The following is a 144179-nucleotide window of genomic DNA, read 5'->3' as shown; positions in this document are numbered from 1 at the left end:
CGGCGTTTATCAGACTTTCAGATAAGTCAAATTTATGTGAGCGTTCTGATTTCAGTCCCAGAGCGATTCGCCCAATGAGTCCTTGATATTTTGTCGTTTTCGGCCAATATTTTGGATTTTTGCAAATTTCACTTTCTTGTGACAATATCCACTAAATGAGGGAATAATATTTGTGAGGGTACCCCAGGAGAGTTCCAAATGTGTGTGGGTAGAAAATATATCCCACGGGGGTAAAATTGCAAAAAGTTGAACAATTTTTTGTTTTGGACTTAGTCATTTTTCCAGCGTTTATCAGACTTTAAGATAGGGCAAATGTCAGTGAGCGTTCCGATTTCAGTTCCAGAGCAATTCACCCAATGAGTCCTTGATATTTCGTCGTTTTCAGCCAATATTTTGGATTTTTGAAAATTTCACTTTCTTGTGACAATATCCACTAAATGAGGAAATAATATGTGTGAGGGTACCCCAGGAGAGTTCCAAATGTGTGTGGGTAGAATATATATCCTACGGGGATAAAACTGAAAAAAGTTGAAAACAAATTTTTTTGGACTTAGTCATTTCTCAGGCGTTTATCAGACTTACAGATAGGGGAAATGTCAGTGAGCATTCCGATTTCAGTTCCAGAGCGATTCGCCCAATGAGTCCTTGATATTTAGTCGTTTTCAGCCAATTTTCTGGATTTTTGAAAATTTCACTTTTTTGTGAAAATATCCACTAAATGAGGGAATAATACGTGTGAGGGTACCCCAGGAGAGTTCCAAATATGTGTGGGTAGAATATATATCCCACGGGGGTAAAATTGAAAAAAGTTGAAAAAAAATTTTTTTTCAACTTAGTCATTTTTCCGGCATTCATCAGACTTTCAGATAGGGGAAATGTCAGTGAGCGTTCCGATTTCAATTCCTGAGCGAATCGCTCAATGTGTCCTTGATATTTAGTCGTTTTCAGTCAATTTTCTGGAGTTTTTAAAATTTCACTTTTTTGTGAAAATATCCACTAAATGAGGGAATAATATGTGTGAGGGTACCCCAGGAGAGTTCCAAATGTGTGTGGGTAGAATATATATCCCACGGGGGTAAAATTGAAAAAAGTTGAAAAAATTTTTTTTGGACTTAGTCATTTTTCCGGCGTTTATCAGACTTTCAGATAGGGGAAATGTCAGTGACCGTTCCGATTTCAGTTCCAGAGCGATTCGCCCAATGAGTCCTTGATATTTAGTCGTTTTCAGCCAATATTTTGGATTTTTGAAAATTTCACTTTTTTTGTGAAAATATCCACTAAATGAGGGATTAATATGTGTGAGGGTACCCCAGGAGAGTTCCAAATGTGTGTGGGTAGAATATATATCCTACGAAGGGTAAAATTGAAAAAAGTTGAAAAAAATTTTGTTTTGTACTTAGTCATTTTTCCGCCATTTATCAGACTTTCAGATAGGGGAAATGTCAGAGAGCATTCCGATTTCAGTTCCAGAGCGAATCGCCCAATGAGTCCTTGATATTTAGTCGTTTTCAGCCAATTTTCTGTAGTTTTGAAAATTTCACTTTTTTGTGAAAATATCCACTAAATGAGGGAATAATATGTGTGAGGGTACCCCAGGAGAGTTCCAAATGTGTGTGGGTAGAATATATATCCTACGGGGGTAAAATTGAAAAAAGTTGAAAAAAATTTTTTTTTGGACTTAGTCATTTTTCCGGCGTTTATCAGACTTTCAGATAGGGGAAATGTCAGTGAGCGTTCGATTTCAGTTCCAGTGCGATTCACTCAATGAGTCCTTGATATTTAGTCGTTTTCAGCCAATTTTCTGGATATTTGAAAATTTCACTTTTTTGTGAAAATATCCACTAAATGAGGGAATAATATGTGTGAGGGTACCCCAGGAGAGTTCCAAATGTTTGTGGGTAGAATACAAATCCTACGGGGGTAAAATTGAAAAAAGTTGAAAAATTTTTTTTTTTGGACTTAGTCATTTCTCCGGCGTTTATCAGACTTTCAGATAGGGGAAATGTCAGTGAGCGTTCCGATTTCAGTTCCAGAGCGATTCGCCCAATGAGACCTTGATATTTAGTCGTTTTCAGCCAATTTTCTGGATTTTTGAAAATTTCACTTTTTTGTGAAAATATCCACTAAATGAGGGAATAATATGTGTGAGGGTACCCCAGGAGAGTTCCAAATGTGTGTGGGTAGAAAATATATCCCACGGGGGTAAAATTGAAAAAAGTACAAAAATTTTTTTTTTTGTACTGGGTCATTTTTCCGGCATTTTACAGACTTTCAGATAGGGGAAATGTCAGTGAGCATTCCGATTTCAGTTCCAGAGCGATTCGCCCAATGAGTCCTTGATATTTAGTCGTTTTAAGCAAAAAATTTTGGATTTTTGAAAATTTCACTTTTTTTGTGAAAATATCCACTAAATGAGGGAATAATATGTGTGAGGGTACCCCAGGAGAGTAGCCCAGGAGAATATATATCCTACGGGGGTAAAACTGAAAAAGGTTGAAAAAAAATTTCTTTGGATTTAGTCATTTTTCCGGCGTTGATCAGACTTTCAGACAGGGGAAATGTCAGTTAGCATTCCGATTTCAGTTCCAGAGCGATTCGTCCAATGAGTCCTTGATATTTAGTCGTTTTCAGACAATTTTCTGAATATTTGAAAATTTCACTTTTTTGTGAAAATATACACTAAATGAGGGAATAATATGTGTGAGGGTACCCCAGGAGAGTTCCAAATGTGTGTGGGTAGAATATATATCCCACGGGGTAAAATTGAAAAAAGTTTAAAAAAATTTTTTTTTGGACTTATTCATTTTTCCGGCGTTTATCAGACTTTCAGATAGGGGAAATGTCAGGTAGCGTTCCGATTTCAGTTCCAGAGCGATTCGCCCAATGAGTCCTTGATATTTAGTCGTTTTCAGCCGATATTTTGGATTTTTGAAAATTTCACTTTCTTGTGACAATATCCACTAAATGAGGGAATAATATGTGTGAGGGTACCCCAGGAGAGTTCCAAATGTGTGTGGGTAGAATATATATCCCACGGGGGTAAAATTGAAAAAAGTTGAAAAAAAATTTTTTTTGGACTTAGTAATTTTTCCGGCGTTTATCAGACTTTCAGATAGAGGAAATGTCAGTGAGGATTCCAATTTCAATTCCAGAGCAATTCGCCCAATGAGTCCTTGATATTTAGTTGTTTTCAGCCAATTTTCTGGATTTTTGAAAATTTCACTTTTTTGTGAAAATATGCACTAAATGAGGGAATAATATGTGTGAGGGTACCCCAGGAGAGTTCCAAATGTGTGTGGGTAGAATATATATCCCACGGGGGTAAAATTGAAAAAAGTTGAAAAAAAATTTTTTTTGGACTGTCATTTTTCCGGCTTTTATCAGACTTTCAAATAGGGCAAATGTCAGTCAGTGCTCCGATTTCAGTTCCAGAGCAATTCGCGCTATGAGTCCTTGATATTTAGTCGTTTTCAGCCAATTTTCTGGATTTTTGAAAATTTCACTTTTTTGTGAAAATATCCACTAAATGATTGAATAATATGTGTGAGGGTACCCCAGGAGAGTTCCAAATGTGTGTGGGTAGAATATATATCCCACGGGGGTAAAATTGAAAAAAGTTGAAAATTTTTCTTTTGGACTTAATCATTTTTCCGGCGTTTATCAGACTTTCAGATTGGGCAAATGTCAGTGAGCGTTCCGATTTCAGTTACAGAGCGATTCGCCCAATGAGTCCTTGATATTTAGTCGTTTTCAGCCAATATTTTGGATTTTTGAAAATTTCTCTTTCTTGTGACATTATCCACTAAATGAGGGAATAATATGTGTGAGGGTACCCCAGGAGAGTTCCAAATGTGTGTGGGTAGAATATGTATCCCATGGGGGTAAACTTGAAATAAGTTGAAAAAAATTTTTTTTTGGACTTAGTCATTTTTCAGGCGTTTATCAGACTTTCAGATAGGGCAAATGTCAGTGAGCGTTCCGATTTCAGTTCCAGAGCGATTCGCTCAATGAGTCCTTGATATTTAGTCATTTTCAGACAATTTTCTGGATTTTTGAAAATTTCACTTTTTTGTGAAAATATCCACTAAATGAGGGAATAATATGTGTGAGGGCACCCCAGGAGAGTTCCAAATGTGTGTGGGTAGAATATATATCCCACGGGGGTAAAATTGAAAAAAGTTGAAAAATTTTTTTTTTGGACTTAATCATTTTTCCGGCGTTTATCAGACTTTCAGATAGGGCAAATGTCAGTGAGCGTTCCGATTTCAGTTCCAGAGCGATTCGCCCAATGATTCCTTGATATTTAGTCGTTTTCAGCCAATTTTCTGAATTTTTGAAAATTTCACTTTTTTGTGAAAATATCCACTAAATGAGGGAATAATATGTGTGAGGGCACTCCAGGAGAGTTCCAAATGTGTGTGGGTAGAATATATATCCCACGGGGGTAAAATTGAAAAAAGTTGAAACATTTTTTTTTGGACTTAATCATTTTTCCGGCGTTTATCAGACTTTCAGATAGGGCAAATGTCAGTGAGCGTTCCGATTTCAGTTCCAGAGTGATTCGCCCAATGATTCCTTGATATTTAGTCGTTTTCAGCCAATTTTCTGAATTTTTGAAAATTTCACTTTTTTGTGAAAATATCCACTAAATGAGGGAATAATATGTGTGAGGGCACCCCAGGAGAGTTCCAAATGTGTGTGGGTAGAATATATATCCCACGGGGGTAAAATTGAAAAAAGTTTAAAAATTTTTTTTTGGACTTAGTCATTTTTCCGGCGTTTATCAGACTTTCAGATAGGGCAAATGTCAGTGAGCATTCTGATTTCAGTTCCAGAGCGATTCGCCCAATGAGTCCTTGATATTTAGTCGTTTTCAGCCAATTTTCTGGATTTTTGAAAATTTCACTTTTTTGTGAAGATATCCACTAAATGAGGGAATAATATGTGTGAGGGTACATCAGGAGAGTTCCAAATGTGTGTGGGTAGAATATATACCCCACGGGGGTAAAATTAAAAAAAGTTGAAAAATTTTTATTTTTGGACTTTGTCATTTTTCCGGCGTTTATCAGACTTTCAGATATAGGAAATGTCAGTGAGCGTTCCGATTTCAATTCTAGAGCGATTTGCCCAATGAGTCCTTGATATTTAGTCATTTTCAGACAATTTTCTGGATTTTTGAAAATTTCTCTTTTTTGTGAAAATATCCACTAAATGAGAGAATAATATGTATGAGGGTACCCCAGGAGAGTTCCAAATGTGTGTGGGTAGAGTATATATCCCATGGGGGTAAAATTGAAAAAAGTTGAAAAAAATTTTTTTTTGGACTTAGTTATTTTTCCGGCTTTTATCAAACTTTCAGATAGGGCAAATGTCAGTGAGCGTTCCGATTTCAATTCCAGAGCTATTCGCCCAATGAGTCCTTGATATTTAGTCGTTTTCAGCCAATATTTTGGATTTTTGAAAATTTCACTTTTTTGTGAAAATATCCACTAAATGAGGGAATAATATGTGTGAGGGCACCCCAGGAGAGTTCCAAATGTGTGTGGGTAGAATATATATCCCACGGGGGTAAAATTGAAAAAAGTTGAAAAAATTTTTTTGGGACTTAATCATTTTTCCGGCGTTTATCAGACTTTCAGATAGGGCAAATGTCAGTGAGCGTTCCGATTTCAGTTCCAGAGCAATTCGCCCAATGAGTCCTTGAAATTTAGTAGTTTTCAGCCAATTTTCTGAATTTTTGAAAATTTCACTTTTTTTGTGAAAACATCCACTAAATGAGGGAATAATATGTGTGAGGGTACCCCAGGAGAGTTCCAAATGTGTGTGGGTAGAATATATATCCCACGGGGGTAAAATTGAAAAAAGTTGAAAAAATTTTTTTTGGACTTAATCATTTTTCCGGCGTTTATCAGACTTTCAGATAGGGGAAATGTCAGTGAGCGTTCCGATTTCAGTTCCAGAGCGATTCGCCCAATGAGTCCTTGATATTTAGTCGTTTTCAGCCAATATTTTGGATTTTTGAAAATTTCACTTTTTTGTGAAAATATCCAATAAATAAGGGAATAATATGTGTGAGGGTACCCCAGGAGAGTTCCAAATGTGTGTGGGTAGAATATATATCCCAAGGGGGTAAAATTGAAAAAGTTGAACAATTTTTTTTCGGACTTAATCATTTTTCCGGCGTTTAGCAGACTTTCAGATAGGGCAAATGTCAGTGAGCGTTCCGATTTCAGTTCCAGAGCGATTTGCCCAATGAGTCCTTGATATTTAGTCGTTTTCAGCCAATTTTCTGGATTTTTGAAAATTTCACTTTTTTGAGAAAATATCCACTAAATGAGGGAATAATATGTGTGAGGGTACCCGAGGAGAGTTCCAAATGTGTGTGGGTAGAATATATATCCCACGGGGGTAAAATTGAAAAAAGTTGAAACTTTTTTTTTGGACTTAGTCATTTTTCCGGCGTTTATCAGACTTTCAGATAGAGCAAATGTCAGTCAGCGGTCCGATTTCAGTTCCAGAGCGATTCGCCCAATGAGTCCTTGAAATTTAATCGTTTTCAGCCAATTTTCTGAATTTTCGAAAATTTCACTTTTTTGTGAAAATATCCACTAAATGAGGGAATAATATGCATGAGGGTACCCCAGGAGAGTTCCAAATCTGTGTGGGTAGAATATATATCCCACGGGGGTAAAGTTGAAAAAAGTTGACAAAAATTTTTTTTTGGACTTAGTCATTTTTCCGGCGTTTATCAGACTTTCAGATAGGGCATAAGTCAGTGCGCATTCCGATTTCAGTTCCAGAGCGATTCGCCAGATGAGTCCTTGATATTTCGTCGTTTTCAGACAATTTTCTGGATTTTTGAAAATTTCACTTTTTTGTGAAAATATCCACTAAATGAGGGAATAATATGTGTGAGGGTACCCCAGGAGAGTTCCAAATGTGTGTGGTAGAATATATATCCCACGGGGGTAAAATTTAAAAAAGTTGAAAAATTTTTTTTTGGACTTAATCATTTTTACGGCGTTTAGCAGACTTTCAGATAGAGCAAATGTCAGTGAACGTTCCGATATCAGTTCCAGAGCGATTTGCCCAATGAGTCCTTGATATTTAGTCGTTTTCAGCCAATTTTCTGGATTTTTGAAAATTTCACTTTTTTGTGAAAATATCCACTAAATGAGGGAATAATATGTGTGAGTGTACCCCAGGAGAGTTCCAAATGTGTGTGGGTAGAATATATATCCCACGGGGGTAAAATTGAAAAAAGTTGACAAAAATTTTTTTTTGGACTTAGTCATTTTTCCGGCGTTTATCAGACTTTCAAATAGGGCAAATGTCAGTGAGCGTTCCGATTTCAGTTCCAAAGCGATTCGCCAGATGAGTCCTTGATATTTCGTCGTTTTCAGACAATTTTCTGGATTTTTGAAAATATCACTTTTTTGTGAAAATATCCACTAAATGAGGGAATAATATGTGTGAGGGTACCCCAGGAGAGTTCCAAATGTGTGTGGGTAGAATATATATCCCACGGGGGTAAAATTGAAAAGAGTTGAAAACATTTTTTTTTTGGACTTAGTCATTTTCCCGGCGTTTATCAGACTTTCAGATAGGGCAAATGTCAGAGAGTGCTCCGATTTCAATTTCAGAGCGATTCGCCCAATGAGTACTTGATATCTATTCATTTTCAGCCAATTTTCTGGATTTTTGAAAATTTCACTTTTTTGTGAAAATATCCACTAAATGAGGGAATAATATTTGTGAGTGTACCCCAGTAGAGTTCCAAATGTGTGTGGGTAGAATATATATCCTACGGGTGTAAAATTGAAAAAAGTTGAAAAAATTTGTTTTTGGACTTAGCAATTTTACGGCGTTTATCAGACTTTCAGATACGGCAAATGTCAGTGAGCGTTCCGATTTCAGTTCCAGAGCGATTTGCCCAATGAGTCCTTGATATTTCTTCGTTTTCAGACAATTTTCTGAATTTTTGAAAATTTCACTTTTTTGTGAAAATATCCACTAAATGAGGGAATAATATGTGTGAGGGTACCCCAGGAGAGTTCCAAATGTGTGTGGGTAGAATATATATCCCACGGGGGTAAAATTGAAAAAAGTTGAAAAAAATTTTTTTTTGGACTTAGTCAATTTTACGGCGTTTATCAGACTTTCAGATATGGGAAATGTCAGTGAGCGTTCCGATTTCAGTTCCAGAGCGATTCGCCCAATGAGTTCTTGATATTTAGTCGTTTTCAGCCAATATCTTGGATTTTGAAAATTTCACTTTTTTTTTTGAAAATATCCACTAAAAGAGGGAATAATATGTGTGAAAGTAACAAAGGAGTGTTCCAAATGTGTGTGGGTAGAATATATATCCCACGGGGGTAAAATTGAAAAAAGTTTAAAAATATTTTTTTGGGGACTTAGTCATTATTCCGGCGTTTATCAGACTTTAAGATTAGTGTTGAGCCACCCCCGTAGTGTTCGAGTTCGGTTCGGTTCGTCGAACACCAGTGTGTTCGCCGAACTGTTCGTCGAACTGTTCGTCGAACACCTTCGAACACCGTTAAAACCAATGGCAGGCAAACAAAAACACATAGAAACACATAGAAAACACCTTCAAAGGTGTCCAAAAGCTGACAAACTGCTCAGAAGACATAACTAACACATCGAAAAGTGACAAGTACATATAGTCATGCGAAAATAAAAGAGGTGGAGGAGTAAAAGGAGGGGGAGACACAGATATAGGCATGTCATGCCCTTCTGAAATCCAAAAAGTGAGAAGCCGACACGGCCAGTCCGCTCCTGCCCGTGCCACCTCCGTGTCGCCGGGTTTGTGCCAGAGCCACGGTGAACCCTGACGGCCAGCCCCCCTCTCCCAATACTGGTGCCTGTCCGCTGGTGGGTCGAGCGAGCCCCCCTGTGGTGGAGGCAGCTCTAAGCTTTTTGATTTAAATTGTCTCTCTAATTTGAATGAATACACTTTAAATCCATTTACAAGGATCTATTGGAGGGCAAGTCTCATGCCAGCAGCCGCGGTAATTCCAGCTCCAGTAGCGTCCACTAAAGCTGCTGCAGTTAAAAAGCTTTTATAAGGATCGAGCTCGGCTGTCCACCGCAAGGCATCCTACTGCCAGTCCCAGCCCCTATGCCTTGGGGTGCCTCCTGATGCTCTTCACTAAGTATCCCATGGTCTCGAAGCATTTCCTTTGAAAAAATTAAGTGTCTAAACTACAGGTGGTGTAGCTTGCTTAACAGCCGGGATAATCCGCTGACTAGCAGACACTGCTACTAGGCACAAAGTATTTCCTGGGCTAGATGCAGTTAAAAATTTGTAATTAGATACTCTCGTTGGATGCTGAGAAAGCATTCCATAGAGTCTCCAGGCACGCCATATATGATTCTCTTAAAAAGCTTGGGGTAGGGGTCTAGGGGACCCTTTTATAGCCAAAATCACAGCCCTGTATCGCAATACGTCACCTAGGCTGAAGATAAATGGAACTGTAGCACCCTGAGGGCTCGGTTGCTACATACGTATTGCACCTCACCCAGAGGTGTGATATCTCACTCTCAGGTAAGGATGGAGTGTGGATCAGGACCCGACACCTGCATGCATTACACCACATTGCCGTGGGGCAGGGCGACCAATATGCCCCTGAGATGGGCACGACAGTCCCTGTCCCTGGCTGGAGTGGGGGGAGGGAACACTGAGGAAGGGGAACCCTGTAGTGCAGGAGCAGGGAGGAAGCAGTTCCTGGGTGCATTGAGAAGGGAGTATAAAAGGTGGGCACCATCTTAGTTCAGTGCAGAGAAGTCTGAGCAGAAGTGGCAGGGAGCAGGGGCTCTGCATGAGCTCTGCTCCGGAGGCGGGCCTAGTAACAGAGGCCCAGGCCTGGAAGAGGGAGAAGGAAGGAAGAGGAGCGGAGAAGGCTCCAGGAACGAGGAATGAAGGGATCCCAGGGGTGCGGACGGGCGAGTCGCCACCGCACGCCCGAATCCACCTGCGTGGAGGGGTCAGGCCAAAGGGGGAGACCGGTCCCCGAACTAGTGGAGGCAGGAAACGACCCTCAGCTAGAAACCGGAGGCTCTGACATTTTATGTGGCGCAGCCCCTCGCTACACCCGCTAGGAAGGCACCACATAGGGTCAGGGAAACTGGCGCCAAGTTTACCAAGAGGAGGCCCGAGGCAGCCGGACAGAAGTGTTGGTAAGAAAGGCCAGACAAAGGACACACAAAGGGGGTCCTGTGAAGTGCTCCAAAGTTATCTGGGAGTTGTCTGAGCCCCTCACCTGGTGAGCACAGTACGACGTGGGCAGCCGTTACCTGCAGACGTGGTCTGGATAATAAGAACTGTGAGTAAAGGCCCTGGACTGCATCACTGACTCCGTGTCGTTACTGCTGCTGCCCTGCACCATCACCCCCATCCTCCGCATACACTGCCCTGAGGCTATACTCCTCCCGTGGGGAGTTATGCTACGCTCTGCTGCACCCACAACACCAGCCTCAGCGGTCTGCCCTGTAGCGGCGGTTCACACTGACCGCAATCCACGGGTGGCGTAGTCGGACATTTAAACGTCAAAACCACATAAATAGTTCCGCCACTGGTTTGACCGCCCTGAGCCACGGAACCGGGTCGCTGCCACGAAGACTACAACCACCAGCATCCACCAAAAAGGGTCCGGCTCCGGGTGTCCCAAGGCCCAGGGAGTGCGTCAGAACATTTTCATCACCTTTCACAATCACCAATGGGACAAGGCAGGGATGTCCTCTGTCCCCTCTCTTATACATCCTAGTGACGGAGCACCTGCTCTCATCAATTCGCCATAACCCCAATATTAGGTGGATTGAGGTGGGAGGCACCGAGTACAAGTGCTCTCTATTTGCTGATGATGTCCTAGTATATATCACTCAATCACATATATCCATCCCTGCTGTTATGGCTGAAATAGATCACTTTGTTACATGGTAAAATTTTAAAATCAATGCAGCGAAGTCTGAGGCCCTCGATGTCTCCCTCCCCAAATCCATATAGGATTCCATCCAGTCCAACTTTCCCTTTGCCTGGCCCTCACAGGGTATCAAATACTTAGGAATTCCTATTCATAGAGACCTCTCCCATCTATGTTATCTTAATTTTGGGCCCTTTATTGAACAATTCCATACAGACCACGGTTGGCAAGTTAGAACTGTAAGATTCACTACGTGAACCACTGGTGTTTTGTGGAAAAGCACATGTACACTGCGTTCCAAATTATTATGCAAAAAGTGTTTAGGAGTGATAAGGGAAGAATTTGTTTGTTTGTCAGTTAAACTCATTGATGGTGATGTGTGTCAGGGCTCTTTATATCACTGTAAGCAATTGCAGACACCTGTGCTAATTAGTTTGGCAGGTGTGTCAAATGAAAGGCAAGACTACTTAAGAAGGCTCTCTCACATTATTAAGCAGCCTACATTTTCTGCCAAAATGGGAAAGAAAAAGGATGTGTCGGCTGCTGAGAAGCAACAAATTGTGGAGTGTTTAGGTCAAGGCATGACTACAATCAACATTGTGCGATGATCAGGATGAAGTGTCTTGGCAATCAAGAAGTATGTAGCTGATTCACAGTACACACGTGTGCGTGCTGATAAGGGCAAATTGAGGACTCTTTCCTAGAGGCAATTACGTCAGGTTGAAAGAGCAGCGGCATTTTCTCAAACAGCACTTCCTGCCATGGTTCAAGAAGAAGAACCGTGTATTTCACAGCAAGATCATTTTTCTGCATGATAATGCACCATCTCATGCTGCACATAAAACATCTGCATCTCTGGCTGATATGGGCATAAAAGGGGACAAACTTATGGTGTGACCCCCATGCTCCCCTGACCTGTACCCCATTCAGAACCTTTGGAGCATCATTAAAAGGAGTGTCTATGATGGCGGGAGGCAATTCACATCTAAGCAACAGCTCTGGGAGGGTATTCTGTCCTCATGCAAAACAATTGAAGCAGAAACCATCCAAAACCTGACAAATTCAATGGACGAGAGAGTTCAGAAGCTCCTTTCGAACAAGGGGTCCTATGTGAAAATGTAACATCACCTAGAATAAAGTTTTGAGTTGAAAACTGTTTGATTTCAGTTTCTAACAACCTGCTAATGCTTATAATTTCAAAAATGACCATTTTTTTGGTCTTTATTAAAATGAAAAGGTTGATCGAAAAGTTTGGGGGATCTAAGAGTGTGGCAACCCAGTAGTCATGATTACTTCGAATTCTGACAATATGAGGGTCATGCTGCAGGTAGTGCAGCAAGAAGGCACTTATATGTCTTGCGCATCTCGGAGCCCCAAAATTATTTTCCGGGCTAGATGCAGCTAAAAATTATTTTTAATTTTAAATCTGGTGGAGCTTATTATAGATGGCCTAATAGGATCAGTGCTGCACACTGCTGCAAAGCCCAAATTATTTTCCAGTCAAGATACAGATAAACATGATTAGTAATTTGAAAGCTTAAAACGGTTGGTAGGGTGATTTTAACCAATCATCAAGCTTTTACTCTCCCCAGGATGACACAGGGGTAGAAAAGTCGTTTCGGATCCATGATTTGTTCATCTTTATGAACGTGAGTCTGTCTACATTATCAGTGGAGAGCCGCGTGCGCTTATCTGTCAGCACACCACCAGCAGCGCTGAACACACGTTCAGACAGAACGCTGGCTGCGGGGCATGACAAGATCTCCAAGGCGTAAGTGGCTAGCTCCGGCCATTTATCCAGATTGGAAGCCCAAAAAGAGCAAGGGTCCAGTGACACAGTCGTGGCTTCAATGTTTACTTGGAGATACTCCTGTACCATCGTCTCTAGGCGTTGACTATGTGTCAGACTTCTTGTCTCCTGAGGCCTTGCAAAGGATGGGCTAAAAAAGTGGTGAAATGATTCCGCAAAATTGATGTTACCAGCAGATACTGTGGTTCTGTTACGGTTTGAGTGCTGAACACTTGACAGTCCCACGGTTGGCAAGTTGGAACTGTGAGATTCACTACGTGCACCACTGGTATTTTGTGGAAAAGCACATGTAAGATTCTGCAACAGTCTCTGCTGATACTCCTGCATGCGTGCATCCCTTTCTATGGCAGGAATAATTTCTGCAAATTTACTTTTGTACCGGGGATCTAACAGTGTGGCAACCCAGTAGTCAGGATTATTTCTAATTCTCACAATTCGAGGGTCATGTTGCAGGTAGTGCAGCAAGAAGGCACTCATGTGTGTTGCGCATCCAGGAGCACCAAGTCCCTGTTGTGTTGGTGGCGAGGTAACAATCATGCTTCCTTCCTCTGTCCTCTCCCCCCAACCTCGCACAACAGAAATGTGATCAAGGTCTCCCTCATCTGATGAGTCTTCCATCAGTTCGTCCTCCACTTCTTCCTGGGCTCCTGCACCTTCCTCACTAGTTTGGCTGCTACCATGCGCCCTGGTAAAACCATCTCCCCCACCCTCACATGCCTGCCGCCTTGGTGCTGCCGACCTTCTGGACCTTGCAGATGTTAGCCCTTCCGCATACAACTCCTGCTCCTCTACTTCCTCCACCTCCTCTTGTGCCACCACCTGACTCCGAATTCTGTTTAACATGTGCTCCAGCATGTAAATCACCGGAATAGTCATGCTGATAATGGCATCGTCAGCACTAAACATCTTCGTCGCCATTTCAAAACTGTGCAGAAGGGTGCATAGGTCCCTGATCTGAGACCACTCCTCCAGCGTGATTTGCCCCACCTCTGAATCTCGTTGGCCCAGGCTATACGTCAGAACGTATTGCACCAGGGCTTGTCGGTGCTGCCACAGTCGCTGCAACATGTGCAGAGTTGAATTCCACCGGGTAGGCACATCGCATTTTAGCCGGTGAAGTGGCGGGCCCAACGACTTCTGTAGAGATGTAAGTCGCTGAGCTGCGGGATGCGAACGGCGGAAGTGAGCACACAGCGACCGTGCCCTCTGCAGAAGGCCATCTAGTCTGGGATAGTGGGCTAAAAATTGGTGGACAACCAGGTTCAACACGTGAGCCATACAAGGCACGTGTGTGACATTGCCCCGGCGAAGGGCCGCACCCAGGTTTGCAGCATTGTCGCACACGGCCTTCCCTGGTTTCAGGTCCAGTGGAGACAACCATTCATGAAATTGGTTCTCCAGAGCTGACCACAACTCCTCAGCTGTGTGACTCACATTTCCCAGACATTTCAATGTAAAAACCGCCTGATGACGTTGAGCCCTACTGCCAGCATAGTAAGGAGGTGTGCAGGATCCCTTCTGCACAGTTAGAAAGCTTGTGGCATGACCAGACAGGCTTTGGGTGCAGGTGGAAGACCGAGAGGAGGTTGAGGAGGCAGAAGCAGTGGAGGAACTTTGACATAAAGAGGATTGACGCACAACTCGTGGGGACGTCAAGACTTGGACAGCAGCCCCTTGTCCTGCTGTCACCATAGTTACCCAGTGCCCAGTCAGCGACATGTAACGCCCCTGTCCATGCCTACTCGTCCAAGTGTCTGTGGTGAAATGCACCCTGTCACACACAGAGTTTCTCAAAGAAGCGGTGATGTTGTGTGCGACATGCTGGTGGAGCGCAGGCACACCTTTCTTTGAGAAGTAGTGCCGACTGGGCATCTGGTACTGGGGCACTGCGACGGACATAAGGTCTCGAAAATCCTCTGTGTCCACCAGGCGGAAAGGCAGCATTTCTGTAGCCAAGAGCTTGCAGATGGTGAAATTCAACCTCTTAGCTTTCTCATGGCTAGGAGGAAATGGTCTTTTACTTGTCCACATCTGAGGGACCGAGGGCTGGCTATTGTGCTTAGACGGGGTTGATAAGGGTGTCCCCGGCAAACTGCCGGTCTGTGAGGAAGATGCAGGCGGACATGTTAGGTTGCCTTGATCCAAAGGTGGTGCTATCGATGTCGGACAGCGCTCAACACCAGCTGGTGTTACCACCTCCAAAGAAAATGATGACCTGCCAATCACGCTGGCTGTTGCGGGTAAAGAGGTGGCAGGTCTGCGCCCCAAAACAGGTGTGACTGCTGTCCCCCCAGTCACAGAGGATGAAGAGGCCGCGGATGCACAAGATATGGCAGACGGTGGTTGGCCCGGCCGGCTAGGCCGCATTGTAGCACACTGAGCTTCCCACTGCAACTTATGCTTCATGTCCATGTGCCGGTTCATGCATGAAGTACTCAAACTATGTATTTTTTGGCCTCTACTTAGCTTTTGCTGACAAATGTTACAGATAACACGAGTTGGGTCATCTTTATCGATCTGAAAAAATGCCCAGGCTATGCAAGGCTTAGCACCCATGCGACCTGAAGAGCCACCACGACTTGTGGTGAGAGGCAGAGTTGTGTTTGAGGATGCAGTTGTTGACGTGCTTCCAGTACTACGTCTCTGTCCAGGAAGGCGCAACCTGACCTCGTCGTCACTAGCATCTTCCTCCACCTCCTCTGCTGACCTCATCTCTTGGCTGACTGTGGGTTGACAGTAAGTGGGATCTCCAACCTCATCATCATCACCCTGTGTGTTATCACACCCGTCTTCCTCAGAGCCAACCTGTTCCTGCACTGACAAAAAACTAAAGTTGTCGCTCCAATCAGGTATTTGAGTCTTATCATCGTCTTCCTCATTGTCTCCACCAACAGGAGTTACAGTTTGGGAATGAAGGTCTACATTATGGTCAGAACCTTCTGCGTCTGGTCCTGGATCCGACTCATAAAGATTCTCGGCATCAGTGCAGATCATTTCCTCGTCTGGATTCACAGAAGCGCTGGAGTCGACCTCTGATTCCCAGGCTATAGTATGAGTAAACAGCTCTGCAGACTCAACCATCTGCTCTACCTCATACTCAGACGAGCAGCTGGAGATTTGGGAGCTGTGAGGAAGCAAGTGCGATTTGGGTGACACCTTTGAGGACTGGAGTATTTGTGATGTTGAAGTTGATGTGGAGGAGAGCCCACTTAAAGGAGCACTTGATATCCGTTGAAGCACCTGCTGTTTTTGTGCCTCATCTGGAATTTGTAGCGATTGGTGTGGCCGTCAGAAAGGGATCTTATCACATTGTCCGCTAAAAGAAGTAGACATTTTAGTTTGGCTGGAAGATGGTCTTTCTTCTGCAGATGTTACTGTTGCTTTAACACCTACCCCACGGACACAAACTTTTTTCCCCTTCCCAACACGCCTATTCCCCTTTCCACCAGCAGCAGGCCTTTTTCCACTCATTTTGGTGGTTAACTAATTCACAACTCTGGAGTTGTTTGCACAAAAAAACAATGGATGGTAATAGAGCAGAGCTGAGTGGCCAAACTGTGGTATTAGGCCAAAACTATTGGCTGGGTTAGATGCAGAAAAAAATTATATTCAATTTGCAACCTGATGGAGGTCAGTATAGATGGACTAATACAACAAGTCCCACACACAGTTAGAAGCCCAATATTTTTTCAGAGGTAGATGCAGAAAAAAATATATTCAGTTTGCAACCTGATGGAGGTCAGTATAGATGGACTAATACAACAAGTCCCACACACAGCTAGAAGCCCAAATATTTTTTCAGAGGTACTGTAGATGCAGATAAAAATTAGTTTTAATTTGCAACCTGATGGAGGTCAGTATAGATGGACTAATAGAGAAAGTCCGACACACTGCTAGAAGGCCAAATATTTTTTCAGAGCTAGATGCAGAAAAAAATTTGATTCAGTTTGCAACCTGATGGAGGTCAGTATAGATGGACTAACAGAGAAAGTCCCACACACTGCTAGAAGGCCAAATATTTTTTCAGAGCTAGATGCATACAAAAAATTATTTTGAATTTGCAACCTGATGGAGGTCAGTATAGGTGGACTAATAGAACAAGTCCCACACACTGCTAGAAGGCCAAATATTTTTTCAGAGGTAGATGCAGAAAAAAATATATTCAGTTTGCAACCTGATGGAGGTCAGTATAGATGGACTAATACAACAAGTCCCACACACAGCTAGAAGCCCAATATTTTTTCAGAGGTAGATGCAGAAAAAAATATATTCAGTTTGCAACCTGATGGAGGTCAGTATAGATGGACTAATACAACAAGTCCCACACACAGCTAGAAGCCCAAATATTTTTTCAGAGGTACTGTAGATGCAGATAAAAATTATTTTTAATTTGCAACCTGATGGAGGTCAGTATAGATGGACTAATAGAGAAAGTCCGACACACTACTAGAAGGCCAAATATTTTTTCAGAGCTAGATGCAGAAAAAAATTATATTCAGTTTGCAACCTGATGGAGGTCAGTATAGATGGATTAATAGAACAAGGCCCACACACAGCTAGAAGCCCAATATTTTTTCAGAGGTAGATGCAGAAAAAAATATATTCAGTTTGCAACCTGATGGAGGTCAGTATAGATGGACTAATACAACAAGTCCCACACACAGCTAGAAGCCCAATATTTTTTCAGAGGTAGATGCAGAAAAAAATATATTCAGTTTGCAACCTGATGGAGGTCAGTATAGATGGACTAATACAACAAGTCCCACACACAGCTAGAAGCCCAAATATTTTTTCAGAGGTACTGTAGATGCAGATAAAAATTATTTTTAATTTGCAACCGGATGGAGGTCAGTATAGATGGACTAATAGAGAAAGTCCGACACACTACTAGAAGGCCAAATATTTTTTCAGAGCTAGATGCAGAAAAAAATTATATTCAGTTTGCAACCTGATGGAGGTCAGTATAGATGGATTAATAGAACAAGACCCACACACAGCTAGAAGCCCAATATTTTTTCAGAGGTAGATGCAGAAAAAAATATATTCAGTTTGCAACCTGATGGAGGTCAGTATAGGTGGACTAATACAACAAGTCCCACACACAGCTAGAAGCCCAATATTTTTTCAGAGGTAGATGCAGAAAAAAATATATTCAGTTTGCAACCTGATGGAGGTCAGTATAGATGGACTAATACAACAAGTCCCACACACAGCTAGAAGCCCAAATATTTTTTCAGAGGTACTGTAGATGCAGATAAAAATTATTTTGAATTTGCAACCTGATGGAGGTCAGTATAGATGGACTAATAGAGAAAGTCCGACACACTACTAGAAGGCCAAATATTTTTTCAGAGCTAGATGCAGAAAAAAATTATATTCAGTTTGCAACCTGATGGAGGTCTGTATAGATGGATTAATAGAACAAGACCCACACACAGCTAGAAACCCAATATTTTTTCAGAGGTAGATGCAGAAAAAAATATATTCAGTTTGCAACCTGATGGAGGTCAGTATAGATGGACTAATACAACAAGTCCCACACACAGCTAGAAGCCCAAATATTTTTTCAGAGGTACTGTAGATGCAGATAAAAATTATTTTGAATTTGCAACCTGATGGAGGTCAGTATAGATGGACTAATAGAGAAAGTCCGACACACTGCTAGAAGGCCAAATATTTTTTCAGAGCTAGATGCAGAAAAAAATTATATTCAGTTTGCAACCTGATGGAGGTCAGTATAGATGGATTAATAGAACAAGACCCACACACAGCTAGAAGCCCAATATTTTTTCAGAGGTAGATGCAGAAAAAAATATATTCAGTTTGCAACCTGATGGAGGTCAGTATAGATGGACTAACAGAGAAAGTCCCACACACTACTAGAAGGCCAAATATTTTTTCAGAGCTAGATGCAGAAAAAAATTATATTCAGTTTGCAACCTGATGGAGGTCTGTATAGATGGATTAATAGAACAAGACCCACACACAGCTAGAAGCCCAATATTTTTTCAGAGGTAGATGCAGAAAAAAATATATTCAGTTTGCAACCTGATGGAGGTCAGTATAGATGGACTAATACAACAAGTCCCACACACAGCTAGAAGCCCAAATATTTTTTCAGAGGTACTGTAGATGCAGATAAAAATTATTTTGAATTTGCAACCTGATGGAGGTCAGTATAGATGGACTAATAGAGAAAGTCCGACACACTACTAGAAGGCCAAATATTTTTTCAGAGCTAGATGCAGAAAAAAATTATATTCAGTTTGCAACCTGATGGAGGTCAGTATAGATGGATTAATAGAACAAGACCCACACACAGCTAGAAGCCCAATATTTTTTCAGAGGTAGATGCAGAAAAAAATATATTCAGTTTGCAACCTGATGGAGGTCAGTATAGATGGACTAACAGAGAAAGTCCCACACACTACTAGAAGGCCAAATATTTTTTCAGAGCTAGATGCAGAAAAAAATTATATTCAGTTTGCAACCTGATGGAGGTCTGTATAGATGGATTAATAGAACAAGACCCACACACAGCTAGAAGCCCAATATTTTTTCAGAGGTAGATGCAGAAAAAAATATATTCAGTTTGCAACCTGATGGAGGTCAGTATAGATGGACTAATACAACAAGTCCCACACACAGCTAGAAGCCCAAATATTTTTTCAGAGGTACTGTAGATGCAGATAAAAATTATTTTGAATTTGCAACCTGATGGAGGTCAGTATAGATGGACTAATAGAGAAAGTCCGACACACTGCTAGAAGGCCAAATATTTTTTCAGAGCTAGATTCAGAAAAAAATTATATTCAGTTTGCAACCTGATGGAGGTCAGTATAGATGGACTAATAGAATGATGCTATGCCCAAAAGATTTTACTTCACTAGGTGCAGTAAAAAAATTGGTATTCTATACACAGGTGGTATATCTTGCAACACAGATAGGCTACTCCACTGACTAACACACTCTGCAATAGGCCAAAAAGGATTAGCTTTGCTAGATTCAGCCAAATGCTGTGAAAAAAACTTGCACAGCACTGGCACAGACCTGCCTGGCAAAAACTGATAGGAACTGATGTAACCTAGTCCTGAAAAGGACTTCAATTACAATTAGTCTTTACTCCCACAACCTATCTATTTAAGAGCACAGACCTGCCTGATAAAAGTCGTAGGAAATGCTGTAACCTAGTCCTTAAAAGGACTGCAATCACAACTATTCCCTACTCCCAAGCTATCTGAATATTTGTGCGAAAATTGGCTTGAAATTAACAAGGTATAGCGCACACAGCAACAGCGGTGCCGTCTAACACGCAGCTGCAGCAGTAAGAAAATGGTGGCGACGGGGAAAATGGCTTGGTCTTATAGGGCAAGGACATGTGACATACACTGCCAATGACACATGCCCTTGCTTGTGTGAAAAAAAGCACTTCGCTCCGTGTGTGCGTTGCTGATAGGCTGACAGATTGCACCTACCCACTGTAAATGCGGGAAAAAGAAAAAAAAATGGAGATCTTCATTGTTCCTGCAGAGATCCATCCCCTGCCCCTCCCCCCACCCCGCTGTACACTCAAACTGCGTATTAACATTAATTTTCATCATTACTGAGAAAAAATCCAGTTATGATTTTGGTGCACGAACAGTTATCGAACATAACCTCGAACAGCCGAATTTTTCTCAAATTGTTCGTGTTCGCCGAACGGCTCGAACACCGCCCAAAACAGCTCGAATTTGAGATTGGCGAACAGTTCGAGTAGAACAACGCTCATCTCTATTTAAGATAGGGCAAATGTCAGTGAGGGCTCCGATTTCAATTCCAGAGCGATTCGCCCAATGAGTACTTGATATCTAGTCATTTTCAGCCAATTTTCTGGATTTTTGAAAATTTCACTTTTTTGTGACAATATCCACTAAATGAGGGAATAATATGTGTGAGGGTACCCCAGGAGTGTTCCAAATGTGTGTGGGTAGAATATATATCCCATGGGGGTAAAATTGAAAAAAGTTGCAAAAATTTTTTTTTTGGACTTAGTCATTTTTCCTGCGTTTATCAGACTTTCAGATAGGGGAAATGTCAGTGAGTTTTACCGATTTCAGTTCCAGAGCGATTCGCCCAATGAGTCCTTGATATTTAGTCGTTTTCAGCCAATATCTTGGATTTTGAAAATTTCACTTTTTTTTTGAAAATATCCACTAAATGGGGGAATAATATGTGTGAGGGTACCCCAGGAGAGTTTCAAATGTGTGTGGGTAGAATATATATCCCACGGGGGTAAAATTGAAAAAAGTTGAAAAAATATTTTTTTTGGACTTAGTAATTTTTCCGGCGTTTATCAGACTTTCAGATAGGGGAAATGTCAGTGAGCGTTCCGATTTCAGTTCCAGAGCGATTCGCCCAATGAGTCCTTGATATTTTGTAGTTTTCAGCCAATTTTCTTGATTTTTGAACATTTCTCTTTTTTGTGAAAATATCCACTAAAAGAGAGAATAATATGTGTGAGGGTGCCAAAGGAGAGTTCCAAATGTGTGTGGGTAGAATATATATCCCACGGGGTAAAATTGAAAAGAGTTGAAAACTTTTTTTTTTTTGGACTTAGTCATTCTTCCGGCTTTTATCAGTTTTTCAGATAGGGGAAATGTCAGTGAGCTTACTGATTTCAGTTCCAGAGCGATTCGCCCAATGAGTCCTTGATATTTCGTCGTTTTCAGCCAATTTTCTGGATTTTTGAAAATTTCACTTTTTTTTTGAAAATATCCACTAAAAGAGGGAATAATATGTGTGAGGGTACCCCAGGAGAGTTCCAAATGTGTGTGGGTAGAATATATATCCCACGGGGGTAAAATTGAAAAGAGTTGAAAACATTTTTTTTTTGGACTTAGTCATTTTTCCGGCGTTTATCAGACTTTTAGATAAGGCAAATGTCAGTGAGCGTTCCGATTTCAGTTCCAGAGCGATTCGCCCAATGAGTCCTTGATATTTTGTTATTTTCAGCACATTTTTTGAATTTATGAAATTTTTGCTTTTTTGTGAAAATATCCACTAAATGAGGGAATAATATGTGTGATGGTACCCCAGGAGAGTTCCAAATGTGTGTGGGTAGAATATATATCCCACGGGGATAAAATTGAAAAAAGTTGAAAAAAATTTTTTTTTGGAATTAGTCATTTTTCTGGCATTTATCATACTTTCAGATAGACGAAATGTCAGTGAGCGTTCCGATTTCAGTTCCAGAGCGATTCGCCCAATGAGTCCTTGATATTTAGTCTTTTTCAGCCAATATCTTGGATTTTGAAAATTTCACTTTTTTTTTTGAAAATATCAACTAAAAGAGGGAATAATATGTGTGAGGGTACCAAAGGGGAGTTCCAAATGTGTGTGGGTAAAATATATATCCCACGGGGTTAAAATTGAAAAGAGTTGAAAATATTTTTTTTGGACTTATTCATTTTTCCGGCGTTTATCAGACTTTCAGATAGGGGAAATGTCAGTGAGCATCTGATTTCAGTTCCAGAGCGATTCGCCCAATGAGTCCTTGATATTTAGTCATTTTCAGCCAATATTTTGGATTTTTGAAAATTTCACTTTTTTGTGAAAATATCCACTAAATGAGGGAACAATATGAGTGAGGGTACCCCAGGAGAATTCCAAATGTGTGTGGGTAGAATATATATCCCACGGGGGTAAAATTGAAAAAAGTTGAAAAAAATTTTTTTTTGGACTTAGTAATTTTTCCGGCGTTTATCAGACTTTCAGATAGGGGAAATGTCAGTGAGCGTTCCGATTTCAGTTCCAGAGCGATTCACCGAATGAGTCCTTGATATTTAGTCGTTTTCAGCCAATTTTCTGGATTTTTGAAAATTTCACTTTTTTGTGAAAATATCCACTAAATGAGGGAATAATATGTGTGAGGGTACCACAGGAGAGTTCCAAATGTGTGTGGGTAGAATATATATCCCACGTGGGTAAAATTGAAAAAAGTTGAAAAAAGTTGAAAAAAGTTTTTTTTTTGGACTTAGTCATCTTTCTGGCATTTATCAGACTTTCAGATAGGGGAAATGTCAATGAGCGTTCCGATTTCAGTTCCAGAGCAATGCGCCCAATGAGTACTTAATATTTAGTCGTTTTCAGCCAATTTTATGGATTTTAGAAAATTTCACTTTTTTTGTGAAAATATCCACTAAATGAGGGAATAATATGTGTGAGGGTACCCCAGGAGAGTTGCAAATGTGTGTGGGCAGAATATATATCCCACGGGGTAAAATTGCAAAAAGTTGAAAAAAGGGTTTTTTTTGGACTTAGTCATCTTTCCGGCGTTTATCAGACTTTCAGTTAGGGCAAATGTCAGTGAGCGTTCCGATTTCAGTTCCAGAGCGATTCGCCCAATGAGTCCTTGATATTTAGTCGTTTTCAGCCAATATTTTGGATTTTTGAAAATTTCACTTTTTTGTGAAAATATCCACTAAATGAGGGAATAATATGTGTGAGGGTACCCCAGGAGAGTTGCAAATGTGTGTGGGTAGAAAATATATCCCACGGGGGTAAAATTGAACAAAAGTTGAAAATTTTTTTTTTTCTGTACTTAGTCATCTTTGTGGCGTTTATCAGACTTTCAGATAGGGGAAATGTCAGTGAGCGTTCCGATTTCAGTTCCAGAGTGATGCGCCCAATGAGTCCTTGATATTTAGTCGTTTTCAGCCAATATTTTGGATTTTTGAAAATTTTACTTTTTTGTGAAAATATCCACTAAATGAGGGAATAATATGTGGGAGGGTACCCCAGGAGAGTTCCAAATGTGTGTGGGTAGAAAATATATCCCACTGGGGTAAAAGTGAAAAAAGTTGAAAAAAATTTTTTTTTGGACTTAATAATTTTTCCCGCGTTTATCTGACTTTCAGATAGGTGAAATGTCAGTGAGCGTTCCGATTTCAGTTCCAGAGCGATTCGCCCAATGAGTCCTTGATATTTAGTCGTTTTCAGCCAATTTTCTGGATTTTTGAAAAATTCACTTTTTTGTGAAAATATCCACTAAATGAGGGAATAATATGTGTGAGGGTACCACAGGAGAGTTCCAAATGTGTATGGGTAGAATATATATCCCACGGGGGTAAAATTTAAAAAAGTTGAAAAAAGGGGTTTTTTTGAACTTAGTCATCTTTCCGGCGTTTATCAGACTTTCAGTTAGGGCAAATGTCAGAGAGCGTTCCGATTTCAGTTCCAGAGTGATGCGCCCAATGAGTCCTTGATATTTAGTCGTTTTCAGCCAATATTTTGGATTTTTGAAAATTTCACTTTTTTGTGAAAATATCCACTAAATGAGGGAATAATATGTGTGAGGGTACCACAGGAGAGTTCCAAATGTGTGTGGGTAGAATGTATATCCCACGGGGGTAAAATTGAAAAAAGTTTAAAAAAATTTTTTTTGGACTTAGTCATTTTTCTGCCGTTTATCAGACTTTCAGATAGGGGAAATGTCAGTGAGCATCTGATTTCAGTTCCAGAGCGATTCGCCCAATGAGTCCTTGATATTTAGTCATTTTCAGCCAATATTTTGGATTTTTGAAAATTTCACTTTTTTGTGAAAATATCCACTAAATGAGGGAATAATATGAGTGAGGGTACCCCAGGAGAGTTCCAAATGTGTGTGGGTAGAATATATATCCCACGGGGGTAAAATTGAAAAAAGTTGAAAAAAATTTTTTTTTGGAATTAGTCATTTTTCTGGCATTTATCATACTTTCAGATAGGGGAAATGTCAGTGAGCGTTCCGATTTCAGTTCCAGAGCGATTCGCCCAATGAGTCCTTGATATTTAGTCGTTTTAAGCCAATTTTCTGGATTTTTCAAAAATTTCACTTTTTTGTGAAAATATCCACTAAATGAGGGAATAATATGTGTGAGGGTACCACAGGAGAGTTCCAAATGTGTGTGGGTAGAATATATATCCCACGGGGATAAAATTGAAAAAAGTTGAAAAAAATTTTTTTTTGGAATTAGTCATTTTTCTGGCATTTATCATACTTTCAGATAGGGGAAATGTCAGTGAGCGTTCCGATTTCAGTTCCAGAGCGATTCGCCCAATGAGTCCTTGATATTTAGTCTTTTTCAGCCAATATCTTGGATTTTGAAAATTTCACTTTTTTTTTTGAAAATATCAACTAAAAGAGGGAATAATATGTGTGAGGGTACCAAAGGGGAGTTCCAAATGTGTGTGGGTAAAATATATATCCCACGGGGTTAAAATTGAAAAGAGTTGAAAATATTTTTTTTGGACTTATTCATTTTTCCGGCGTTTATCAGACTTTCAGATAGGGGAAATGTCAGTGAGCGTTTCGATTTCAGTTCCAGAGTGATTCGCCCAATGAGTCCTTGATATTTAGTCGTTTTCAGCCAATTTTCTGGATTTTTGAAAATTTCACTTTTTTTGTGAAAGTATCCACTAAATGAGGGAATAATATGTGTGATGGTACCCCAGGAGAGTTCCAAATGTGTGTGGGTAGAATATATATCCCACGGGGGTAAAATTGAAAAAAGTTGAAAAAAATTTTTTTTTGGACTTAGTAATTTTTCCGGCGTTTATCAGACTTTCAGATAGGGGAAATGTCAGTGAGCATTCCGATTTCAGTTCCAGAGCGATTCGCCCAATGAGTCCTTGATATTTAGTCGTTTTAAGCCAATTTTCTGGATTTTTCAAAAATTTCACTTTTTTGTGAAAATATCCACTAAATGAGGGAATAATATGTGTGAGGGTACCACAGGAGAGTTCCAAATGTGTGTGGGTAGAATATATATCCCACGGGGTAAAATTGAAAAAAGTTGAAAAAAGTTTTTTTTTTGGACTTAGTCATCTTTCCGGCGTTTATCAGACTTTCAGATAGGGGAAATGTCAGTGAGCGTTCCGATTTCAGTTCCAGAGCGATTCACCGAATGAGTCCTTGATATTTAGTCGTTTTCAGCCAATTTTCTGGATTTTTGAAAATTTCACTTTTTTGTGAAAATATCCACTAAATGAGGGAATAATATGTGTGAGGGTACCACAGGAGAGTTCCAAATGTGTGTGGGTAAAATATATATCCCACGTGGGTAAAATTGAAAAAAGTTGAAAAAAGTTTTTTTTTTGGACTTAGTCATCTTTCTGGCGTTTATCAGACTTTCAGATAGGGGAAATGTCAATGAGCGTTCCGATTTCAGTTCCAGAGCAATGCGCCCAATGAGTACTTGATATTTAGTCGTTTTCAGCCAATTTTATGGATTTTAGAAAATTTCACTTTTTTGTGAAAATATCCACTAAATGAGGGAATAATATGTGTGAGGGTACCCCAGGAGAGTTGCAAATGTGTGTGGGTAGAATATATATCCCACGGGGTAAAATTGCAAAAAGTTGAAAAAAGGGGTTTTTTTGGACTTAGTCATCTTTCCGGCGTTTATCAGACTTTCAGTTAGGGCAAATGTCAGTGAGCGTTCCGATTTCAGTTCCAGAGCGATTCGCCCAATGAGTCCTTGATATTTAGTCGTTTTCAGCCAATATTTTGGATTTTTGAAAATTTCACTTTTTTGTGAAAATATCCACTAAATGAGGGAATAATATGTGTGAGGGTACCCCAGGAGAGTTGCAAATGTGTGTGGGTAGAAAATATATCCCACGGGGGTAAAATTGAACAAAAGTTGAAAATTTTTTTTTTTCTGTACTTAGTCATCTTTGCGGCGTTTATCAGACTTTCAGATAGGGGAAATGTCAGTGAGCGTTCCGATTTCAGTTCCAGAGTGATGCGCCCAATGAGTCCTTGATATTTAGTCGTTTTCAGCCAATATTTTGGATTTTTGAAAATTTTACTTTTTTGTGAAAATATCCACTAAATGAGGGAATAATATGTGGGAGGGTACCCCAGGAGAGTTCCAAATGTGTGTGGGTAGAAAATATATCCCACGGGGGTAAAATTGAACAAAAGTTGAAAATTTTTTTTTTTCTGTACTTAGTCATCTTTGCGGCGTTTATCAGACTTTCAGATAGGGGAAATGTCAGTGAGCGTTCCGATTTCAGTTCCAGAGTGATGCGCCCAATGAGTCCTTGATATTTAGTCGTTTTCAGCCAATATTTTGGATTTTTGAAAATTTTACTTTTTTGTGAAAATATCCACTAAATGAGGGAATAATATGTGGGAGGGTACCCCAGGAGAGTTCCAAATGTGTGTGGGTAGAAAATACATCCCACGGGGGTAAAAGTGAAAAAAGTTGAAAAAAATTTTTTTTTGGACTTAATAATTTTTCCCGCGTTTATCAGACTTTCAGATAGGGGAAATGTCAGTGAGCGTTCTGATTTCAGTTCCAGAGCGATTCGCCCAATGAGTCCTTGATATTTAGTCGTTTTCAGCCAATTTTCTCGATTTTTGAAAAATTCACTTTTTTGTGAAAATATCCACTAAATGAGGGAATAATATGTGTGAGGGTACCACAGGAGAGTTCCAAATGTGTATGGGTAGAATATATATCCCACGGGGGTAAAATTGAAAAAAGTTGAAAAAAGGTTTTTTTTTGGACTTAGTCATCTTTCCGGCGTTTATCAGACTTTCAGTTAGGGAAAATGTCAGATAGCGTTCCGATTTCAGTTCCAGAGTGATGCGCCCAATGAGTCCTTGATATTTAGTCGTTTTCAGCCAATATTTTGGATTTTTGAAAATTTCACTTTTTTGTGAAAATATCCACTAAAGGAGGGAATAATTTGTGTGAGGGTTCAACTGGAGAGTTCCAAATGTGTGTGGGTAGAATATATATCCCACGGGCGTAAAATTGAAAAAAGTTGAAAAAAATTTTTTTTTGGACTTAGTAATTTTTCCGGCGTTTATCAGACTTTCAGTTAGAGCAAATGTCAGTGAGCGTTCCGATTTCAGTTCCAGAGCGATTCGCCCAATGAGTCCTTGATATTTAGTCATTTTCAGCCAATATTTTGGATTTTTGAAAATTTCACTTTTTTTGTGAAAATATCCACTAAATGAGGGAATAATTTGTGTGAGGGTACCCCAGGAGAGTTCCAAATGTGTGTGGGTAGTATATATATCCCACGGGGGTAAAATTGAAAAAAGTTGAAAAAAATTTTTTTTTGGACTTAGTCATCTTTCCGGCGTTTATCAGACTTTCAGATAGGGGAAATGTCAGTGAGCGTTCCGATTTCAGTTCCAGAGCGATTCGCCCAATGAGTCCTTGATATTTAGTCGTTTTCAGCCAATATTTTGGATTTTTGAAAATTTCACTTTTTTGTGAAAATATCCACTAAATGAGGGAATAATATGTGTGAGGGTACCACAGGAGAGTTCCAAATGTGTATGGGTAGAATATATATCCCACGGGGGTAAAATTGAAAAAAGTTGAAAAAAGATTTTTTTTTGGACTTAGTCATCTTTCCGGCGTTTATCAGACTTTCAGATAGGGGTAATGTCAGTGAGCATCTGATTTCAGTTCCAAAGCGAGTCGCCCAATGAGTCCTTGATAATTAGTCGTTTTCAGCCAATATTTTGGATTTTTGAAAATTTCACTTTTTTGTGAAAATATCCACTAAATGAGGGAATAATATGTGTGAGGGGACCCCTGGAGAGTTCCAAATGTGTGTGGGTAGAATATATATCCTACGGGGGTAAAATTGAAAAAAAAAATTTTTTGGACTTCGTCATTTTTCCACCGTTTATCAGACTTTCAGATAGGGGAAATGTCAGTGAGCGTTCCGATTTCAGTTCCAGAGCGATGCGCCCAATGAGTCCTTGATATTTAGTCGTTTTCAGCCAATTTTATGGATTTTAGAAAATTTCACTTTTTTGTGAAAATATCCACTAAATGAGGGAATAATATGTGTGGGGGTACCACAGGAGAGTTCTAAATGTGTGTGGGTAGAATATATATCCCAAGGGGGTAAAATTGAAAAAAGTTTAAAAAAATTTTTTTCTGGACTTAGTCATCTTTACGGCGTTTATCAGACTTTCAGATAGGGGAAATGTCAGTGAGCATTCCGATTTCAGTTGCAGAGCGATTCGCCCAATGAGTCCTTGATATTTAGTCGTTTTCAGCCAATATTTTGGATTTTTGAATATTTCACTTTTTTGTGAAAATATCCACTAAATGAGGGAATAATATGTGTGAGGGTACCACAGGAGAGTTCCAAATGTGTGTGGGTAGAATATTTATCCCACGGGGGTAAAATTGAAAAAAGTTGAAAAATTTTTTTTTCTGGACTTAGTCATCTTTACGGCGTTTATCAGCCTTTCAGATAGGGGAAATGTCAGTGAGCGTTCTGATTTCAGTTCCAGAGTGATTCGCCCAATGAGCCCTAGATATTTAGTCGTTTTCAGCCAATTTTCTGGATTTTTGAAAATTTCACTTTTTTGTGAAAATATCCACTAAATGAGGGAATAATATGTGTGAGGGTACCCCAGGAGAGTTCCAAATGTGTGTGGGTAGAATATATATCCCACGGGGGTAAAATTGAAAAAAGTTGAAAATCTTTTTTTTCTGGACTTAGTCATCTTTACGGCGTTTATCAGACTTTCAGATAGGGGAAATGTCAGTGAGAGTTCCGATTTCAGTTCCAGAGTGATGCGCCCAATGAGTCCTTGATATTTAGTCGTTTTCAGCCAATATTTTGGATTTTTGAAAATTTCACTTTTTTGTGAAAATATCCACTAAATGAGTGAATAATTTGTGTGAGGGTACCCCAGGAGAGTTCCAAATGTGTGTGAGTAGAATATATATCCCACGGGGGTAAAATTGAAAAAAGTTGAGAAAATTTTTTTTTTGGACTTAGTAATTTTTCCTGCGTTTATCAGACTTTCAGATAGGGGAAATGTGAGTGAGCGTTCCAATTTCAGTTCTAGAGCGTTTCGCCCAATGAGTCCTTGATATTTAGTCATTTTCAGCCAATATTTTGGATTTTTGAAAATTTCACTTTTTTTGTGAAAATATCCACTAAATGAGGGAATAATTTGTGTGAGGGTACCCCAGGAGAGTTCCAAATGTGTATGGGTAGAATATATATCCCACGGGGGTAAAATTGAAAAAAGTTGAAAAAAGTTTTTTTTTTACACTTAGTCATCTTTCCGGCGTTTATCAGACTTTCAGATAGGGGAAATGTCAGTGAGCGTTCCGATTTCAGTTCCAGAGTGATGCGCCCAATGAGTCCTTGATATTTAGTCGTTTTCAGCCAATTTTATGGATTTTAGAAAATTTCACTTTTTTGTGAAAATATCCACTAAATGAGGGAATAATATGTGTGAGGGTACCCCAGGAGAGTTCCAAATGTGTGTGGGTAGAATATATATCCCACGGGGGTAAAATTGAAAAAAGTTTAAAAAAATTTTTTTTTGGACTTAGTAATTTTTCCGGCGTTTATCAGACTTTCAGATAGGGGTAATGTCAGTGAGCATCTGATTTCAGTTCCAAAGCGAGTCGCCCAATGAGTCCTTGATAATTAGTCGTTTTCAGCCAATATTTTGGATTTTTGAAAATTTCACTTTTTTGTGAAAATATCCACTAAATGAGGGAATAATATGTGTGAGGGTACCCCAGGAGAGTTGCAAATGTGTGTGGGTAGAATATATATCCCACGGGGTAAAATTGCAAAAAGTTGAAAAAAGGGGTTTTTTTGGACTTAGTCATCTTTCCGGCATTTATCAGACTTTCAGTTAGGGCAAATGTCAGTGAGCGTTCCGATTTCAGTTCTAGAGCGATTCGCCCAATGAGTCCTTGATATTTAGTCGTTTTCAGCCAATATTTTGGATTTTTGAAAATTTCACTTTTTTGTGAAAATATCCACTAAATGAGGGAATAATATGTGTGAGGGTACCCCAGGAGAGTTGCAAATGTGTGTGGGTAGAAAATATATCCCACGGGGGTAAAATTGAACAAAAGTTGAAAATTTTTTTTTTTCTGTACTTAGTCATCTTTGCGGCGTTTTTCAGACTTTCAGATAGGGGAAATGTCAGTGAGCGTTCCGATTTCAGTTCCAGAGTGATGCGCCCAATGAGTCCTTGATATTTAGTCGTTTTCAGCCAATATTTTGGATTTTTGAAAATTTTACTTTTTTGTGAAAATATCCACTAAATGAGGGAATAATATGTGGGAGGGTACCCCAGGAGAGTTCCAAATGTGTGTGGGTAGAAAATATATCCCACGGGGGTAAAATTGAACAAAAGTTGAAAATTTTTTTTTTTCTGTACTTAGTCATCTTTGCGGCGTTTATCAGACTTTCAGATAGGGGAAATGTCAGTGAGCGTTCCGATTTCAGTTCCAGAGTGATGCGCCCAATGAGTCCTTGATATTTAGTCGTTTTCAGCCAATATTTTGGATTTTTGAAAATTTTACTTTTTTGTGAAAATATCCACTAAATGAGGGAATAATATGTGGGAGGGTACCCCAGGAGAGTTCCAAATGTGTGTGGGTAGAAAATACATCCCACGGGGGTAAAAGTGAAAAAAGTTGAAAAAAATTTTTTTTTGGACTTAATAATTTTTCCCGCGTTTATCAGACTTTCAGATAGGGGAAATGTCAGTGAGCGTTCTGATTTCAGTTCCAGAGCGATTCGCCCAATGAGTCCTTGATATTTAGTCGTTTTCAGCCAATTTTCTCGATTTTTGAAAAATTCACTTTTTTGTGAAAATATCCACTAAATGAGGGAATAATATGTGTGAGGGTACCACAGGAGAGTTCCAAATGTGTATGGGTAGAATATATATCCCACGGGGGTAAAATTGAAAAAAGTTGAAAAAAGGTTTTTTTTTGGACTTAGTCATCTTTCCGGCGTTTATCAGACTTTCAGTTAGGGAAAATGTCAGATAGCGTTCCGATTTCAGTTCCAGAGTGATGCGCCCAATGAGTCCTTGATATTTAGTCGTTTTCAGCCAATATTTTGGATTTTTGAAAATTTCACTTTTTTGTGAAAATATCCACTAAAGGAGGGAATAATTTGTGTGAGGGTTCAACTGGAGAGTTCCAAATGTGTGTGGGTAGAATATATATCCCACGGGCGTAAAATTGAAAAAAGTTGAAAAAAATTTTTTTTTGGACTTAGTAATTTTTCCGGCGTTTATCAGACTTTCAGATAGGGGAAATGTCAGTGAGCGTTCCGATTTCAGTTCCAGAGCGATTCGCCCAATGAGTCCTTGATATTTAGTCGTTTTCAGCCAATTTTCTGAATTTTTGAAAATTTTACTTTTTTGTGAAAATATCCACTAAATGAGGGAATAATATGTGTGAGGGTACCACAGGAGAGTACCAAATGTGTGTCGGTAGAATATATATCCCACGGGGGTAAAATTGCAAAAAGTTGAAAAAAGGGTTTTTTTTGGACTTAGTCATCTTTCCGGCGTTTATCAGACTTTCAGTTAGAGCAAATGTCAGTGAGCGTTCCGATTTCAGTTCCAGAGCGATTCGCCCAATGAGTCCTTGATATTTAGTCATTTTCAGCCAATATTTTGGATTTTTGAAAATTTCACTTTTTTTGTGAAAATATCCACTAAATGAGGGAATAATTTGTGTGAGGGTACCCCAGGAGAGTTCCAAATGTGTGTGGGTAGAATATATATCCCACGGGGGTAAAATTGAAAAAAGTTGAAAAAAATTTTTTTTTGGACTTAGTCATCTTTCCGGCGTTTATCAGACTTTCAGATAGGGGAAATGTCAGAGAGCGTTCCGATTTCAGTTCCAGAGCGATTCGCCCAATGAGTCCTTGATATTTAGTCGTTTTCAGCCAATATTTTGGATTTTTGAAAATTTCACTTTTTTGTGAAAATATCCACTAAATGAGGGAATAATATGTGTGAGGGTACCACAGGAGAGTTCCAAATGTGTATGGGTAGAATATATATCCCACGGGGGTAAAATTGAAAAAAGTTGAAAAAAGATTTTTTTTTGGACTTAGTCATCTTTCCGGCGTTTATCAGACTTTCAGATAGGGGAAATGTCAGTGAGCGTTCCGATTTCAGTTCCAGAGTGATGCGCCCAATGAGTCCTTGATATTTAGTCGTTTTCAGCCAATTTTATGGATTTTTGAATATTTCACTTTTTTGTGAAAATATCCACTAAATGAGGGAATAATATGTGTGAGGGTACCACAGGAGAGTTCCAAATGTGTGTGGGTAGAATATTTATCCCACGGGGGTAAAATTGAAAAAAGTTGAAAAATTTTTTTTTCTGGACTTAGTCATCTTTACGGCGTTTATCAGCCTTTCAGATAGGGGAAATGTCAGTGAGCGTTCCGATTTCAGTTCCAGAGTGATTCGCCCAATAAGCCCTTGATATTTAGTCGTTTTCAGCCAATTTTCTGGATTTTTGAAAATTTCACTTTTTTGTGAAAATATCCACTAAATGAGGGAATAATATGTGTGAGGGTACCTCAGGAGAGTTCCAAATGTGTGTGGGTAGAATATATATCCCTCTGGGGTAAAATTGAAAAAAGTTGAGAACATTTATTTTTGGACTTAGTCATTTTTCCGGCGTTTATCAGACTTTCAGATAGGGGAAATGTCAGTGAGCGTTCCGATTTCAGTTCCAGAGCGATGCGCCAAATGAGTCCTTGATATTTAGTCGTTTTCAGCCAATATTTTGGATTTTTGAATATTTCACTTTTTTGTGAAAATATCCACTAAATGAGGAAATAATATGTGTGAGGGTACCACAGGAGAGTTCCAAATGTGTGTGGGTAGAATATATATCCCACTGGGATAAAATTGAAAAAAGTTGAGAACATTTATTTTTGGACTTAGTCATCTTTACGGCGTTTATCAGACTTTCAGATAGGGGAAATGTCAGTGAGCGTTCCGATTTCAGTTCCAGAGTGATTCGCCCAATGAGCCCTTGATATTTAGTCGTTTTCAGCCAATTTTCTGGATTTTTGAAAATTTCACTTTTTTGTGAAAATATCCACTAAATGAGGGAATAATATGTGTGAGGGTACCCCAGGAGAGTTCCAAATGTGTGTGGGTAGAATATAAATCCCACGGGGGTAAAATTGAAAAAAGTTGAAAATTTTTTTTTTCTGGACTTAGTCATCTTTACGGCGTTTATCAGACTTTCAGATAGGGGAAATGTGAGTGAGCGTTCCGATTTCAGTTCCAGAGTGATTCGCCCAATGAGTCCTTGATATTTAGTCGTTTTCAGCCAATATTTTGGATTTTTGAAAATTTCACTTTTTTGTGAAAATATCCACTAAATGAGGGAATAATATGTGTGAGGGTACCCCAGGAGAGTTCCAAATGTGTGTGGGTAGAATATATATCCCACGGGGGTAAAATTGAAAAAAGTTGAAAAAATTTTTTTTTTGGACTTAGTAATTTTTCCAGCGTTTATCAGACTTTCAGATAGGGGAAATGTCAGTGAGCGTTCCGATTTCAGTTCCAGATCGATACGCCCAATGAGTCCTTGATATTTAGTCGCTTTCAGCCAACATTTTGGATTTTTGAAAATTTCTCTTTTTTGTGAAAATATCCACTAAATGAGGGAATAATATGTGTGAGGGCACCCCAGGAGAGTTCCAAATGTGTGTGGGTAGAATATATATCCCACTGGGATAAAATTGAAAAAAGTTGAGAACATTTATTTTTGGACTTAGTCATCTTTACGGCGTTTATCAGACTTTCAGATAGGGGAAATGTCAGTGAGCGTTCCGATTTCAGTTCCAGAGTGATTCGCCCAATGAGCCCTTGATATTTAGTCGTTTTCAGCCAATTTTCTGGATTTTTGAAAATTTCACTTTTTTGTGAAAATATCCACTAAATGAGGGAATAATATGTGTGAGGGTACCTCAGGAGAGTTCCAAATGTGTGTGGGTAGAATATATATCCCTCTGGGGTAAAATTGAAAAAAGTTGAGAACATTTATTTTTGGACTTAGTCATTTTTCCGGCGTTTATCAGACTTTCAGATAGGGGAAATGTCTGTGAGCGTTCCGATTTCAGTTGCAGAGCGATTTGACCAATGAGTCCTTGATATTTAGTCGTTTTCAGCCAATATTTTGGATTTTTGAATATTTCACTTTTTTGTGAAAATATCCACTAAATGAGGGAATAATATGTGTGAGGGTACCCCAGGAGAGTTCCAAATGTGTGTGGGTAGAATATAAATCCCACGGGGGTAAAATTGAAAAAAGTTGAAAATTTTTTTTTTCTGGACTTAGTCATCTTTACGGCGTTTATCAGACTTTCAGATAGGGGAAATGTGTGTGAGCGTTCCGATTTCAGTTCCAGAGTGATTCGCCCAATGAGTCCTTGATATTTAGTCGTTTTCAGCCAATATTTTGGATTTTTGAAAATTTCACTTTTTTGTGAAAATATCCACTAAATGAGGGAATAATATGTGTGAGGGTACCCCAGTAGAGTTCCAAATGTGTGTGGGTAGAATATATATCCCACGGGGGTAAAATTGAAAAAAGTTGAAAAAAATTTTTTTTTGGACTTAGTAATTTTTCCAGGGTTTATCAGACTTTCAGATAGGGGAAATGTCAGTGAGCGTTAAAATTTCAGTTCCAGATCGATTCGCCCAATGAGTCCTTGATATTTAGTCGCTTTCAGCCAATATTTTGGATTTTTGAAAATTTCTCTTTTTTGTGAAAATATCCACTAAATGAGGGAATAATATGTGTGAGGGCACCCCAGGAGAGTTCCAAATGTGTGTGGGTAGAATATATATCCCACTGGGATAAAATTGAAAAAAGTTGAGAACATTTATTTTTGGACTTAGTCATCTTTACGGCGTTTATCAGACTTTCAGATAGGGGAAATGTCAGTGAGCGTTCCGATTTCAGTTCCAGAGTGATTCGCCCAATGAGCCCTTGATATTTAGTCGTTTTCAGCCAATTTTCTGGATTTTTGAAAATTTCACTTTTTTGTGAAAATATCCACTAAATGAGGGAATAATATGTGTGAGGGTACCTCAGGAGAGTTCCAAATGTGTGTGGGTAGAATATATATCCCTCTGGGGTAAAATTGAAAAAAGTTGAGAACATTTATTTTTGGACTTAGTCATTTTTCCGGCGTTTATCAGACTTTCAGATAGGGGAAATGTCTGTGAGCGTTCCGATTTCAGTTGCAGAGCGATTTGACCAATGAGTCCTTGATATTTAGTCGTTTTCAGCCAATATTTTGGATTTTTGAATATTTCACTTTTTTGTGAAAATATCCACTAAATGAGGGAATAATATGTGTGAGGGTACCCCAGGAGAGTTCCAAATGTGTGTGGGTAGAATATAAATCCCACGGGGGTAAAATTGAAAAAAGTTGAAAATTTTTTTTTTCTGGACTTAGTCATCTTTACGGCGTTTATCAGACTTTCAGATAGGGGAAATGTGTGTGAGCGTTCCGATTTCAGTTCCAGAGTGATTCGCCCAATGAGTCCTTGATATTTAGTCGTTTTCAGCCAATATTTTGGATTTTTGAAAATTTCACTTTTTTGTGAAAATATCCACTAAATGAGGGAATAATATGTGTGAGGGTACCCCAGTAGAGTTCCAAATGTGTGTGGGTAGAATATATATCCCACGGGGGTAAAATTGAAAAAAGTTGAAAAAAATTTTTTTTTGGACTTAGTAATTTTTCCAGGGTTTATCAGACTTTCAGATAGGGGAAATGTCAGTGAGCGTTAAAATTTCAGTTCCAGATCGATTCGCCCAATGAGTCCTTGATATTTAGTCGCTTTCAGCCAATATTTTGGATTTTTGAAAATTTCACTTTTTTGTGAAAATATCCACTAAATGAGGGAATAATATGTGTGAGGGTACCTCAGGAGAGTTCCAAATGTGTGTGGGTAGAATATATATCCCTCTGGGGTAAAATTGAAAAAAGTTGAGAACATTTATTTTTGGACTTAGTCATTTTTCCGGCGTTTATCAGACTTTCAGATAGGGGAAATGTCAGTGAGCGTTCCGATTTCAGTTGCAGAGCGATTTGCCCAATGAGTCCTTGATATTTAGTCGTTTTCAGCCAATATTTTGGATTTTTGAATATTTCACTTTTTTGTGAAAATATCCACTAAATGAGGGAATAATATGTGTGAGGGTACCCCAGGAGAGTTCCAAATGTGTGTGGGTAGAATATAAATCCCACGGGGGTAAAATTGAAAAAAGTTGAAAATTTTTTTTTTCTGGACTTAGTCATCTTTACGGCGTTTATCAGACTTTCAGATAGGGGAAATGTGAGTGAGCGTTCCGATTTCAGTTCCAGAGTGATTCGCCCAATGAGTCCTTGATATTTAGTCGTTTTCAGCCAATATTTTGGATTTTTGAAAATTTCACTTTTTTGTGAAAATATCCACTAAATGAGGGAATAATATGTGTGAGGGTACCCCAGGAGAGTTCCAAATGTGTGTGGGTAGAATATATATCCCACGGGGGTAAAATTGAAAAAAGTTGAAAAAATTTTTTTTTTGGACTTAGTAATTTTTCCAGCGTTTATCAGACTTTCAGATAGGGGAAATGTCAGTGAGCGTTCCGATTTCAGTTCCAGATCGATACGCCCAATGAGTCCTTGATATTTAGTCGCTTTCAGCCAATATTTTGGATTTTTGAAAATTTCTCTTTTTTGTGAAAATATCCACTAAATGAGGGAATAATATGTGTGAGGGCACCCCAGGAGAGTTCCAAATGTGTGTGGGTAGAATGTATATCCCACGGGGGTAAAATTGAAAAAAGTTGAGAACATTTTTTTTTGGACTTAGTCATTTTTCTGGCGTTTATCAGACTTTCAGATAGGGGAAATGTCAGTGAGCGTTCCGATTTCAGTTGCAGAGCGATTCGCCCAATGAGTCCTTCATATTTAGTCGTTTTCAGACAATATTTTGGATTTTTGAATATTTCACTTTTTTGTGAAAATATCCACTAAATGAGGGAATAATATGTGTGAGGGTACCATAGGAGAGTTCCAAATGTGTGTGGGTAGAATATATATCCTACGGGGGTAAAATTGAAAAAAGTTGAAAAAATTTTTTTTCTGGACTTAGTCATCTTTACGGCGTTTATCAGACTTTCAGATAGGGGAAATGTCAGTGAGCGTTCCGATTTCAGTTCCAGATTGATTCGCCCAATGAGTCCTTGATATTTAGTCGCTTTCAGCCAATATTTTGGATTTTTGAAAATTTTTCTTTTTTGTGAAAATATCCACTAAATGAGGGAATAATATGTGTGAGGGCACCCCAGGAGAGTTCCAAATGTGTGTGGGTAGAATATATATCCCACGGGGGTAAAATTGAAAAAAGTTAAAAAAAATTTTTTTTTGGACTTAGTCATTTTTCTGGCGTTTATCTGACTTTCAGATAGGGGAAATGTCAGTGAGCATCTGATTTCAGTTCCAGAACGATTCGCCCAATGAGTCCTTGATATTTAGTCGTTTTCAGACAATATTTTGGATTTTTGACAATTTCACTTTTTTGTGAAAATATCCACTAAATGAGGGAATAATATGTGTGAGGGTACCCCAGGAGAGTTCCAAATGTGTGTGGGTAGAATATATATCCCACGGGGGTAAAATTGAAAAAAGTCGAAAAAAAATTTTTTTTAGACTTAGTAATTTTTCCGGCGTTTATCAGACTTTCAGATAGGGGAAATGTCAGTGAGCGTTCCGATTTCAGTTCCAGAGCGATTCGCCCAATGAGTCCTTGATATTTAGTCGCTTTCAGCCAATATTTTGGATTTTTGAAAATTTCTCTTTTTTGTGAAAATATCCACTAAATGAGGGAATAATATGTGTGAGGGCACCCCAGGAGAGTTCCAAATGTGTGTGGGTAGAATATATATCCCACGGGGGTAAAATTGAAAAAAGTTAAAAAAAATTTTTTTTTGGACTTAGTAATCTTTACGGCGTTTATCAGACTTTCAGATAGGGGAAATGTCAGTGAGCGTTCCGATTTCAGTTCCAGAGTGATTCGCCCAATGAGTCCTTGATATTTAGTCGTTTTCAGCCAATTTTCTGGATTTTTGAAAATTTCACTTTTTTGTGAAAATATCCACTAAATGAGGGAATAATATGTTTGAGAGTACCCAAGGAGAGTTCCAAATGTGTGTGGTTAGAATTTATATCCCACGGGGGTAAAATTAAAAAAAGTTGAAAACAATTTTTTTTTGGACTTAGTCATTTTTCCGGCGTTTATCAGACTTTCAGATAGGGGAAATGTCAGTGTGCGTTGCGATTTCAGTTCCAGACCAATTCGCCCAATGAGTCCTTGATATTTAGTCGTTTTCAGCCAATTTCCTGGATTTTTGAAAATTTCACTTTTTTGTGAAAATATCCATTAAATGAGAGAATAATATGTGTGAGTGTACCCCAGGAGAGTTCCAAGTGTGTGTGGGTAGAATATATATCCCACGGGGGTAAAATTGAAAAAAGTTGAAAATTTTTTTTTTTGGACTTAGTCATTTTTCCGGCGTTTATCAGACTTTCAGATAGGGGAAATGTCAGTGAGCGTTCCGATTTCAGTTCCAGAGCGATTCGCCCAATGAGTCCATCATATTTAGTCGTTTTCAGCCAATTTCCTGGATTTTTGAAAATTTCACTTTTTTGTGAAAATGTCCACTAAATGAGGGAATAATATGTGTGAGGGTACCCCAGGAGACTTACAAATGTGTGTGGGTAGAATATATATCCCACGGGGGTAAAATTGAATAAAGTTGAAAAATTTTTTTTTTTGGACTTAGTCATTTTTCCGGCGTTTATCAGACTTTCAGATAGGGGAAATGTCAGTGAGCATTCCGATTTCAGTTCCAGAGCGATGCGCCCAATGAATCCTTGATATTTAGTCATTTTCTGCCAATTTTCTGGATTTTTGAAAATTTCACTTTTTTGTGAAAATATACACTAAATGAGGGAATAATATGTTTGAGGGTACCCAAGCAGAGTTCCAAATGTGTGTGGGTAGAATATATATCCCACGGGGGTAAAATTGAATAAAGTTGAAAAATTTTTTTTTTTGGACTTAGTAATTTTTCCGCCATTTATCAGACTTTCAGATAGGGGAAATGTCAGTGAGCGTTCCGATTTCAGTTCCAGAGTGATTCGCCCAATGAGTCCTTGATATTTAGTCGCTTTCAGCCAATATTTTGGATTTTTGAAAATTTCTCTTTTTTGTGAAAATATCCACTAAATGAGGGAATAATATGTGTGAGGGCACCCCAGGAGAGTTCCAAATGAGTGTGGGTAGAATATATATCCCACGGGGGTAAAATTGAAAAAAGTTTAAAAAAATTTTTTTTTGGACTTAGTCATTTTTCTGGCGTTTATCTGACTTTCAGATAGGGGAAATGTCAGTGAGCATCTGATTTCAGTTCCAGAACGATTCGCCCAATTAGTCCTTGATATTTAGTCGTTTTCAGACAATATTTTGGATTTTTGACAATTTCACTTTTTTGTGAAAATATCCACTAAATGAGGGAATAATATGTGTGAGGGTACCCCAGGAGAGTTCCAAATGTGTGTGGGTAGAATATATATCCCACTGGGGTAAAATTGAAAAAAGTTGAGAACATTTTTTTTTGGACTTAGTCATTTTTCCGGCGTTTATCAGACTTTCAGATAGGGGAAATGTCAGTGAGCGTTCCGATTTCAGTTGCAGAGCGATTCGCCCAATGAGTCCTTGATATTTAGTCGTTTTCAGCCAATATTTTGGATTTTTGAATATTTCACTTTTTTGTGAAAATATCCACTAAATGAGGGAATAATATGTGTGAGGGTACCCCAGGAGAGTTCCAAATGTGTGTGGGTAGAATATATATCCCACGGGGGTAAAATTGAAAAAAGTCAAAAAAAATTTTTTTTTGGACTTAGTCATTTTTCTGGCGTTTATCTGACTTTCAGATAGGGGAAATGTCAGTGAGCATCTGATTTCAGTTCCAGAATGATTCGCCCAATGAGTCCTTGATATTTAGTCGTTTTCAGACAATATTTTGGATTTTTGACAATTTCACTTTTTTGTGAAAATATCCACTAAATGAGGGAATAATATGTGTGAGGGTACCCCAGGAGAGTTCCAAATGTGTGTGGGTAGAATATATATCCCACTGGGGTAAAATTGAAAAAAGTTGAGAACATTTTTTTTTGGTCTTAGTCATTTTTCCGGCGTTTATCAGACTTTCAGATAGGGGAAATGTCAGTGAGCGTTCCGATTTCAGTTGCAGAGCGATTCGCCCAATGAGTCCTTGATATTTAGTCGTTTTCAGCCAATATTTTGGATTTTTGAACATTTCACTTTTTTGTGAAAATATCCACTAAATGAGGAAATAATATGTGTGAGGGTACCCCAGGAGAGTTCCAAATGTGTGTGGGTAGAATATATATCCCACGGGGGTAAAATTGAAAAAAGTCAAAAAAAATTTTTTTTTAGACTTAGTAATTTTTCCGGCGTTTATCAGACTTTCAGATAGGGGAAATGTCAGTGAGCGTTCCGATTTCAGTTCCAGAGCGATTCGCCCAATGAATCCTTGATATTTAGTCGCTTTCAGCCAATATTTTGGATTTTTGAAAATTTCTCTTTTTTGTGAAAATATCCACTAAATGAGGGAATAATATGTGTGAGGGCACCCCAGGAGAGTTCCAAATGTGTGTGGGTAGAATATATATCCCATGGGGGTAAAATTGAAAAAAGTTAAAAAAAATTTTTTTTTGGACTTAGTAATCTTTACGGCGTTTATCAGACTTTCAGATAGGGGAAATGTCAGTGAGCGTTCCGATTTCAGTTCCAGAGTGATTCGCCCAATGAGTCCTTGATATTTAGTCATTTTCAGCCAATTTTCTGGATTTTTGAAAATTTCACTTTTTTGTGAAAATATCCACTAAATGAGGGAATAATATGTTTGAGGGTACCCAAGCAGAGTTCCAAATGTGTGTGGGTAGAATATATATCCCACGGGGGTAAAATTGAATAAAGTTGAAAAATTTTTTTTTTTGGACTTAGTAATTTTTCCGCCATTTATCAGACTGTCAGATAGGGGAAATGTCATTGATCGTTCCGATTTCAGTTCCAGAGCGATTCGCCCAATGAGTCCTTGATATTTAGTCATTTTCAGCCAATTTTTGGATTTTTGAAAATTTCACTTTTTTGTGAAAATATACACTAAATGAGGGAATAATATGTGTGAGGGTACCCCAGGAGAGTTCCAAATGTGTGTGGGTAGAATATATATCCCACGGGGGTAAAATTGAAAAAAGTTGGAAAAATTTTTTTTCTGGACTAAGTCATCTTTACGGCGTTTATCAGACTTTCAGATAGGGGAAATGTCAGTGAGCGTTCCGATTTCAGTTCCAGAGCGACTCGCCCAATGAGTCCTTGATATTTAGTCGTTTTCAGCCAATATTTTGGATTTTTGAACATTTCACTTTTTTGTGAAAATATCCACTAAATGAGGGAATAATATGTGTGAGGGTACCCCAGGAGAGTTCCAAATGTGTGTGGGTAGAATATATATCCCACGGGGGTAAAATTGAAAAAAGTTGAAAAAAATTTTTTTTTAGACTTAGTAATTTTTCCGGCGTTTATCAGACTTTCAGATAGGGGAAATGTCAGTGAGCGTTCCGATTTCAGTTCCACAGCGATTCGCCCAATGAGTCCTTGATATTTAGTCGCTTTCAGCCAATATTTTGGATTTTTGAAAATTTCTCTTTTTTGTGAAAATATCCACTAAATGAGGGAATAATATGTGTGAGGGTACCCCAGGAGAGTTCCAAATGTGTGTGGGTAGAATATATATCCCACAGGGGTAAAATTGAAAAAAGTTAAAAAAAAATTTTTTTTGGACTTAGTCATTTTTCTGGCGTTTATCTGACTTTCAGATAGTTGAAATGTCAGTGAGCATCTGATTTCAGTTCCAGAACGATTCGCCCAATGAGTCCTTGATATTTAGTCGTTTTCAGACAATATTTTGGATTTTTGACAATTTCTCTTTTTTGTGAAAATATCCACTAAATGAGGGAATAATATGTGTGAGGGTACCCCGGGAGAGTTCCAAATGTGTGTGGGTAGAATAAATATCCCACGGGGGTAAAACTGAAAAAAGTTGAAAAAATTTTTTTTGGGGACATAGTCATTTTTCCGGCGTTTATCAGACTTTCAGATAGGGGAAATGGCAGTGAGCGCTCTGATTTCAGTTCCAGAGTGATTCGCCCAATGAGTCCTTGATATTTAGTCGTTTTCAGCCAATTTTCTGGATTTTTGAAAATTTCAGTTTTTTGTGAAAATATCCACTAAATGAGGGAATAATATGTTTGAGAGTACCCAAGGAGAGTTCCAAATGTGTGTGGTTAGAATTTATATCCCACGGGGGTAAAATTAAAAAAAGTTGAAAACAATTTTTTTTTGGACTTAGTCATTTTTCCGGCGTTTATCAGACTTTCAGATAGGGGAAATGTCAGTGAGCATTCCGATTTCAGTTCCAGAGCGATGCGCCCAATGAATCCTTGTTATTTAGTCATTTTCTGCCAATTTTCTGGATTTTTGAAAATTTCACTTTTTTATGAAAATATACACTAAATGAGGGAATAATATGTTTGAGGGTACCCAAGCAGAGTTCCAAATGTGTGTGGGTAGAATATATATCCCACGGGGGTAAAATTGAATAAAGTTGAAAAATTTTTTTTTTTGGACTTAGTAATTTTTCCGCCATTTATCAGACTTTCAGATAGGGGAAATGTCATTGATCGTTCCGATTTCAGTTCCGGAGCGATTCGCCCAATGAGTCCTTGATATTTAGTCATTTTCAGCCAATTTTCTGGATTTTTGAATATTTCACTTTTTTGTGCACATATCCACTAAATGAGGGAATAATATGTGTGAGGGTACCCCAGGAGAGTTCCAAATGTGTGTGGGTAGAATATATATCCCACGGGGGTAAAATTGAATAAAGTTGAAATATTTTTTTTTTGGACTTAATCATTTTTCCGGCGTTTATCAGACTTTCAGATAGGGGAAATGTCAGTGAGCATTCCGATTTCAGTTCTAGAGCGATGCGCCCAATGAGTCCTTGATATTTAGTCATTTTCAGCCAATTTTCTGGATTTTTGAAAATTTCACTTTTTTGTGAAAATAAACACTAAATGAGGGAATAATATGTGTGAGTGTACCCCAGGAGAGTTCCAAATGTGTGCGGGTAGAATATATATCCCACAGGGGTAAAATTGAAAAAAGTTGAAAACAATTTTTTTTTGGACTTAGTAATTTTTCCGCCGTTTATCAGACTTTCAGATAGGGGAAATGTCAGTGAGCATTCCGATTTCAGTTCCAGAGTGATGCGCCCAATGAATCCTTGATATTTAGTCTTTTTCAGCCAATTTTCTGGATTTTTGAAAATTTCACTTTTTTGTGAAAATATCCACTAAATGAGAGAATAATATGTGTGAGTGTACCCCAGGAGAGTTACAAATGTGTGTGGGTAGAATATATATCCCACGGGGGTAAAAATGAATAAAGTTGAAAAATTTTTTTTTTTGGACTTAGTAATTTTTCCGCCGTTTATCAGACTTTCAGATAGGGGAAATGTCATTGATTGTTCCGATTTTAGTTCCAGACCGATTCGCCCAATGAGTCCTTCATATTTAGTCATTTTCAGCCAATTTTCTGGATTTTTGAAAATTTCCCTTTTTTGTGAAAATATACACTAAATGAGAGAATAATATGTGTGAGTGTACCCCAGGAGAGTTCCAAATGTGTGTGGGTAGAATATATATCCCACAAGGGTAAAATTGAAAAAAGTTTAAAAAATTTTTTTTTTGGACTTAGTCATTTTTCCGGCGTTTATCAGACTTTCAGATAGGGGAAATGTCAGTGAGCATTCCGATTTCAGTTCCAGAGCGATGCGCCCAATGAATCCTTGATATTTAGTCATTTTCTGCCAATTTTCTGGATTTTTGAAAATTTCACTTTTTTGTGAAAATATACACTAAATGAGGGAATAATATGTTTGAGGGTACCCAAGCAGAGTTCGAAATGTGTGTGGGTAGAATATATATCCCACTGGGGTAAAATTGAATAAAGTTGAAAAATTTTTTTTTTTGGACTTAGTAATTTTTCCGCCTTTTATCAGACTTTCAGATAGGGGAAATGTCATTGATCGTTCCGATTTCAGTTCCAGAGCGATTCGCCCAATGAGTCCTTGATATTTTGTCATTTTCAGCCAACTTTCTGGATTTTTGAAAATTTCACTTTTTTGTGAAAATATCCACTAAATGAGGGAATAATATGTGTGAGGGTACCCCAGGAGAGTTCCAAATGTGTGTGGGTAGAATATATATCCCACGTGGGTAAAATTGAAAAAAGTTGAAAACAATTTTTTTTGGACTTAGTCATTTTTCCGGCATTTATCAGACTTTCAGATAGGGGAAATGTCAGTGAGCGTTCCGATTTCAGTTCCAGAGCGATTCGCCCAATGAGTTCTTGATATTTAGTCGTTTTCAGCCAATTTCCTGGATTTTTGAACATTTCACTTTTTTGTGAAAATATCCACTAAATAAGGAAATAATATGTGTGAGTGTACACCAGGAGAGTTCCAAATGTGTGTGGGTAGAATATATATCCCACGGGGGTAAAAATGAATAAAGTTGAAAAATTTTTTTTTTTGGACTTAGTAATTTTTCCGCCGTTTATCAGACTTTCAGATAGGGGAAATGTCATTGATTGTTCCGATTTTAGTTCCAGACCGATTCGCCCAATGAGTCCTTCATATTTAGTCATTTTCAGCCAATTTTCTGGATTTTTGAAAATTTCCCTTTTTTGTGAAAATATACACTAAATGAGGGAATAATATGTGTGAGTGTACCCCAGGAGAGTTCCAAATGTGTGTGGGTAGAATATATATCCCACAAGGGTAAAATTGAAAAAAGTTTAAAAAATTTTTTTTTGGACTTAGTCATTTTTCCGGCATTTATCAGACTTTCAGATAGGGGAAATGTCAGTGAGCGTTCCGATTTCAGTTCCAGAGCGATTCGCCCAATGAGTTCTTGATATTTAGTCGTTTTCAGCCAATTTCCTGGATTTTTGAAAATTTCACTTTTTTGTGAAAATATCCACTAAATAAGGAAATAATATGTGTGAGGGTACCCCAGGAGAGTTCCAAATGTGTGTGGGTAGAATATATATCCCACGGGGGTAAAATTGAGTAGAGTTGAAAAAAATTTTTTTTGGGACTTAGTAATTTTTCCGCCGTTTATCAGACTTTCGGATAGGGGAAATGTCAGTGAGCATTCCGATTTCAGTTCCAGAGTGATGCGCCCAATGAATCCTTGATATTTAGTCGTTTTCAGCCAATTTTCTGGATTTTTGAAAATTTCACTTTTTTGTGAAAATATCCACTAAATAAGGAAATAATATGTGTGAGGGTACCCCAGGAGAGTTCCAAATGTGTGTGGGTAGAATATATATCCCACGGGGGTAAAATTGAAAAAAGTTTAAAAAATTTTTTTTTTTGGACTTAGTCATTTTTCCGGCGTTTATCAGACTTTCAGATAGGGGAAATTTCAGTGAGCATTCCGATTTCAGTTCAAGAGCGATTCGCCCAATGAGTCCTTGATATTTAGTCGTTTTCAGCCAATTTCCTGGATTTTTGAAAATTTCACTTTTTTGTGAAAATATCCACTAAATAAGGAAATAATATGTGTGAGGGTACCCCAGGAGAGTTCCAAATGTGTGTGGGTAGAATATATATCTCACGGGGGTAAAATTGAAAAAATTTTAAAAAATTTCTTTTTTGGACTTAGTCATTTTTCCGCCGTTTATCAGACTTTCAGATAGGGGAAATGTCAGTGAGCATTCCGATTTCAGTTCAAGAGCGATTCGCCCAATGAGTCCTTGATATTTAGTCGTTTTCAGCCAATTTTCTGGATTTTTGAAAATTTCACTTTTTTGTGAAAATATCCACTAAATGAGAGAATAATATGTGTGAGTGTACCCCAGGAGAGTTCCAAATGTGTATAGGTAGAATATATATCCCACGGGGGTAAAATTGAATAAAGTTTAAAAAATTTCTTTTTTGGACTTAGTCATTTTTCCGCCGTTTATCAGACTTTCAGATAGGGGAAATGTCAGTGAGCATTCCGATTTCAGTTCCAGAGCGATGCGCCCAATGAATCCTTGATATTTAGTCATTTTCTGCCAATTTTCTGGATTTTTGAAAATTTCACTTTTTTATGAAAATATACACTAAATGAGGGAATAATATGTTTGAGGGTACCCAAGCAGAGTTCCAAATGTGTGTGGGTAGAATATATATCCCACGGGGGTAAAATTGAATAAAGTTGAAAAATTTTTTTTTTTGGACTTAGTAATTTTTCCGCCATTTATCAGACTTTCAGATAGGGGAAATGTCATTGATCGTTCCGATTTCAGTTCCGGAGCGATTCGCCCAATGAGTCCTTGATATTTAGTCATTTTCAGCCAATTTTCTGGATTTTTGAATATTTCACTTTTTTGTGCACATATCCACTAAATGAGGGAATAATATGTGTGAGGGTACCCCAGGAGAGTTCCAAATGTGTGTGGGTAGAATATATATCCCACGGGGGTAAAATTGAATAAAGTTGAAATATTTTTTTTTTGGACTTAATCATTTTTCCGGCGTTTATCAGACTTTCAGATAGGGGAAATGTCAGTGAGCATTCCGATTTCAGTTCTAGAGCGATGCGCCCAATGAGTCCTTGATATTTAGTCATTTTCAGCCAATTTTCTGGATTTTTGAAAATTTCACTTTTTTGTGAAAATAAACACTAAATGAGGGAATAATATGTGTGAGTGTACCCCAGGAGAGTTCCAAATGTGTGCGGGTAGAATATATATCCCACAGGGGTAAAATTGAAAAAAGTTGAAAACAATTTTTTTTTGGACTTAGTAATTTTTCCGCCGTTTATCAGACTTTCAGATAGGGGAAATGTCAGTGAGCATTCCGATTTCAGTTCCAGAGTGATGCGCCCAATGAATCCTTGATATTTAGTCTTTTTCAGCCAATTTTCTGGATTTTTGAAAATTTCACTTTTTTGTGAAAATATCCACTAAATGAGAGAATAATATGTGTGAGTGTACCCCAGGAGAGTTACAAATGTGTGTGGGTAGAATATATATCCCACGGGGGTAAAAATGAATAAAGTTGAAAAATTTTTTTTTTTGGACTTAGTAATTTTTCCGCCGTTTATCAGACTTTCAGATAGGGGAAATGTCATTGATTGTTCCGATTTTAGTTCCAGACCGATTCGCCCAATGAGTCCTTCATATTTAGTCATTTTCAGCCAATTTTCTGGATTTTTGAAAATTTCCCTTTTTTGTGAAAATATACACTAAATGAGAGAATAATATGTGTGAGTGTACCCCAGGAGAGTTCCAAATGTGTGTGGGTAGAATATATATCCCACAAGGGTAAAATTGAAAAAAGTTTAAAAAATTTTTTTTTTGGACTTAGTCATTTTTCCGGCGTTTATCAGACTTTCAGATAGGGGAAATGTCAGTGAGCATTCCGATTTCAGTTCCAGAGCGATGCGCCCAATGAATCCTTGATATTTAGTCATTTTCTGCCAATTTTCTGGATTTTTGAAAATTTCACTTTTTTGTGAAAATATACACTAAATGAGGGAATAATATGTTTGAGGGTACCCAAGCAGAGTTCGAAATGTGTGTGGGTAGAATATATATCCCACTGGGGTAAAATTGAATAAAGTTGAAAAATTTTTTTTTTTGGACTTAGTAATTTTTCCGCCTTTTATCAGACTTTCAGATAGGGGAAATGTCATTGATCGTTCCGATTTCAGTTCCAGAGCGATTCGCCCAATGAGTCCTTGATATTTTGTCATTTTCAGCCAACTTTCTGGATTTTTGAAAATTTCACTTTTTTGTGAAAATATCCACTAAATGAGGGAATAATATGTGTGAGGGTACCCCAGGAGAGTTCCAAATGTGTGTGGGTAGAATATATATCCCACGTGGGTAAAATTGAAAAAAGTTGAAAACAATTTTTTTTGGACTTAGTCATTTTTCCGGCATTTATCAGACTTTCAGATAGGGGAAATGTCAGTGAGCGTTCCGATTTCAGTTCCAGAGCGATTCGCCCAATGAGTTCTTGATATTTAGTCGTTTTCAGCCAATTTCCTGGATTTTTGAACATTTCACTTTTTTGTGAAAATATCCACTAAATAAGGAAATAATATGTGTGAGTGTACACCAGGAGAGTTCCAAATGTGTGTGGGTAGAATATATATCCCACGGGGGTAAAAATGAATAAAGTTGAAAAAATTTTTTTTTTGGACTTAGTAATTTTTCCGCCGTTTATCAGACTTTCAGATAGGGGAAATGTCATTGATTGTTCCGATTTTAGTTCCAGACCGATTCGCCCAATGAGTCCTTCATATTTAGTCATTTTCAGCCAATTTTCTGGATTTTTGAAAATTTCCCTTTTTTGTGAAAATATACACTAAATGAGGGAATAATATGTGTGAGTGTACCCCAGGAGAGTTCCAAATGTGTGTGGGTAGAATATATATCCCACAAGGGTAAAATTGAAAAAAGTTTAAAAAATTTTTTTTTGGACTTAGTCATTTTTCCGGCATTTATCAGACTTTCAGATAGGGGAAATGTCAGTGAGCGTTCCGATTTCAGTTCCAGAGCGATTCGCCCAATGAGTTCTTGATATTTAGTCGTTTTCAGCCAATTTCCTGGATTTTTGAAAATTTCACTTTTTTGTGAAAATATCCACTAAATAAGGAAATAATATGTGTGAGGGTACCCCAGGAGAGTTCCAAATGTGTGTGGGTAGAATATATATCCCACGGGGGTAAAATTGAGTAGAGTTGAAAAAAATTTTTTTTGGGACTTAGTAATTTTTCCGCCGTTTATCAGACTTTCGGATAGGGGAAATGTCAGTGAGCATTCCGATTTCAGTTCCAGAGTGATGCGCCCAATGAATCCTTGATATTTAGTCGTTTTCAGCCAATTTTCTGGATTTTTGAAAATTTCACTTTTTTGTGAAAATATCCACTAAATAAGGAAATAATATGTGTGAGGGTACCCCAGGAGAGTTCCAAATGTGTGTGGGTAGAATATATATCCCACGGGGGTAAAATTGAAAAAAGTTTAAAAAATTTTTTTTTTTGGACTTAGTCATTTTTCCGGCGTTTATCAGACTTTCAGATAGGGGAAATTTCAGTGAGCATTCCGATTTCAGTTCAAGAGCGATTCGCCCAATGAGTCCTTGATATTTAGTCGTTTTCAGCCAATTTCCTGGATTTTTGAAAATTTCACTTTTTTGTGAAAATATCCACTAAATAAGGAAATAATATGTGTGAGGGTACCCCAGGAGAGTTCCAAATGTGTGTGGGTAGAATATATATCTCACGGGGGTAAAATTGAAAAAATTTTAAAAAATTTCTTTTTTGGACTTAGTCATTTTTCCGCCGTTTATCAGACTTTCAGATAGGGGAAATGTCAGTGAGCATTCCGATTTCAGTTCAAGAGCGATTCGCCCAATGAGTCCTTGATATTTAGTCGTTTTCAGCCAATTTTCTGGATTTTTGAAAATTTCACTTTTTTGTGAAAATATCCACTAAATGAGAGAATAATATGTGTGAGTGTACCCCAGGAGAGTTACAAATGTGTGTGGGTAGAATATATATCCCACGGAGGTAAAATTGAATAAAGTTGAAAAAATTTTTTTTTTGGACTTAGTAATTTTTCCGCCGTTTATCAGACTTTCAGATAGGGGAAATGTCATTGATCGTTCCGATTTCAGTTCCAGACCGATTCGCCCAATGAGTCCTTGATATTTAGTCATTTTCAGCCAATTTTCTTTATTTTTGAAAATTTCACTTTTTTGTGAAAATATCCACTAAATGAGGGAATAATATGTGTGAGGGTACCCCAGGAGAGTTCCAAATGTGTGTGGGTAGAATATATATCCCACGGGGGTAAAATTGAAAAAAGTCAAATAAAAAAATTTTTTGGGGACTTAGTTATTTTTCCGGCGTTTATCAGACTTTCAGATAGGGGAAATGTCAGTGAGCATTCCGATTTCAGTTCTAGAGCGATTCGCCCAATGAGTCCTTGATATTTAGTCGTTTTCAGCCAATTTCCTGGATTTTTGAAAATTTCACTTTTTTGTGAAAATATACAGTAAATGAGGGAATAATATGTGTGAGGGTACCCCAGGAGAGTTCCAAATGTGTGTGGGTAGAATATATATCCCACGTGGGTAAAATTGAATAAAGTTGAAAAAATTTTTTTTTTGGACTTAGTAATTTTTCCGCCGTTTATCAGACTTTCAGATAGGGGAAATATCAGTGAGCGTTCCGATTTCAGTTCCAGAGCGATTCGCCCAATGAGTCCTTGATATTTAGTCATTTTCAGCCAATTTCCTGGATTTTTGAAAATTTCCCTTTTTTGTGAAAATATACACTAAATGAGAGAATAATATGTGTGAGTGTACCCCAGGAGAGTTCCAAATGTGTGTGGGTAGAATATATATAGGCAAGAAAGTGAAAGAATTGGGAGCGCAGGTGGTCTTCTCATCCATCCTCCCAGTGGATGGCCATGGAACAATGAGGTGGAATAAGATTCTACAGGTGAACAACTGGCTACGTCGATGGTGCCGTCAACAAGGATTTGGATTTCTGGATCACGGAATGAATTACCTATACGATGGACTACTTGCTAGAGATGGGGTGCACCTTACGAAGACTGGAAAACATGTATTTGGAAGTCGCCTTGCTACACTCATCAGAAGAGCTTTAAACTAGAACAATGTGGGAAGGGAAGCAAAAGGCCAGAAAAAGCCATACAGCTGACAAATACTATTGAGATCTCTGCTACTGGAAGTGGAAAGGAAGAACAAAGACAAAACAATTTAAATAATAAAAATATGGGAGGAAGAGAAACCAATCACAAACTAAAATGTTTTTATACAAATGCACAAAGCATGGGCAACAAACAAGGAGAATTGGAACTACTAATGCAGGAAAAGGAATATGATGTCATTGGAATCACTGAAACTTGGTGGGACGATACACATGATTGGAATAAAAGGCTAAAAGGATACAACTTATTTGCAAGAAACAGACTTGATAAACGAGGAGGAGGTGTTGCATTGTATGTTAGAAAAGCGTATATCTGCACAGAGATTGAAGCTTCAGAGACTGGGAGTTCTGTGGAAACTGTTTGGGTAAGAATACAAGGAGAGAACAACGGAAAGGACACCATTGTAGGCATTTACTACAGGCCACCTGGGCAAGCTGAAGATATGGATGAACTCTTTATGTATCAAATGACCAAGTTCTCCAAAAAATATGACGTAGTGGTCATGGGAGATTTCAACTATCCAGACATTTGTTGGGAATCTCTCTCAAGTAAAACTAACAGGTCAAGCAAATTCTTATCCTCTCTTGCTGACAACTTTATCTTCCAAAAGGTAGGGGAGAAAACAAGGGGATCTGCTACTTTGGATCTAATCCTTATAAACAGGGAGGAAATGGTTGAGGAGGTAAAGGTGGCTGGGACCCTAGGAGGCAGCGATCATGCTATTATAGAATTTTGGATAACTAGAGGAGGAAGACATGTGAAGACTCAAACTTCAAGGTTAGATTTTAGAAAGGCAGATTTTAAGAGACTCAGAAAGAGAATAGGAGGGATCCAATGGCTGGATGTCCTTAAGGACAAAAATGTCCAGGAAGGATGGGAAATTTTTAAAAATGAGATTCTCAAAGCACAATCGTTAACAATCCCGAAAAGTAGGAAGAATGGGAAGCATTTAAGGAAACCAGGATGGATGAACACAGAACTTAAACACATGCTAAAAAGAAAGAAAGAAATGTTTATTAAATGGAAAGAGGGAGGCATATCTAAAGAAGATTATAATGCAGTCTGCAGATCCTGCAGGGCACGTATCAGGTTAGCTAAAGCTGACAATGAATTAAGGCTTGCAAGAGATGTCAAAAGCAATAAAAAAGGATTTTGGGGGTATGTCAAAAGTAAAAGAAAAGTCAAAGATGCTATAGGATTTTTACAGGATGAAAATGGAGAAATGGTAAGAGAGGATGTTGAGAAGGCCGAACTTTTTAATTCCTATTTTGCATCTGTTTTCTCTCAGAAAGAAAATGTAACATCAACTGATCTTCACTGTCCTTTTAAAGGAATAGAGGAATCCAAGTTATCTGTAAACAGAAAGATTGTGAGGGAATATTTAGCTAACATAAATGAGTTCAAGTCACCAGGTCCAGATGAATTACACCCCAGAGTACTGAAGGAGATCGTAGAAGAAATTTTAGAACCACTCTCCATAATCTTTGAAAATTCTTGGAGAACAGGAGAAGTCCCAGAAGACTGGAGAAGAGCAAATGTTGTTCCTATCTTCAAAAAGGGGAAGAAGGTGGACCCAGGGAACTATAGGCCGGTGAGTCTGACTTCTATACCAGGAAAGATCTTTGAACAAATTATTAAACAACATGTATGTAAGTACATGGATAAGAATGAAGTGATTAACCAGAGTCAGCATGGGTTTGTAACTAAGAAGTCATGTCAGACTAACTTAATTTCCTTCTATGACAGAATCACTGACTGGGTGGATCAGGGAAATGCTGTAGATATAGTATATCTTGACTTCAGCAAAGCATTTGACAAAGTATCTCACACCATCCTTATTGAAAAAATGACCAAGTATGCAATGGACCAGGCAACTGTTAGGTGGATTCATAACTGGCTTAGTGATCGGACTCAAAGGGTGGTTGTAAATGGCTTCACATCCAGCTGGATGAATGTCTCAAGTGGGGTACCACAGGGCTCCGTCCTGGGACCTGTATTGTTCAACATCTTTATCAATGATTTAGATGAAGGAATTGAGGGTAAACTGATTAAATTTGCTGATGACACAAAGCTAGGAGGGATAGCTAATACTAGAGAAGAGAGAGAGAGGATTCAAAAAGACCTAAATAAACTGGAGCAGTGGGCAGCAACCAACAGAATGGTTTTTAACAGGGAAAAATGCAAAGTACTACATCTGGGCAATAAAAATGAAAAAAGCATATACAGAATGGGAGGAATAGAGCTAAGCAACAGTACATGTGAAAAAGACTTAGGTATACTAATAGATCATAGACTGAACATGAGTCAACAGTGTGATGCAGCAGCAAAAAAGGCAAATACAATTCTGGGATGTATTAACAGAAGCATACAGTCTAGATCACGTGAAGTCATTATCGGTCTTTACTCCTCTTTGGTCAGACCTCATCTGGAATACTGTGTACAGTTTTGGGCACCACATTTTAAAAAAGACATAGACAAACTGGAGCAAGTTCAGAGAAGAGCGACCAGAATGGTGACTGGTCTGCAAACCATGTCCTATGAGGAACGGTTGCAGGATTTGGGAATGTTTAGCTTGCAAAAAAGAAGACTGAGAGGAGACTTAATAGCTGTCTACAAATATGTCAAGGGCTGTCACATTGTAGAAGGATCATCTTTATTCTCATTTGCACAAGGAAAGACTAGAAGCAATGGGATGAAACTAAATGGGAGGAGACACAGATTAGATATTAGAAAAAACTTTTTGACAGTTAGGGTGATTAATGAGTGGAACAGGCTGCCACGAGAGGTGGTGAGTTCCCCTTCAATGGACGTCTTCAAACACAAGCTGGACAGACATCTGTCTGAGATGATCTAGTGAATCCTGCTTTGAGCAGGGGGTTGGACCAGATGACCCAGGAGGTCCCTTCCAACTCTACCATTCTATGATTCTATGATTCTATGATATCCCATGGGGGTAAAATTGAAAAAAGTTTAAAAAAATTTTTTTTTGGACTTAGTCATTTTTCCGGCGTTTATCAGACTTTCAGATAGGGGAAATGTCAGTGAGCATTCCGATTTCAGTTCCAGAGCGATGCGCCCAATGAATCCTTGATATTTAGTCGTTTTCAGCCAATTTTCTGGATTTTTGAAAATTTCACTTTTTTGTGAAAATATCCACTAAATGAGAGAATAATATGTTTGAGTGTACCCCAGGAGAGTTCCAAATGTGTGTGGGTAGAATATATATCCCACGGGGGTAAAATTGAAAAAAGTTTAAAACATTTTTTTTTTGGACTTAGTCATTTTTCCGGCGTTTATCAGACTTTCAGATAGGTGAAATGTCAGTGAGCGTTCCGAATTCAGTTCCAGAGCGATTCGCCCAATGAGTCCTTGATATTTAGTCGTTTTCAGCCAATTTCCTGGATTTTTGTAAATTTCACTTTTTTGTGAAAATATACACTAAATGAGGGAATAATATGTGAGGGTACCCCAGGAGAGTTCCAAATGTGTGTGGGTAGAATATATATCCCACGGGGGTAAAATTGAAAAAAGTGAAATAAAAAAAATTTTTTTGTACTTAGTCATTTTTCCGGCATTTATCAGACTTTCAGATAGGGGAAATGTCAGTGAGCGTTCCGATTTCAGTTCCAGAGCGATTCGCCCAATGAGTCCTTGATATTTAGTCGTTTTCAGCCAATTTCCTGGATTTTTGAAAATTTCACTTTTTTGTGAAAATATCCACTAAATGAGGGAATAATATGTGTGAGGGTACCCCAGGAGAGTTCCAAATGTGTGTGGGTAGAATATATATCCTACGGGGGTAAAATTGAATAAAGTTGAAAAATTTTTTTTTTTGGACTTAGTAATTTTTCCGGCGTTTATCAAACTTTCAGATAGGGGAAATGTCAGTGAGCATTCCGATTTCAGTTCCAGAGCGATGCGCCCAATGAATCCTTGATATTTAGTCGTTTTCAGCCAATTTCCTGGATTTTTGAAAATTTCACTTTTTTGTGAAAATATCCACTAAATAAGGAAATAATATGTGTGAGGGTACCCCAGGAGAGTTCCAAATGTGTGTGGGTAAAATATATATCCCACGGGGGTAAAATTGAATAAAGTTGAAAATAAAATTTTTTTAGACTTTGTAATTTTTCCGCCGTTTATCAGACTTTCAGATAGGGGAAATGTCATTGATCGTTCCGATTTCAGCTCCAGACCGATTCGCCCAATGAGTCCTTGATATTTACTCATTTTCAGTCAATTTTCTGGATTTTTGAAAATTTCACTTTTTTGTGAAAATATCCACTAAATGAGGGAATAATATGTGTGAGGGTACCCCAGGAGAGGTAGAAATGTATGTGGGTAGAATATATATCCCACGGGGGTAAAATTGAATAAAGTTGAAAAATTTTTTTTTTTGGACTTAGTAATTTTTCCGCCGTTTATCAGACTTTCAGATAGGGGAAATGTCATTGATCGTTCCGATTTCATTTCCAGACCGATTCGCCCAATGAGTCCTTGATATTTAATCATTTTCAGCCAATTTTCTGGATTTTTGAAAATTTCACTTTTTTGTGAAAATATACACTAAATGAGGGAATAATATGTGTGAGTGTACCCCAGGAGAGTTCCAAATGTTTGTGGGTGGAATATATATCCCACGGGGGTAAAATTGAAAAAAGTCTAAAATAAAATTTTTGGGGTACTTAGTAATTTTTCCGCCGTTTATCAGACTTTCGGATAGGGGAAATGTCATTGATAGTGTTGATCCTTCCGATACTGAAATATCTGGTATCGGCCGATATTCGCGGTATCGGAATTCCGATACTTAATTCCGATACTTTTGCAATATCGTATACCGGAATCGGAAGTTCCCATAATGCAATGAGCCATTTTCATTTTATTCAGCCAATGAGGATCCTAAGAAGTGTGGGCACATCCTGTTAGGCATGTAGGCATCTTAACTAATGGCATGGCTGTGATTGGCTGCTGAAATGATGTCATGATGCACTATAAAAGCCGCCGCCGCCATTTTGAGCTCACTCTATTGTGAATTCAGTTAGGGATAGGACGCTGTTGTTCTGAGGGACAGTTTTAGCTACCTATTTGCTCTATACTGCTTTACCCAAGCTACTTTCTAAATCACTGTGCCTTGCAGCGCTAGTGCACAGTTCCCTGTGCTGTTCACCGCTGTCTGCAAGGTCTGTGTGTGTGAGTGCAGCTCACCCTGTAGTGTGTGCTTCAGTCAAGTCTCGTTGTAGTGCACTCAGTGTGTGTCACTGCCTCATACATTGTCCTTTTTTGCCAATTCATAATTTTTCCTGATATCTCCTATTAGTGTGGTGGTTCCATCCGTATTCAGCTAAATTGGTTCCAAACACACTATATAGGAGTAGATAGAGAAATTTTTTTGGTCTTGCAGCGCTAGTGCACAGTGCTCTGCATCTGTACTGTTCACCGCTGTCTGCAAGGTCTGGTGTGTGAGTGCAGCTCACCCTGTAGTGTGTGCTTCAACCCCGTCTGGTTGTAGTGCACTCAGTGTATGTCACTGCCTCATACATTGTCCTTTATTGCCAATTCATAATTTTTCCTGATATCTCCTATTAGTGTGGTGGTTCCATCCGTATTCAGCTAAATTGGTTCCAAACACACTATATAGGAGTAGATAGAGGAGCCTTTCTGCAGCATTGGGCCCTGCAGCCCCAGCCAGATTAGTATTAGCCTATTTTTTGCAGCCTCATCTATTGCATTGTAGTTTACCTTCCTACATTGTAATAGCTACAAAAAGTTTGTGATACGATCGTTATTACATCTTTAGGCACATCCAGTGTCTTTTTGTGGCAAAAAAAACCTAAATAAAGTTCACCAAACACTCCACTTTACAGTTGTGTAGGCCACATTAGCTCATATTAAAGTCTAGTCCAAACTTTATAAAATTAGTGTTTCTTATACCTGTTAGCAGCTGTTCAGGAATAAGCACACTAAGCCCTTAGTACTTTTCTGCCTATCTTTATCAGTCTACCAAGATGAAGAAGGCAGGGAGTAAGGCATGTGGTCGTGGGCGTGGAGTTTCTGCAGGGAGAGGACGTGAGGATTCTGTGCCTGCAGGGAGAGGACGTGGGGATTCTGTGCCTGCTGCGGGCACCAGTGACTCAGCATCCCCCAGTTTTACCAGGGAACAGTCCTTTATGCGCAGCTTTGTAGGAGCTAGCCGTACCCCACTGCTGCGCGAGGACCAAACTGAAGCCGTTGTCGGATGGATGGCAGCTAACGCATCGACTTCAATTAGTTCCAGATCCTTTCAGGTCCTGAGCACTGAAGAGCACACATCTGTCTCTTCACCACCTGCCAAATTGCCGAGGCAGTCAGGGAGCCCTGGACAGGAGCCATCTCTACTTCTGTTCTCTGAATCTCTTGGCTTGGAAAGAGGGGGCCAGCCAAGCAGAATTCTAGAATTTGAAGAAGAGTTAGTATGCAGTGATGCGCAACCGTTTTGTCTCTCTGAATCTGAAGAGGCGGGTGGGCCAGTGCCTATGGTCAGCAGCACACCTCAGTACGCATCTGTTGATGAGACTCAGGTGCCACTTTCTGGTGCGTACTGTGCTGTCGAGACTACCCAGGAGAAGCAGTTGTTTGAAGAGGTTGGTGTAGATGATGAGGTCCTTGACCCATCATGGCGTGAGGGACAGGAAGGTGGTGGGAGCAGCTCTGAGGAAGAGATTCCCCGAACGGCCCAAAAAGGAGGGAGAGGGAGGGGGCAGACTTGGTTGCCTGTAGCCTCCACTTCGGCACCCATTAGGAGCATGGCTCTTCCAAAATCCAAAGCGGGCGCTCCCAAGACTTGCAGTGCCTGGTCCTTTTTTTGACACAGTTGCAGATGACATTTGCTTTGTCAAATGCAAGCTGTGTAATCAGAAGGTGAAAAGAGGGAAAAGTGTCAGCAACCTCAATACCACAAATATGTGGAAACATGTGCGGACCAAGCACGTGGTGGAGTTACAAAAACACACTGAAGACCTAGGCCAACCTACAGCGCCACCTACCACCTCTTCAGCTCGTGTTGTAGCCTCTTCCTCCAGCTCACACACAGCTGGTTCGGCTTCCTCACAGGATCGCCATGGAAGAATCTCTGGCACTGTTGTACAGAGACACAGTGTAATTCCACCCACAGCACCACTTTCCCAGTCATCCTCACACTCCCAGGCCAGTCTACAGCCATCGTTAGCACAGGCATGGGAGAAAAGGCGCCCATACTCGGCAAACCACCCCCGAGCACAGGCTCTGAATGCTGGCATTGCTAAACTACTGGCCCTTGAAATGCTATCATTCAGGCTGGTGGAGACTGACACATTCCGTAACTTTATGGCATTGGCAGTCCCACAATACAACGTGCCCAGCCGCTTTTATTTCAGCAGGCAAGCCGTCCCTGCCCTGCAACATCATGTGGAGGGAAAAATTAAACATGCGCTACAAAACGCCGTCAGTAGCAAGGTCCACCTGACCACCGATGCGTGGACCAGTAAGCATGGACAGGGACGATACCTTTCCCTCACTGCCCATTGGGTAAATGTTGTGGAGCCGGGTACAAATCTTGAGAGTGGCGCTGTATGTGTTTTGCCAACTCCAAGGATTGCAGGAATCCAGTCTGTACACATTGACTCCTCCTCATGCTCCAGTTCCTCTGAATCAGCGCTGCAGGAGCCGTCACGGTCTACCTCCACATCGACCCGTGAACGGTTACCTGTTATGATGACCGATATGAGCACAGCCGTGGCCAAACGTCAACAGGCCGTATTAAAATTAATTTCTTTGGGGAATCGAAGCCACACAGCGCAGGAGCTCTGGAATGCCATCAAGCAGCAGAGCGACGTGTGGTTTGTGCCAGCGAATCTCCAGCCAGGCATGGTAGTGTGTGACAATGGCCGAAATCTGGTTGCAGCTCTGGGCCTAGGCAACCTCACTCACATCCCATGTCTGGCACATGTGCTCAACTTGGTCGTGCAGAGTTTTTTGAGGGACTATCCGGATCTTGATGCACTGCTTCACAAGGTCCGCATAGAGTGCGCTCACTTGCGGCGTTCCAGCAATGCAAGATCACGCATTGCAGCTCTGCAGCGCCGATTACGTCTTCCGGAACATCGCATCATATGTGACCTACCCACCAGGTGGAATTCAACGTTACATATGTTGGAGAGGTTGTGTGAGCAGCAGGCAGCAGTAATGGAGTACCAGCTGCAGCAGGCGCAAACAAGTCGCAGTGCGCGCCGTTCACACTTCACCACCACTGAGTGGGCCTCTATGAAGGACATTTGCCACGTTTTGCGTGCCTTCGATTATTCCACGCGGATGGCGAGTGCAGATGATGCACTAGTCAGCATGACTATCCCCCTTATCTGCCTGCTTGAAAAAACACTGCAAGCACTAAGGGACGAGGTTTTGGAAGAGGTGGAGGATGAGGAGTCACAAATGCCATCTGCTTCTCTACAGTCTGCGCAACGTGGTTCCTCACAAAGGCCTAGGCAGGGGACACTTTGTGAGGAGGATGAGGAGGAGTCAATGGATGAGGAAGACATCTGTCCAGAGGAGGGAGGTACACAATTCTCTAGTAGTCAGTATCTAGAGTGAGGGTGGGGTGATGCAGAGCAGGCAGAGATCACGCCTCAAGCAGGGGACAGCGTTTCTTGGCCAGTTGGCAGTCTGCAGCACATGGTTGATTTCATGCTGCAGTGCCTGAGAAACGACCGCCGCATCGCCCACATTCTCAACACGGCTGATTATTGGGTGTCCACCCTCCTAGATCCTCGCTACCGGGACAACTTACAAAGCCTCATAACACTGTTGAACCGGGAGCGTAAAATGTGGGAGTACCAAGACGCACTGGTGCATTCCATCATGTTCTCCATTCCAACCGAGAGCAGTGCTGCTAGTGCTTTACAAAGCAGCTCAGTGCGTCGAGGCAGTGGAGGAAGCTCTGCACAAAGAGGGAGCAGAAGCAGCGCCTCAGCACAAGGCAAGACCAGTATGGCCGAAATGTGGCAAAGTTTTGTGTCCCCGTCGCCACAAATGTCTACACCATCACAGACGGCTCCAGTCAGCAAGAGGCAACGTTTCCGTCAGATGGTGACAGACTACATGTCTTGCCCTCTTAGTGTACTCCCAGACGGCTCTTCTCCCTTCAAGTTTTGGGTCTGTAAGCTGGATACATGGTCAGAGCTTAGTCAGTATGCATTGGAGGTGCTAGCTTGCCCTGCTGCTAGTGTATTATCAGAACACGTCTTTAGTGCCGCAGGTGGTGTACTAACAGACCGTCGCATGCGACTATCCTCCGATAACGTTGACCGGCTTACTTTTCTCAAAATGAACAAGGCCTGGATCTCTCATGAATTTGCCAGTCCTCTTCCAGAATAAATAATTGGTTGGCAACAGTATCCAGGTCTCCTGTTCTGTTCATGTTTCTACCACCTGAACTGTAATCCCTGAGCTCCAACACCGCCAGTTGGCGCTCGAAAGTGCCGTCTGCACAGTCAACACTGGCTGCCGTGTTATTGGGGTTCAGTAACGTCAGCTGTTCCCCTGCTGCGCGGACGGCAATTTCTCCTGCTCTGTCCACATTCTCACTACTACAGATTTGAAAGTTTCTCCAATTACACCTCTGGCTCCTTTGTTTTCAGTATTATCCCTGAGCTAAAACACCGCCAGTTGGCGCTCGGAAGTGCCATCTGCACAGTCAACACTTGCTGCCGTGTTATTGGGGTTCAGTAACGTCAGCTGTTCCCCTGCTGTGCGGACGGCAATTTCTCCTGCTCTGTCCACATTCTCACTACTACAGATTTGAAAGTTTCTCCAATTGCACCTCTGGCTCCTCTGTTTTCAGTATTATCCCTGAGCTACAACACCGCCAGTTGGCGCTCGGAAGTGCCGTCTGCACAGTCAACACTTGCTGCCGTGTTATTGGGGTTCAGTAACGTCAGCTGTTCCCCTGCTGTGCGGACGGCAATTTCTCCTGCTCTGTCCACATTCTCACTACTACAGATTTGAAAGTTTCTCCAATTACACCTCTGGCTCCTCTGTTTTCAGTATTATCCCTGAGCTCCAACACCGCCAGTTGGCGCTCGGAAAAGCCGTCTGCACAGTCAACACTTGCTGCCGTGTTATTGGGGTTCAGTAACGTCAGCTGTTCCCCTGCTGTGTTCACGGCAATTTCTCCTGCTTTGTCCACATCCACTGTACTACACATTTTAAAGTTGCTCCAATTACACCTCTGGCTCCTCTGTTTGTATTCTTATCCCTGGGCTCCAGCACCGCCAGTTGGCGCTCAGAAGTGCCGTCTGCACAGTCAACACTTGCTGCGGTGTTATTGGGGTTCAGTAACGTCAGCTGTTCCCCTGCTGTGTTCACGGCAATTTCTCCTGCTTTGTCCACATCCACTGTACTACACATTTTAAAGTTGCTCCAATTACACCTCTGGCTCCTCTGTTTTTATTCTTATCCCTGGGCTCCAGCACCGCCAGTTGGCGCTCAGAAGTGCCGTCTGCACAGTCAACACTTGCTGCGGTGTTATTGGGGTTCAGTAACGTCAGCTGTTCCCCTGCTGTGTTCACGGCAATTTCTCCTGCTTTGTCCACATCCACTGTACTACATATTTTAAAGTTGCTCCAATTACACCTCTGGCTCCTCTGTTTTTATTCTTATCCCTGGGCTCCAGCACCGCCAGTTGGCGCTCGGAAGTGCAGTCTGCACAGTCAACACTTGCTGCGGTGTTATTGGGGTTCAGTAACGTCAGCTGTTCCCCTGCTGTGTTCACGGCAATTTCTCCTGCTCTGTCCACATTCACTGTGCTACTTATTTAAAACTTGCTCCAATTAGGCCTCTGACTCCACTCTGTTTTTATTATTTACCCTGGGTTCCAGCACAGCCAGCTGGTTCTCGGCAGTGTCTTTGGCACGGGTACTCCCTCCTGCCCAGCCTGGTTCCAGCATGCCAGCTGTTTCCGGGTAGTGTCAACGTCACTTTGCCTCCAATGCGTTGTCCTGTCTTGTTGCGGTCGGGTTAGCCGACTCTATGGTGCCTGCAGTTTAGGTGACTCCTATGTGGGCTGCGGGATCTGGCAATGAAGGCTGGTTCCATAGTGCCAATAGGACAAGCACCCCCTGTAGGACTGTGGGTTTTGGTAACTGCGGCCGGCTCGCGGACTTGAACTTTTTTTTACATGGGTACCTTCTGCTACCCATCCGGGTTCCAGTACCGTCAGCTGGTTCTCGGCAGTGCCTTTGGATTAGGTGCCTCCTTCTCGGTATCCAAGCTCCACCAACGTCTGCTGGTCCTTGGTAGTGCTTTCTGGCACAGGTACCTCCTGCTTAGTAACCGAGTTCCAGTAACATCAGCTGGTCCTCGGTAGTTCCATTGGCTCTTGTACCTTCTGCTACCCATCCGGGTTCCAGTACCGTCAGCTGGTCCTCGGTAGTTCCATTTGCTCTTGTATCTTTTGCTACCCATCCGGGTTCCAGTACCGTCAGCTGGTTCTTGGCAGTGTCTTTGGCACGGGTACTCCCTCCTGCCAAGCCTGGTTCCAGCACGCCAGCTGTTTCCGGGTAGTGTCAATGTCACTTTGCCTCCAATGCGTTGTCCTGTCGTGTTGCGGTCGGGTTAGCCGACTCTATGGTGCCTGCAGTTTAGGTGACTCCTATGTGGGCTGCAGGATCTGGCAATGAAGGCTGGTTCCATAGTGCCAATAGGACAAGCACCCCCTGTAGGACTGTGGGTTTTGGTAACTGCGGCCGGCTCGCGGACTTGAACTTTTTTTTACATGGGTACCTTCTGCTACCCATCCGGGTTCCAGTACCGTCAGCTGGTTCTCGGCAGTGCCTTTGGATTAGGTGCCTCCTTCTCGGTATCCAAGTTCCACCAATGTCTGCTGGTCCTTGGTAGTGCTTTCTGGCACAGGTACCTCCTGCTTAGTAACCGAGTTCCAGTAACATCAGCTGGTCCTCGGTAGTTCCATTTGCTCTTGTACCTTCTACTACCCATCCGGGTTCCAGTACCGTCAGCTGGTTCTCGGCAGTGCCTTTGGATTAGGTGCCTCCTTCTCGGTATCCAAGTTCCACCAACATCTGCTGGTCCTTGGTAGTGCTTTCTGGCACAGGTACCTCCTGCTTAGTAACCGAGTTCCAGTAACATCAGCTGGTCCTCGGTAGTTCCATTGACTCTTGTACCTTCTGCTACCCATCTGGGTTCCAGTACTGTCAGCTGGTCCTCGGTAGTTCCATTTGCTCTTGTATCTTCTGCTACCCATCCGGGTTCCAGTACCGTCAGCTGGTTCTCGGCAGTGTCTTTGGCACGGGTACTCCCTCCTGCCCAGCCTGGTTCCAGCACGCCAGCTGTTTCCGGGTAGTGTCAACGTCACTTTGCCTCCAATGCGTTGTCCTGTCGTGTTGCGGTCGGGTTAGCCGACTCTATGGTGCCTGCAGTTTAGGTGACTCCTATGTGGGCTGCGGGATCTGGCAATGAAGGCTGGTTCCATAGTGCCAATAGGACTGTGGGTTTTGGTAACTGCGGCTGGCTCGCGGACTTGAACTTTTTTTTACATGGGTACCTTCTGCTACCCATCCGGGTTCCAGTACCGTCAGCTGGTTCTCGGCAGTGCCCTTGGATTAGGTGCCTCCTTCTCGGTATCCAAGTTCCACCAACGTCTGCTGGTCCTTGGTAGTGCTTTCTGGCACAGGTACCTCCTGCTTAGTAACCGAGTTCCAGTAACATCAGCTGGTCCTCGGTAGTTCCATTGGCTCTTGTACCTTCTGCTACCCATCCGGGTTCCAGTACCGTCAGCTGGTCCTCGGTAGTTCCTCAGCCTTCTTGTACTTTCTGCTACATTTCCAAGTTCAAGCTTTTTGAAATGGTTCTTGGTAATCACTCTGGATCTCCCTGACGAGGACCCTGAAGACGAGGACCCTGAAGACCAACCCGAAGAAGACGAGGACCCCGAAGACGACGACCCTGAAGACGAGGACCCTGAAGACCACCCCGAAGAAGACGAGGACCCTGAAGACGAGGACCCTGAAGACCACCCCGAAGAAGACGAGGACCCTGAAGACCACCCCGAAGAAGACGAGGACCCTGAAGACCACCCCGAAGAAGACGAGGACCCCGAAGACGAGGACCCAGAAGACCAACCCGAAGAAGACGAGGACCCCGAAGACGAGGACCCGGAAGACGACCACCCTGAAGACCACCCTGAAGAAGACCAAGAAGATGACCCTGAAGAAGTTGACCAAGAGGACAAAGAAGAGAAGACAAGTACCAAGATACAGAAGAACAAGAGACAGAAAACCAAGAAGCAGAAATACAAGAAGCTGCAGAACAAAAAGCGGAAGAACATTAAGCATAAGATTAAAATTCAGAGCAAAAGATAATATCTAAATTATAAGCAGAATATGACTAAGCAGTGTATGGGGGTGAGTCTGTTCCTCCTCGTGGTGCCCCTGGAAAAGACCTGCTGCTGCAGGCCAAACTGAACGTGGACAAATCCTGTTGTGAATCTTTTGTGACGGGCAGAACGAAAGGTGTAATGTTCAACCTTTTATAGATAACAACTACAGGAATGCCTGTCACAAATAAGAATATGATGAAAAAGAAGAATATGAAGAAGATGAAGAAGTAGAATATGAAGAATGTAAAAAAAAGAATAATACGAAGAAGGTGAAGAAGAAGTGGATGAAAAAGATGCTGAGGATGATGAAGGAGAAAGTGTGGTAGAAGTAAAAAAGAAGGTGAAGAGCATGGAAGTAGTGAAACATAAATATCTGACAAAATATAAAAATACTTAACATAGTTAATATTTCCGTAACTCAGAACATCTTAAAAAAATAGTAATTCCTGCTATTCCATTTGATTGGGCTAAACCTCTATGCCTTTATTGTCTCCCCCACCTCCCCCAATACATTCTACATTATTCTTAGTTGTTTTCCTTCATGTAGAATTAACCTACAAGGAAAGAAAGGGTTTATTTTAATTCCGATATTTATGTCCCATTGACTTGCATTGGTTTCCGGTATCGGAATCGGCGATATCCGATACTTTTTCGGTATCGGTCCGATCCAATCCGATCCGATATTTCCCGATATCGGAAGGTATCGCTCAACACTAGTCATTGATCATTCCGATTTCAGTTCCAGAGCGATGCGCCCAATGAATCCTTGATATTTAGTAGATTTCAGCCAATTTTCTGGATTTTTGAAAATTTCACTTTTTTGTGAAAATATCCACTAAATGAGGGAATAATATGTGTGAGGGTACCCCAGGAGAGTTCCAAATGTGTGTGGGTAGAATATATATCCCACGGGGGAAAAATTGAAAAAAGTAAAAAAAAAAATTTTTTTTGGACTTAGTCATTTTTCCGGCGTTTATCAGACTTTCAGAAGAGGGAAATCTCAGTGAGCATTCCGATTTCAGTTCAACAGCGATTCGCCTAATGAGTCCTTGATATTTAGTCGTTTCACCAATTTTCTGGATTTTTGAAAATTTCACTTTTTTGTGAAAATATACACTAAATGAGGGAAAAATATGTGTGAGTGTACCCCAGGAGAGTTCCAAATGAGTGTGGGTAGAATATATATCCCACGGGGGTAAAATTGAAAAAAGTCGAAAAAAAAAATTTTGGGGGACTTACTCATTTTTCCGGCGTTTATCAGACTTTCAGATAGGGGAAATGTCAGTGAGCGCTCCGATTTCAGTTCCAGACTGATTCGCCCAATGAGTCCTTGATATTTAGTCGTTTTCAGCCAATTTTCTGGATTTTTGAAAATTTCACTTTTTTGTGAAAATATCCACTAAATGAGGGAATAATATGTGTGAGTGTACCCCAGGAGAGTTCCAAATGTGTGTGGGTAGAATATATATCCCACGGGGGTAAAATTGAAAAAAGTCAAAAAAAAAATTTTTTGGAGACTTAATCATTTTTCCGGCGTTTATCAGACTTTCAGATAGGGGAAATGTCAGTGAGCGTTCCGATTTCAGTTCCAGACCGATTCGCCCAATGAGTCCTTGATATTTAGTCATTTTCAGCCAATTTTCTGGATTTTCGAAAATTTCACTTTTTTTGTGAAAATATACACTAAATGAGGGAATAATATGTTTGAGGGTACCCAAGGAGAGTTCCAAATGTGTGTGGGTAGAATATATATCCCACGGGGGTAAAATTGAAAAAAGTTTAAAAAAATTTATTTTTGGACTTAGTCATTTTTCTGGCGTTTATCAGACTTTCAGATAGGGGAAATGTCAGTGAGCGCTCCGATTTCAGTTCCAGACCGATTCGCCCAATGAGTCCTTGATATTTAGTCGTTTTCAGCCAATTTCCTGGATTTTTGAAAATTTTACTTTTTTGTGAAAATATCCACTAAATGAGGGAATAATATGTGTGAGGGTACCACAGGAGAGTTCCAAATGTGTGTGGGTAGAATATATATCCCACGGGGGTAAAATTGAATAAAGCTGAAAAATTTTTTTTTTTTGGACTTAGTAATTTTTCCGCCGTTTATCAGACTTTCAGATAGGGGAAATGTCATTGAGCGTTCCAATTTCAGTTAAAGACCGATTTGCCCAATGAGTCCTTGATATTTAGTCATTTTCAGCCAATTTTCTGGATTTTTCGAAAATTTCACTTTTTTTGTGAAAATATACACTAAATGAGGGAATAATATGTTTGAGGGTACCCAAGGAGAGTTCCAAATGTGTGTGGGTAGAATATATATCCCACGGGGGTAAAATTGAATAAAGTTGAAAAATTTTTTTTTTTGGACTTAGTAATTTTTTCGCCGTTTATGAGACTTTCAGATAGGGGAAATGTCATTGATCGTTTCGATTTCAGTTCCAGACAGATTCGCCCAATGATTCCTTGATATTTAGTCGTTTTCAGCCAATTTTCTGGATTTTCGAAAATTTCACTTTTTTTGTGAAAATATACACTAAATGAGGGAATAATATGTTTGAGGGTACCCAAGGAGAGTTCCAAATGTGTGTGGGTAGAATATATATCCCACGGGGGTAAAATTGAAAAAAGTCAAATAAAATTTTTTTTTTGGGACTTAGTCATTTTTCCGGCATTTATCAGACTTTCAGATAGGGGAAATGTCAGTGAGCGTTCCGATTTCAGTTCCAGACCGATTCGCCCAATGAGTCCTTGATATTTAGTCGTTTTCAGCCAATTTTCTGGATTTTTGAAAATTTCACTTTTTTGTGAAAATATCCACTAAATGAGAGAATAATATGTGTGAGTGTACCCCAGGAGAGTTCCAAATGTGTGTGGGTAGAATATATATCCCACGGGGGTAAAATTGAAAAAAGTCTAAAAAAAAATTTTTGGGGACTTAGTCATTTTTCCGGCGTTTATCAGACTTTCAGATAGGGGAAATGTCATTGAGCGTTCCGATTTCAGTTCCAGACCGATTCGCCCAATGAGTCCTTGATATTTAGTCATTTTCAGCCAATTTTCTGGATTTTCGAAAATTTCACTTTTTTGTGAAAATATCCACTAAATGAGAGAATAATATGTGTGAGTGTACCCCAGGAGAGTTCCAAATGTGTGTGGGTAAAATTGAATGAAGTTGAAAAATTTTTTTTTTTGGACTTAGTAATTTTTCCGCCGTTTATCAGATTTTCAGATAGGGGAAATGTCAGTGAGCATTCCGATTTCAGTTCCAGAGCGATGCGCCCAATGAATCCTTGATATTTAGTCGTTTTCAGCCAATTTTCTGGATTTTTGAAAATTTCACTTTTTTGTGAAAATATCCACTAAATGAGGGAATAATATGTGTGAGGGTACCCCAAGAGAGTTCCAAATGTGTGTGGGTAGAATATATCTCCGACGGGGGTAAAATTGAATAAAGTTGAAAAATTTTTTTTTTTGGACTTAGTAATTTTTTCGCCGTTTATCAGACTTTCAGATAGGGGAAATGTCAGTGAGCGTTCCGATTTCAGTTCCAGACCGATTTGCCCAATGAGTCCTGGATATTTAGTCGTTTTCAGCCAATTTTCTGGATTTTTGAAAATTTCACTTTTTTGTGAAAATATCCACTAAATGAGAGAATAATATGTGTGAGGGTACCACAGGAGAGTTCCAAATGTGTGTGGGTAGAATATATATCCCACGGGGGTAAAATTGAAAAAAGTTGAAAAAAAATTTTTTGGGGGACTTACTCATTTTTCCGGCGTTTATCAGACTTTCAGATAGGGTAAATGTCAGTGAGCGTTCTGATTTCAGTTCCAGAATGGTTCGCCCAATGTGTCCTTGATATTTAGTCGCTTTCAGCCAATTTCCTGGATTTTTGAAAATTTCACTTTTTTTGTGAAAATATCCACTGAATGAGGGAATAATATGTGTGAGGGTACCACAGGAGAGTTCCAAATGTGTGTGGGTAGAATATACAGTCATATGAAAAAGTTTGAGCACCCCTATTAATCTTAAGCTTAATGTTTTATAAAAATTGGTGTTTTTGCAACAGCTGTTTCAGTTTGATATATGTAATAACTGTTGGACACAGTAATTTCTCTGCCTTGAAATGAGGTTTATTGTACTAACAGAAAATGTGCAATCTGCATTCAAAGAAAATTTGACAGGTGCATAAGTATGGGCACCCTTATCATTTTCTTGCTTTAAATACTCCTACCTACTTTTTACTGACTTACTAAATCACTTTTTTAGGTTTTGTAACCTCATTGAGCTTTGAACTTCATAGCCAGGTATATGCAATCATGAGAAAAGCTACTTAAAGTGGCCACTTGCAAGTTGTTCTCCTGTTTGAATCTCCTCTGAAGAGTGGCATCATGGGCTCCTCAAAACAACTGTCAAATGATCTGAAAACAAAGATTATTCAACATAGTTGTTCAGGGGAAGGATACAAAAATCTGTCTCAGAGATTTAACCTGTCAGCTTCCACTGTGAGGAACATAGTAAGGAAATGGAAGAACACAGGGACAGTTCTTGTTAAGGCCAGAAGTGGCAGGCCAAGAAAAACATCAGAAAGGCAGAGAAGAAGAATGGTGAGATCAGTCAAGGACAATCCTAAGACCATCTCCAGAGAGCTGCAGCATCAACTTGCTGCAGATGGTGTCACTGTGCATCGGTCAACTATACAACGCACTTTGCACAAGGAGAAGCTGTATGGGAGAGTGATGCGAAAGAAGCCGTTTCTGCAAGCACGCCACAAAGAGAGTCAGCTGAGGTATGCAAAAGCACATTTGGAGAAGCCAATTTCTTTTTGGAAGAAAGTCCTGTGGACTAATGAAACCAAGATTGAGTTGTTTGGTCATACAAAAAGGTGTTATGCATGGCGGCAAAAAAACACAGCATTCCAAGAAAAACACTTGCTACCCACAGTTAAATTTGGTGGAGGTTCCATCATGCTTTGAGGCTGTGTGGCCAATGCCGGCACCGAGAATCTTGTTAAAGTTGAGGGACGCATGGATTCCACTCAGTATCAGCAGATTCTTGACAATAATGTTCAAGAATCAGTGATAAAGTTGAAGTTACGCAGGGGATGGATCTTTCAGCAAGACAATGATCCAAAACACCGCTCCAAATCTACTCAGGCATTCATGCAGAGTAACAATTACAATGTTCTGGAATGGCCATCCCAGTCCCCAGACCTGAATATCAGTGAACATCTGTGGGATCATTTGAAGAGGGCTGTCCATGCTCGGCGAACATCAAACTTAACTGAACTGGAATTGTTTTGTAAAGAGGAATGGTCAAAAATACCTTCATCCAGGATCCAGGAACTCATTAAAAGCTACAGGAAGCGACTAGAGGCTGTTATTTTTGCAAAAGGAGGATCTACTAAATATTAATGTCACTTTTCTGGTGAGGTGCCCATACTTATGCACCTGTCAAATTTTGTTTGAATGCAGATTGCACATTTTCTGTTAGTACAATAAACCTCATTTCAAGGCAGAAACATTACTGTGTCCAACAGTTATTACATATATCAAACTGAAATAGCAGTTGCAAAAACACCAATTTTTATAAAACAATAAGCTTAAGATTAATAGGGGTGCCCAAACTTTTTCATATAACTGTATATCCCACGGGGGTAAAATTGAATAAAGTTGAAAAATTTTTTTTTTTGGACTTAGTAATTTTTTCGCCGTTTAACAGACTTTCAGATAGGGAAAATGTCATTGATCGTTCCGATTTCAGTTCCAGACAGATTCGCCCAATGAGTCCTTGATATTTAGTCGTTTTCAGCCAATTTCCTGGATTTTTGAAAATTTCACTTTTTTGTGAAAATATCCACTAAATGAGGGAATAATATGTGTGAGGGTACCCCAGGAGAGTTCCAAATGTGTGTGGGCAGAATATATATCCCACGGGGGTAAAATTGAAAAAAGTCAAATAAAAATTTTTTTTGGGGACTTAGTCATTTTTCCGGGGTTTATCAGACTTTCAGATAGGGGAAATGTCAGTCAGCGTTCCGATTTCAGTTCCAGACCGATTCGCCCAATGAGTCCTTGATATTTAGTCGTTTTCAGCCAATTTCCTGGATTTTTGAAAATTTCACTTTTTTGTGAAAATATACACTAAATGAGGGAATAATATGTGTGAGTGTACCCCAGGAGAGTTCCAAATGTTTGTGGGTGGAATATATATCCCACGGGGGTAAAATTGAAAAAAGTCTAAAAAAAAATTTTGGGGGGACTTGGTATTTTTTCCACCGTTTATCAGACTTTCAGATAGGGGAAATATCATTGATCATTCCGATTTCAGTTCCAGACCGATTCGCCCAATGAGTCCTTGATATTTAGTCGTTTTCAGCCAATTTCCTGGATTTTTGAAAATTTCACTTTTTTGTGAAATTATCCACTAAATGAGGGAATAATATGTGTGAGGGTACCACAGGAGATTTCCAAATGTGTGTGGGTAGAATATATATCCCACGGGGGTAAAATTGAATAAAGTTGAAAAATTTTTTTTTTTGGACTTAGTAATTTTTCCGCCGTTTATCAGAGTTTCAGATAGGGGAAATGTCATTGAGCGTTCCGATTTCAGTTCCAGACCGATTCGCCCAATGAGTCCTTGATATTTAGTAATTTTCAGCCAATTTTCTGGATTTTCAAAAATTTCACTTTTTTTGTGAAAATATACACTAAATGAGGGAATAATATGTTTGAGGGTACCCAAGGAGAGTTCCAAATGTGTGTGGGTAAAATACATATCCCACGGGGGTAAAATTGAAAAAAGTTTAAAAAAATTTTTTTTTGCACTTAGTCATTTTTCCGGCGTTTATCAGACTTTCAGATAGGGGAAATGTCAGTGAGCGCTCCGATTTCAGTTCCAGACCGATTCGCCCAATGAGTCCTTGATATTTAGTCGTTTTCAGCCAATTTCCTGGATTTTTGAAAATTTCACTTTTTTGTGAAAATATCCACTAAATGAGGGAATAATATGTGTGAGGGTACCACAGGAGAGTTCCAAATGTGTGTGGGTAGAATATGTATCCCACGGGGGTCAAATTGAATAAAGTTGAAAAATTTTTTTTTGGACTTAGTCATTTTTCCGGCGTTTATCAGACTTTCAGATAGGGAAAATGTCAGTGAGCATTCCGATTTCAGTTCCAGACCGATTCACCCAATGAGTCCTTAATATTTAGTCGTTTTCATCCAATTTCCTGGATTTATGAAAATTTCACTTTTTTTGTGAAAATATCCACTAAATGAGGGAATAATATGTGTGAGGGTACCCCAGGAGAGTTCCAAATGTGTGTGGGTAAAATTGAATGAAGTTGAAAAATTTTTTTTTTTGGACTTAGTAATTTTTCCGCCGTTTATCAGATTTTCAGATAGGGGAAATGTCAGTGAGCATTCCGATTTCAGTTCCAGTGCGATGCGCCCAATGAATCCTTGATATTTAGTCGTTTTCAGCCAATTTTCTGGATTTTTGAAAATTTCACTTTTTTGTGAAAATATCCACTAAATGAGGGAATAATATGTATGAGGGTACCCCAGGAGTGTTCCAAATGTGTGTGGGTAGAATATATATCCGACGGGGGTAAAATTGAATAAAGTTGAAAAAATTTTTTTTTTGGACTTAGTAATTTTTTCGCCGTTTATCAGACTTTCAGATAGGGGAAATGTCATTGATCGTTCCGATTTCAGTTCCAGACAGATTCGCCCAATGAGTCCTTGATATTTAGTCGTTTTCAGCCAATTTCCTGGATTTTTGAAAATTTCACTTTTTTGTGAAAATATCCACTAAATGAGGGAATAATATGTGTGAGGGTACCCCAGGAGAGTTCCAAATGTGTGTGGTCAGAATATATATCCCACGGGGTTAAAAATGAAAAAAGTCAAATAAAATTCTTTTTTTTGGGACTTACTCATTTTTCCGCCGTTTATCAGACTTTCAGATAGGGGAAATGTCATTGAGCGCTCCGATTTCATTTCCAGACCAATTCGCCCAATGAGTCCTTGATATTTAGTCGTTTTCAGCCAATTTCCTGGATTTTTGAAAATTTCACTTTTTTGTGAAAATATCCACTAAATGAGGGAATAATATGTGTGAGGGTACCACAGGAGAGTTCCAAATGTGTGTGGGTAGAATATGTATCCCACGGGGGTCAAATTGAATAAATTTGAAAAATTTTTTTTTTTGGACTTAGTAATTTTTCCGCCGTTTATCAGATTTTCAGATAGGGGAAATGTCAGTGAGCATTCCGATTTCAGTTCCAGAGCGATGCGCCCAATGAATCCTTGATATTTAGTCGTTTTCAGCCAATTTTCTGGATTTTTGAAAATTTCACTTTTTTGTGAAAATATCCACTAAATGAGGGAATAATATGTGTGAGGGTACCCCAGGAGAGTTACAAATGTGTGTGGGTAGAATATATATCCCACGGGGGTAAAATTGAAAAAAGTTGAAAAAAAATTTTTTTTTGGACTTAGTCATTTTTCCAACGTTTATCAGGCTTTCAGATAGGGGAAATGTCAGTGATCATTCCGATTTAAGTTCCAGAGCGATGCGCCAAATGAATCCTTGATATTTAGTCGTTTTCAGCCAATTTTCTGGATTTTTGAAAATGTCACTTTTTTGTGAAAATATCCACTAAATGAGAGAATAATATGTGTGAGTGTACCCCAGGAGAGTTCCAAATGTGTGTGGGTAGAATATATATCCCACGGGGGTAAAATTGAAAAAAGTTGAAAAAAATTTTTTTTTGGACTTAGTCATTTTTCCGGTGTTTATCAGACTTTCAAAAGAGGGAAATGTCAGTGAGCATTCCGATTTCAGTTCAAGAGCGATTCGCCCACTGAGTCCTTGATATTTAGTCGTTTTCAGCCAATTTTCTGGATTTTTGAAAATTTCACTTTTTTGTGAAAATATACACTAAATGAGGGAATAGTATGTGTGAGTGTACCCCAGGAGAGTTCCAAATGTGTGTGGGTAGAATATATATCCCACGGGGGTAAAATTGAAAAAAGTCGAAAAAAAATTTTTTTTGGGACTTACTCATTTTTCCGCCGTTTATCAGACTTTCAGATAGGGGAAATGTCAGTGAGCGTTCCGATTTCAGTTCCAGACCTATTCGCCCAATGAGTCCTTGATATTTAGTCATTTTCATCCAATTTTCTGGATTTTTGAAAATTTCACTTTTTTGTGAAAATATCCACTAAATGAGAGAATAATATGTGTGAGTGTACCCCAGGAGAGTTCCAAATGTGTGTGGGTAGAATATATATCCCACGGGGGTAAAATTGAATGAAGTTGAAAAATTTTTTTTTTTGGACTTAGTAATTTTTCCGCCGTTTATCAGACTTTCAGATAGGGGAAATGTCAGTGAGCATTCCGATTTCAGTTCCAGACCGATTCGCCCAATGATTCCTTGGTATTCAGTCATTTTCAGCCAATTTTCTGGATTTTTGAAAATTTCACTTTTTTGTGAAAATATACACTAAATGAGGGAATAATATGTGTGAGGGTACCCAAGGAGAGTTCCAAATGTGTGTGGGTAGAATATATATCCCTCTGGGGTAAAATTGAAAAAAGTTTAAAAAAATTTTTTTTTGGACTTAGTCATTTTTCCGCCGTTTATTAGACTTTCAGATAGGGGAAATGTCAGTGAGCGTTCCGATTTCAGTTCCAGACCTATTCGCCCAATGAGTCCTTGATATTTAGTCATTTTCATCCAATTTTCTGGATTTTTGAAAATTTCACTTTTTTGTGAAAATATCCACTAAATGAGAGAATAATATGTGTGAGTGTACCCCAGGAGAGTTCCAAATGTGTGTGGGTAGAATATATATCCCACGGGGGTAAAATTGAATGAAGTTGAAAAATTTTTTTTTTTGGACTTAGTAATTTTTCCGCCGTTTATCAGACTTTCAGATAGGGAAAATGTCAGTGAGCATTCCGATTTCAGTTCCAGAGCGATTCGCCCAATGAGTCCTTGATATTTAGTCGTTTTCAGCCAATATTTAGGATTTTTGAAAACTTTACTTTTTTGTGAAAATATCCACTAAATGAGGGAATAATATGTGTGAGGGTACCCCAGGAGAGTTCCAAATGTGTGTGGGTAGAATATATATCCCACGGGGGTAAAATTGAAAAAAGTTGAAAAAATATTTTTTTTGGACTTAGTCATTTTATGAGACTTTCAGATAGGTCAAATGTCAGTGAGTGTTCCGATTTCAGTTCCAGAGCTGTTTACCCAATGAGTCCTTGATATTTAGTCGTTTTTCAGACAATTTTCTGGATTTTTGAAAATTTCACTTTTTTGTGAAAATATCCACTAAATGAGGGAATAATATGTGTGAGGGTACCCCAGGAGAGTTCCAACTGTGTGTGGGTAGAATTAATATCCCACGGGGGTAAAATTCAAAAAAGTTGAAAAAAATTTTTTTTTCGACTTAGTTATTTTTCCGGCGTTTATCAGACTTTCAGATAGGGCAAATGTCAGTGAGCATTCCGATTTCAGTTCCAGAGCGATTCGCCCAATGAGTCCTTGATATTTAGTCATTTTCAGCCAATTTTCTGGATTTTTGAAAATGTCACTTTTTTGTGAAAATATCCACTAAATGAGGGAATAATAAGTGTGAGGGTACCCCAGGAGAGTTCCAAATGTGTGTGGGTAGAATACATATCCCACGGGGGTAAAATTGAAAAAAGTTGAAAAATTATTTTTTTTTGGACTTAGTCATTTTATCAGACTTTCAGATAGGGGAAATGTCAGTGAGCATTCAGATTTCAGTTCCAGAGCGATTCGACAATGAGTCCTTGATATTTAGTCGTTTTCAGCCAATTTTCTGGATTTTTGAAAATTTCACTTTTTTATGAAAATATCCACTAAATGAGGGAAAAATATGTTTGAGGGTACCCCAGGTGACTTCCAAATGTGTGTGGGTAGAATATATATCCCACGGGGGGGAAATTGAAAAAAGTTGAAAAAAAATATTTTTTTTGACTTAGTCATTTTTTTGGCGTTTATCAGACTTTCAGATAGGGGAAATGTCAGTGAGCATTCCGATTTCACTTCCAGAGCGATTTTCCTAATGAGTCCTTGATATTTCGTCGTTTTCAGGCAATTTTCTGAATTTTTTAAAATTTCACTTTTTTGTGAAAATATCCACTAAATGAGGGAATAATATGTGTGAGTGTACCCCAGGAGAGTTCCAAATGTGTGTGGGTAGAATATATATCCCACTGGAATAAAATTTAAAAAAGTTGAAAAAAATTCTTTTTGGACGTAGTCATTTTATCAGACTTTCAGATAGGGCAAATGTCAGTGAGCATTCCGATTTCAGTTCCAGAGCGATTTGCCAAATGAGTCCTTGATATTTAGTCGTTTTCAGCCAATATTTTGGATTTTTGAAAATTTCACTTTTTTGTGAAAATATCCACTAAATGAGGGAATAATATGTGTGTGGGTACCCCAGGAGAGTTCCAAATGTGTGTGGGTAGAATATATATCCCACGGGGGTAAAATTGAAAAAAGTTGAAAAATTTTTTTTTTTGGACTTAGTTATTTTTCTGGCGTTTATCAGACTTTCAGATAGGGGAAATGTCAGTGAGCATTCCAATTTCAGTTCCAGAGCGATACGTCCAATGAGTCCTTGATATTTTGTCTTTTTCAGGCAATTTTCTGAATTTTTGAAAATTTCACTTTTTTGTGAAAATATCCACTAAATGAGAGAATAATATGTGTGAGGGTTCCCCGGGAGAGTTCCAAATGTGTGTGGGTAGAATATATATTCCACGGGGGTAAAATTGAAAAAAGTTGAAAAATTTTTTTTTTTAGACTTAGTCATTTTTCAGGCGTTTATCAGACTTGCAGATAGGGCAAATGTCAGTGAGTGTTCCGATTTCAGTTCCAGAGCGATTCGCCCAATCAGTCCTTGATATTTAGTAGTTTTCAGCCAATATTTTGGATTTTTGAAAATTTTACTTTTTTGTGAAAATATCCACTAAATGAGGGAATAATATGTGTGAGGGTACCCCAGGAGAGTTCCAAATGTGTGTGGGTAGAATATATATCCCACGGGGGGGAAATTGAAAAAAGTTGAAAAAAAATATTTTTTTGACTTAGTCATTTTTTTTGGCGTTTATCAGACTTTCAGATAGGGGAAATGTCAGTGAGCATTCCGATTTCACTTCCAGAGCGATTTTCCCAATGAGTCCTTGATATTTCGTCGTTTTCAGGCAATTTTCTGAATTTTTTAAAATTTCACTTTTTTGTGAAAATATCCACTAAATGAGGGAATAATATGTGTGAGTGTACCCCAGGAGAGTTCCAAATGTGTGTGGGTAGAATATATATCCCACTGGAATAAAATTTAAAAAAGTTGAAAAAAATTCTTTTTGGACGTAGTCATTTTATCAGACTTTCAGATAGGGCAAATGTCAGTGAGCATTCCGATTTCAGTTCCAGAGCGATTCGCCCAATGAGTCCTTGATATTTAGTCGCTTTCAGACAATTTTCTGGATTTTTGAAAATTTCACTTTTTTGTGAAAATATCCATTAAATGAGGGAATAATATGTGTGAGGGTGCAACAGGAGAGTTCCAACTGTGTGTGGGTAGAATATATATCCCACGGGGGTAAAATTGAAAAAAGTTAAAAAAAAATTTTTTTTTTGGACTTAGTCATTTTATCAGACTTTCAGATAGGACAAATGTCAGTAAGGGTTCCGATTTCAGTTCCAGAGGGATTAGTCCAATGAGTCCTTGATATTTAGTCGCTTTCATACAATTTTCTGGATTTTTGAAAATTTCACTTTTTTGTGAAAATATCCACTAAATGAGGGAATAATATGTGTGAGGGTACCCCAGGAGAGTTCCAAATGTGTGGGGGTAGAATATATATCCCATGGGGGGTAAAATTGAAAAAAGTTGAAAAATTTTTTTTTTTCGACTTATTCATTTTTCAGGCGTTTATCAGACTTGCTATAGGGCAAATGTCAGTGAGCGTTCCGATTTCAGTTCCAGAGCGATTCACCCAATGAGTCCTTGATATTTAGTCATTTTCAGCCAATTTTCTGCATTTTTGAAAATGTCACTTTTTTGTGAAAATATCCACTAAATGAGGGAATAATATGTGTGAGAGTACCCCAGGAGAGTTCCAAATGTGTGTGGGTAGAATATATATCCCACAGGGTTAAAATTGAAAAAAGTTGAAAAAATATATATTTTTTTTTACTTAGTCATTTTTCTGGCGTTTATCAGACTTTCAGATAGGGGAAATGTCAGTGAGCGTTCCGATTTCAGTTCCACAGCGATTCGCCGGATGAGTCCTTGATATTTAGTCGTATTCATCCAATTTTCTGGATTTTTCTAAAATGTCACTATTTTGTGAAAATATCCATTAAATGAGGGAATAATACGTGTGAGGGTACCACAGGAGAGTTGCACATGTGTGTGGGTAGAATACAGTTATATGAAAAAGTTTGGGCACCCCTATTAATCTTAAGCTTAATGTTTTATAAAAATTGGTGTTTTTGCAACAGCTATTTCAGTTTGATATATGTAATAACTGTTGGACACAGTAATTTTTCTGCCTTGAAATGAGGTTTATTGTACTAACAGAAAATGTGCAATCTGAATTCAAACAAAATTTGACCGGTGCATAAGTATGGGCACCCTTATCATTTTCTTGTTTTAAATACTCCTACCTACTTTTTACTGACTTACTAAAGCCCTTTTTTTTGTTTTGTAACCTCATTGAGCTTTGAACTTCATAGCCAGGTATATGCAATCATGAGAAAAGCTACTTAAAGTGGCCATTTGCAAGTTGTTCTCCTGTTTGAATCTCCTCTGAAGAGTGGCATCATGGGCTCCTCAAAACAACTGTCAAATGATCTGAAAACAAAGATTATTCAACATAGTTGTTCAGGGGAAGGATACAAAAAGCTGTCTCAGAGATTTAACCTGTCAGTTTCCACTGTGAGGAACATAGTAAGGAAATGGAAGAACACAGGGACAGTTCTTGTTAAGGCCAGAAGTGGCAGACCAAGAAAAACATTAGAAAGGCAGAGAAGAAAAATGGTGAGATCAGTCAAGGACAATCTTTAGACCACCTCCAGAGAGCTGCAGCATCAACTTGCTGCAGATGGTGTCACTGTGCATCGGTCAACTATACAACGCACTTTGCACAAGGAGAAGCTGTATGGGAGAGTGATGTGAAAGAAGCCGTTTCTGCAAGCACGCCAGACACAGAGTCGGCTGAGCTATGCAAAAGCACATTTGGAGAAGCCAATTTCTTTTTGGAAAAGGTCCTGTGGACTGATGAAACCAAGATTGAGTTGTTTGGTCATACAAAAAGGCGTTATGCATGGCGGCAAAAAAACACAGCATTCCAAGAAAAACACTTGCTACCCACAGTAAAATTTGGTGGAGGTTCCACCATGCTTTCGGGCTGTGTGGCCAATGCCGGCACCGGGAATCTTGTTAAAGTTGAGGGACGCATGGATTCCACTCAGTATCAGCAGATTCTTGACAATATTGTTCAAGAATCAGTGATAAAGTTGAAGTTATGCAGGGGATGGATCTTTCAGCAAGACAATGATCCAAAACAACACTCCAAATCTACTCAGGCATTCATGCAGAGGAACAATTACAATGTTCTGGAATGGCCATCCCAGTCCCCAGACCTGAATATCATTGAACATCTATGGGACCATTTGAAGAGGGCTGTCCATGCTCGGCGACCATCAAACTTACAGGAACTGGAATTGTTTTGTAAAGAGGAATGGTCAAAAATACCTTCATCCAGGATCCAGGAACTCATTAAAAGCTACAGGAAGCGACTAGAGGCTGATATTATCGCAAAAGGAGGATCTACTAAATATTAATGTCACTTTTCTGGTGAAGTGCCCATACTTATGCACCTGTCAAATTTAGTTTGAATGCCGATTGCACATTTTCTGTTAGTACAATTAACCTCATTTCAAGGCAGAAACATTACTGTGTCCAACAGTTATTACATATATCAAACTGAAATAGCTGTTGCAAAAACACCAATTTTTATAAAACATTAAGCTTAAGATTAATAGGGGTGCCCAAACTTTTACATATAACTGTATATATCCCACGGGGGTAAAATTAGAAATAGTTGAAAAAATTTTGGTTTTGGACTTGGTCATTTTTAAAGATGAGCGTTGTTCTACTCGGACTGTTCTGCCAATCTCAAATTCGAGCTGTTTAGGGCGGTGTTCGAGCCGTTCGGCGAACACGAACAATTTGAGAAAAATTCGGCTGTTCGAGGTTATGTTCGATAACTGTTCGTGCACCAAAATCATAACTGGATTTTTTCTCAGTAATGATGAAAATTAATGTTAATACGCAGTTTGAGTGTACAGCGGGGTGGGGGGAGGGGCAGGGGATGGATCTCTACAGGAACAATGAAGATCTCCATTTTTTTTTCTCTTTCCCGCATTTGCAGTGGGGAGGTGCAATCTGTCAGCCTATCAGCAGCGCACACACGGAGCGAAGTGCTTTTTTTCACACAAGCAAGGGCATGTGTCATTGGCAGTGTATGTCACATGTCCTTGCCCTATAAGACCAAGCCATTTTCCCCATCGCCACCATTTTCTCACTGCTGCAGCTGCGTGTTAGACGGCACCGCTGTTGCTGTGTGCGCTATACCTTGTTAATTTCAAGCCAATTTTCGCACAAATCTACAGATAGCTTGGGAGTTGGGAATAGTTGTAATTGCAGTCCTTTTAAGGACTAGGTTACAGCATTTCCTACGACTTTTATCAGGCAGGTCTGTGCTCTTAAATAGATAGATTGTGGGAGTAAAGACTAATTGTAATTGGAGTCCTTTTCAGGACTAGGTTACATCAGTTCCTATCAGTTTTTGCCAGGCAGGTCTGTGCCAGTGCTGTGCAAGTTTTTTTCACAGCATTTGGCTGAATCTAGCAAAGCTAATCCTTTTTGGCCTATTGCAGAGTGTGTTAGTCAGTGGAGTAGCCTATCTGTGTTGCAAGATATACCACCTGTGTATAGAATACCAATTTTTTTACTGCACCTAGTGAAGTAAAATCTTTTGGGCATAGCATCATTCTATTAGTCCATCTATACTGACCTCCATAAGGTTGCAAGCTGAATATAATTTTTTTCTGCATCTACCTCTGAAAAAATATTTGGCCTTCTAGCTGTGTGTGGGACTTGTTCTATTAGTCATCTATACTGACCTCCATAAGGTTGCAAATTCAAAATAATTTTTTGTCTGCATCTACCTCTGAAAAAATATTTGGCCTTCTAGCTGTGTGTGGGACTTGTTCTATTAGTCCATCTATACTGACCTCCATAAGGTTGCAAACTGAATATAATTTTTTTCTGCATCTATCTCTGAAAAAATATTTGGCCTTCTAGCTGTGTGTGGGACTTGTTCTATTAGTCATCTGTACTGACCTCCATCAGGTTGCAAATTCAAAATAATTTTTTGTCTGCATCTACCTCTGAAAAAATATTTGGCCTTCTAGCTGTGTGTGGGACTTGTTCTATTAGTCCATCTATACTGACCTCCATAAGGTTGCAAACTGAATATAATTTTTTTCTGCATCTACCTCTGAAAAAATATTTGGGCTTCTAGCTGTGTGTGGGACTTGTTCTATTAGTCCATCTATACTGACCTCCATAAGGTTGCAAACTGAATGTAATTTTTTTCTGCATCTACCTCTGAAAAAATATTTGGCCTTCTAGCTGTGTGTGGGACTTGTTCTATTAGTCCATCTATACTGACCTCCATAAGGTTGCAAATTCAAAATAATTTTTTGTCTGCATCTACCTCTGAAAAAATATTTGGGCTTCTAGCTGTGTGTGGGACTTGTTCTATTAGTCCATCTATACTGACCTCCATAAGGTTGCAAACTGAATATAATTTTTTTCTGCATATACCTCTGAAAAAATATTTGGGCTTCTAGCTATGTGTGGGACTTGTTCTATTAGTCCATCTATACTGACCTCCATAAGGTTGCAAATTCAAAATAATTTTTTGTCTGCATCTACCTCTGAAAAAATATTTGGCCTTCTAGCTGTGTGTGGGACTTGTTTTATTAGTCCATCTATACTGACCTCCATAAGGTTGCAAACTGAATATAATTTTTTTCTGCATATACCTCTGAAAAAATATTTGGGTTTCTAGCTATGTGTGGGACTTGTTCTATTAGTCCATCTATACTGACCTCCATAAGGTTGCAAATTCAAAATAATTTTTTGTCTGCATCTACCTCTGAAAAAATATTTGGCCTTCTAGCTGTGTGTGGGACTTGTTTTATTAGTCCATCTATACTGACCTCCATAAGGTTGCAAACTGAATATAATTTTTTTCTGCATCTACCTCTGAAAAAATATTTGGCCTTCTAGCTGTGTGTGGGACTTGTTCTATTAGTCCATCTATACTGACCTCCATAAGGTTGCAAACTGAATATAATTTTTTTCTGCATCTACCTCTGAAAAAATATTTGGCCTTCTAGCTGTGTGTGGGACTTGTTCTATTAGTCCATCTATACTGACCTCCATCAGGTTGCAAATTCAAAATAATTTTTTGTCTGCATCTACCTCTGAAAAAATATTTGGCCTTCTAGCTGTGTGTGGGACTTGTTCTATTAGTCCATCTATACTGACCTCCATAAGGTTGCAAACTGAATATAATTTTTTTCTGCATCTACCTCTGAAAAAATATTTGGCCTTCTAGCTGTGTGTGGGACTTGTTCTATTAGTCATCTGTACTGACCTCCATCAGGTTGCAAATTCAAAATAATTTTTTGTCTGCATCTACCTCTGAAAAAATATTTGGCCTTCTAGCTGTGTGTGGGACTTGTTCTATTAGTCCATCTATACTGACCTCCATAAGGTTGCAAACTGAATATAATTTTTTTCTGCATCTACCTCTGAAAAAATATTTGGGCTTCTAGCTGTGTGTGGGACTTGTTCTATTAGTCCATCTATACTGACTTCCATAAGGTTGCAAATTCAAAATAATTTTTTGTCTGCATCTACCTCTGAAAAAATATTTGGCCTTCTTGCTGTGTGTGGGACTTGTTCTATTAGTCCATCTATACTGACCTCCATAAGGTTGCAAACTGAATATAATTTTTTTCTGCATCTACCTCTGAAAAAATATTTGGCCTTCTAGCTGTGTGTGGGACTTGTTCTATTAGTCCATCTATACTGACCTCCATAAGGTTGCAAACTGAATGTAATTTTTTTCTGCATCTACTTCTGAAAAAATATTTGGCCTTCTAGCTGTGTGTGGGACTTGTTCTATTAGTCATCTATACTGAACTCCATCAGGTTGCAAATTCAAAATAATTTTTTGTCTGCATCTACCTCTGAAAAAATATTTGGGCTTCTAGCTGTGTGTGGGACTTGTTCTATTAGTCCATCTATACTGACTTCCATAAGGTTGCAAATTCAAAATAATTTTTTGTCTGCATCTACCTCTGAAAAAATATTTGGCCTTCTTGCTGTGTGTGGGACTTGTTCTATTAGTCCATCTATACTGACCTCCATAAGGTTGCAAACTGAATATAATTTTTTTCTGCATCTACCTCTGAAAAAATATTTGGCCTTCTAGCTGTGTGTGGGACTTGTTCTATTAGTCCATCTATACTGACCTCCATAAGGTTGCAAACTGAATGTAATTTTTTTCTGCATCTACTTCTGAAAAAATATTTGGCCTTCTAGCTGTGTGTGGGACTTGTTCTATTAGTCATCTATACTGAACTCCATCAGGTTGCAAATTCAAAATAATTTTTTGTCTGCATCTACCTCTGAAAAAATATTTGGCCTTCTAGCTGTGTGTGGGACTTGTTCTATTAGTCCATCTATACTGACCTCCATAAGGTTGCAAACTGAATATAATTTTTTTCTGCATATACCTCTGAAAAAATATTTGGGCTTCTAGCTGTGTGTGGGACTTGTTCTATTAGTCCATCTATACTGACCTCCATAAGGTTGCAAATTCAAAATAATTTTTTGTCTGCATCTACCTCTGAAAAAATATTTGGCCTTCTAGCTGTGTGTGGGACTTGTTCTATTAGTCCATCTATACTGACCTCCATAAGGTTGCAAACTGAATATAATTTTTTTCTGCATCTACCTCTGAAAAAATATTTGGCCTTCTAGCTGTGTGTGGGACTTGTTCTATTAGTCCATCTATACTGACCTCCATAAGGTTGCAAACTGAATATAATTTTTTTCTGCATCTACCTCTGAAAAAATATTTGGCCTTCTAGCTGTGTGTGGGACTTGTTCTATTAGTCCATCTATACTGACCTCCATCAGGTTGCAAATTCAAAATAATTTTTTGTCTGCATCTACCTCTGAAAAAATATTTGGCCTTCTAGCTGTGTGTGGGACTTGTTCTATTAGTCCATCTATACTGACCTCCATAAGGTTGCAAACTGAATATAATTTTTTTCTGCATCTACCTCTGAAAAAATATTTGGCCTTCTAGCTGTGTGTGGGACTTGTTCTATTAGTCCATCTATACTGACCTCCATCAGGTTGCAAATTCAAAATAATTTTTTGTCTGCATCTACCTCTGAAAAAATATTTGGCCTTCTAGCTGTGTGTGGGACTTGTTCTATTAGTCCATCTATACTGACCTCCATAAGGTTGCAAACTGAATATAATTTTTTTCTGAATCTACCTCTGAAAAAATATTTGGCCTTCTAGCTGTGTGTGGGACTTGTTCTATTAGTCATCTATACTGACCTCCATCAGGTTGCAAATTCAAAATAATTTTTTGTCTGCATCTACCTCTGAAAAAATATTTGGCCTTCTAGCTGTGTGTGGGACTTGTTCTATTAGTCCATCTATACTGACCTCCATAAGGTTGCAAGCTGAATATAATTTTTTTCTGCATCTACCTCTGAAAAAATATTTGGCCTTCTAGCTGTGTGTGGGACTTGTTCGATTAGTCCATCTATACTGACCTCCATAAGGTTGCAAACTGAATATAATTTTTTTCTGCATGTACCTCTGAAAAAATATTTGGCCTTCTAGCAGTGTGTGGGTCTCATTGTAATAGGCCATCTATACCAAGCTCCACCAGCTTTTCAATTAATAATAATTTTTCGCTGCATCTAGCCCTGAAAATAATTTTTCTTCCCAATAGTGGTAGCAATAGAAATATGGGGCGCGCTCCTGGCTTACAAAAATATACGCTTCATAACAAAAAACATCAGCTTAGCGCACTGCATTAATAAGATGGCATCATCGTCTCTCCCAGTGCTAGGCCTACTACCCAGGCTAGCATTCCTGTGCCTAAAACACAATGTATGGGTCCGCGCTAGCCACTATGCTGAGGGGTCTAAAGCTGCTGCTAACGCTTTATAACAATTCAATTGGCAGATTTTCACAGAGCTCTTCCACAATGCCCACCCATCGGGACAACAGTTGCCCACCTTCCCTATGGGATCTAGTGGCGAATAGTTGATGCCATTAATCAGAGCGTCAGTTGCCCCGTCGACGTGGCAAGCATACGGTAAGGCATGGGAAGAGTGGACACGACTAGTAGCAGGCAGACGGGTTGACCAATGTGAACAAGCCAGATCACAAGTCACCATAGAATTTCTCCACCAGCTAATGATGAGGGGCATATCAGGGGCGTCAGCGCAGCGGTGTCTGACCGGAGTAGCATTTCACTTCCAACTACTGAATTGGGGAGATGTGACAAAGATTCATCATCAGACAATCCATAAAAGGGTGGAAAAGGGGTCAGCCAAGTCAGGAGTGTAGACGTCCCGTCCCGTGTCACTAAAACTGATTTCTCACATCATATCCCTAACACCATTAACATGACACTCACAATTTGAAGCAACACTACTGTCTACTGCATTTGTGATCGCCTTCTTCGGAGCGCTATGCATAAGCGAATTAGTCCCTCAATCAAAAATTAGCACCAGTGGAGGCTTATTACACCAGGACGTAGTCATAGCCAATAATGCAATACGTCTACGCATACACAAATCGAAAATGGTTCCAGCGGGCAGGGGCACTTGGGTACTTCTACAACCCACAAACGGTACACTGAGTCGGGTAACAATAGTAAAACCATATCTAACCATCAGATCACAAAGTAATTTGTTCCTATCACACATTGATGGGACGCCATTAGCAAGATACCAGTTCCAAGCTATATTTAATAAATGCATAACATCGGCAGGGAACCACCCCAAAGATTACGGGACACACTCATTCCGCATAGGCGCGGCCACAGAAGCAGCAAGAGCAGGACTGTCAGAAACGGAAGTTCAGAGGATAGAGAGATGGTGATCCACGTGTTTGGCAAGATACATAAGACCGGACTTGTTATCCTAACGTGGTTTGTTTCTTTTACAGGTGACGCTAAGCCAACAGTGTGGGTGATAGGCCACTCGTATATATATTGGGCAGATTAAAGGGCGAAAGTCCGCCCAGGCGGGAGGAAATTAGAGTTTCATAACACATATTTCAACTGGAGAGGTATTAGAGGCCTGCTATGGCCACAGGTACTAATGGAGGTTAATCAAGGTAGGGAGAGAGGCAAGATGTCTGGCCATCTTAGTTATACAGGCCGGGGGAAACAACCTAGGTCATCACAAGAGCACATAACTAATGGCAATAATGAAACTAGACACTGAGCGCTTCAGAGAATTTTTCACAAAACTAGCTATAGTATGGTCAGAGATTGTGCCGATAGCGGTATGGCAAGGTGCGCGAGACATCACGGCCATCGAACGGACAAGGCGGGTAATAAATATTCGGATGGCAAAATTTAGAAGAGACAGAGGCGGTGTAGTGGTACGACACCGACAACTGGAAGGAGATAAAGCAGGCCTCATACGGCCCGACGGTGTTCACTTAATGGATATTGGACTGGACATATTCCTGTAAGGACTCCAGGACGGAGTGGAACAAGCGTTAAGAGTGATGGGTGGGGGTCAGAGTCCTGCATACGAGTACGCAGGATCCTCCGTGGCCTGGAAATAGAAAGGACATGTTGGAGAGTTACACTTGTTGGCCAAGTTGCCGGAGTGGAGACCCAGGGCATGCTGCAACAAGCTGAATTATTTTAGAAATAAAATGTCTTTCTAATGGAATGAGTATAAAGAGTTAATAAAGCTGTGACCGATCCTCACCCATCCAGTTGTAAGAGTTACATTATTGTATTGTCAAGGAAAGGGGGGCGGTAGGGGGGCTGAGCGTCTGGGTTTGGTTGGGGGTCCCCACAGTCTGCCTAAGCTAGATGCATTTAAAAATTCTTATTAGATACACAGGCGGTGCAGCTTGCTTCGCAGCTGGGCTACTACGCCCAAAGTATTGCCTAGGCTAGATGCAGTTAAAAATTCTACGCTGACTAGCAGACACTGAAGATTTGGAGCAGACCTCTGAGTAAACAGCTCTTCAGACTCAATCATCTGTGTTACCCCAAGCCATAGTGTATGTGGTTTCTTACAGTTAAAAGGGGGGGGGGAGCGACCCAACCCACCTGGAATTGACGATGCCAACGTCACGTAAGACACAGCAAGGAGACTCCAAAAAGAGTTTCCATTTTTTCCCAAAATTGTGGCACAGACACCACTTAACCCTAGAACGCATACCTGGGGCCTCGCAGTCCCGCCCTGTTAATTGTTTTCTATTTTCTGCAAGATTACTTTAGTTAGAATTTTGAAACTCTAGGTATTCTTCATGTATATAGTTGTTTGTCATTTGAGTTTGAGTTATTCAATGTTATTTGCACACGGGCCTAAAAGGCCCCAGGTATATGAAAGTGTAGATTTTTATGGTCATGCGTTCAAGGGTTAAGTGGCATCAATTGCCCCACAGCTGCTTAAAACGGTTGGTGAGGTGATATTACCAAATCCTCAAGCTTTTAGCCTCCCAAGGATAACACAGGATTAGAAAAGTCCTTGCGAATCCATGATTTGTTCATTTTTATGAATGTGAGTCTGTCTACATTCTCAGTGGACAGCCGCGTGCACTTATCTGTCAGCACACCATCAGCAGCGCTGAACACACGTTCAGAGAGAACACTGGCTGCAGGGCATGACAAGATCTCCAAGGCGTGAGTGGCGAGCTCCGGCCATTTTTCCAGATTGGAATACCAAAATGAGCAAGGGTCCAGTGACACAGTCATGGCTTCGATGTTCACTTGGAGATACTCCTGCACCATCCTCTCTAGGCATTGACTATGTGTCAGACTTCTTGTCTCCTGTGGCCTTGCAAAGGATGGTCTAAAAAAGTGGTGAAACGATTTCACAAAATTGCTGTTACCAGCAGATACTGTGTTACTGTTACGGTTTGAGTGAAGAAGACTCGACAGTCCCGCGGTTGGCAAGTTAGAACTGTGAGATTCACTTCGTGCACCACTGGTGTTTTGTGGAAAAGCACATGTAAGATTCTGCAACAGCGTCTGCAGATACTCCTGCATGCGTCAATCCCTTTTTATGGCAGGAATTATTTCGGCAAATTTACTTTTGTACCGGGGATCTAAGAGTGTGGCAACCCAGTAGTCGAGATTACTTCGAATTCTGCAATCTGAGGGTCATGTTGCAGGTAGTGCAGCAAGAAGGCACTCATGTGTCTTGCGCATCCAGGAGGACCAAGTCCTTGTTGTGTTGGTAGCGAGGTAAGAATCATGCTTCTTTCCTCTGCCCTCTCCCCCCAACCTCGCACAACAGAAATGTGATCAAGGTCTCCCTCATCTGATGAGTCTTCCATGCCCATCGCCAGTTCATCCTCCACTTCTTCCTCGGCTCCTGCACCTTCCTCAACAGTTTGGCTGCTACCATGCGCCCTGTTTAATCCCCCTCCCCCACCCTCCCATGCCTGCCTCCTTGGTGCTGTCAACCGTCTGGACCTTGGAGATGTTATCCCTTCCGCATACGACTCCTCCTCTACTTCCTCCACCTCCTCTTGTCCGACCACCTGACTCTGAATTCTGTTTAATGTGTGCTCCAGCATGTAAATCACCAGAATAGTTATGCTGATAATGGCATCGTCGTCAGCACTAAATCTTCGTCGCAATTTCAAAACTGTGCAGAAAGGTGTGTGGCGCCCCTGAGGGTGCAGTCACCACAGAGTTACTGCATCTCACCCAGAGGTGTGGTATCTCACCCTCAGGTAAGGAAGGCGTATGGCTCGGGACCCTAACACCTGCATCCAACACATACCCGCAGTGGGGTTAGGGCGAGATTGCTCCTAAGGGAGAGCACAGTCCCAGGTCCCTAGCTGGTGGGAGGATCCTATGTAGTGGGTGCTTAGGGGAGCAGCTTAGGGGAGCACATGACAGGGAGAGTATAAATAGGAAGCCATCTTAGAAAGGGCAAGCCAGTCAGAGGAGGAAAAGTGACAGGAGCAGAGGCTCGGCATGAGCTCTGCTCCGGAGGCGGGCCTAGCCTGGGAGGCCCAGGACTGAAGGAGAGAAGAGAGGAGTGGGAGCAGGAAGGCTCCAGGAACCGAAGGGACCCTAGGGCTACGAGCCGTGCAGAAGGCCACCTGTACTCCCGCTGCTACCAGGAGGTAGAGGGGTCAGGCCAGATAAGGGGAACCGGTCCCTCAACTAGAGGAGAAACAGCAAGGCTCAACTAGAAACCGGAGGCTGCAGCATTTCATGTACTGCAGGCAAAAGTCCACACCAGTCTCACTAAGAAGGTAGCCACATAGGACCCAGGGGACGGAACACAAGTCACCCGCCAAGGCCCGAGGATACCGGATAGAAGTGTCACTGGGTGTGAGGTGCAGGGAGAAGGCCAGAGAAAGGACACACAGAAGGGGGTCCTGCTAAGTACTCCGGAGCTATCTGGGGGTGGACTGAGCCCCTCACTGAGTACGCACAGCACGACGGGTGAGATAGCTCTGGTACCTGTAATCTGGACTGCAACAACTGTGAGTAAAGATCTTGGGACTGCATCACACGGACTCTGTGTTCATTACTGACTCCCTGCACTACAACCACCATCATCCACCCACACTGCCCTGAAGCTAAACTCTTCCTGTGGTGAGTAATAATACCATTGCAGCAAAACCACCAGCTTCAGAGGACTGTTCCGCAGCGGCGGCCCCTTTGGCCGCACTCCACAGGTGGCGCAGTCGGACATTATAAAATCCATATATACAAATTACCGTTGGATTGACCGCCCTGGGTCATGGACCGGGTCACCGCCACAGTGACTACAACCCCCAGCGTCTACCGGCCCGGCTCCGGGTACCCCACGGCCCAGGGGGCGCGTCAACTTCATAGGTCCCTGATCTGAGACCACTCCTGCTGTGTGATTTGCCCCACCTCTGGATCTCGTTGGCCCAGGCTATACGTCAGAAAGTATTGCACCAGGGCTTGTCGGTGCTGCCACAGTCGCTGCAACATGTGCAGAGTTGAATTCCACCGTGTCGGCACATCGCATTTCAGCCGGTGAACTGGCAGGCCCAACGACTTCTGTAGAGATGTAAGTCGTTGAGCTGCGGGATGCGAACGGCGGAAGTGAGCACACAGCGACCGTGCCCTCTGCAGAAGGCCATCTAGTCCGGGATAGTGGGCTAAAAATTTATGGACAACCAGGTTCAACACGTGAGCCATACAAGGCACGTGTGTAACATTGCCCCGGCGAAGGGCCGCACCCAGGTTTGCATTGTCGCACACGGCCTTCCCTGGTTGCAGGTCCAGTGGAGACAACCATTCATGAAAATGGGTCTCCAGAGCTGACCACAAGTCCTCAGCTGTGTGACTCACATTTCCCAGACATTTCAAAGTAAACACTGATGCCGTTGAGCCCTGCTAGTAAGGAGGTGCGCAGTTAGAAAGCAGGTAGCATTACCAGACAGGCTTTGGGTGCAGGTGGAGGACCGAGAGGAGGTTGAGGAGGCAGAAGCAGTGGAGGAACTTCTAGATAAAGAGGATTGACGTACAACTCGCGGGGACGGCAAGACTTGGACAGCAGCCCCTTGTCCTGCTGTCACCATAGTTACCCAGTGCCCTGTCAGCGACATGTAACGCCCCTGTCCATGCCTACTCGTCCAAGTGTCTGTGGTGAAATGCACCCTGTCACACACAGAGTTTCTCAAAGAAGCGGTGATGTTGTGTGTGACATGCTGGTGGAGCGCAGGCACACCTTTCTTTGAGAAGTAGTGCCGACTGGGCATCTGGTACTGGGGCACTGCGACGGACATAAGGTCTCAAAAATCCACTGTGTCCTCCAGGCGGAAAGGCAGCATTTCTGCAGCCAACAGCTTGCAGATGGTGAAATTCAACCTCTTAGCTTTCTCATGTCTAGGAGGAAATGGTCTTTTACTTGTCTACATCTGAGGGACCGAGGGCTGGCTGTTGTGCTTTGACGGGGTTGAGTAGGGTGTCCCTGGCAAACTGCCGGTCTGTGAGGAAGATGCAGGCGGACATGTTAGGTTGCCTTGATCCAAAGGTGGTGCTCTCGATGTCAGAGAGCTCTCAACACCAGCAGGTGTTTCCACTTCCCAATGAACTGACGACCTGCCAATCACACTGGCTGTTGCAGGTAAAGAGGTGGCAGGTCTGCGTCCAAAAACATGTGTGACTGCTGTCCCCCCAGTCACAGAGGATGAAGAGGCCGCGGATGCACAAGATGGGGCAGACGGTGGTTGGCCCAGCCTGCTAGGCCGCATTGTAGCACAGTGAGCTTCCCACTGCAACTTATGCTTCATATTCATGTGACGGTACATGCATGAAGTACTCAAACTATGGATTTTTTGGCCTCTACTTAGCTTTTGGTGACAAATATTACAGATAACACGAGTTGGGTCATCCTTATCGATCTGAATAAATGCCCAGGCTATGCAAGGCTTAGAACCCATGCGACCTGAAGAGCCACTAAGACTTGTGGTCAGAGGCGGAGTTGTGGTTGAGGATGCAGTTGTTGACGTGCTTCCAGTACTCCGTCTCTGTCCAGGAAGGGGCAACCTAACCTCGTCGTCAATAGCATCTGTGACGCCCCGCTGCGCTTGGTATCACAGATCCTAGAAGAGTGTATTGATGGAATCCTCCACAAGAGGCCCCCATAAACATTCACACATCTCCACCTTCCACCTCAGACCAGCAGAGGGAGCCCGTTAGCGATATAAATAGGGAAGGTGGAGCTAGGCAGTTCAGTTCTTCTGAAGAGTTCCTGCAGTAGAGAAGCCTAAGAGAGGTCAGTCTGCAGTGGAGCTCAGTCTAGTCTAGAGAACTCAGTTAATAGTTCAGCAGTGGAGCACGAGGCTCCTGCTAGCTAGATTCAGGGAGCCCAGATAGAGCTTAAGGTGTGCCAGCGTCATAAGATCGGTGAAGCGCGGCAAGCTGCCGTTAGTGTGTATAGCCTATTGAGGGCCCGAGTAGGACGAAGGCGAGTGGCGAGTTAGTACATAAGGGGCAGAGGAGCTTAACCAGCTCACCCCGAAGCATTTACCGGACACCGGATCCGAGCTTACCGGGATCTCTATGACCCAGTAAGGCATAACCGGAATCCCTGGAGAACTACAAGTCCCAGGATCGCTAAGGTGCTGATACGTAACAGAGCCAGGAGACGCTTAGGCCCCGCATACTGGGAGCGTGAACTTCAAGAGAAGGCCCTACCACAAGGTCAGCCAGCGCAGGACAGAGACAAAGTTAGGCCTAGCTCCAGGCAGGTCAGAAACTTACTGCGCAGAGGCAAGAAACAGGAGGCCCTACACCCGCTCATTGGGGAGGATCCTGATATGCACCCTTCACCCTACAGTGCTCCAGGATGTGCCTGAATTTCCTCCAGTAAAAGGTACTGAAGTGACTACCGTGTCCATTTCCGTTCTTGCTCTGACCCAGCTGGGTCTCGCCTGTCCTGCATTCCCCCTGCATACGCTGCCCTGAGACCTAGCTCCACCTGTGGGGAGCTATACCATCGAGCTGCCTTATCACGGGCCTCAGTGGACTGCTGCAGCGCTGGTGCTTCTCACCAGATACCACAGGTGGTGTCACCAACTCTTATAAAATTAACAATTATCCACTCTTTTAAAGAGTGACCCCAGGGTACGGGCCAGGGAGCCGACCACCGCGACATCCCAAAGGCCAGGCAAAGGCCCGGGTGACCTCATCGACTGGCTGACTGTGGGTTGACAGTAAGTGGGATCTCCAACCTTGTAATCATCACCCTGTGTGTTATCACACCCGTCGTCCTCAAAGCCAACCTCTTCCTGCCCTGATCGAAAAGTCAAGTTGTCGCTCCAATCAGGTATTTGAGTCTCATCATCGTCTTCATCATTGTCTCCACCAACAGGAGTTACAGTTTGGGAACGAGGGTCTACATTATGCTCAGAACCTTCTTCATCTGGTCCTGGATCCGACTTATAAAGATTCTGGGCATCAGTGCAGATCATTTCCTCGTCTGGATTAACAGAAGCTCTGGAGCAGACCTCCATTTCCCAGGCTATAGTATGAGTAAACCGCTGTGCAGACTCAAAAATCTGTGTTACCCCATACTCAGACGGGCAGCTGGAGACTTGGGAGCTGTGAGGAAGCAAGTGCGATTGGGGTGACACCTCTGAGGACTGGAGTATTTGTGATGTTGAAGTTGAGGTGGAGGAGAGCCCACTTGAAGGAGCACTTGATATCCGCTGAAGCACCTGCTGTTTTTGTGCCTCATCTGGAATTTGTAGCGATGGGCATGTCCGTAACAAAGGGATCGTATCACATTGTCCGCGAAAAGAAGTCGACATGTTAGTTTGGCTGGAAGATGGTCTTTCTTCTGCAGATGTTACTCCCCCCCACCGCGGGGGGCTCGACCCACCAGCGGACAGGCACAAGTATTAGGAGAGGGGGGCTGGCCGTCAGGGTCCACCGCGGCTCTGGCACAAACCCGGCGACACGGAGGTGGCACGGGCAGGAACGGACTGGCCGTGTCGGCATCTCACTTTTTGGATTTTAGAAGGGCATGACATGCCTATATCTGTGTCTCCCCCTCCTTTTACTCCTCCACCTCTTTTATTTTCGCATGACTATATGTACTTGTCACTTTTCCATGTGTTAGTTATGTCTTCTGAGCAGTTTGTCAGCTTTTGGACACCTTTGAAGGTGTTTTCTATGTGTTTCTATGTGTTTTTGTTTGCCTGCCATTGGTTTTAACGGTGTTCGAAGGTGTTCGACGAACAGTTCGACGAACAGTTCGGCGAACACACGGGTGTTCGACGAACCGAACCGAACTCGAACACTACGGGGGTGGCTCAACACTAGTCATTTTTCCGGAGTTTATCAGACTTTCCGAGAGGGGAAATGTCAGTGAGCGTTCCGATTTCAGTTCCAGACCGATTCGCCGAATGAGTCCTTGATATTTACTCGTATACAGCCAATTTTCTGGATTTTTTAAAATATCACTTTTTTGTGAAAATATCCACTAAATGAGGGAATAATATGTGTGAGGGTACCCTAGGAGAGTTCCAAATGTGTGTGGGTAGAATATATATCCCACTGGAATAAAATTGAAAAAAGTTGAAAAAAAATTTTTTTTGAACGTAGTCATTTTATCAGACTTTCAGATAGGGCAAATGTCAAGTGAGCATTCCGATTTCAGTTTCAGAGCGATTCGCCCAATGAGTCCTTGATATTTAGTCATTTTCAGGCAATTTTCTGAATTTTTGAAAATTTCACTTTTTTGTGAAAATATCCACTAAATGAGGGAATAATATGTGTGAGGGTACCCCAGGAGAGTTCCAAATGTGTGTGGGTAGAATATATATCCCACGGGGGTAAAATTGAAAAAAGTTGAAAAAAATTTTTTTTTGGACTTAGTAATTTTTCCGGCTATTAACAGACTTTCAGATAGGGAAAATGTCAGTGAGCATTCCGATTTCAGTTCCAGAGCGATTCACCCAATGAGTCCTTGATATTTAGTCGTTTTCAGCCAATTTTCTGCATTTTTGAAAATGTCACTTTTTTGTGAAAATATCCACTAAATGAGGGAATAATATGTGTGAGAGTACCCCAGGAGAGTTCCAAATGTGTATGGGTAGAATTTATATCCCACGGGGGTAAAATTGAAAAAAGTTGAAAAAAAATTTTTTTTTTGGACTTAGTCATTTTTCCGGCGTTTATCAGACTTTCAGATAGGGGAAGTGTCAGTGAGCGTTCTGATTTCAGTTCCAGAGCGATTCGCCCAATGAGTCCTTGATATTTCATCATTTTCAGCCAATTTTCTGGATTTTTGAAAATTTCACTTTTTTTGTAAAAATATCCACTAAATGAGAGAATAATATGTGTGAGGGTACCCCAGGAGAGTTCCAAATGTGTGTGGGTAGAATATATATCCCACAGGGTTAAAATTGAAAAAAGTTGAAAAATTTTTTTTTTTGTACTTAGTCATTTTTCCGGCGTTTATCAGACTTTCAGAGAGGGGAAATGTCAGTGAGCGTTCCGATTTCAGTTCCACAGCGATTCGCCGGATGAGTCCTTGATATTTAGTCGTATTCAGCCAATTTTCTGGATTTTTCAAAAATTTCACTATTTTGTGAAAATATCCTCTAAATGAGGGAATAATATGTGTGAGGGTACCACAGGAGAGTTCCACATGTGTGTGGGTAGAATATATATCCCACGGGGGTAAAATTGGAAATAGTTGAAAAATTTTTTTTTTGGACTTAGTCTTTTTTCCGGCGTTTATCAGACTTTCAGATAGGGGAAATGTCAGTGAGCGTTCTGATTTCAGTTCCACAGCGATTCGCCGGATGAGTCCTTGATATTTAGTCGTATTCAGCCAATTTTCTGGATTTTTCAAAAATGTCACTATTTTGTGAAAATATCCTCTAAATGAGGGAATAATATGTGTGAGGGTACCACAGGAGAGTTCCACATGTGTGTGGGTAGAATATATATCCCACGGGGGTAAAATTGGAAATAGTTGAAAAATTTTTTTTTTGGACTTAGTCTTTTTTCCGGCGTTCATCAGACTTTCAGATAGGGGAAATGTCAGTGAGCGTTCCGATTTCAGTTCCAGAGCGATTCACTGGATGAGTCATTGATATTTAGTCGTATTCAGCCAATTTTATGGATTTTTCAAAAATTTCACTTTTTTGTGAAAATATCCACTAAATGAGGGAATAATATGTGTGAGGGTACCCCAGGAGAGTTCCAAATGTGTGTGGGTAGAATATATATTCCACGTGGGTAAAATTGAAAAAAGTTTAAAAAAAATTTTTGGGGACTTAGTCATTTTTCCGACGTTTATCGGACTTTCAGATAGGGGAAAAGTCAGTGAACATTCCGATTTCAGTTCCAGAGCGATTCGCCTGATGAGTCCTTGACAATTTAATTGTATACAGCCAATTTTCTGGATATTTCAAAAATTTCACTTTTTTGTGAAAATATCCACTAAATGAGGGAATAATATGTGTGAGGGTACCACAGGAGAGTTACAAATGTGTGTGGGTAGAATATATATCCCACGGGGATAAAATTGGAAATAGTTGAAAACATTTTTTTTTGGACTTAGTCATTTTTCCGCCGTTTATCAGACTTTCAGATAGGGGAAATGTCAGTGAGCGTTCCGATTTCAGTTCCAGAGCGATTCACCCAATGAGTCCTTGATATTTAGTCGTTTTCAGACAATTTTCTGGATTTTTGAAAATTTCACATTTTTGTGAAAATATCCACTAAATGAGGGAATAATATGTGTGAGGGTACCCCAGGAGAGTTAAAAACTGTGTGTGGGTAGAATATATATCCCACGGGGGTAAAATTGAAAAAAGTTGAAAAAAAATTTTTTTTTGGACTTAGTCATTTTTCCGGCGTGTATCAGACTTTCAGATAGGGGAAGTGTCAGTGAGCGTTCTGATTTCAGTTCCAGAGCGATTCGCCCAATGAGTCCTTGATATTTCATCATTTTCAGCCAATTTTCTGGATTTTTTAAAATTTCACTATTTTGTGAAAATATCCACTAAATGAGGGAATAATATGTGTGAGGGTACCACAGGAGAGTTCCACATGTGTGTGGGTAGAATATATATCCCACGGGGGTAAAATTGAAAAAAGATAAAAAAAAATTTTTTTTGGACATAGTCATTTTTCCGACGTTTATCAGTCTTTCAGATAGGGGAAATGTCAGTGAGCATTCCCATTTCAGTTCCAGGGCGATTCGCCCCTTGAGTCCTTGATATTTAGTCGTTTTCAGCCAATATTTTGGATTTTTGAAAATGTCACTTTTTTGTGAAAATATCCACTAAATGAGAGAATAATATGTGTGAGGGTACCCCAGGAGAGTTCCAAATGTGTGTGGGTAGAATACAGTTATATTAAAAAGTTTGGGCACCCCTATTAATCTTAAGCTTAATGTTTTATAAAAATTTGTGTTTTTGAAAAAGCTTTTTCAGTTTGATATATGTAATAACTGTTGGACACAGTAAGGTTTCTGCCTTGAAATGACGTTTATTGTACTAACAGAAAATGTGCAATCTGCATTCAAACAAAATTTGACCGGTGCATAAGTATGGGCACCCTTATCATTTTCTTGTTTTAAATACTCCTACCTACTTATTACTGACTTACTAAAGCCCTTTTTTTTGTTTTGTAACCTCATTGAGCTTTGAACTTCATAGCCAGGTGTATGCAATCATGAGAAAAGCTACTTAAAGTGGCCACTTGCAAGTTGTTCTCCTGTTTGAATCTCCTCTGAAGAGTGGCATCGTGGGCTCCTCAAAACAACTGTCAAATGATCTGAAAACAAAGATTATTCAACATAGTTGTTCAGGGGAAGGATACAAAAAGCTGTCTCAGAGATTTAACCTGTCAGGAACATAGTAAGGAAATGGAAGAACACAGGGACAGTTCTTGTTAAGGCCAGAAGTGGCAGACCAAGAAAAACATTAGAAAGGCAGAGAAGAAGAATGGTGAGATCAGTCAAGGACAATCTTTAGACCACCTCCAGAGAGCTGCAGCATCAACTTGCTGCAGATGGTGTCACTGTGCATCGGTCAACTATACAACGCACTTTGCACAAGGAGAAGCTGTATGGGAGAGTGATGTGAAAGAAGCCGTTTCTGCAAGCACGCCAGAAACAGAGTCGGCTGAGCTATGCAAAAGCACATTTGGAGAAGCCAATTTCTTTTTGGAAAAGGTCCTGTGGACTGATGAAACCAAGATTGAGTTGTTTGGTCATACAAAAAGGCGTTATGCATGGCGGCAAAAAAACACAGCATTCCAAGAAAAACACTTGCTACCCACAGTAAAATTTGGTGGAGGTTCCACCATGCTTTGGGGCTGTGTGGCCAATGCCGGCACCGGGAATCTTGTTAAAGTTGAGGGACGCATGGATTCCACTCAGTATCAGCAGATTCTTGACAATATTGTTCAAGAATCAGTGATAAAGTTGAAGTTATGCAGGGGATGGATCTTTCAGCAAGACAATGATCCAAAACACCACTCCAAATCTACTCAGGCATTCATGCAGAGGAACAATTACAATGTTCTGGAATGGCCATCCCAGTCCCCAGACGTGAATATCATTGAACATCTATGGGACCATTTGAAGAGGGCTGTCCATGCTCGGCGACCATCAAACTTACAGGAACTGGAATTGTTTTGTAAAGAGGAAAGGTCAAAAATACCTTCATCCAGGATCCAGGAACTCATTAAAAGCTACAGGAAGCGACTAGAGGCTGATATTATCGCAAAAGGAGGATCTACTAAATATTAATGTCACTTTTCTGGTGAAGTGCCCATACTTATGCACCTGTCAAATTTAGTTTGAATGCCGATTGCACATTTTCTGTTAGTACAATTAACCTCATTTCAAGGCAGAAACATTACTGTGTCCAACAGTTATTCCATATATCAAACTGAAATAGCTGTTGCAAAAACACCAATTTTTATAAAACATTAAGCTTAAGATGAATAGGGGTGCCCAAACTTTTAAATATAACTGTATATATCCCACGGGGGTAAAATTAGAAATAGTTGAAAAAAATTTTGTTTTGGACTTGGTCATTTTTCCGGAGTTTATCAGACTTTCCGAGAGGGGTAATGTCAGTGAGCGTTCCGATTTCAGTTCCAGAGCGATTCGCCGGATGAGTCCTTGATATTTACTCGTATACAAAAATTTTCTGGATTTTTCAAAAATTTCACTATTTTGTGAAAATATCCACTAAATGAGGGAATAATATGTGTGAGGGCACCCCAGGAGAGTTCCAAATGTGTGTGGATAGAATATATATCCCACGGGGGTAAAATTGGAAATAGTTGAAAAATTTTGTTTTTGGAATTAGTCATTTTTCCGGCGTTTATCAGACTTTCAGATAGGGGAAATGTCAGTGAGCGTTCCGATTTCAGTTCCAGAGCGATTCGCCGGATGAGTCCTTGATATTTAGTCGTATTCAGCCAATTTTCTGGATTTTTCAAAAATTTCACTTTTTTGTGAAAATATCCACTAAATGAGGGAATAATATGTGTGAGGGTACCCCAGGAGAGTTCCAAATGTGTGTGGGTAGAATATATATTCCACGTGGGTAAAATTGAAAAAAGTTGAAAAAATTTTGGGGGACTTAGTCATTTTTCCGACGTTTATCAGACTTTCAGATAGGGGAAATGTCAGTGAGTGTTCCGATTTCAGTTCCAGGGCGATTCGCCCCTTGAGTCCTTGATATTTAATCGTTTTCAGCCAATATTTTGGATTTTTGAAAATGTCACTTTTTTGTGACAATATCCACTAAATGAGGGAATAATATGTGTGAGGGTACCCCACGAGAGTTCCAAATGTGTGTGGGTAGAATATATATCCCACGGGGGTAAAATTGGAAATAGGTGAAAAATTTTTTTTTGGGGACTTAGTCATTTTTCCGGTGTTTATCAGACTTTCAGATAGGGGAAATGTCAGTGAGCATTCCGATTTCAGTTCCAGGGCGATTCTCCCAATGAGTCCTTGATATTTAGTCGATTTCAGCCAATATTTAGGATTTTTGAAAATTTCACTTTTTTGTGAAAATATCCACTAAATTAGGGAATAATATGTGTGAGGGTACCCCAGGAGAGTTCCAAATGTGTGTGGGTAGAATATATATCCCACGGGGGTAAAATTGAAAAAAGTTGAAAAAATTTTTTTTTGGACTTAGTCATTTTTCCGGCTATTAACAGACTTTCAGATAGGGAAAATGTCAGTGAGCATTCCGATTTCAGTTCCAGAGCGATTCGCCCAATGAGTCCTTGATATTTAGTCGTTTTCAGCCAATTTTCTGCATTTTTGAAAATGTCACTTTTTTGTGAAAATATCCACTAAATGAGGGAATAATATGTGTGAGAGTACCCCAGGAGAGTTCCAAATGTGTGTGGGTAGAATTTATATCCCACGGGGGTAAAATTGAAAAAAGTTTAAAAAAAATTTTTTTTTTGGACTTAGTCATTTTTCCGGCGTTTATCAGACTTTCAGATAGGTGAAGTGTCAGTGAGCGTTCTGATTTCAGTTCCAGAGCGATTCGCCCAATGAGTCCTTGATATTTCATCATTTTCAGCCAATTTTCTGGATTTTTGAAAATTTCACTTTTTTTGTGAAAATATCCACTAAATGAGAGAATAATATGTGTGAGGGTACCCCAGGAGAGTTCCAAATGTGTGTGGGTAGAATATATATCCCACAGGGTTAAAATTGAAAAAAGTTGAAAAATTTTTTTTTTTTGTACTTAGTCATTTTTCCGGCGTTTGTCAGACTTTCAGAGAGGGGAAATGTCAGTGAGCGTTCCGATTTCAGTTCCACAGCGATTCGCCGGATGAGTCCTTGATATTTAGTCGTATTCAGCCAATTTTCTGGATTTTTCAAAAATTTCACTATTTTGTGAAAATATCCTCTAAATGAGGGAATAATATGTGTGAGGGTACCACAGGAGAGTTCCACATGTGTGTGGGTAGAATATATATCCCACGGGGGTAAAATTGAAAAAAGTTGAAAAAATTTTTTTTTGGACTTAGTCATTTTTCCGGCTATTAACAGACTTTCAGATAGGGAAAATGTCAGTGAGCATTCCGATTTCAGTTCCAGAGCGATTCGCCCAATGAGTCCTTGATATTTAGTCGTTTTCAGCCAATTTTCTGCATTTTTGAAAATGTCACTTTTTTGTGAAAATATCCACTAAATGAGGGAATAATATGTGTGAGAGTACCCCAGGAGAGTTCCAAATGTGTGTGGGTAGAATTTATATCCCACGGGGGTAAAATTGAAAAAAGTTAAAAAAAAATTTTTTTTTTTAGGCTTAGACATTTTTCCGGCGTTTATCAGACTTTCAGATAGGTGAAGTGTCAGTGAGCGTTCTGATTTCAGTTCCAGAGCGATTCGCCCAATGAGTCCTTGATATTTCATCATTTTCAGCCAATTTTCTGGATTTTTGAAAATTTCACTATTTTGTGAAAATATCCTCTAAATGAGGGAATAATATGTGTGAGGGTACCACAGGAGAGTTCCACATGTGTGTGGGTAGAATATATATCCCACGGGGGTAAAATTGAAAAAAGTTGAAAAAAATTTTTTTTTGGACATAGTCATTTTTCCGAAGTTTATCAGACTTTCAGATAAGGGAAATGTCAGTGAGTGTTTCGATTTCAGTTCCAGGGCGATTCGCCCCTTGAGTCCTTGATATTTAATCGTTTTCAGACAATATTTTGGATTTTTGAAAATTTCACTTTTTTGTGAAAATATCCACTAAATGAGGGAATAATATGTGTGAGGGTACCCCAGGAGAGTTCCAAATGTGTGTGGGTAGAATATATATCCCACGGGGGTAAAATTGGAAATAGTTGAAAAATTTTTTTTTTTGGACTTAGTCTTTTTTCCGGCGTTTATCAGACTTTCAGATAGGGGAAATGTCAGTGAGCGTTCCGATTTCAGTTCCAGAGCGATTCGCTGGATGAGTCATTGATATTTAGTCGTATTCAGCCAATTTTATGGATTTTTCAAAAATTTCACTTTTTTTGTGAAAATATCCACTAAATGAGGGAATAATATGTGTGAGGGTACCCCAGGAGAGTTCCAAATGTGTGTGGGTAGAATATATATTCCACGTGGGTAAAACTGAAAAAAGTTGAAAAAAATTTTTTGGGGACTTAGTCATTTTTCCGACGTTTATCGGACTTTCAGATAGGGGAAAAGTCAGTGAACATTCCGATTTCAGTTCCAGAGCGATTCTCCTGATGAGTCCTTGACAATTTAATTGTATACAGCCAATTTTCTGGATATTTCAAAAATTTCACTTTTTTGTGAAAATATCCAATAAATGAGGGAATAATATGTGTGAGGGTACCACAGGAGAGTTACAAATGTGTGTGGGTAGAATATATATCCCACGGGGATAAAATTGGAAATAGTTGAAAACATTTTTTTTTGGACTTAGTCATTTTTCCGCCGTTTATCAGACTTTCAGATAGGGGAAATGTCAATGAGCATTCCGATTTTAGTTCCAGAGCCTTTCTCCCAATGAGTCCTTGATATTTAGTCGATTTCAGCCAATATTTTGGATTTTTGAAAATTTCACTTTTTTGTGAAAATATTCACTAAATTAGGGAATAATATGTGTGAGGGTACCCCAGGAGAGTTCCAAATGTGTGTGGGTAGAATATATATCCCACGGGGGTAAAATTGAAAAAAGTTTAAAAAATTTTTTTTTTAGACTTATTCATTTTTCAGGCGTTTATCAGACTTGCAGATAGGGCAAATGTCAGTGAGCATTCCGATTTCAGTTCCAGAGCGATTCACCCAATGAGTCCTTGATATTTAGTCGTTTTCAGACAATTTTCTGGATTTTTGAAAATTTCACTTTTTTGTGAAAATATCCACTAAATGAGGGAATAATATGTGTGAGGGTACCCCAGGAGAGTTAAAAACTGTGTGTGGGTAGAATATATATCCCACGGGGGTAAAATTGAAAAAAGTTGAAAAAAAATTTTTTTTTGGACTTAGTCATTTTTCCGACGTGTATCAGACTTTCAGATAGGGGAAGTGTCAGTGAGCGTTCTGATTTCAGTTCCAGAGCGATTCGCCCAATGAGTCCTTGATATTTCATCATTTTCAGCCAATTTTCTGGATTTTTTAAAATTTCACTATTTTGGGAAAAAATATCCACTAAATGAGGGAATAATATGTGTGAGGGTACCCCAGGAGGGTTCCAAATGTGTGTGGGTAGAATATATATCCCACGGGGGTAAAATTGGAAATAGTTGAAAAATTTTTTTTTTGGACTTAGTCATTTTTCCGGCGTTGATCAGACTTTCAGATAGGGGAAATGTCAGTGAGCATTCCGATTTCAGTTCCAGAGCAATTCGCCGGATGAGTCCTTGACAATTTAGTTGTATTCAGCCAATTTTCTGGACTTTTCAAAAATTTCACTTTTTTGTGAAAATATCCACTAAATGAGGGAATAATATGTGTGAAGGTACCACAGGAGAGTTACAAATGTGTGTGGGTAGAATACATATCCCACAGGATTAAAATTGAAAAAAGTAGAAAAAAATTTTTTGGGGGGACTTAGTCATTTTTCCGGCGTTTATCAGACTTTCAGATAGGGGAAATGTCAGTGAGCATTCCGATTTCAGTTCCAGAGCGATTCGCCCAATGAGTCCTTGATATTTAGCCGTTTTCAGCCAATTTTTTGGATTTTTGAAAATTTCACTTTTTTGTGAAAATATCCACTAAATGAGGGAATAATATGTGTGAGGGTACCCCAGGAGAGTTCCAAATGTGTGTGGGTAGAATATATATCCCACATTGGTAAAATTGAAAAAAGTTGAAAATTTTTTTTCTTTGGCCTTATTCATTTTTTCGGCGTTTATCAGACTTTCAGATAGGGCAAATGTCAGTGAGCGTTCCGATTTCAGTTCCAGAGCGACACGCCGAATGAGTCCTTGATATTTCGTCGTTTTCAGTCAATTTTCTGGATTTTTGAAAATTTCACTTTTTTGTGAAAATATCCACTAAATGAGGGAATAATATGTGTGAGGGTACCCCAGGAGAGTTCCAAATGTGTGTGGGTAGAATATATATCCCACGGGCGTAAAATTGGAAATAGTTGAAAAATTTTTTTTTTGGACTTAGTCATTTTTCCGGCGTTGATCAGACTTTCAGATAGGGGAAATGTCAGTGAGCATTCCGATTTCAGTTCCAGAGCAATTCGCCGGATGCGTCTTTGACAATTTAGTTGTATTCAGCCAATTTTCTGGATTTTTCAAAAATTTCACTTTTTTGTGAAAATATCCACTAAATGAGGGAATAATATGTGTGAAGGTACCACAGGAGAGTTACAAATGTGTGTGGGTAGAAAACATATCCCACAGGATTAAAATTGAAAAAAGTAGAAAAAATTTTTTTGGGGGGACTTACTCATTTTTCCGGCGTTTATCAGACTTTCAGATAGGGGAAATGTCAGTGAGCATTCCGATTTCAGTTCCAGAGCGATTCGCCCAATGAGTCCTTGATATTTAGTCGTTTTCAGCCAATATTTTGGATTTTTGAAAATGTCACTTTTTTGTGAAAATATCCACTAATTGAGGGAATAATATGTGTTAGGGTACCCCAGGAGAGTTCCAAATGTGTGTGTGTAGAAAATATATCCCACGGAGGTAAAATTGAAAAAAGTTGAAAAAATGTTTTCTTTGGACTTAGTCATTTTTCCGGCGTTTAACAGACTTTCAGATAGCAGAAATGTCAGTGAGCGTTCTGATTTCAGTTCCAGAGCGATTCGCCCAATGAGTCCTTGATATTTAGCCGTTTTCAGCCAATTTTCTGGATTTTTGAAAATTTCACTTTTTTTGTGAAAATATCCACTAAATGAGGGAATAATATGTGTGAGGGTACCCCAGGAGAGTTATAAATGTGTGTGGGTAGAATATATATCCCACGTTGGTAAAATTGAAAAAAGTTGAAAATTTTTTTTCTTCGGCCTTATTCATTTTTCCGGTGTTTATCAGACTTTCAGTTAGGGCAAATGTCAGTGAGCGTTCTGATTTCAGTTCCAGAGCGATTCGCCCAATGAGTCCTTGATATTTAGTCGTTTTCAGCCAATTTTCTGGATTTTTGAAAATTTCACTTTTTTTGTGAAAATATCCACTAAATGAGGGAATAATATGTTTGAGGGTACCCCAGGAGAGTTCCAAATGTGTGTGGGTAGAATATATATCCCACGTTGGTAAAATTGAAAAAAGTTGAAAATTTTTTTTCTTTGGCCTTATTCATTTTTCCGGCGTTTATAAGACTTTCAGATAGGGCAAATGTCAGTGAGCGTTCCGATTTCAGTTCCAGAGCGATACGCCGAATAAGTCCTTGATATTTAGTCGTTTTCAGCCAATTTTCTGGATTTTTGAAAATTTCACTTTTTTGTGAAAATATCCACTAAATGAGGGAATAATATGTGTGAGGGTACCCCAGGAGAGTACCAAATGTGTGTGGGTAGAAAATATATCCCACGGGGGTAAAATTGTAAATAGTTGAAAAAATTTTTTTTTGGACTTAGTCATTTTTCCGGCGTTTAACAGACTTTCAGATAGCAGAAATGTCAGTGAGCGTTCTGATTTCAGTTCCAGAGCGATTCGCCGAATGAGTCCTTGATATTTAGCCGTTTTCAGACAATTTTCTGGATTTTTGAAAATTTCACTTTTTTGTGAAAATATCCACTAAATGAGGGAATAATATGTGTGAGGGTACCCCAGGAGAGTTCCAAATGTGTGTGGGTAGAATATATATCCCACGTTGGTAAAATTGAAAAAAGTTGAAAATTTTTTTTCTTTGGCCTTATTCATTTTTCCGGCGTTTATCAGACTTTCAGTTAGGGCAAATGTCAGTGAGCGTTCTGATTTCAGTTCCAGAGCGATTCGCCCAATGAGTCCTTGATATTTAGTCGTTTTCAGCCAATTTTCTGGATTTTTGAAAATTTCACTTTTTTGTGAAAATATCCACTAAATGAGGGAATAATATGTGTGAGGGTACCCCAGGAGAGTTCCAAATGTGTGTGGGTAGAATATATATCCCACGTTGGTAAAATTGAAAAAAGTTGAAAATTTTTTTTCTTCGGCCTTATTCATTTTTCCGGCGTTTATCAGACTTTCAGTTAGGGCAAATGTCAGTGAACATTCCGATTTCAGTTCCAGAGCGATTCGCCCAATGAGTCCTTGATATTTAGTCGTTTTCAGCCAATTTTCTGGATTTTTGAAAATTTCACTTTTTTGTGAAAATATCAACTAAATGAGGGAATAATATGTGTGAGGGTACCCCAGGAGAGTTCCAAATGTGTGTGGGTAGAATATATATCCCACGGGGGTAAAATTGAAAAAAGTTGAAAAATTTTTTTCTTTTGACTCATTCATTTTTCCGGCGTTTATCAGACTTTCAGATAGGGCAAATGTCAGTGAGCGTTCCGATTTCAGTTCCAGAGCGATACGCCGAATGAGTCCTTGATATTTCGTTGTTTTCAGTCAATTTTCTGGATTTTTGAAAATTTCACTTTTTTGTGACAATATCCACTAAATGAGGGAATAATATGTGTGAGGGTACCCCAGGAGAGTTCCAAATGTGTTTGGGTAGAATATATATCCCACGAGGGTAAAATTGAGAAAAAGTTGAAAAACATTTTTTTTTGGACTTAGTCATTTTTCCGGTGTTTATCAGACTTTCAGATAGGGGAAATGTCAGTCAGGGTTCCGATTTCAGTTCCAGAGCGATTCGCCCAATGACTCCTTGATATTTAGTCGTTTTCAGCCAATTTTCTGGATTTTTGAAAATTTCACTTTTTTGTGAAAATATCCACTAAATGAGGGAATAATATGTGTGAGGGTACCCCAGGAGAGTACCAAATGTGTGTGGGTAGAAAATATATCCCACGGGGGTAAAATTGAAAAAAGTTGAAAGAAATTTTTTTTTGGACTTTGTCATTTTTCCGGCGTTTATCAGACTTTCAGATAGGGGAAATGTCAGTGATCGTTCCGATTTCAGTTCCAGAGCGATTCGCCCAATGAGTCCTTGATATTTAGTCGTTTTCAGCCAATATTTTGGATTTTTGAAAATTTCACTTTTTTGTGAAAATATCCACTAAATGAGGGAATAATATGTGTGAGGGTACCCCAGGAGAGTTCCAAATGTGTGTGGGTAGAATATATATCCCACGGGGGTAAAATTGAAAAAAGTTGAAAAAATTTTTTTATTGGACTTAGTCATTTTTCCGGCGTTTATCAGACTTTCAGATAAGGCAAATGTCAGTGAGCGTTCTGGTTTCAGTTCCAGAGCGATTCGCCCAATGAGTCCTTGATATTTAGTCGTTTTCAGCCAATATTTTTGAAAATTTCACTTTTTTGTGAAAATATCCACTAAATGAGGGAATAATATGTGTGAGGGTACCCCAGGAGAGTTCCAAATTTCTGTGGGTAGAATTTATATCCCACGGGGGAAAAATTGAAAAAAGTTGAAAAAATTTTTTTCTTTGACTTAGTAATATTCCGGCGTTTATCAGACTTTCAGATAGGGGAAATGTCAGTGAGTGTTCCGATTTCAGTTCCAGAGCGATTCGCCCGATGAGTCCTTGATATTTAGTCGTTTTCAGCCAATTTTCTGGATTTTTGAAAATTTCACTTTTTTGTGAAAATATTCACTAAATGAGGGAATAATATGCGTGAGGGTACCCCAAGAGAGTTCCAAATGTCTGTGGGTATAATATATATCCCACGGGGGTAAAATTGAAAAAAGTTGAAAAAAATATTTTTTTGGACTTAGTCATTTTTCCCGGCTTTTGTTAGACTTTCAGATAGGGGAAATGTCAGTGAGTGTCCTGATTTCAGTTCCAGAGCGATTTGGTGGATGAGTCTTTGATATATCGTCGTTTTCAGGCAATTTTCTGAATTTTTGAAAATTTCACTTTTTTGTGAAAATATCCACTAAATGAGGGAATAATATGTATGAGGGTAACCCAGGAGAGTTCCAAATGTGTGTGGGTAGAATATATATCCCACGGGGGTAAAATTGAAAAAAGTTGAAAAAAATTTTTTTTTGGACTTGGTCATTTTTCCGGCGTTTATCAGACTTTCAGATAGGGGAAATGTCAGTGAGCATTCCGATTTCAGATCCAGAGCGATTCCCCCAATGAGTCCTTGATATTTAGTCGTTTTCAGCCAATTTTCTGGATTTATGAAAATTTCACTTTTTTGAGAAAATATTCACTAAATAAGGGAATAATATGCGTGAGGGTAAACCAAGAGAGTCCCAAATGTCTGTGGGCAGAATATATATCCCACGGGGGTAAAATTGAAAAAAGTTGAAAAAAATATTTTTTTGGACTTAGTCATTTTTCCGGCGTTTATCAGACTTTCAGATAGGGGAAATGTCAGTGAGTGTTCCGATTTCAGTTTCAGAGCGATTCATCCAATGAGTCCTTGATATTTAGTCGTTTTCAGCTAATGTTTTGGATTTTTGAAAATTTCACTTTTTTGTGAAAATATCCACTAAATGAGGGAATAATATGTGTGAGATTATCCCAGGAGAGTTCCAAATGTGTGTGGGTAGAATATATATCCCATGGGGGTAAAATTGGAAAAAGTTGAAACCATTTTTTTTTGGACTTAGTCATTTTTCCGGAGTTTATCAGACTTTCAGATAGGGGAAATGACAGTGAGCATTCCGATTTCAATTCCAGAGTGATTCGCCCAATGAGTCCTTGATATTTAGTCGTTTTCAGCTAATGTTTTGGATTTTTGAAAATTTCACTTTTTTGTGAAAATATCCACTAAATGAGGGAACAATATGTGTGAGATTACCCCAGGAGAGTTACAAATGTGTGTGGGTAGAATATATATCTCACGGTGGTAAAATTGAAAAAAGTTTTAAAAATTTTTTTTTTGGACTAAGTCATTTTTCCGGCGTTTATCCGACTTTCTGATAGGGGAAATGTCAGTGAGTGTTCCGATTGCAATTCGAGAGGGATTCGCCCAATGACTCCTTGATATTTAGTCGTTTTCAGCCAATTTTCTGGATTTTTGAAAATTTCACTTTTTATTGAAAATATCCACTAAATGAGGGAATAATATGTGTGAGGGTGCCCCAGGAGAGTTCCAAATGTGTGTGGGTAGAATATATATCCCACAGGGGTAAAATTGAAAACATTTGAAAACATTTTTTTTTTGGACTTAGTCATTTTTTCGGCGTTTAGCAGACGTTTAGAGAGGTAGAATGACAGTGAGTGTTCCGATTTCATTTCCAGAGCGATTCTCCCAATGAGTCCTTGATATTCATTCGTGTTCAGCCAATATTTTGGATTTTTGAAAATGTCACTTTTTATTGAAAATATCCACTAAATGAGGGAATAATATGTGTGAGGGTACCCCAGGAGAGTTCCAAATGTGTGTGGGTAGAATATATATCCCACGGGGGTAAAATTGAAAAAAGGTGACAAAAATATTTTTTTTGGACTTAGTCATTTTTCCGGTGTTTATCAGACTTTCAGATAGGGGAAATGTCAGTGAACATTCCGATTTCAGTTCCAGAGCGATTCGCCCAATGAGTCCTTGATATTTAGTAGTTTTCAGCCAATTTAATGGATTTTTGAAAATTTCACTTTTTTGTGAAAATATCCACTAAATGAGGGAATAATATGTGTGAGGGTACCCCAGGAGAGTTCCAAATGTGTGTGGGTAGAATATATATCCCATGGGGGTAAAATTGAAAAAAGGTGACAAAAATATTTTTTTTGGACTTAGTCATTTTTCCGGAGTTTATCAGACTTTCAGATAGGGAAATGTCAGTGAGGGTTCCGATTTCAGTTCCAGAGCGATTCGCCCAATGAGTCCTTGATATTTAGTCATTTTCAGCCAATATTTTGGATTTTTGAAAATTTCACTTTTTTGTGAAAATATCCACTAAGTGAGGGAATAATATGTGGGAGGATACCCCAGGAGAGGTCCAAATCTGTGTGGGTAGAATATATATCCCATGGGGGTAAAATTGAAAAAAGGTGAAAAAAATATTTTTTGGGACTTAGTCATTTTTCCGAAGTTTATCAGACTTTCAGATAGGGCAAATGTCAGTAAGCGTTCCGATTTCAGTTCCAGAGCGATTTGCCCAATGAATCCTTGATATTTAGTTGTTTTCAGCCAATTTTCTGGATTTTTGAAAATTTCACTTTTTTTGTGAAAATATCCACTACATGAGGGAATAATATGTGTGAGGGTACCCCAGGAGAGTTCCAAATGTGTGTGGGTAGAATATATATCCCACGGGGGTAAAATTGAAAAAAGTTGAAAAATTTTTTTTATTGGACTTAGTCATTTTTCCGGCGTTTATCAGACTTTCAGATAAGGCAAATGTCAGTGAGCGTTCTGGTTTCAGTTCCAGAGCGATTCGCCCAATGAGTCCTTGATATTTAGTCGTTTTCAGCCAATATTTTTGAAAATTTCACTTTTTTGTGAAAATATCCACTAAATGAGGGAATAATATGTGTGAGGGTACCCCAGGAGAGTTCCAAATGTGTGTAGGTAGAATACATATCCCATGGGGGTAAAATTTAAAAAAGTTGAAAAAAATTTTTTTTTGGACTTTGTCATTTTTCCGGCGTTTATCAGACTTTCAGATAGGGGAAATGTCAGTGATCGTTCCGATTTCTGTTCCAGAGCGATTCGCCCAATGAGTCCTTGATATTTAGTCGTTTTCAGCCAATTTTTTGGATTTTTGAAAATTTCACTATTTTGTGAAAATATCCACTAAATGAGGGAATAATATGTGTGAGGGTTCCCCAGGAGAGTTCCAAATGTCTGTGGGTAGAATTTATATCCCACGGGGGAAAAATTGAAAAAAGTTGAAAAAATTTTTTTCTTTGACTTAGTAATATTCCGGCGTTTATCAGACTTTCAGATAGGGGAAATGTCAGTGAGTGTTCCGATTTCAGTTCCAGAGCGATTCGCCCAATGAGTCCTTGATATTTAGTCGTTTTCAGCCAATTTTCTGGATTTTTGAAAATTTCACTTTTTTGTGAAAATATCCACTAAATGAGGGAATAATATGTGTGAGGGTACCCCAGGAGAGTTCCAAATGTGTGTGGGTAGAATATATATCCCACGGGGTTAAAATTGAAAAAAGTTGAAAAAAATTTTTTTTTGGACTTAGTCATTTTTTCCGGCGTTTATCAAACTTTCAGATATTAGAAATGTCAGTGGGTGTTCCGATTTCTGTTCCAGAGTGATTCGCCCAATGAGTCCTTGATATTTAGTCGTTTTCAGCCAATTTTCTGGATTTTTGAAAATTTCACTTTTTTGTGAAAATATCCACTAAATGAGGGAATAATATGTGTGAGGTTACCCCAGGAGAGTTCCAAATGTGTGTGGGTAGAATATATATCCCACGGGGGTAAAATTGAAAAAAGTTGAAAAATTTTTTTTCTTGGACTTAGTAATATTCCGGCGTTTATCAGACTTTCAAATAGGGGAAATGTCAGTGAACATTCCGATTTCAGTTCCAGAGCGATTCGCCCAATGAGTCCTTGATATTTAGTCGTTTTCAGCCAATAGTTTGGATTTTTAAAATTTCACTTTTTTGTGAAAATATCCACTAAATGAGGGAATAATATGTGTGAGGGTACCTCAGGAGAGTTCCAAATGTGTGTGGGTAGAATATATATCCCACGGGGGTAAAATTGAAAAAAGTTGAAAAATTTTATTTCTTGGACTTAGTAATATTCCGGCGTTTATCAGACTTTCAGATAGGGGAAATGTCAGTGAGAGTTCCGATTTCAGATCCAGAGCGATTCGCCCAATGAGTCCTTGATATTTAGTAGTTTTCAGCCAATTTACTGGATTTTTGAAAATTTCACTTTTTTGTGAAAATATTCACTAAATGAGGGAATAATATGTGTGAGGGTACCCCAAGAGAGTTCCAATTGTCTGTGGGTATAATATATATCCCACGGGGGTAAAATTGAAAAAAGTTGAAAAAAATATTTTTTTGGACTTAGTCATTTTTCCCGACATTTGTTAGACTTTCAGATAGGGGAAATGTCAGTGAGTGTTCCGATTTCAGTTCCAGAGCGATTTGGTGGATGAGTCTTTGATATATCGTCGTTTTCAGGCAATTTTCTGAATTTTTGAAAATTTCACTTTTTTGTGAAAATATCCACTAAATGAGGGAATAATATGTATGAGGGTACCCCAGGAGAGTTCCAAATGTGTGTGGGTAGAATATATATCCCACGGGGGTAAAATTGAAAAAAGTTGAAAAAAATTTTTTTTTGGACTTGGTCATTTTTCCGGCGTTTATCAGACTTTCAGATAGGGGAAATGTCAGTGAGCATTCCTATTTCAGATCCAGAGCGATTCGCCCAATGAGTCCTTGATATTTAGTCGTTTTCAGCCAATTTTCTGGATTTTTGAAAATTTCACTTTTTTGAGAAAATATTCACTAAATAAGGGAATAATATGCGTGAGGGTAAACCAAGAGAGTCCCAAATGTCTGTGGGCAGAATATATATCCCACGGGGGTAAAATTGAAAAAAGTTGAAAAAAATATTTTTTTGGACTTAGTCATTTTTCCGGCGTTTATCAGACTTTCAGATAGGGGAAATGTCAGTGAGTGTTCCGATTTCAGTTTCAGAGCGATTCATCCAATGAGTCCTTGATATTTAGTCGTTTTCTGCCAATATTTTGGATTTTTGAAAATTTCACTTTTTTGTGAAAATATCCACTAAATGAGGGAATAATATGTGTGAGATTATCCCAGGAGAGTTCCAAATGTGTGTGGGTAGAATATATATCCCATGGGGGTAAAATTGGAAAAAGTTGAATCCATTTTTTTTTGGACTTAGTCATTTTTCCGGAGTTTATCAGACTTTCAGATAGGGGAAATGACAGTGAGCATTCCGATTTCAATTCCAGAGTGATTCGCCCAATGAGTCCTTGATATTTAGTCATTTTCAGCTAATGTTTTGGATTTTTGAAAATTTCACTTTTTTGTGAAAATATCCACTAAATGAGGGAACAATATGTGTGAGATTACCCCAGGAGAGTTACAAATGTGTGTGGGTAGAATATATATCTCACGGTGGTAAAATTGAAAAAAGTTTTAAAAATTTTTTTTTTGGACTAAGTCATTTTTCCGGCGTTTATCCGACTTTCTGATAGGGGAAATGTCAGTGAGTGTTCCGATTGCAATTCGAGAGGGATTCGCCCAATGAGTCCTTGATATTTAGTCGTTTTCAGCCAATTTTCTGGATTTTTGAAAATTTCACTTTTTATTGAAAATATCCACTAAATGAGGGAATAATATGTGTGAGGGTGCCCCAGGAGAGTTCCAAATGTGTGTGGGTAGAATATATATCCCACAGGGGTAAAATTGAAAACATTTGAAAACATTTTTTTTTTGGACTTAGTCATTTTTTCGGCGTTTAGCAGACGTTTAGAGAGGTAGAATGACAGTGAGTGTTCCGATTTCATTTCCAGAGCGATTCTCCCAATGAGTCCTTGATATTTATTCGTTTTCAGCCAATATTTTGGATTTTTGAAAATGTCACTTTTTATTGAAAATATCCACTAAATGAGGGAATAATATGTGTGAGGGTACCCCAGGAGAGTTCCAAATGTGTATGGGTAGAATATATATCCCACGGGGGTAAAATTGAAAAAAGGTGACAAAAATATTTTTTTTGGACTTAGTCATTTTTCCGGTGTTTATCAGACTTTCAGATAGGGGAAATGTCAGTGAACATTCCGATTTCAGTTCCAGAGCGATTCGCCCAATGAGTCCTTGATATTTAGTCGTTTTCAGCCAATTTAATGGATTTTTGAAAATTTCACTTTTTTGTGAAAATATCCACTAAATGAGGGAATAATATGTGTGAGGGTACCCCAGGAGAGTTCCAAATGTGTGTGGGTAGAATATATATCCCATGGGGGTAAAATTGAAAAAAGGTGACAAAAATATTTTTTTTGGACTTAGTCATTTTTCCGGAGTTTATCAGACTTTCAGATAGGGAAATGTCAGTGAGGGTTCCGATTTCAGTTCCAGAGCGATTCGCCCAATGAGTCCTTGATATTTAGTCATTTTCAGCCAATATTTTGGATTTTTGAAAATTTCACTTTTTTGTGAAAATATCCACTAAGTGAGGGAATAATATGTGGGAGGATACCCCAGGAGAGGTCCAAATCTGTGTGGGTAGAATATATATCCCATGGGGGTAAAATTGAAAAAAGGTGAAAAAAATATTTTTTGGGACTTAGTCATTTTTCCGAAGTTTATCAGACTTTCAGATAGGGCAAATGTCAGTAAGCGTTCCGATTTCAGTTCCAGAGCGATTTGCCCAATGAATCCTTGATATTTAGTTGTTTTCAGCCAATTTTCTGGATTTTTGAAAATTTCACTTTTTTTGTGAAAATATCCACTACATGAGGGAATAATATGTGTGAGGGTACCCCAGGAGAGTTCCAAATGTGTGTGGGTAGAATATATATCCCACGGGGGTAAAATTGAAAAAAGTTGAAAAAAATTTTTTTTTGGACTTAGTCATTTTTCCGGCGTTTATCAGACTTTCAGATAGGGGAAATGTCAGTGAACATTCCGATTTCAGTTCCAGAGCGATTTGCCCAATGAGTCCTTGATATTTAGTCGTTTTCAGCCAATATTTGGGATTTTTGAAAATTTCACTTTTTTGTGAAAATATCCACTAAATGGGGGAATAATATGTGTGAGGGTACCAAAGGAGATTTCCAAATGTGTGTGGGTAGAATGTATATCCCACAGGGGTTAAATTGAAAAAAGTTTAAAAAAAATTTTTTTTTGGACTTAGTCATTTTTTCGGCGTTTATCAGACGTTCAGAGAGGTAAAATGACAGTGAGTGTTCCGATTTCAGTTCCAGAGCGATTCTCCCAATGAGTCCTTGATATTTAGTCATTTTCAGCCAATTTTTTGGGGGAATATATCCGCTAAATGAGGGAATAATATGTGTGAGGGTACCCCAGGAGAGTTCCAAATGTGTGTGGGTAGAATATAAATCACACAGGGGTAAAATTGAAAAAAGTTGAAAAAAATTTTTTTTTTACTTAGTCATTTTTGCGGCGTTTATCAGACTTTCAGATAGGGCAAATGGCAGTGAGCATTCCGATTTCATTTCCAGAGCGATTCGCCAATGAGTCCTTGATATTTAGTCGTTTTCAGCCAATTTTCTGGATTTTTCAAAATTTCACTTTTTTGTGAAAATATCCACTAAATGAGGGAATAATTGTTAGAACCTTGCTCTTAGTTTTTTTCCTTTGCTGGTCACATGACCTTGTTGGCCTATTTAATCCTGCTCCGCCCTTCTGGCTTTGCTGGACTTCATTGTATATCTACTTTCTAGCTAGCCTGTGCTCTGTGTCTTGCTCTGTTAGTTTGCTTGGTCTACGGACCTCTATGTTCTATATATTTTGTTTGTTCGTCTGTCTGCTACTATTTCTGTTAGGAGGTGTCCCATATTCCTCCCAGTCCTTAGTACTTGTAGGGATTCCTTCCCCACATCTATAGGTCTCCGTATAGACTAGCTTAGGACTTTAGCAGGTTTGATCGCAGGATCAGGTCCCCTGTTACATCGTAGGGATTAAGCTGAGTTCTATTTCAGGGACAGATCTCCTCTCTTTCCTTAGCTCTGGTAGCAGAACATAACAGTAAGTCCAGCCTGCAAATTCTCTAAGGAAAGATTTTTCTGTTCCATCATGGTGTCGGTTCAGGATTTGGCTCATCGCCTGCAGGGACTCTCTCTGGAGGTGGCCGAGCTCCGTCAGCACGTGAGTAACTCTCCTGGAGCACATTTCTTGGAGCCTAAGGTATGTTTGCCGGATTTATTTTTTGGTGAACACCGAGAATTTTTTTCATTTAAAAATGCTTGCTTATTGTATTTTCGTTTGAGACCCAAGTCCTCTGGGGATGAATCCCAGCGCGTAGGGTTCATAATGTCACTTTTGCGCAAAGAGCCTCAGGAGTGGGCCTTTTCTTTGCAACCTAGTGATACATGCTTCAGATCAGTGGATAGTTTTTTTTCTGCTTTGGGCCTATTATATGATGATCCTGACCGTGTCGCATCAGCTGAGACTGAGTTGAGACGTTTAAAACAAGGATCAGGTAATGTGGAAAAATATTGTACTCATTTCCGTCGGTGGTCTACTCAAACAGGGTGGAACGATTCTGCTCTGAAAAGTCTATTTCTTGCTGGGCTCAGTGAAAGGGTTAAAGACCTGCTAATTGCTTATCCTACACCTGAAGATTTGCAACAGGCTATGCAATTAGCTATACGGGTGGATAGAAGACTGCGTGCAAGGGTTAATGAGAGCAAATCCTCTGCTATGTCAGTTTCTGGTTATGAGAATGTATGTACTAACAGTGGTGAACCGATGGAGATTGGATCGGTGGCACCTCGCTCTCAAGAAAAAGATCGTCGATTTTTTGAAGGCTTGTGTTTCTATTGCGGAAAATCTGGTCATTTGATAAAAGCCTGTGAGCTTCGTATGAAGAAAGAAAACAAAATGGTCAGTCACGCCCGTATTGCCTGTTTAAATTCCAAGGGTATATTTTTAGCTGCTTCCACGATTGCTCAGGAAAAAGTAATGGAATTTCGGGTGTTTGTTGATTGCGGGTCTACTCTGAATGTAATTGATGGGGGATTCTTGGAAAGACTCAATTTAAAACCCGAACCTTTGTCATCCCCCATTGCTGTGGTTTCTGTGGATGGTTCCCCTTTGAAGAATATTACTCTCAAGGTCAGTGAATTTCCTCTCACTATTAATGGTGTTCACCATGAGAAATTGGATTTGGTAGTGTTGAATAACTTGCCTTCTCCAGTAATACTGGGATTGCCCTGGTTAAAATTTCACAATCCTGTACTGGATTGGTCTACCAGTGAAATTAAATCCTGGAGCCATAAATGTTATGACAAGTGTTGTAACGGGCGTATTGCAGCTTTGGATAGGGGAGAATTGCCTGTTCCTATTCAGGATTTTTGGAGAGTTTTTTCTGAGAAGGAATCGCAGGTTTTGCCTCCCCATAGAGACTATGATTGCTCTATTGAATTTGTCCCTGGAGCGACTCTTCCTAAAAGTCGTTTATTTAACCTTACTATTCCTGAGAGGAAGGCTTTGGAGGAATACATACAGACAAGTTTGGCCGCCGGTCACATTAGGCCCTCTAAGTCTCCTGTGGCGGTTGGATTTTTTTTTGTAAAAAAAAAAGGACGGCTGTTTACGTCCTTGTCTGGATTTTCGTGAGATTAACAAAATTACTGTACGCAATCCTTACCCACTGCCATTGATTCCTGATCTGTTTAACCAGTTAATGGGGGCCAAGTGGTTCTCTAAAATTGACCTTAAGGGGGCATACAATCTGTTGCGCATGAAGGAGGGTGATGAATGGAAGACTGCTTTTAACACTCCTGTGGGTCATTTTGAGAATCTGGTTATGCCTTTTGGTCTTACCAATGCTCCTGCATTTTTTCAGAATCTTATTAATGACATCCTTGGGCCTTTGATCGGCAAAAATGTGGTTGTGTATTTGGATGACATTTTGATTTATTCGCCGGATCTGGAGTCTCATTGGCGGAGCGTACGTGAGGTATTACAGTTATTAATGGACAATTCGCTTTTTGCTAAGCTGGAGAAATGTGAATTCGCTGTACAGAGAATTAGTTTTTTGGGTTACATTATCTCCAGCGAAGGTTTTGAGATGGACCCGGTTAAAGTTCAAGCTATACAGGAATGGCCTAGGCCTATTGGTTTGAAATCGATACAGAGGTTTTTAGGTTTCGCCAATTATTACAGAAAATTCATAAAAAATTTTTCTAGTATTGTCAAACCTCTGACCGATCTCACCAGGAAAGGTGCTGATGCGGTTCAGTGGTCTGCTGAGGCCATTGAAGCTTTTGTGTATCTCAAGGAGAGGTTCACCTCTGCTCCCATCCTTATGCAGCCTGATGTGACTAAGCCGTTTTTGGTTGAGGTTGATGCTTCCTCTGTGGGGGTTGGAGCAGTATTGTCTCAGGATAACGGGGATGGATTACATCCCTGTGCCTTTTTTTCAAAAAATTTTTCGGAGACTGAACTGAATTACGATATTGGTAATCGGGAATTATTGGCTATTAAGCTCGCATTTGAACACTGGCGCCACTTCTTGGAAGGTGCGGAATTTCCCGTTCAGGTTCTTACGGATCATAAAAATCTGATATATCTTGATGCTGCCAAGCGCCTGAATGCCCGTCAGGCTAGGTGGGCACTGTTTTTCTCGCGGTTTAATTTCTCCGTTACTTACATCCCTGGTACTAAGAATGTTAAGGCGGATGCCTTGTCTCGCAGTTTTTCTCCCATAGTCGGTGCTGAGAAAGAGGAGAACATTTTACAAGAAGGTGTTGTGATAGCTGCTTTAGACTCCGTTTTGGAAGATGAGATTCTTAAAGCACAGGAGAATGCCCCTTCTAACACTCCTCATGGGAGGTTGTTTGTGCCTGGGACCTTTAGGAGAGATTTGTTTGTTGAGTGTCACGAATCTCGGTTGGCAGGTCATCCCGGAATCTCTGAGACCAAGAGACTGGTGGGTCGCAGTTTTTGGTGGCCTGGATGGCAGAAGGAAGTCATTAAGTGGGTGCGCCAATGTACTATATGTGCTAGATCTAAGTCCTCACATACTCCTGCTGCGGGGTTGCTTTGTCCTTTGGAGGTCCCCAGTGCTCCTTGGACACATTTGGCTATGGACTTTATAACTGACCTTCCCCCCTCTGAGGGTTTTACTGTCATCTGGGTGGTCGTGGACCGTTTTAGCAAGATGTGTCACTTGGTTCCCTTCGTCAAACTGCCCTGCGCTAAAACTCTCGCTAAGGCCTTTGTCAAGGAAATTGTCAGACTTCATGGCGTTCCTACTGACATTGTTTCTGATAGGGGTCCTCAGTTTGTGGCTCGTTTTTGGCGTGCCTTTTGTGACAGGTTGGGAATTCATTTGTCGTTTTCGTCCGGATATCATCCTGAATCTAATGGCCAGACAGAAAGGAAAAACCAGGATGTTGAGCAGTTCTTGCGTTGTTTTGTGGCAGACAATCAAGAGGGGTGGTCTGAGTTTCTGCCACTTGCTGAATTTGCTCTGAACAATCATACATCTTCTTCTGCTGGTTGTTCGCCTTTTTTTTGTTGTTCTGGGAGACATCCGTCGTTTGGGTCGTTCTCCAAGTTGGGATCTGCCGTGCCTGAGGAGGAGAATTTTTCCGGTGATTTGGAGAGAGTTTGGACGGATGTGCGTGGTAATCTTCAGGAGGCCAACAGAAAATCTAAAGACTACTTTGATAGGAAACGACAGGAGGTTTTGTTCGCTGTTGGTGACATGGTTTGGTTGTCCTCTAGGAATCTGCGGTTGAGGATTCCTTCTAAGAAATTGGATCCCAAGTTTGTAAGGCCCTTTAAGGTGCTTCAAGTTGTCAACCAATCTGCTGTTAGGTTGGAGGTTCCTACCTCCTGGAGAATTAATCCGGTATTTCATGTCTCTCTGTTAAAAAAAGCTGTTGTGTCGGATGGTGACGCCTCTGCCTCTGTTCCTCCGGTGGTGGAGGACGGGGAATATGAAATTTCTCGCATCCTTGACTCTAGACGGTATAGAGGTAGTTTGCAGTATCTTGTGGCCTGGAAAGGTTTCGGACCCGAGGATAACTCTTAGGTGAGGTCAGATGATGTTTCCGCGTCCAGACTTATCAGAGCGTTTCACAGGAGATTTCCTGATAAGCCTGGTCCTAGGGGATCCGGAGGATCCTCTTAGAAGGGGGGGTACTGTTAGAACCTTGCTCTTAGTTTTTTTCCTTTGCTGGTCACATGACCTTGTTGGCCTATTTAATCCTGCTCCGCCCTTCTGGCTTTGCTGGACTTCATTGTATATCTACTTTCTAGCTAGCCTGTGCTCTGTGTCTTGCTCTGTTAGTTTGCATGGTCTACGGACCTCTATGTTCTATATATTTTGTTTGTTCGTCTGTCTGCTACTATTTCTGTTAGGAGGTGTCCCATATTCCTCCCAGTCCTTAGTACTTGTAGGGATTCCTTCCCCACATCTATAGGTCTCCGTACAGACTAGCTTAGGAATTTAGCAGGTCTGATCGCAGGATCAGGTCCCCTGTTACATCGTAGGGATTAAGCTGAGTTCTATTGCAGGGACAGATCTCCTCTCTTTCCTTAGCTCTGGTAGCAGAACATAACAATAATATGTGTGAGGGTACCCCAGGAGAGTTCCAAATGTGTGTGGGTAAATAAATATCCCACGGGGGTAAAATTGAAAAAAGTTGAAACCATTTTTTTTTTTACTTAGTCATTTTTCCGGCGTTTATCAGACTTTCAGATAGGGGAAATGTCAGTGAGCATTCCGATTTGAGTTCCAGAGCGATTCGCCCAATGAGTCCTTGATATTTAGTCATATTCAGCAAATTTTCTGGATTTTTGAAAATTTCACTTTTTTGTGAAAATATCCACTAAATGAGGGAATAATATGTGTGAGGGTACCCCAGGAGAGTTCCAAATGTGTGTGGGTAGAATATATATCCTACGGGGGTAAAATTGAAAAAAGTTGAGAGAATTTTTTTTTTGGACTTAGTTATTTTTCCGGCGTTTATCAGACTTTCAGATAGGGCAAATGTCAGTGAGCGTTCCGATTTGAGTTCCAGAGCGATTCGCCCAATGAGTCCTTGATATTTTGTCGTTTTCAGCCAATATTTTGGATTTTTGAAAATTTCACTTTCTTGTGACAATATCCACTAAATGAGGGAATAATATGTGTGAGGGTACCCCAGGAGAGTTCCAAATGTGTGTGGGTAGAATATATATCCTACGGGGTAAAATTGAAAAAAGTTGAAAAAAAAATTTGTGGGACTTAGTCATTTTTCCCACGTTTATCAGACTTTCAGATAGGGGAAATGTCAGTGAGCATCTGATTTCAGTTCCAGAGCGATTCGCCCAATGAGTCCTTGATATTTAGTCGTTTTCAGCCAATATTTTGGATTTTTGAAAATTTCACTTTTTTGTGAAAATATCCACTAAATGAGGGAATAATATGTGTGAGGGTACCCCAGGAGAGTTCCAAATGTGTGTGGGTAGAATATATGTCCTACGGGGGTAAAACTGAAAAAAGTTGAAAAAAATTTTTTTTGGACTTAGTCATTTCTCCGGCGTTTATCAGACTTTCAGATAGGTGAAATGTCAGTGAGCGTTCCGATTTCAGTTCCAGAGCGATTCGCCCAATGAGTCCTTGATATTTAGTCGTTTTCAGCCAATTTTCTGGATTTTTGAAAATTTCACTTATTTGTGAAAATATCCACTAAATGAGGGAAAAATATGTGTGAGGGTACCCCAGGAGAGTTCCAAATGTGTGTGGATAGAATATATATCCAAGGGGGTAAAATTGAAAAAAGTTGAAAATTTTTTTTTTTTGGACTTAGTCATTTTTCCGGCGTTTATCAGACTTTCAGATAGGGCAAATGTCAGTGAGCGTTCCGATTTTAGTTCCAGAACGATTCGCCCAATGAGTCCTTGATATTTCGTCGTTTTCAGCCAATATTTTGGATTTTTGAAAATTTCACTTTCTTGTGAAAATATCCTCTAAATGAGGGAATAATATGTGTGAAGGTACTCCAGGAGAGTTCCAAATGTGTGTGGGTAGAATATATATCCCACGGGGGTAAAATTGAAAAAAGTTGAAAAAAATTTTTTTTGGACTTAGTCATTTTTTCGGCGTTTATCAGACTTTCAGATAGGGGAAATGTCAGTGAGCGTTCCGATTTCAGTTCCAGAGCGATTCGCCCAATGAGTCCTTGATATTTAGTCGTTTTCAGCCAATATTTTGGATTTTTGAAAATTTCACTTTTTTGTGAAAATATCCACTAAATGAGGGAATAATATGTGTTAGGGTACCCCAGGAGAGTTCCAAATGTGTGTGGGTAGAATATATGTCCTACGGGGGTAAAACTGAAAAAAGTTGAAAAAAAATTTTTTTTGGACTTAGTCATTTCTCCGGCGTTTATCAGATTTTCAGATAGGGGAAATGTCAGTGAGCGTTCCGATTTCAGTTCCAGAGCGATTCGCCCATTGAGTCCTTGATATTTAGTCGTTTTCAGCCAATTTTCTGGATTTTTGAAAATTTCCCCTTCTTGTGACAATATCCACTAAATGAGGTAATAATATGTGTGAAGGTACCCCAGGAGAGTTCCAAATGTGTGTTGGTAGAATATATATCCCACGGGGGTAAAATTGAAAAAAGTTGAAAAAAATTTTTTTTGAACTTAGTCATTTTTCCAACATTTATCAGACTTTCAGATAGGGGAAATGTCAGTGAGCGTTCCGATTTCAGTTCCAGAGAGATTCACCCAATGAGTCCTTGATATTTAGTCGTTTTTAGCCAATTTTCTGGATTTTTGAAAATTTCACTTTTTTGTGAAAATATCCACTAAATGAGGGAATAATATGTGTGAGGGTACCCCAGGAGAGTTACAAATGTGTGTGGGTAGAATATATATCCCATGGGGGTAAAATTGAAAAAAGTTGAAAAAAATTTTTTTTGAACTTAGTCATTTTTCCAACATTTATTAGACTTTCAGATAGGGGAAATGTCAGTGAGCGTTCCGATTTCAGTTCCAGAGCGATTCAACCAATTAGTCCTTGATATTTAGTCGTTTTCAGCCAATTTTCTGGATTTTTGAAAATTTCACTTTTTTGTGAAAATATCCATTAAATGAGGGAATAATATGTGTGAGGGTACCCCAGGAGAGTTCCAAATGTGTGTGGGTAGAATATATATCCCACGGGTGTAAAATTGAAAAAAGTTGAAAAAAATTTTTTTTTGGACTTAGTCATTTTTCCGGCGTTTTCCGGACTTTCAGATAGGGGAAATGTCAGTGAGCGTTCTGATTTCATTTCCAGAGCGATTCGCCCAATGAGTCCTTGATATTTAGTCGTTTTCAGCCAATTTTCTGGATTTTTGAAAATTTCATTTTCTTGTGACAATATCCACTAAATGAGGGAATAATATGTGTGAGGGTACCCCAGGAGAGTTCCAAATGTGTGTGGGTAGAATATATATCCCACGGGTGTAAAATTGAAAAAAGTTGAAAAAAATTTTTTTTTGGACTTAGTCATTTTTCCGGTGTTTTTCGGACTTTCAGATAGGGGAAATGTCAGTGAGCATTCTGATTTCATTTCCAGAGCGATTCGCACAATGAGTCCTTGATATTTAGTCGTTTTCAGCCAATTTTCTGGATTTTTGAAAATTTCACTTTTTATTGAAACTATCCACTAAATGAGGGAATAATATGTGTGAGGGTACCCCAGGAGAGTTCCAAATGTGTGTGGGTTGAATATATATCCCACGGGGGTAAAATTAAAAAAAGTTTAAAAATTTTTTTTTTTTGACTTAGTCATTTTTCCGTCGTTTATCAGACTTTCAGATAGGGGAAATGTCAGTGAGCGTTCCGATTTCATTTCCAGAGCGATTCGCCCAATGAGTCCTTGATATTTAGTCGTTTTCAGCCAATTTTCTGGATTTTTGAAAATTTCACTTTTTTGTGAAATTATCCACTAAATGAGGGAATAATATGTGTGAGGGTATCCCAGGAGATTTCCAAATGTGTGTGGGTAGAATGTGTATCCCACAGGGGTAAAATTGAAAAAAGTTTAAAAAATTTTTTTTATTGGACTTAGTCATTTTTTCGGCGTTTATCAGACGTTCAGAGAGGTAAAATGACAGTGAGTGTTCCGATTTCAGTTCCAGAGCGATTCTCTCAATGAGTCCTTCATATTTCGTCGTTTTCAGCCAATTTTCTGAATTTTTGAAAATGTAACTTTCTTGTGACAATATCCACTAAATGAGGGAATAATATGTGTGAGGGTACCCCAGGAGAGTTCCAAATGTGTATGGGTAGAATATATATCCCACGGGGGTAAAATTGAAAAAAGTTTAAAAAAATTTTTTTTTGGACTTAGTCATTTTTCCGGCGTTTTTTGGACTTTCAGATAGGGGAAATGTCAGTGAGAGTTTCGATTTCAGTTCCAGAGGGATTCGCCCAATGAGTCCTTGATATTTAGTCGTTTTCAGCCAATTTTCTGGATTTTTGAAAATTTCACTTTTTTGTGAAAATATCCACTAAATGAGGGAACAATATGTGTGAGGGTACCCCAGGAGAGTTCCAAATGTGTGTGGGTAGAATATATATCCAACGGTGGTAAAATTGAAAAAAGTTTTAAAATTTTTTTTTTTGGACTAAGTCATTTTTCCGGAGTTTATCAGACTTTCAGATAGGGGGAATGTCAGTGAGCGTTCCGATTTCATTTCCAGAGCGATTCGCCCAATGAGTCCATGATATTTAGTCGTTTTCAGCCAATTTTCTGGATTTTTGAAATTTTCACTTTTTAATGAAAATATCCACTAAATGACGGAATAATATGTGTGAGGGTACTCCAGGAGAGTGCCAAATGTGTGTGGGTAGAATATATATCCAACGGGAGTAAAACTGAAAAAAGTTTTAAAAATTTTTTTTTTGGACTGTCATTTTTCCGTCTTTTATCAGACTTTCATATAGGGGAAATGTCAGTGAGCGTTCCTATTTCATTTCCAGAGCTATTCGCCCAATGAGTCCTTGATATTTAGTCGTTTTCAGCCAATTTTTTGAATTTTTGAAAATTTCACTTTCTTGTGACAATATCCACTAAATGAGGGAATAATATGTGTGAGGGTACCCCAGTAGAATTCCAAATGTGTGTGGCTAGAATATATATCCTACGGGGGTAAAACTGAAAAAAGTTGAAAAAAAATTTTTTTGGACTTAGTAATTTTTTCGGCGTTTATCAGACTTTCAGATAGGGGAAATGTCAGTGAGCATTCCGATTTCAGTTCCAGAGCAATTCGCCCAATGAGTCCTTGATATTTAGTCGTTTTCAGCCAATACTTTGGATTTTTGAAAATTTCACTTTCCTGTGACAATATCCACTAAAGGTGGGAATAATATGTGTGAGGGTACCCCAGGAGAGTTCCAAATGTGTGTGGGTAGAATATACAGTGCCTACAAGTAGTATTCAACCCCCTGCAGATTTAGCTGGTTTGATAAGATGCAAATAAATTAGAGCCTTCAAACTGCAAATGAGAGTAGGTTTTATGAACAGAAGCATAAATCTTACAAACCAAAAAGTTATGTTGCTCAGTTGAATTTTATTAAATTTTAAACATAAAAGTGTGGGTCAATTATTATTCAACCCCTATGTTTAATATTTTGTGGAATAACCCTTGTTTGCAATTACAGCTAATAATCGTCTTTTATAAGATGTGATCAGGCCGGCACAGGTCTGTGGAGTTATCTTGGCCCACTCCTCCATGCAGATCTTCTCCAAGTTATCTAGGTTCTTTGGGTGTCTCATGTGGACTTTATTCTTGAGCTCCTTCCACAAGTTTTCAATTGGGTTAAGGTCAGGAGACTGACTAGGCCACTCCAACACCTTGACTTTTTCCCTCTTGAACCAGGCCTTGGTTTTCTTGGCTGTGTGCTTTGGGTCGTTGTCTTGTTGGAAGATGAAATTACGACCCATCTTAAGATCCTTGATGGAGGAGCGGAGGTTCTTAGCCAAAATCTCCAGGTAGGCCGTGCTATCCATCTTCCCATGGATGCGGACCAGATGGCCAGGCCCCTTGGAAGAGAAACAGCCCCACAGCATGATGCTGCCACCACCATGCTTGACTGTAGGGATGGTATTCTTGGGGTCGTATGCAGTGCCATCCAGTCTCCAAACGTCACGTGTGTGGTTGGCACCAAAGATCTCGATCTTGGTCTCATCAGACCATAGAACCTTGAACCAGTCTGTCTCAGAGTCCTCCAAGTGATCATGAGCAAACTGTAGACGAGCCTTGACATGACGCTTTGAAAGTAAAGGTTCCTTACGGGCTCGTCTGGAACGGAGACCATTGCGGTGGAGTACGTTACTTAAAGTATTGACTGAAACCAATGTCCCCACTGCCATGAGATCTTCCCGGAGCTCCTTCCTTGTTGTCCGTGGGTTAGCCTTGACTCTTCGGACAAGCCTGGCCTCAGCACGGGAGGACACTTTCAAAGGCTGTCCTGGCCGTGGAAGGCTAACAGTAGTTCCATAAGCCTTCCACTTACGGATGATGCTCCCAACAGTGGAGACAGGTAGGCCCAACTCCTTGGAAAGGGTTTTGTACCCCTTGCCAGCCTTGTGGCCCTCCACGATATTGTCTCTGATGGCCTTGGAATGCTCCTTTGTCTTTCCCATGTTGACCATGTCTGAGTGCTGTTCACAAGTTTGGGGAGGGTCTTAAATAGTCAGAAAAGGCTGGCAAAAGAGATCTTTAATCCACACATGTGAAGCTCATTATTATTGGTGCCTGAACTACTTCTTAATACTTTAGGGGGACCAAACAGAATTCTTGTGGTTTGAGGGGTTGAATAATAAATGACACTCTGAATTAACTTTTAACGTTTAAAAAAAAAAAAAAAAAAATTTGCTGCAGTGCATTTCCCACTTCCAGGCTGATCTACAGTACAAATGTCACAATGCCAAGTTAATTCCGCATGTGTCAACCAGCTAAATCTTCAGGGGGTTGAATACTACTTGTAGGCACTGTATATCCTACGGGGGTAAAATTGAAAAGAGTTTTAAAAATTTTTTTTGGACTTAGTCATTTTTCCGGCGTTTATCAGACTTTCAGATAGGGGAAATGTCAGTGAGCGTTCTGATTTCAGTTCCAGAGTGATTCGCCCAATGAGTCCTTGATATTTATTCGCTTTCAGCCAATATTTTGGATTTTTGAAAATTTCACTTTCTTGTGACAATATCCACTAAATGAGGGAATAATATGTGTGAGGGTACCCCAGGAGAGTTCCAAATGTGTGTGGGTAGAATATATATCCTACGGGGGTAAAACTGAAAAAAATTTTTTTGGACTTAGTCATTTCTCCGGCGTTTATTAGACTTTCAGATAGGGGAAATGTCAGTGAGCGTTCCGATTTCAGCTCCAGAGCGATTCGCCCAATGAGTCCTTGATATTTAGTCGTTTTCAGCCAATTTTCTGGATTATTGAAAATTTCACTTTTTTGTGAAAATATCCACTAAATGAGGGAATAATATGTGTGAGGGTATCCCAGGAGAGTTCCAAATGTGTGTGGGTAGAATATATATCCCACGGGGGTAAAATTGAAAAAAGTTGAAAAATTTTTTTTTTGAACTTAGTCATTTTTTCGGCGTTTATCAGACGTTCAGAGAGGTAAAATGACAGTGAGTGTTCCGATTTCAGTTCCAGATTCTCCCAATGAGTCCTTGATATTTAGTTATTTTCAGACAATTTTCAGAATTTTTGAAAATTTCACTTTTTTGTGAAAATATCCACTAAATGAGGGAATAATATGTGCGAGGGTACCCCAGGAGAGTTCCAAATGTGTGTGGGTAGAATATATATCCCACGGGGGTAAAATTGAAAAAAGTTGAAAAATTTTTTTTTTGGACTTGGTCTTTTTTCCGGCGTTTATCAGACTTTCAGATAGGGCAAATGTCAGTGAGCATTCCGATTTCATTTCCAGAGTGATTCGCCCAATGAGTCCTTGATATTTAGTCGTTTTCAGCCAATTTTCTGGATTTTTCAAAATTTCACTTTTTTGTGAAAATATCCACTAAATGAGGGAATAATATTTGTGAGGGTACCCCAGGAGAGTTCCAAATGTGTGTGGGTAGAATATATATCCCACGGGGGTAAAATTGAAAAAAGTTGAAACCATTTTTTTTTTTACTTAGTCATTTTTCCGGCGTTTATTAGACTTTCAGATAGGGGAAATGTCAGTGAGCATTCCGATTTCAGTTCCAGAGCGATTCGCCCAATGAGTCCTTGATATTTCGTCGTTTTCAGCGAATACTTTGTATTTTTGAAAATTTCACTTTCCTGTGACAATATCCACTAAAGGTGGGAATAATATGTGTGAGGGTACCCCAGGAGAGTTCCAAATGTGTGTGGGTAGAATATATATCCCACGGGGGTAAAATTGAAAAAAGTTGAAAACATTTTTTTTTTTACTTAGTCATTTTTCCGGCATTTATCAGACTTTCAGATAGGGGAAATGTCAGTGAGCATTCCGATTTCAGTTCCAGAGCGATTCGCCCAATGAGTCCTTGATATTTCGTCGTTTTCAGCCAATACTTTGGATTTTTGAAAATTTCACTTTCTTGTGACAATATCCACTAAATGAGGAAATAATATGTGTGAGGGTACCCCAGGAGAGTTCCAAATGTGTGTGGGTAGAATATATATCCTACGGGGGTAAAACTGAAAAAAGTTGAAAAAAAGGTTTTTTTTGACTTAGTCATTTTTCCGGCGTTTATCAGACTTTCACATAGGGCAAATGTCAGTGAGCGTTCTGATTTCAGTTCCAGAGCGATTCGCCCAATGAGTCCTTGATATTTCGTCGTTTTCAGCCAATATTTTGGATTTTTGAAAATTTCACTTTCTTGTGACAATATCCACTAAATGAGGAAATACTATGTGTGAGGGTACCCCAGGAGAGTTCCAAATGTGTGTGGGTAGAATATATATCCTACGGGGGTAAAATTGAAAAAAGTTTTAAAAAAATTTTTTTTGGACTTATTTATTTCTCCGGCGTTTATCAAAATTTCAGATAGGGGAAATGTCAGTGAGCGTTCCGATTTCAGTTCCAGAGCGATTCGCCCAATGAGTCCTTTATATTTAGTCGTTTTCAGCCAATATTTGGTATTTTTGAAAATTTCACTTTCTTGTGACAATATCCACTGAATGAGGGAATAATATGTGTGAGGGTACCCCAGGGGAGTTCCAAATGTGTGTGGGTAGAATATATATCCTACGGGGGTAAAACTGAAAAAAGTTGAAAAAAGGTTTTTTTGGACTCAGTAATTTTTCCGGCGTTTATCAGACTTTCAGAGAGAGGAAATGTCAGTGAGCGTTCCGATTTCAGTTCCAGAACGATTCGCCCTATGAGTCCTTGATATTTCGTCGTTTTCAGCCAATATTTTGGATTTTTGAAAATTTCACTTTCTTGTGACAATATACACTAAATGAGGGAACAATATGTGTGAGGGTACCCCACAAGAGTTCCAAATGTGTGTGGGTAGAATATATATCCTACGGGGGTAAAATTGAAAAAAGTTGAAAAATTTTTTTTTTTGGACTTAGTTATTTTTTCGGCGTTTATCAGACGTTCAGAGAGGTAAAATGACGGTGAGTGTTCCGATTTCAGTTCCAGAGAGATTCTCCCAATGAGTCCTTGATATTTAGTTATTTTCAGACAATTTTCAGAATTTTTGAAAATTTCACCGTTTTAGTGAAAATATCCACTAAATGAGGGAATAATATTTGTGAGGGTACCCCAGGAGAGTTCCAAATGTGTGTGGGTAGAATATATATCCCACGGGGGTAAAATTGAAAAAAGTTGAAACCATTTTTTTTTTTACTTAGTCATTTTTCCGACGTTTATCAGATTTTCAGATAGGGGAAATGTCAGCGAGCGTTCCAATTTTAGTTCCAGAGCGATTCGCCCATTGAGTCCTTGATATTTAGTCGTTTTCAGCCAATTTTCTGGATTTTTGAAAATTTCACTTTTTTGTGTAAATATCCACTAAATGAGGGAATAATATGTGTGAGGGTACCCCAGGAGAGTTCCAAATGTGTGTAGGTAGAATATATATCCCACGGGGGTAAAATTGAAAAAAGTTGAAAAATTTTTTTTTTTGGACTTAGTCATTTCTCCGGCGTTTATCAGACTTTCAGATAGGGCAAATGTCAGTGAGTGTTCCGATTTCAGTTCCAGAGCGATTCGCCCAATGAGTCCTTGATATTTAGTCGTTTTCAGCCAATTTTCTGGATTTTTGAAAATTTCACTTTTTTGTGAAAATATCCACTAAATGAGGGAATAATATGTGTGAGGGTACCCCAGGAGAGTTCCAAATGTGTGTGGGCAGAATATATATCCTACGGGGGTAAAACTGAAAAAAGTTGAAAAAAAGTTTTTTTTTGACTTACTCATTTTTCCGGCGTTTATCAGACTTTCAGAGAGGGGAAATGTCAGTGAGCATTCCGATTTCAGTTCCAGAGCGAGTCGCCCAATGAGTCCTTGATATTTCGTGGTTTTCAGCCAATATTTTGAATATTTGAAAATTTCACTTTCTTGTGACAATATCCACTAAATGAGGGAATAATATGTGTGAGGGTACCCCAGGAGGGTTCCAAATGTGTGTGGGTAGAATATATATCCTACGGGGGTAAAATTGAAAAAAGTTGAAAAAAATTTTTTTTGTACTTAGTCATTTTTGCGGCATTTATCAGACTTTCAGATAGTGGAAATGTCAATGAGCATTCCGATTTCAGTTCCAGAGCGAATAGCCAAATGAGTCCTTGATATTTAGTAGTTTTCAGCCAATTTTCTGGATTTTTGAAAATTTCACTTTTTTGTGAAAATATCCACTAAATGAGGGAATAATATGTGTGAGGGTACCCCAGGAGGGTTCCAAATGTGTGTGGGTAGAATATATATCCTACGGGGGTAAAATTGAAAAAAGTTGAAAAATTTTTTTTTGTACTTAGTCATTTTTGCGGCATTTATCAGACTTTCAGATAGGGGAAATGTCAGTGAGCATTCTGATTTCAGTTCCAGAGCGAATCGCCCAATGAGTCCTTGATATTTAGTAGTTTTCAGCCAATTTTCTGGATTTTTGAAAATTTCACTTTTTTTGTGAAAATATCCACTAACTGAGGGAATAATATTTGTGAGGGTACCCCAGGAGAGTTCCAAATGTGTGTGGGTAGAAAATATATCCCACGGGGGTAAAATTGAAAAAAGTTGAAAATTTTTTTTTTTTTGACTTTGTCATTTTTCCGGCGTTTATCAGACTTTCACATAGGGGAAATGTCAGTGAGCGTTCCGATTTCAGTTCCAGAGCGATTCGCCCAATGAGTCCTTGATATTTCGTCGTTTTCAGCCAATATTTTGGATTTTTGAAAATTTCACTTTCTTGTGACAATATCCACTAAATGAGGAAATACTATGTGTGAGGGTACCCCAGGAGAGTTCCAAATGTGTGTGGGTAGAATATATATCCTACGGGGGTAAAATTGAAAAAAGTTTAAAAAAAATGTTTTTTGGACTTATTTATTTCTCCGGCGTTTAACAAAATTTCAGATAGGGGAAATGTCAGTGATCGTTCCGATTTCAGTTCCAGAGCGATTCGCCCAATGAGTCCTTTATATTTAGTCGTTTTCAGCCAATATTTGGTATTTTTGAAAATTTCACTTCGTTGTGACAATATCCACTGAATGAGGGAATAATATGTGTGAGGGTACCCCAGGAGAGTTCCAAATGTGTGTGGGTAGAATATATATCCTACGGGCGTAAAACTGAAAAAAGTTGAAAAAAAGGTTTTTTTGGACTCAGTAATTTTTCCGGCGTTTATCAGACTTTCAGAGAGAAGAAATGTCAGTGAGCGTTCCGATTTCAGTTCCAGAGTGATTCGCCCAATGAGTCCTTGATATTTAGTCGTTTTCAGCCAATTTTCTGGATTTTTGAAAATTTCACTTTTTTGTGAAAATATCCACTAAATGAGGGAACAATATGTGTGAGGGTACCCCAACAGAGTTCCAAATGTGTGTGGGTAGAATATATATCCTACGAGGTTAAAATTGAAAAAAGTTGAAAAATTTTTTTTTATGGACTTAGTCATTTTTTCGGCGTTTATCAGACGTTCAGAGAGGTAAAATGATAGTGAGTGTTCCGATTTCAGTTCCAGAGCGATTCTTCCAATGATTCCTTGATATTTCGTCGTTTTCAGACAATATTTTGGATTTTTGAAAATTTCACTTTCTTGTGACAATATCCACTAAATGAGGAAATAATATGTGTGAGGGTACCCCAGGAGAGTTCCAAATGTGTGTGGGTAGAATATATATCCTACGGGGGTAAAACTAAAAAAAGTAGAAAAAAAGTTTTTTTTTGACTTAGTCATTTTTCCGGCGTTTATCAGACTTTCAGAGAGGGGAAATGTCAGTGAGCATTCCGATTTCAGTTCCAGAGCGATTCGACCAATGAGTCCTTGATATTTCGTCGTTTTCAGCCAATATTTTGGATTTTTGAAAATTTCACTTTCTTGTGACAATATCCACTAAATGAGGGTACCCCAGGAGACCAATGAGTCCTTGATATTTAGTCGTTTTCAGCCAATTTTCTGGATTTTTTGAAAATTTCACTTTTTTGTGAAAATATCCACTAAATGAGGGAATAATATGTGTGAGGGTACCCCAGGAGAGTTCCAAATGTGTGTGGGTAGAATATATATCCTACGGGGGTAAAATTGAAAAAGTTGAAAAAAATTTTTTTGGGACTTAGTCATTTCTCCGGCGTTTATCAAAATTTCAGATAGGGGAAATGTCAGTGAGCGTTCCAATTTCAGTTCCAGAGCGATTCGCCCAATGAGTCTTTGATATTTAGTCGTTTTCAGCCAATTTTCTGGATTTTTGAAAATTTCACTTTTTTGTGAAAATATCCACTAAATGAGAGAATAAGATGTGTGAGGGTACCCCAGGAGAGTTCCAAATGTGTGTGGGTAGAATATATGTCCTACAGGGGTAAAACTGAAAAAAGTTGAAAAAAAATTTTTTTGGACTTAGTCATTTCTCCGGCGTTTATCAGACTTTCAGATAGGGGAAATGTCAGTGAGCGTTCCGATTTCAGTTCCAGAGCGATTCGCCCAATGAGTCCTTGATATTTCGTCGTTTTCAGCCAATATTTTGGATTTTTGAAAATTTCACTTTCTTGTGACAATATCCACTAAATGAGGAAATAATATGTGTGAAGTTACCCCAGGAGAGTTCCAAATGTGTGTGGGTAGAATATATATCCTACGGGGGTAAAACTGAAAAAAGTTGAAAAAAAGGTTTTTTTGGACTTAGTCATTTTTCCGGCGTTTATCAGACTTTCAGATAGGGGAAATGTCAGTGAGTGTTCCGATTTCAGTTCCAGAGTGATTCGCCCATTGAGTCCTTGATATTTAGTCATTTTCAGCCAATTTTCTGGATTTTTGAAAATTTCACTTTTTTGTGAAAATATCCACTAAATGAGGGATTAATATGTGTGAGGGTACCCCAGGAGAGTTCCAAATGTGTGTGGGTAGAATATATATCCTACGGGGGTAAAATTGAAAAAAGTTTAAAAAAAATGTTTTTTGGACTTATTTATTTCTCCGGCGTTTAACAAAATTTCAGATAGGGGAAATGTCAGTGAGCGTTCCGATTTCAGTTCCAGAGCGATTCGCCCAATGAGTCCTTTATATTTAGTCGTTTTCAGCCAATATTTGGTATTTTTGAAAATTTCACTTCGTTGTGACAATATCCACTGAATGAGGGAATAATATGTGTGAGGGTACCCCAGGAGAGTTCCAAATGTGTGTGGGTAGAATATATATCCTACGGGGGTAAAACTGAAAAAAGTTGAAAAAAAGGTTTTTTTGGACTCAGTAATTTTTCCGGCGTTTATCAGACTTTCAGAGAGAAGAAATGTCAGTGAGCGTTCCGATTTCAGTTCCAGAGCGATTCGCCCTATGAGTCCTTGATATTTAGTCGTTTTCAGCCAATATTTTGGATTTTTGAAAATTTCACTTTCTTGTGACAATATCCACTAAATGAGGGAATAATAAATGTGAGGGTACCCCAGGAGAGTTCCAAATGTGTGTGGGTAGAAAATATATCCCACGGGGGTAAAATTGAAAAAAGTTGAAAAAAATTTTTTTTTGTACTTAGTCATTTTTCCGGCATTTATCAGACTTTCAGATAGGGGAAATGTCAGTGAGCGTTCCGATTTCAGTTCCAGAGTGATTCGCCCAATGAGTCCTTGATATTTAGTCGTTTTCAGCCAATTTTCTGGATTTTTGAAAATTTCACTTTTTTGTGAAAATATCCACTAAATGAGGGAACAATATGTGTGAGGGTACCCCAACAGAGTTCCAAATGTGTGTGGGTAGAATATATATCCTACGGGGGTAAAATTGAAAAAAGTTGAAAAATTTTTTTTTATGGACTTAGTCATTTTTTCGGCGTTTATCAGACTTTCAGATAGGCGAAATGTCAGTGAGCGTTCCGATTTCAGCTCCAGAGCGATTCGCCCAATGAGTCCTTGATACTTAGTTGTTTTCAGCCAATTTTCTGGAGTTTTGAAAATTTCACTTTTTTGTGAAAATATCCACTAAATGAGGGAATAATATGTGTGAGGGTACCCCAGGAGAGTTCCAAATGTGTGTGGGTAGAAGGTATATCCTACGGGGGTAAAATTGAAAAAAGGTGAAAAAATTTTTTTTGGACTTAGTCATTTTTTCGGCGTTTATCAGACTTTCAGAGAGGGGAAATGTCAATGAGCGTTCCGATTTCAGTTCCAGAGCGATTCTGCCAATGAGTCCTTGATATTTCGTCGTTTTCAGCCAATATTTTGGATTTTTGAAAATTTCACTTTCTTGTGACAATATCCACTAAATGAGGGAATAATATGTGTGAGGGTACCCCAGGAGAGTTCCAAATGTGTGTGGGTAGAATATATATCCCACGGGGGTAAAATAGAAAAAAGTTGAAAAAAATGTTTTTTTGGACTTAGTAATTTTTCCGGCGTTTATCAGACTTTCAGATAGGGGAAATGTCAGTGAGCATTCTGATTTCAGTACCAGAGCGAACCGCCCAATGAGTCCTTGATATTTAGTCGTTTTCAGCCAATTTTCTGGATTTTTGAAAATTTCACTTTCTTGTGAAAATATCCACTAAATGAGGGAATAATATGTGTGAGGGTACCAAAGGAGAGTTCCAAATGTGTGTGGGTAGAATATATATCCCACGGGGGTAAAATTGAAAAAAGTTGAAAAAAATTTTTTTTTGGACTTAGTCATTTTTCCGTCGTTTATCAGACTTTCAGATAGGGCAAATTTCAGAGAGCGTTCCGATTTCAGTTCCAGAGCGATTCGCCCAATGAGTTCTTGATATTTCGTCGTTTTCAGCCAATATTTTGTATTTTTGAAAATTTCACTTTCCTGTGACAATATCCACTAAATGAGGGAATAATATGTGTGAGGGTACCCCAGGAGAGTTCCAAATGTGTGTGGGTAGAATATATATCCTACAGGGGTAAAACTGAAAAAAGTTTAAAAAATTTTTTTTTGGACTTAGTCATTTTTCCGTCGTTTATCAGACTTTCAGATAGGGGGAATGTCAGTGAGCATTCCGGTTTCAGTTCCAGAGCGATTCGCCCAATGAGTCCTTGATATTTAGTCGTTTTCAGACAATTTTCTGGATATTTGAAAATGTCACTTTTTTGTGAAAATATCCACTAAATGAGGGAATAATATGTGTGATGGTACCCCAGGAGAGTTCCAAATGTGTGTGGGTAGAATATATATCCTACGGGGGTAAAATTGAAAAAAGTTTAAAAAAATTTTTTTTTGTACTCAGTCATTTTTCCGGCGTTTATCAGACTTTCAGATAGGGGGAATGTCAGTGAGCGTTCCGATTTCAGTTCCAGAGCGATTCACTCAATGAGTCCTTGATATTTAGTCGTTTTTAGCCAATTTTCTGGATATTTGAAAATTTGACTTTTTTGTAAAAATATCCACTAAATGAGGGAATAATATGTGTGAGGGTACCCCAGGAGAGTTCCAAATGTGTGTGGGTAGAATATATATCCTACGGGGGTAAAATTGAAAAAAGTTGAAAAAATATTTTTTTGGACTTAGTCATTTTTCCGGCGTTTATCAGACTTTCAGATAGGGGGAATGTCAGTGAGCGTTCCGATTTCAGTTCCAGAGCGATTCGCCCAATGAGTCTTTGATATTTAGTTGTTTTCAGCCAGTTTTCTGGATATTTGAAAATTTCACTTTTTTGTGAAAATATCCACTAAATGAGGAATCTTATGTGTGATGGTACCCCAGGAGAGTTCCAAATGTGTGTGGGTAGAAAAAAGTTGAAAAAAAATTTTTTTGGACTTAGTCATTTTTCCGGCGTTTATCAGACTTTCAGATAGGCGAAATGTCAGTGAGCGTTCCGATTTCAGCTCCAGAGCGATTCGCCCAATGAGTCCTTGATACTTAGTTGTTTTCAGCCAATTTTCTGGAGTTTTGAAAATTTCACTTTTTTGTGAAAATATCCACTAAATGAGGGAATAATATGTGTGAGGGTACCCCAGGAGAGTTCCAAATGTGTGTGGGTAGAAGGTATATCCTACGGGGGTAAAATTGAAAAAAGGTGAAAAAATTTTTTTTGGACTTAGTCATTTTTTCGGCGTTTATCAGACTTTCAGAGAGGGGAAATGTCAATGAGCGTTCCGATTTCAGTTCCAGAGCGATTCTGCCAATGAGTCCTTGATATTTCGTCGTTTTCAGCCAATATTTTGGATTTTTGAAAATTTCACTTTCTTGTGACAATATCCACTAAATGAGGGAATAATATGTGTGAGGGTACCCCAGGAGAGTTCCAAATGTGTGTGGGTAGAATATATATCCCACGGGGGTAAAATAGAAAAAAGTTGAAAAAAATGTTTTTTTGGACTTAGTAATTTTTCCGGCGTTTATCAGACTTTCAGATAGGGGAAATGTCAGTGAGCATTCTGATTTCAGTACCAGAGCGAACCGCCCAATGAGTCCTTGATATTTCGTCGTTTTCAGCCAATATTTTGTATTTTTGAAAATTTCACTTTCCTGTGACAATATCCACTAAATGAGGGAATAATATGTGTGAGGGTACCCCAGGAGAGTTCCAAATGTGTGTGGGTAGAATATATATCCTACAGGGGTAAAACTGAAAAAAGTTTAAAAAATTTTTTTTTGGACTTAGTCATTTTTCCGTCGTTTATCAGACTTTCAGATAGGGGGAATGTCAGTGAGCATTCCGGTTTCAGTTCCAGAGCGATTCGCCCAATGAGTCCTTGATATTTAGTCGTTTTCAGACAATTTTCTGGATATTTGAAAATGTCACTTTTTTGTGAAAATATCCACTAAATGAGGGAATAATATGTGTGATGGTACCCCAGGAGAGTTCCAAATGTGTGTGGGTAGAATATATATCCTACGGGGGTAAAATTGAAAAAAGTTTAAAAAAATTTTTTTTTGTACTTAGTCATTTTTCCGGCGTTTATCAGACTTTCAGATAGGGGGAATGTCAGTGAGCATTCCGATTTCAGTTCCAGAGCGATTCACTCAATGAGTCCTTGATATTTAGTCGTTTTTAGCCAATTTTCTGGATATTTGAAAATTTGACTTTTTTGTAAAAATATCCACTAAATGAGGGAATAATATGTGTGATGGTACCCCAGGAGAGTTCCAAATGTGTGTGGGTAGAATATATATCCTACGGGGGTAAAATTGAAAAAAGTTGAAAAAATATTTTTTTGGACTTAGTCATTTTTCCGGCGTTTATCAGACTTTCAGATAAGGGGAATGTCAGTGAGCGTTCCGATTTCAGTTCCAGAGCGATTCGCCCAATGAGTCCTTGATATTTAGTTGTTTTCAGCCAATTTTCTGGATATTTGAAAATTTCACTTTTTTGTGAAAATATCCACTAAATGAGGAATCTTATGTGTGATGGTACCCCAGGAGAGTTCCAAATGTGTGTGGGTAGAAAAAAGTTGAAAAAAAATTTTTTTGGACTTAGTCATTTTTCCAGCGCTTATCAGACTTTCAGATAGGCGAAATGTCAGTGAGCGTTCCGATTTCAGTTCCAGAGCGATTCGCCCAATGAGTCCTTGATATTTAGTTGTTTTCAGACAATTTTCTGGAGTTTTGAAAATTTCACTTTTTTGTGAAAATATCCACTAAATGAGGGAATAATATGTGTGAGGGTACCCCAGGAGAGTTCCAAATGTGTGTGGGTAGAATGTATATCCTACGGGGGTAAAATTGAAAAAAGGTGAAAAAATTTTTTTTGGACTTAGTCATTTTTTCGGCGTTTATCAGACTTTCAGAGAGGGGAAATGTCAATGAGCGTTCCGATTTCAGTTCCAGAGCGATTCGCCCAATGAGTTCTTGATATTTAGTCGTTTTCAGAAAATATTTTGGATTTTTGAAAATTTCACTTTTTTTGTGAAAATATCCACTAAATGAGGGATTAATATGTGTGAGGGTACCCCAGGAGAGTTCCAAATGTGTGTGGGTAGAATATATATCCCACAGGGGTAAAATTGAAAAAAGTTAAAAAATATATTTTTTTGGACTTAGTCACTTTTCCGGCGTTTATCAGACTTTCAGATAGAGCAAATGTCAGTGAGTGTTCCGATTTCAGTTCCAGACCGATTCGCCCAATGAGTCCTTGATATTTAGTCGTTTTCAGCCAATATTTTGGATTTTTGAAAATGTCACTTTTTTTGTGAAAATATCCACTAAATGAGGGATTAATATGTGTGAGGGTACCCCAGGAGAGTTCCAAATGTGTGTGGGTAGAATATATATCCCACGGGGGTAAAATTGAAAAAAGTTAAAAAAAATATTTTTTTGGACTTATTCATTTTTCCGGCGTTTATCAGACTTTCAGATAGGGCAGTAAGTGTTCCGATTTCAGTTCCAGAGCGATTCGCCCAATGAGTCTTTGATATTTAGTCGTTTTCAGCCAATATTTTGGATTTATGAAAATTTCACTTTCTTGTAAAAATATCCACTAAATGAGGGAATAATATGTGTGAGAGTACCCCAGTAGAGTTCCGAATGTGTGTGGGTAGAATATATATCCCATGGGGGCAAAATTGAAAAAAATTAAAAAATATATTTTTTTGGACTTATTCATTCTTCTGGCGTTTATCAGACTTTCAGATAGGGGAAATGTCAGTGAGTGTTCCGATTTCATCTCCAGAGCGATTCGCCCAATGAGTCCTTGATATTTAGTCGTTTTCAGCCAATATTTTGGATTTTTGAAAATTTCATTTTTTTGTGACAATATACACTAAATGAGGGAATAATATGTGTGAGGGTACCCAAGGAGAGTTCCAAATGTGTGTGGGTAGAATATGTATCCCACTGGGGTAAAATTGAAAAAAGTTGAAAAAATTTTTTTGGGGGGACTTCGTCAGTTTTCCGGCGTTTATCAGTTTTTCAGATAGGGGAAATGTCAGTAAGCGTTCCGATTTCAGTTCCAGAGCGATTCGCCAAATGAGTCCTTGATATTTAGTCGTTTTCAGCCAATATTTTGGATTTTTGAAAATTTCACTTTTTTTGTGAAAATATCCACTAAATGAGGGATTAATATGTGTGAGGGTACCCCAGGAGAGTTCCAAATGTGTGTGGGTAGAATATATATCCCACGGGGGTAAAATTGAAAAAAGATGAAAACAATTTTTTTTTTGGACTTAGTAATTTTTCCGGCGTTTATCAGACTTTCAGATAGAGGAAATGTCAGTGAGCATTCTGATTTCAGTTCCATAGCGATTCGCCCAATAAGTCCTTGATATTTAGTCGTTATCAGCCAATATTTTGGATTTATGAAAATTTCACTTTCTTGTGAAAATATCCACCAAATGAGGGAATAACATGTGTGAGGGTAACCAAGGAGAGTTCCAAATGTGTGTGGGTAGAATATATATCCCACAGGGGTAAAATTGAAAAAAGTTGAAAAAAATTTTTTTTGGACTTAGTCATTTTTCCGGCGTTTATGAGACTTTCAGATAGAGCAAATGTCAGTGAGTGTTCCGATTTCAGTTCCAGAGCGATGCGCCCAATGAGTCCTTGATATTTAGTCGTTTTCAGCCGATATTTTGGATTTATGAAAATTTCAATTTCTTGTGAAAATATCCACTAAATGAGGGAATAATATGTGTGAGGGTACCCCAGGAGAGTTCCAAATGTGTGTGGGTAAAATATATATCCCATGGGAGTAAAATTGAAAAAAGTTTAAAAAAATATTTTTTTGGACTTATTCATTTTTCCGGCGTTTATCAGACTTTCAGATAGGGCAAATGTCAGTGAGTGCTCTGATTTCAGTTCCAGAGCGATTCGCCCAATGAGTCCTTGATATTTAGTCATTTTCAGCAAATTTTCTGCATTTTTGAAAATTTCATTTTTTTGTGAAAATATCCACTAAACGATTGAATAATATGTGTCAGGGTACCCCAGGAGTGTCCCAAATGTGTGTGGGTAGAATATATATCCCACAGGGGTAAAATTGAAAAAAGTTGAAAAAATTTTTTTTTGGACTTAGTCATTTTTCTGGCGTTTATCAGACTTTCAGATAGGGCAAATGTCAGTGAGCGTTCCGATCTCAGTTCCAGAGCGATTCGCCCAATGAGTCCTTGATATTTAGTCGTTTTCAGCCAATATTTTGGATTTTTGCAAATTTCACTTTCTTGTGACAATATCCACTAAATGAGGGAATAATATGTGTGAGGGTACCTCAGGAGATTCACAAATGTTTTTGGGTAGAATATATATCCCACGGGGGTAAAATTTAAAAAAGTTGAAAAAAATTTTTTTGGGGGACTTAGTCATTTTTCCGGCGTTTATCAGACTTTCAGATAGGGGAAATGTCAGTGAGCATTCCAATTTCAGTTCCAGAGCGATTCACCCAATGAGTCCTTGAAATTTAGTCATTTTCAGCCAATTTTCTGAATTTTTTAAAATTTCACTTTTTTTGTGAAAATATCCACTAAATGAGGGAATAATATGTGTGAGGGTACCCCAGGAGAGTTCCAAATGTGTGTGGGTAGAATATATACCCCACGGGGGTAAAATTGAAAAAAGTTGAAAAAAATTTTTTTTTGGACTTAGTCATTTTTCCGGCGTTTTCAGACTTTCAGATAGGGGAAATGTCAGTGAGCGTTCCGATTTCAGTTCCAGAGTGAATCACCCAAGGAGTCCTTGATATTTAGTCGTTTTCAGCCAATTTTCTGGATTTTTGAAAATTTCACTTTTTCGTGAAAATATCCACTAAATGAGGGAATAATATGTGTGAGGGTACCCCAGGAGAGTTCCAAATGTGTGTGGGTAGAATATATAACCCACTGGGGTAAAATTTAAAAAAGTTGAAAAAATTTTTTATTCGGGGTCTACGTCATTTTTCCGGCGTTTATCGGACTTTCAGATAGGGGAAATGTCAGTGAGCGTTCCGATTTCAGTTCCAGAGCGATTCGCCCAATGAGTCCTTGATATTTAGTCGTTTTCAGCCAATATTTTGGATTTTTGAAAATTTCACTTTTTTTGTGAAAATATCCACTAAATGAGGGATTAATATGTGTGAGGGTACCCCAGGAGAGTTCCAAATGTGTGTGGGTAGAATACATTTCCCACGGGGGTAAAATTGAAAAAAGTTTAAAAAAAATTTTTTTTGGACTTAGTCATTTTTCCGGCGTTTATCAGACTTTCAGATAGAGGAAATGTCAGTGAGTATTCCAATTTCAATTCCAGAGCAATTCGCCCAATGAGTCCTTGAAATTTAGACGTTTTCAGCCAATTTTCTGAATTTTTTAAAATTTCACTTTTTTTGTGAAAATATCCACTAAATGAGGGAATAATATGTATGAGGGTACCCCAGGAGAGTTCCAAATGTGTGTGGGTAGAATATATATCCCACGAGGGTAAAATTGAAAAAAGTTGAAAACATTTTTTTTTTGGACTTAGTCATTTTTCTGGCGTTTATCAGACTTTCAGGTAGAGTAAATGTCAGTGAGCATTCCAATTTCAATTCCAGAGCGATTCGCCCAATGAGTCATTGATATTTAGTCGTTTTCAGCCAATTTTCTGGATTTTTGAAAATTTCATTTTTTTGTGAAAATATCTACTAAATGATTGAATAATATGTGTGAGGGTACCCCAGGAGAGTTCCAAATGTGTGTGGGTAGAATATATATCCCACGGGGGTAAAATTGAAAAAAGTTGAAATAATTTTTTTTTTGAACTTAGTCACTTTTCCGGTGTTTATCAGACTTTCAGATAAGGGAAATGTCAGTGAGCATTCTGATTAAAGTTCCAGAGCGATTCGCCCAATGAGTCCTTGATATTTAGTCGTTTTCAGCCAATTTTCTGGATTTTTGAAAATTTCACTTTTTTGTGAAAATATCCACTAAATGAGGGAATAATATGTGTGAGGGTACCTCAGGAGAGGCACAAATGTTTGTGGGTAGAATATATATCCCACGGGGGTAAAATTTAAAAAAGTTGAAAAAAAATTTTTTTGCGGACTTCGTCATTTTTCCGGCGTTTATCAGACTTTCAGATAGGGGAAATGTCAGGTAGCGTTCCGATTTCAGTTCCAGAGCGATTCGCCCAATGAGTTCTTGATATTTAGTCGTTTTCAGCTGATATTTTGGATTTTTGAAAATTTCACTTTTTTGTGACAATATCCACTAAATGAGGGAATAATATGTGTGAGGGTACCCCAGGAGAGTTCCAAATGTGTGTGGGTAGAATATATATCCCACTGGGGTAACATTTAAAAAAGTTGAAAACATTTTTTTTTGGGGACATCGTCATTTTTCCGGCGTTTATCAGACTTTCAGATAGGGGAAATGTCAGGTAGCGTTCCGATTTCAGTTCCAGAGCGATTCGCCCAATGAGTCATTGATATTTAGTTGTTTTCAGCCAATATTTTGGATTTTTGAAAATTTCCCTTTTTTTGTGAAAATATCCACTAAATGAGGGATTAATATGTGTGAGGGTACCCCAGGATAACTTCCAAATGTGTGTGGGTAGAATATATATCCCACGGGGGTAAAATTGAAAAAAGTTGAAAAATTTTTTTTTGGACTTAATCATTTTTCCGGCGTTTATCAGACTTTCAGATAGGGCAAATGTCAGTGAGCGTTCCGATTTCAGTTCCAGAGCGATTCGCCCAATGAGTCCTTGAAATTTAGTAATTTTCAGCCAATTTTCTGAATTTTTTAAAATTTCACTTTTTTGTGAAAATATCCACTAAATGAGGGAATAATATGTGTGAGGGTACCCCAGGAGAGTTCCAAATGTGTGTGGGTAGAATATATACCCCACGGGGGTAAAATTGAAAAAAGTTGAAAAAAATTTTTTTTTGGACTTAGTCATTTTTCCGGCGTTTATCAGACTTTCAGATAGGGGAAATGTCAGTGAGCATTCCAATTTCAGTTCCAGAGTGAATCACCCAATGAGTCCTTGATATTTAGTCGTTTTCAGCCAATTTTCTGGATTTTTGAAAATGTCACTTTTTCGTGAAAATATCCACTAAATGAGGGAATAATATGTGTGAGGGTACCCCAGGAGAGTTCCAAATGTGTGTGGGCAGAATATATACCCCACGGGGGTAAAATTGAAAAAAGTTGAAAAAATTTTTTTTTTGGACTTAAGTCATTTTTCCGGCGTTTATCAGACTTTCAGAAAGGGGAAATGTCAGGTAGCATTCCGATTTCAGTTCCAGAGCGATTCGCCCAATGAGTCCTTGATATTTAGTCGTTTTCAGCCAATATTTTGGATTTTTGAAAATTTCACTTTTTTTGTGAAAATATCCACTAAATGAGGGAATAATATGTATGAGGATACCCCAGGAGAGTTCAAAATGTGTGTGGGTAGAATATATACCCCACGGGGGTAAAATTGAAAAAAGTTTAAAAATTTTTTTTTTTGGACTTAGTCATTTTTCCGGCATTTATCAGACTTTCAGATAGCGGAAATGTCAGTGAGCGTTCCGATTTCAATTCTAGAGCGATTCGCCCAATGAGTCCTTGATATTTAGTCGTTTACAGCCAATTTTCTGGATTTTTGAAAATTTCACTTTCTTGTGACAATATCCACTAAATGAGGGAATAATATGTGTGAGGGTACCCCAGGAGTGTTCCAAATGTGTGTGTCTAGAATATATATCCCACGGGGGTAAAATTTAAAAAAGTTGAAAAAAATTTTTTTTGGGGACTTCGTCATTTTTCCGGCGTTTATCAGACTTTCAGATAGGGGAAATGTCAGTGAGCATTCCAATTTCAGTTCCATAGCGATTCGCCCAATGAGTCCTTGATATTTAGTCATTTTCAGACAATTTTCTGGATTTTTGAAAATTTCACTTTTTTGTGAAAATATCCACTAAATGAGGGAATAATATGTGTGAGGGCACCCCAGGAGAGTTCCAAATGTGTGTGGGTAGAATATATATCCCACGGGGGTAAAATTGAAAAAAGTTGAAAAATTTTTTTTGGGACTTAATCATTTTTCCGGCGTTTATCAGACTTTCAGATAGGGCAAATGTCAGTGAGCGTTCCGATTTCAGTTCCAGAGCGATTCGCCCAATGAGTCCTTGAAATTTA

This window comes from Phyllobates terribilis, unplaced genomic scaffold (genome assembly GCF_046119375.1).
Source record: "Phyllobates terribilis strain yellow unplaced genomic scaffold, ASM4611937v1 Scaffold_4__5_contigs__length_816908805, whole genome shotgun sequence".
Taxonomy (NCBI): domain Eukaryota; kingdom Metazoa; phylum Chordata; class Amphibia; order Anura; family Dendrobatidae; genus Phyllobates; species Phyllobates terribilis.
The sequence above is the reverse complement of the archived record's forward strand: the minus strand, read 5'-3'. Positions refer to the sequence as shown.